General features: G+C 35.1%; 1 long non-coding RNA gene across 1 annotated transcript; it reads left to right on the top strand.

The window, feature by feature from the left end:
• Window positions 1-13408: 13408 nt before the first annotated feature.
• On the top strand, window positions 13409-122146 carry LOC148830024 (uncharacterized). Its single transcript, XR_016091298.1, has 6 exons — window positions 13409-13576; window positions 40126-40187; window positions 73725-73758; window positions 111943-112008; window positions 112721-112761; window positions 117310-122146. It is a non-coding gene; the product is annotated as an uncharacterized LOC148830024 (long non-coding RNA).
• Window positions 122147-131504: the final 9358 nt, after the last annotated feature.

The raw sequence follows: 131504 nt of genomic DNA, 5'->3' as shown, positions 1-131504 counted from the left end.
CTGGGAAGAGTGCATCTCTATTGTAGAATGCAAGAAAAGCCCCTGATGTTTAAATCACTTTTTGCATACGGATGTCCAAAAGGCATGGTACTATATCTTAAATAAAGCCTTTGATTTCTGGATAACAGATTCCCTTGTTATGACCTTTCCCCTGCTAAACATTTATGTAAGTGTTGATGGTTAAGGTTTAGAGGTGTTCACACAAGGGGGCAAAGCAACACAGGCCAAGTTATACTTTGTGAACCACATCACAAGGGTGTGAAACCCAATCGGTTTGAGATATTGCTCAAACGCACAGCAAGAGCTAAGAAAGCTATGAAGAACAAAGCTTCTTTAGGTTATTGCAGAGTAAGCCACACTTGGTTAATTGATTCCAGGTCTTTTTGTACTGTTGTGTAAATATTTCAGCAAACACAGCAAGGATGTGGGTTTCAATGCACTGATATTTAAACCACAAAATCCAGTATGAGTGTGGGAATTCATGACATTACCTGTCCATCACCCTTTGTATAATGATGCCCTTTCTGTCTGCAGTCTAGATTGTACTTAAAATCCTTCCTTTACTCAGGGAATTATAAATCCTCTTGCCAAAAATAAAATGTCAGGAAGGAGCTTTAAAACACAGAAAGCCTAGTTACAAAATGTTACTTGATCCATCAGTTTGATAGCAGCTTCATGGGTCATAGGAAAACAGAATAAACGTACATTTTGATGGCAACTGTTAAATGTGGGGAAAAGGATAATGTAATCTCTGAGAATCTGATAGAATTGATCATAGAAGCAAAAATGCTACATTGTACTTAAGTACCTCTAGGAAAATGAACAACAAACTGCCAAACAGGCAGCAGCCTCTGTCAGTAGTTTTCATAAAGCTCTCTGCACATTCACGTGGGTTTCCTCTGGGTGCTGCAGTTTCCTCCCACATTCCAAAGACATACTGGCAGCTGAATTATCTTTTGTAAAAGTGGCCCCAGTGTCAGGGTGTGCATGTCTCTGTGTGTGTGCTATGCAATGGACTGGTGTCCCATGCAGGGTGTATCCTGCCTTGTGTCCAATGTGATCCTGAATCGGATAAGTGGTTGAAGGTGATGTGATGATGTGATTATACAGGTTTCTGCATTTTCATTATTAAATTGAAACTTCTTTGTATTAAAAAACTCTTCCTTGTCAACATTTTAAACCAGGTACAGTATCTGTTTTTTACACATTTTCTATCAAAATTATTTCTTACAGGAGCAGCAACGTTATTTATATTTGGATAATGTCAGTGTAATTAAGGTACTATCACAGTTATATGTCAGTACAGTACATCAGTTTATTTTTGGGAGGGCTCAATTAGTGTCCTTGGGATTTAAAAAAGATGTGTTTCTCACTAAAAATAATTTCAGTTCTGAAGACAAAGTCAATTGCATTAAAGGTAAAACTGAATCAGACTTCAGTTACTGATTCTGATTTATTGTTCCTTATAACTAACATCCATTCTTCAAATATCTAATTCATAGTTTAATAAGAGAGACCTTTTTTGGTAAATCATGGCTTTCATATTATGAAGACAAAGAAATTCTTAAGCTATAACAACCTTACTGATACAGGCTGCTTTACTATAGTATTTAATGGTAGTAAACTTGCTTGAAAGACATCATGACTGTTCGCAATTGTAGATATTAGTTCTGTTTTAATGTAAGGAAAGCCTAGCAAGTCACATTCATCTGTAAACCACATGCTGTCTTGTTTGTATAGGGGTTACCGAGTTCATTGTGGTTAATATATTTCTGAAAGAAAAATAAAAATCAGATTGCAGGCGTGTAAAACTAGAAGAACATCTTCAGTAAGCCAAATTCCTTTGCCGAGAACTCCAACTTTGAATTGTAATAAGAATCTAAAACAATAAGAAGTCTTGAAATAACAGGCCTATTTAAAAAGTGAGCTAAATGTACCATTAAAGCTGTTGCATTAAAGCTATACATTTTCAGGTTACTGTATTATGTTTCATTTAATTCTACATTTTTAATTTCTCAGCTGCAACATAAAGTGTATGTATTTTTTTACAAAATGTTTGTGCTGACACTGGTGCCAGAACTAATATCAATGGACTCTTAACAACGCCCTAATGTAACACATTTTAAAAAAGGCACAAAGGCAAACTGTCCTCAACTCTACATTTTTTAAATGCGCAACTACAGTGCGCTGTCATTGCTTATTTTAATATGTAGATTTGCAGATTATTTTTCCTGCAAAAATGTAGTTATTTTAAAATTCTTATCTCCTGTTCTAGACCATGACAGTTTTTAGTTGGATAATGTGTTTTTCATATGGCCTACTAATTTCTTTAAATTCATTGTCTTTTAATACTAGTTCAGCTCACTACCTAGTTTAGTGGTCCTTACATGTATTAATTAATCATTGGAACATTACAAATATTACAAGTATATTATTACATTTTAATTTAGAACATTGTTCTTTTAAAGTGCCTGTGGTGAGTACTTTTATGTACAGAGTAGGGTCTCGATATTCTGGAGGGTTCGGCGCGTATTTAACCAGGTCCACCCCAGTACCACCGCATACTGTACTGCAGTAAATAGGATGTATGGTAAAAGACATACAGTAAGTAACCCTCCCTTATATGATAATGAAATTACTAACATATTGGTTTCAAGCTAAATTAAATATTATTAACTAAAAGAAACAACAGTAATCACAGACTTACAGTAGTCAGTTAAAATAACACAAATCATTCTTTCTTTCTCATGATTAGCACACCCCACTGTAATGAAACTCTCCAGCCTGTCATTCTCCACACAGCCGGCACAGAACCAGGAGTGTTTATTATAATATAGAAACAAGACCACGTTGAGATGCAGATGCTGGGTAGTGGGTACTTGGGCAGGGGGCAGGGAGAGGCTCAACTAGCTAGATTCATCTCACCTGCCTAGTCTGTGGCGCAGAAAACTCATCCATGTGAGTTTTGACAGTCTGAGCTACAAAAATCAAATATTGGTAAATTTTAACAGATGCTACATATTTGATGATGTCATGTTATTGCTGTATTTTTTCTAGTTTATAAGATTAACATGGGGAATTGCATGAATGTAGTTTTATATGAATTTAATATGAGCTTTCATTTAGAATGTTTATAATGGATAATATTAAATTCTGATTGTAGTGTCTTAGTAATCAATACTTTAGGTTTCAAATTTAGTTTTAGCTTTCTCAGAAAAGTTTTAACATGTTGTTTGCTGTTTTAAATTGTTCTTAGCTTAGTTTATTATAAAGGTTTATTATTGTTAAGACTAAGGCTTATTGCTGAAACATTAGAAATTAAGTTTTCATTACTGCTGTTTACAAGAGTATTGTATGTTATGTATTTCTATCAGCATCACAATTTTGTGACAAAAAGTGAAAGGCATTTTTCCAAATACTTTATACCACAGATTTTTTAATTTTGTGATTGAGATTCTTCTAATAATTTGCAGTGCACTACATGCGTGTAGTATTACTCTTAACCGAAACTCTTCACATACAGTACATAGTGTCTTGCAAAAGTATTCAGATCTTCCTGCACTGTAGTCATGACACTTTGAAGTAGCAATTAATATTCGTTCTATATACAACCTATACATTTAAAGCAAAAAAAGCTACAAATGAAGTAAACAGATACTTAAAAAATGGAAATCCCATATCTTTTATAAGCATTGAAACCTTTTTAGTGTGGCAAACCCTAATTAATGTGCGTCTACATCTGTATTTGTAATGTGCTTCAGACAGGTAGTGCATTTCAAGCAAAGATTCAACCTTGAAGACTAGCTTTCGAAACAACTCAGGGATAAAGCTATAGATCCCAAACTGGCAGGTAGTCCCTCGAAACTGAGAAAACAGAAAAAAAACAGAAACAAAAAAGTTACTAAGTTTAATGGGTGAGATGGGTTAAAATGCATTTTTGAAGTGTTCAGGATTTTTAAAGTGTGTTTATCACATTTTTAATGACTTGAAAAAATGTAAGAAAATGCATTTGATTAACCCATCCCCTGTACTTTTATCCAAAAACAAAATTGTCACTATGACTAAATTAAGTGGCTTACGGCAGCTTTAATTTAGGTAGAATCATGCAGCACTTTCAGTATATACTGAAGCCCTGTTCTTTGTTTAGTAATTGCAAAAAGAATAAAAAAACAAGTACATAACATTACATTAACATAGTATCATTTATGATAAAAACACACAATTTAAATATAAGTTTAAACTGGTGGAAAGATGGTTTCTATTGAATTTATTCTATTAATTTGGCCTTTCAGAGTTGTAAATATTTACATAAACTGAAGTGCCAATATTCATAATAAAGACACTTAGAAATAATGTGTCTTCTCACTTATATATCATGTTATAACGTATATGTTTTGTTTTGTCACCCCACACTTTTTTGCAACAGGCTTAAATTGCTCAGCTTGGGGGATGAATAAAGTACTTTTTATTTTATTGTGAAAATAGTCAAGATTTGAGACAATGAAAACACAGCTGGGAAACAAATTTGGTTAAAAAGCTCTATAAAAATAAGCTCTATACATATAAACTATAAACACCTTTGTTCTTTCCATGTGTATTAATGTTGTAACCTTCGCACTGTCCTCCATTTGCACATTGTCTCTGTAGTTAACGGTGTTCCTCTTTACTGGAGGAAACTACCGTATGTTCCTCCTGTCTCGTTGATCTGTATGTGATGATGTAGTTGAATTGTTTTGTATTGTACAATCTGGAATTGAGAAAAATAATTAAGGAAATGGAAATTTTGTTGTGTATTTAACATGGCATTTTATAGTATGTTTAAAAGGATATCTAAAAAATAATTATTGGTGTATTTATTTTTTTACAGTGGGGTGGGTTTGGTGTGGTGTTTGTTTTTCAGCAAAGATTCAGTTAATATTTCTCAGGGTGAATATAATTTCTTTAAGGCAAATTTAGAAAGTGGTATTTATAGGAGCCCGAAGAGGTCTGTGAACTCTATTAAAAAATATTGATTGCAGACTCACTGCTCATGTGAGTGGAATAGGTAATACGGACAGAGCACTGTTGATGTCAGAATTCAGGATCCTGGTTGACATGGGTACTATATTGCTGCAGCAGAACAAAGCACGTTGAAAGAGATAGCAGACACACTAAGGGGTACCATGTCCTTCAAGATTTTTTTTTTGTTATCAATTAAACTTTTCTTTCTGTGCATGCAAGTGCAGTGTATACAACAGTAATAAAAAGCCATTATAGCAGTTGATAGCAAAGTGTATGCAATTCTACAGTTCTGAAATCCCTTTATTACACTCACTTTGCATGCAAAAATTATTTAATGTTGTGGTATTTTGTCAGGCCAAATTCACAGTGCACAACCTGCTAAACTTTTTTACCTGAAATAACATTAAGTATTTCTAAAACTTGTGCCAATTGGGATTTGGGAAACTAGTAAGAAATTGTGAAAAAGTTGGCAAATGTTCAGATGTTTGGACTAAGATAATGCAATTCCAGCTGCTACTTTACATAACCTTCTAAATAAGTGGACCCATCGTGAATTGGTAGTGTAGAACATATTTATCTCAGCTGTTTATAAACAATGAAGAAAGCAGGCTCTTGAAGTGAAAAATATCAGGTACTTAGTTACATAAAACATTGTTGTAATGCACTTTTTCTACTTGCAATGTTAACTTTGCATCTTTGCAAATTATAACCATATTGTAGCAGGACTTACAAATGCTGTAGGGTATAACACAACCTGGACAGTCTATTTTCAAGTTGTTACAATAAGAGCTCACACTGCATTTGTAGAAAAAGTGAAAATCAGTTTGAATAAAACTAAGAATATACATGTTTTTAGGAAAACAACTGCCATATACTGTAGTATATGTAGAGTTCATCATTGTCAATTATAATATTTGAAATAACCAGTAAAATGATTTATTATAATAAAAAAAACTTTAATTACGGTATTTCACTGTCCCCTTGAACTTTAAGTGCTCTCTGGAAAATGTTCTTTAAAACTGGTGTACGTTTTCCCCTCAAAGTATTAAGTTGGTCCTCCGATTCTTAGTAGTCCACCAGAAAATAGAAAACTTAATAGCTGAATTTGAATTGAAATATTTATCTATTCTTCAAAGGTCCCTATAATTTATTTTTTGGATCTCAGAAATATTGAAATATTTTATTCTCATTGTATGAATTAATTTGCAACATTGTTTTCAATTGTTTTCATTGGAACAGGTATTTAAGATTTGCTGTGAACTGTATCAGGAAACGCTGTGTGTCAGAGATGTTGGGGGGCGTCAGTTCACAGTCCAAGCCGTATTAATTCTCGAATGTATTCAGCTGCTGCATTACGAATGAAGATTAGTCTGAATCTGGGGCCACAAGCCCCTGGGAGGCAGTGTTAGGATCTGAAAGAGAAGTGTACACTGTAGTGATGGATGTTGTGACATTTTCTTTTTGTCACTTTAATATAGTGAGCATCACAATATGACAAGGTGTTGAGGCAGAATCTTTCTGTAAAAAAATCCAAACATGGCTTGAAGTTTCTTGTTATGGTTAAATGTGATTTTACTGCTTTCTAATATACACAGAATACATAAATGATGGGAATAAAATTCTAAGATGTGCATAATTACATGCACGCCACTAATTAGTGTTTAGTACAACAACCATTTTACAGCCGGGAGGGAAGGAGCAATGAAATAGGTAACTGTCCAACTGTTTTTTTTATTTTCTAAGACTAAATGAAGTTTTAGATTCAATGGCATTGAAAGGTCTGCTCTGGATCTTGTGCGTCTACCTAGGACACCTGTGCACAGCATGCACAGCTCTAACAATAGAAAAGAACTTCGATCTTGGGCCACTTGAGTGAACACATGGAGTAGGAAATATACTGTAGTAGATCTAGCACATGTAACTGCGGACATTTTATTATAAACCCTTAATTTACCTGTTGGCTCCTCATTGAGGTGAAGATTAAATCTTCATTGTGAATATAATTCAATAATTGCATTCTAACATCAGGATTGCTACATGTTGTCGTATCCAGCTGCTTCTGCCTCTTTTACTTTGGAATATGTTCAGCACATGGCAGTTGTTTGGTTTTCTATTATTGCAAAGCCACACAATCATGTTTCATCTCATATGCTCATATGGACCACAACATCCACTAGTGCAACAACAGTGAAAGAACAAGGGCTCCCAGTAATGAGATTTCTGTCCTTCTGTTTGTTTGGCAGTGATCCCATCACTCAGCTTGTGTGGAGCAGCTGTAGGCAGGGACAAACAGAGACACCCGAAGGGAGTTCTGTTCAAGGTGATCTTCGCTTCTCATTCACAAGGGTGTCTGGAAACAACACTCCATTTCTAGGCTTGACCCCCCTGACAGATTAATTGTCAAGAATGCGTTATACTCAATTACTGCACTTGATATTATTCAGTCAGATATCATTAATTCTATCATTGTCGATATCATTCTATCAAGTTGTTTTTCGCAGGCACTAGCACCATTTCTGCATTGATGAATCTGTTTTTGCAGTTAATAATTATGGTTCTGGCTTTTAAAACTATTATTTCCACAGACCTAATAAGATGAGAACCATTTAAAACCTTCGTCCTAGTATTTATTACTGTTCTTAATTTTCCCTTTAATTTGTGTTTTCACAGCATTATTACAGAATGAAGGGAGTTTATTAGGCTATTAATTAAATAAGAAGATATATTCCTAAATTTGCAGGTATTAAAATCCTTTTAGGAGTTAGGATTTATCTGCGCTTTTCATAATAGCTTTTAAAGGTAAGTCAGATAGTCATCGTGTCCAGTCTGTAGTATGACAATCTGACAGTTGGTCCAGAGGGTATGTGGATAGTTCATGAGGAGACTGATGAGCAAATTATCCGCTGTGAGGTTCACCGACATTACGGTAAATACTTCTTGTCAATTAACAGATTTACTGAGGTGAGAAATTATCAAGGGTATTTGGTTAAGAAACTTTAAGGGGTGTTGAAACATGATGAATTTGGCGATACTTAAAACTTTGATATTTACTAAGACTATTACATATGGAAAAACCAGAAGCTGAACTCCCCCCTCCCCTCCAGAATCATTACCATTAATGTACTTTTATGCATTCCTTAGTCATTTAATTTTAAAACTGAGGCCAGGAGTATACTATGCCATAATATCAAAATGAACTAGAGGGGGGAAAATATCTTCTGAACTTTAGCAATTTTGAAACAAGAGCTGTCACCTATTTCTAATAGTTTAGATAGTGATGTGTGTGTGTGAGGGGGGGTTGTGCCTTGAAGGAACACAGTCCTTGACATGTAAAGAACAGCATCAATCACAGATAGCCAGAGGCTATTCCTTTACCACTTATTGTAAGTTAGCAGAGGACTGGTAATATGAGTTCCCTAGTAAGCCCATCAGAATGGCACGCATGTGTCATCATATTGCCTGTGACAGTTGTGCCCTGACTGTCTACTTGCTTTATGTAAGTTTTAAAACCATTACATGTAAGTGATCATGGTGATGACTTCTTTACCCTTATTTAGATTTGCCAAAGAAAACCTGAAGAAAAATAAACACTCAAGAAAATACAGTATGTTATTTAATTAAAATGCCTCTCAAAAGCTAATTATTCTTGTTGTAAAGAGGGAGAGTAAATCATTTTGAATGATGAAACTTGTATATAAACAACAGTAAATGACACAGGCCGTTCGCCAGGTTCGCCCTAGCTGCTGCTCTGCAGGATACGCTCGCTTTTGCTCCACCCACCTATCTCTCAGTGCCAGTTGCCATGGACACCAAGTATCATCTGGAGGCAGGTAACACCTCACCTGTCCAGGAAATTTAGGGGCTCCAATATACTGTAACGATCCTGCTGGTCACTGGATTAGCAGTGGATCGGCAGTTGTATAGGAGAACCTGCTTGCCGAGTAAAAAGTAGATGAAGCCCAGTGGAAATGGCAGCATTGTGGTGCTGTGTGCAAACAGGTGTTCAACGCCACAGGCAGGATGGTGGGGTAGAAGGCAAGTTTTCCCAGCTGCTCTGCCAGGCTGCCACACGGCGGCGGCAGAGATGCAGGCGCACCACTGAGCTGCAGACAAGCAAAAGCATCTGGGCCAAACCAAAAGGGATGGTCATGCAGGTGTGAAGTCATAGCGGTGAAGAAAGGTTCGGGAGTTGACCGGTCTGTGTTGCACATAGGGAGACGAACGAAAGCCAAGGGAAGATTTAGGAATCAGGAATCCAAAGCAAATACAGGAGACAAAGCTAGGGAACAAACAGAGCCCTGAACAGAGTTTTAGCAACTCTGAATATCCCTGAACCACCTGGACAGTGAGAGGGTGATCCAGGTGATCCTGATCTCCTGTCAGTTGGTGTCCATGGCAACATGTGCAGAGAGACTGCTGGGTGGAGCAGAGGCTGGCTGCCATGCCAATGCTAGCTCCCCCTGCAGAGCAGCAGTCAGGGCCAGCATGACAATATTAATAAAGTAAAGAAAATTAGAGGAAGAACCCAATCTCCTTTTGTTTCCCAGTTACATATTTCTTGTCAATTTGGTTTATTCACCGAGATAGTTATGATTTAGTTTTAAAATCTCTAGTCTTGTTGTTTTGAACTCTATAATGTTTTGACAGTATCTCAAAGTATTGCAATCACGCAGTGGTTGCTCTATATCCTGACACATCCTGTGACTGGTTAAAGACCACAAAGATGTACTGGAAATGATAGCACATCACAGCTGTTGCCCAGTGCTTTTCGTATTGAATTTCTTACTTGTTGCTTATGCAGTTAAGTGTGAACAATTCTTTTTTGATTCTTCTCAATTTTCTGTTTGCTCTGGCAACTGGTTGTTCTTGCAAAAACAACATTGAACAAGACTTGGCAAGTTAGTTCTGAATGCATAGTGCCAGGAAGTTTGTGGGCAAACAAGAAAGATTGCACTATGCTGAAGAGTCTTTTGAAATAGCAGTAAGTGTTAAACTATCAACGTTTACCCTTAAAAGATTACTTTGTAGAACATTGAAAGATGCTCTGAAGTGATGCCATTTGTTATCTTCTGTTACTTGATTTCTTGGTTGGCCAGTAGCTAAAGAGCAGACAGAAAGTCATTCTTAAATATGGCAGCTGCTGCTCTCTACTGAATAAACCCAGACGTTCCTAATGCAGTCTCTCATGCTTTGTCTTAGCAAAGCAATGCATCAACAGGCAACTAGCATCACATTTTGTAAAGTCACTGACTCTTATATTTGTTTAAAAACATTTAAAATGATTTATGTGTAATCTGGAACTGTGAATTATTGATCTATTACTGAATAGATGGTTAGTATGATTAATTTTTAACTTAAATGTTCACAGTACATTTAAATTATACACTGCAAATAATAAATTAGGAAACAATAAGTTTATTCCATGCTGAAAAGAGAAGAAAACACAATGTTTCGGCTGTGAAGCCGAAGGTGTGAGCTCACACCTGAAGAAGGTTTCACAGCCGAAATGTTGTGTTTTCTCTCTTCTCTTTTCAGCATGGAATAAACCTATCACTTGGTCCTTTGCAGACTACACACGCTGACGCAGCTACCCACCTGAAATAATAAATTATATTCACAAAGACAGGATTTAGGACTTTATAGTCACAGGTCCTTCTGCTGCACAATAGATGTTCATTGTGAGGTTCTTGGTATTATTTTAAACAACACGCATCCCATTTAATTTTTATGAGATAATTAGATTGCCCATGCTAAAACTTCATCTCACATGTTCAGTTACATTTTCTCTAAGTGGCATGTATTTAAAATTTTTACAGAACAGATTTTGTAATGCAACAGAGGAGTGATCTAAATTGAAAAGAGGACTACATGCCCCAGGTTTTTTAATGCAATCGAAAAGATACTTAATGCATTAATTCATTGTTATCAAAATGACTATTTTACTATTTTTATTGTCACAATCCACTTTAAAATCTGGGAAAACATCAGATACAAAAGGAAATATTGAGATGGTAGGAAGGAGACAATTTTCAGTGAATTAAAAGTGTGAGTTAACAAACCTTCCTCTAACGTTCTAGAAGCATGGTGAAAGATGTAGCCAACTTGTTCAGAAAACTAGTACATGTGCTCTGTGCTAATGTCCTTCCAGAAGTGTGAAACTAGGATGGGAACCTAGCGTGCCCTCTGAGTCAGGCTGAAAGTAAACAAAATATCATCTATACAGAGGCTCTGAGATACATTAAAACCACACCACACTGGAGCCTACCTAAATAGGATTGTGTATTTTCTCTAAAGGTTCAAGCATGTTAGGAAGAATGGAGGACCTAGTCTTGATAGTGTTGGGACATTTTCAGAGATACTGAACAAAGGGATCTTCTGTTTAATATGACGAAGACTCTGCTTTGTATTCATCAAAGCAAACCAGAAGAAGTAAAACAGAGTGATCTGGGTGTACGTCCATGGCTGAATGGAGTTTAATGTACTTCAGAGCACTATAGTGGTGCAGCACAGGGCTTTGTAATGAGGGGCAAGGTATGTGCAGATGGCTAGACTTGTTGGTACTCTGAGCTTGCTGTTTAGCTTCAGGTACCATTACAGCAAAGTTTTCTTCTGCCAGTTTGACAATCCTAAAGCTGTGTGTGAGTCCTTATGTCTTACAAAGCAAACAGTACAAAAATAGATTAAAGTACCGTCATTGTGTTACAACAAAATATTTGTGACATTGTGTCACAACCTTTAATAAATGTACTCTGTTCCTTTAAGAACTCCAACATCCATGCTCACGTCTTCAGATTAAATCATCCCTCACAAAGAAAGTGACTTTTATTACAATTCAGTTCCCTAATATTTCCCACAAAGTGCATTCAGTTAAACAGCCTTGTCCTGCTTCCTCAACCAGGATGCATGACAAGACGGCTGCTGAGGATGCGGGTCCTGTGTCCCTAAAACCACACACATCTGAGCGGAGGTGTTCTCTGGTGGGCAGTATTCCCATATTGTCTGTAACATATAGTGCTTAGTGTATCGCTTAACAAAGTGGAAGTAACGGTGCAACTGTACAAGCTGAGGCATAACTGGCACGACATTTGTTTGATTTGCTAGGCTGCATGCTTTTAATTAGACTATAGTCTCCAGCAAATCTCCAGGGGAGTCACATGCAAATTAATTTACACAGCCTTGTTATTTGAAACTTCCTGACAGGGGAGGAAGGAAAAATTAAGTATCACCCCTGGTCTTATTTTCCTTTGTTTTAGATTTTCCGCAAATGTGTATATATATGTGTGTGTTTGATGTGCCCTTCTGTCAGTGCATTTAGAATAAAACAAACATCCTTTGTTATTATCGATGACATCTCTGAAACCATTTGCTGCAGTCTACAATGTGAAAATCATTTTAATATTTAAATCGCCAAGTGTGCTAATGCATATTTATGCATCGTATACAGGGAAAGAGGATCTTCCTAGTACAGTAGGTTTCTGGAGTGCTGGCATAATTAAGTGGGTGTAATTGAAGAAAACTGGATCTTAGACAGTGATTTCACAGTGATTATTGAGTGCATATGCGTATTGCAATGAAGAGTAAATGAGCTTGAACCACTGTGGGGGTCTGGCAAGACAGTATGGCCGGTGCACCTATTGTGTCATTGCTGCACAGAGCTGCATAGTGATTGGCCACTGTGTGCAGCACATAATACTGACTTGTTATAAAGGAGTTGGCTGGGGAAAGCCTGTAGGTGCTCCATTGTCTAGCAAAGTTGATATGACTGCTTTTCATTCTTACAGGGGGTCAGACTACTGAACTGTATAAGCTATAAAGATTTTTTTCCACCCGTATCACGCCCCTTCTCATTTCGCAAAGTTAACAAGAATAGCTAATTAAGATCCCTTGTCTTGAAAAAAAAAAGACTGCTAATAAGAATGGGTCGGACGCAATTAAGACATCGACGATTAGTTTGCAAATTCTTGATCACACCCATTAGCGATCCTCAGAGAGCACAAAAAAAAACCACTGGAAGATTTTTTTAAAGCTGTACAGAGAAGAGCTTTTTGACCGACTGCATATTTTTAATTGCAGGTCAGCCAGCATACTGGTCTTTTTAGATTTTTTAAATTTCTTTTTAAAGAGGTTGCTATTAGAAAAAAGGAAAACAATAAAAGAAAAAGAATGTGCAACTGGGTGGCAGCTCACTCAGAGCTTAATGATGCTTTTTAACAGGCAAAAGAGAAAAGACGCCCATTTTTTACTTTTTGTTGTGTTTTGTTTTATAGATGGATGAAAGTTGTGCAGAAAGAGAACGCTGTCTGGGCTCCATGCCAGGGGCTGGTATTTCACAGCGGCAGCTGCTTCACACACAGGAGTGGTGGGAAGCCGGAGGGAGCCTCTCTCAGGGTGCCACTGCTATGGAGACGCAGCTGGGCTGAACAAGATTCACTTCAGACAACAACAAGAGGCAAGCTGGTGTCTGACTCGGCTGCCGCCCGGGCAGCCCGTTACCAGGAGAGCTCACAGCCAATCCAGCCTTGGTGCACTGTTCGAAACAGCAGCTCCACTTCCCAGCCAATCAGTGACATCACTGGTGAGAAACTCATTTACATCATGCGGTAATGAACTTTGTTTAACATATCGCTTTTTCCCATAGATTAACTACATCGATTAATTATTCTGCCAGCATAATCGAAACGGCTATGCAAACTGTTACTTAGCCCAGTGGCTCTCTCTCTCTCTCCCACTCTCATGTTCAGACTGTTCTGCCTCTCTTTAGTTTATAAAGGTTGCAAGTGCCAGTATTTGAATGTGTACCCGTTTGAACTTAGCAAGGGTATCCTATGGAAAGAAAATTCTTGTCACTGGCACATTAATGAAATAATTATTTTAAGTCTCTTTTTCAGATTCTGTTTTCTTTCTGTAAGTGCCTCTCTTCCTTTCATTTTTGTGATACAGCTTCTGTTGTTACAGTTGTATAAAGGTGGCACCAGATGAGGTCTGTGCATCAACTCACTTCCCACAGCAGAACTTCATCTTTTCTCTGTCTTTTATTGTTGTTGAAGCTGAAATCCATTCTTTCGGATAATGTTTGCTGTCATCGTTTTTTCTGGGCTGTTTTAGTATGTCTGTCACAGCCTTGCAGAGCTGGATTGCTTGGTATTTCATTCTTTTTCTGTTTCAGCTAAGATATCATTTTATTAAATAGCACTGAGGTCATTTCTAACCTTGGCTGAGCTCCCCCCTCCCAACCTTATAATCCTCCCACCTCCCTTAATAGTTGCTCCCTCACCACATAATACATCTGATTTGCATCCATTTGCTGGAATGGCAGATCTTGGGAGTGAGTCCGAAAAGAACTGATAGTGACACAGTATCTTGCACACTGTTCCTGTTTGCAGAAGCGGAGAAGAAAAATCCATCAAGCACGATGCATACTAATAGAGTTTGCAGTGAATAATTGTTTATTCATTTGTAATTTACTTAATGTTTTTTATTTTAGTCGTGTCATTTTCTATCGGTTTATTTCTTGCACACGGTTAAAGCTTCTTCTAAATGGAAGAAACACGCTGCATTGTCATTTAGATTTTTCCCCTTAAATTCTGCTTTTCATATTCCTTGGCACTGTTGCTTGTAATGATAAGTAACAGACTTTTCTATTTTTTAGAAGGAAACATAGCTAAGCAGAAGTGCAGATGTACAATTATTTTATTCTCCCATCATGCTGTTACCAGTTTCTATAAGAAAATAAAGGTTTTCTTCCTTAGCCTTAAAATGGAAGGAACAAAAGAAAGAAACCTACGTCACATTCCATCACCAGCTCATCAGTATTCTGTGCAGCGCTGTCCTGATTTAGTGTTGAGTTTGCTTGCTGCAGATCCTGTAATTTGAATCATGCGTAATAATATATTACCCTTCAGGGGCACTCTTGCAGTGTTAAGAGTGATTCTATGCATTCAGCTGCAAAGGAACCGTTGGCTTCATGCCTACATTTAGCTATTATTCACACAAGTAAATTGGCTGGTCTCCCTTTAGGAATAACATCTGCAAGATCAGTTTATGCCAAAGATGTTGACCCTTCCCCCAGCTCATAAATTAAGATTTCTGAGAAATCACTAATCTTAAAAATAAAGCTTAATTTTAACAAAATGGAACTGCTTGAACCATTTTAGTACTTTTCAAAGCAGTGAAACAGAATATGCCTCCTCTAAAAGGAAAAGCGTATTGTAGCCAGCCTCTCTTATGACAGTTATAATGGCCTCACTTCATCTTTCTGGATTTCTATGAAGCTAATGATATTTATTTTCATGCATGTTTCAATCTGAAGACTTTAAATGTTTTTAATTTTCTAGACAATTTTGCAGTAGTGAGCAACGTGAATATGATTCTTATAAACCAATAATTATATATAGTAATATAATTATAAAATTTTGCACTGTAAAAAATCAAAGTTATTATCAGGACAATTACAACATTTAACAGGTCTACCAACAATTTTTTGAACAGATATGTCAAAGGGAAATGCATTATGCTATTTATATGTCACTGCTGAGGTGGGTCAGCATAGAGTCTGTTGTGAAAGTCACTGGTTAGTAACATCTGTGGTCACTACTAGAAGCAGTACCTTTGCAACACATGATCTGCACAAGGTCGCAAAAGGTGCTTTGTGGGATTCTCCTTCCTCCTGTAAAGACTCGACAATCATGCCTGCTCACTGGCTTCTGAGCCCTAGATTACACAGGTTGCGGCTCAAGGCTGGCGGGTAGCATAACTATTGCATTCTCAGTTCAAGACAAAGAAGCTGTTACATAAGTAGCATGAGGTTGTGAATTTTCTTCGTCAGGTTGTCATCAATCACTATAAGTTCAGTTAGGCAGCAACAAGTCCTACACAGAGCATCTCACCTGGGACTCCACATCTGTATTGGTGGGGTGTCATGGTTTTTGGCCTCCCTAAGCATGTCCTATCATTGATGGACTGTGCTTGGCTGTAGTGTTTTACTAGAAATTGCTTGCCTTAAATACCCCAGCAGTGGACATACCCATGGCATTAAGTTCCTGTTTTTTTTCTTGATTTACACCTGGCTTGACATTCAGCAGTTTAACTCATTTCATCACCTGTACCCAGTCATCGCTTTCGCTAATGAGGAGATTAAGCTCATGCAACAGTCAAATTAACTTGAATGTTGTATTTATGTAGCGCCTAAATGATCATTTAATCAAAATGATGCTAAAACATTTAATCTAAGCTTGAACTGTATATTCCTAAAAACACTCTATGTACAAATAGAGTGGAATTGTTCTATTCATGCTTAGAATATATTTAGAAAATAAGGGACATCATTTATTTAAAATAATGATTGTACTAATTGGATGTGGTAAACTCTTGAGATTGATTACATTTTGGATTTTTTGGCAGGATATAGATTATACAGTAATTAAGGTTAATTTGGGAATCAGGATTTCCGTTTTGAAAAAATCCAAGGCACCACAAAATGAGGTTTCAATAGACTGAAATGTTCACCACTGGAACATCCAAATGTGTTTATGTTTTCTTAAATAGGAATTCTGCTTTTTTATTGTGGTGGCTGAAGAGAAGCTGTATGGTGAAAAGAATTTAAAAGCAGAAAAAAACAAAATCAGAATCAATTCCTATGTATGCAAAATGTCTTTGTGAGTGGAATATCAGTATGAAAAGTAACATCTTGAATTTGCTTTCTTATTAATTATAGTAGGTAATATTTCCTTGTAGGTGAGACAAGTGTGTTTAGCTCCTTTTTTTGTAAGATTTAGTCCTATTGATGATTTCCCTCCTCTCTTGAAAGGTTATTACAACACTTTATTGTACTGTAATTTGATTTTTAATAGTTTTAGCCAATTGGTTAACATTTAAAAGAACAAACATATGACCTTCTGTGCCAGAAGCACCACATCAATCTCTGACAGGGTAGTAAGAAGCTATAGTTATATTTGTTTTATTCCTTTGGAATTGAAATCATAACTTGAGATTTACTCAGGAAAGGTCTGATTTGGGCAGACCACATCATTTATGGGCAGTTCACATTAAACTGGCCAAATTTCACTTACCTAATTTCATCATCTTCTCAAACAGTTCAAAAAACACATTATAACATTTCTTCCCAAACATGTGATAGTACATAGCTTAGAAAAATAAAGAAAACAGCCCAATTACTTCATATTATTTCTAACTTTAGTGAAGATCCAAACTCAGACACAATTAAATTTAACAACTATGTCTTTAAGAATAAAAAAAATTATAATCAAAAACATTTCTATGAACATTTGAGTTTTAGGAAGGAATCAGTATGTATTAAAATAAAACTAGAATTGATTCAGCTTGTGGCTTTCCACTCTGACAGATGGTGAAGCCTCAGAGAAGGATTAATTTCATTAGACTACAAATACGTAACAGGTGTTGTATAAAAGATTAAAAAAATACTCTAAATTTCAACAAGTACTTTGGTTTGTAAAAATGTTTCACAGTCAAATAATTTTATAAACTATAATAAATTGTCTCACTGTTGGTTGTCCTCCTTTGTCAGACATGAATACAACAATACAAAACAAGTCCTAAAAATGAAATCAGCAGCAGCAAATTTTCATTAACATTTTTATTAGCCAAAAGATTAAAGATCAAACATTTGGCTAGAGCACCTGCACAATTTTTGCCCTAGTGCTAAATGGAGCGATGTGTGGCAAGAAATTGATTTTTTTACACGAGTAACACCCAGCACAAAGCAAAGTGAAATTAGTTTGCACTAACCAGGTGCTGCAGAGTGGGAGGTGAAATTCTCTGGCTGTTAGTCTGTAACATACCCCTTCAGAGGTGTTTTTAGCGATTGTTTAGCAATTAGAAAAGGAAAAAGAACGTTTGTACTATGACAGTGGGGGAACTGTGAGGATATACTGTAGCAAGTGCATGTCTGTATGACTGATTTGGCCCACAGGAGTTAGAGCTGTCTCCACTGGAGATGGAGACAAGGAAACCAGATACATGACACCTGGCATTGCCCTCTCATAGAAAAAAGTGTCTTTATCAGTAATAATAATAGCAAACTCTACATTATATTCTAGTTTGATAACTTCTCTTGGACATGGATATTGTTCTTTTCTTTTGAGTTACTGTATAAGGACAAAACACAGACTGTTTAGACAGTCTTTAAAGAGACTTGCCAGAGTGAGACTGGCCATATGTGAGAGAGCTGTACTAGACTAGGCTAGTTTAATTTGATAACAAAGGCTATTATTGATAGCCTGAGATAGGCTGTATAATAAAAGATCGTGTTTTGCACTGCCATCAAACTTTACTCAAGGAAATGGTAAAGTTTCCATACTTTAAAAGTTGCACAGTGTACAGTTGTTGGTACATGTACTAATTAAAAGTGTGGTTCTGAAATTGCATTGCAGTAAAAAAATACTTTTTGCCCCAAATTTCAGATGTCCCAGAGTGACTGATGGATAATTCTGGGAGACTTTTACTCTATCATTAGTGTTTTGTGATAGTTACAAAGTCAACTGACCAGTGATCAAAATCTAGTCCTCAGCGCTTAAATAAAGGCACTTTGATGATTAACTAACTTTCAAACTATTTGATGCTCGGCAAAGACTGGTTTGTTTGCATCAGCTTTTCACTTGTTACTACAGGTGGTACTGCTGTAGCATTTAGTTACACAGCAACCCTTACATAAGCAATTGTTCTGCTTGTCAGTTTCTCCTCATGCATGGTTTGAAAACACTAGAATCAAAAGCTAAAGCACAACTCTTTACAGTCATAACAGTATTTGCCATCTTCTCTGGTGACAAATATTTTCCTGTATTATGGCATCATATTTCACTCCTTTTGAGATGTATGTATTATGTACTAAAGATATATTTCAAACGTTAATGAACAAGTAAGCCCCTGTTCTTTTTATCTCTATTCTTGAAACCAAATAATAAAGACTTATTGTTTAATGTGCAATAAAAAAATTCCATTATGTTGTGCAGTCGACAGCCAACTCATGGATTTAATCCATGAATCTTTACTTAGTTCACAACCTGCCCAGGAGCCTGTTGAAACTTCAGAAATTACCGAGACAGAGGCTAAAACAAAAATCAATATTATTATATTTGTTTTTATATACAACTTTAGAAAAGCCCATTATATACAATATTGTCCAAAATACTTAAGCAACTTCTAAAATGTTAGATCATATGTAATGTTCAATTTATTTCCCTCTTAACTCTAAGAAGATTTAAAACTTTGTAGGATTTCTTTTACCATACTACTTCACTTTAAGACCTAATTCCCAAGAGTCTTGATATGAATCTTTAAATGTTTGCATTTCCTATTTGTAAACACAGAAATTAATAGTTTTTCTACAGACATACTGTATGTATCTTCCCGGACAAATCTGAAATCACTGTTTTTTCTAGAATAGATTGATAATATTAACAAGGTTAAGATTTTTTTAATCTTAAAAATAAATTCCTATCATATCTGAAATGCTTAATTTAATATTTATATGTGATTTTCTGATTCAAATAGTTCAATATGTTGAACTAGAGAGGTGTGTTTAATTTTATACAAAAGACCTTTAGAGTCAACAGCTGCCTGGAATGCTGTGCCCTCAAATATTTTGTAATATCTCAGAAGTTTAAAAAGTAGAAGCCTGGTTTATGGCTTAAGATCAATTTCCAAAGAAAGCAAAAAACAGATATGTTTTGAAATATGATTGTTTTTAAATTAAGAGGAGGCAGATTTTAATTATACTGATTTTTGTTGTGCATTTTTAAAAAAATGCCTTTACAATGTATTCTAAATTAACTTTATATTAGACATTGTTTTGCTTTTGAGCTTTTGGTTAGAGAAGTGTCTGTCTATATGTTCATATTGTGTGTTCTGTGTCGTTTTTTGTCCCATTGATGACCTTAAGGAAGGGAGGATGAGAAAATTTAATAATTTGACATTCATCATGATCTGGACAGGAGTACTGTCTCACTATGATTTCCACATCATTACATTTCTGTCAGCAAGCAAGTGGGCACTAAAGGAGAAAAGATTTGAGTGTTGGCACTGCAAAGCAGCATTTGAGTTTGATTCTTTCTGTATTGTAATCCTAAAATGTAGCAAACTGCTCCTAAACTTAAAGGTGTATTATTCTCAAATAATTCTGTGTTTTCTAATATTTCTCTTGCATTTGTATGGCTATAAAGTATTTTGTGCGTGGGATTAATTAGGTTAATTAAGAATGTAAACCATCATTACTTAGTTACTTCTATTAGTTAGCTGGTATTTTAGCTACTATGAATGCAAAATTTGTGAGAAATATCAGGATTGTGTCACGGTTTGTGATTAAGAAGCTGTGCAAAATACATTATTCATAATATTTCTAAGTGAGTTTTAAACTTACGTTTTCATAATACATATATATGAGATACAGTAGTGCATCAGACCTAACACAGACCGTACTACAAATAACCATCTACATTCTCATTTTTGAATCTCAGTATCTCTCCTACTGCTGTACATGAATCTCTCTTTTCCTCCTCTTTCCCCGGGTTTAGAAGTGGTTGGGAAAGTTGCCCCAGAGGTCTGTGTGAAGCTGGGACCCGGAGTAATCTTTCAGTGGGGTTGGTGGTTGGGGGGGCCGGGAGGGGAGGGATCCTGCGAGTGTCTAGAATAAAGATGAAGTTACTCTCATTCACTCCCAGCTACTTGATTGGTCACTAGTGAGCCAGTGAGAGAACTGTTACTGTGGAGTTGTTCTGCCAGCCTGAAGGAATTATATCACTCTAAAAAAGTCAGACATCCTATTAACTGTATAAGCATTTAATTCTGATTAGAGCAAGGAAGCAACAATGTTTTTGTGGGAAATCATTACAGAAGGCAAATTCAAATCATAAGAAGTGTTAATTTTAAAACCGCAGTGTAATTAATGTTTTTTTAAGTGCTTCCATAGTCTATTTGGCCCCCCTCCCTGTGTCATAATTAAAGTTACTAAGAGGCATTGTTTTCAATGCCAGTTCCTTTGGAATATCCAATTTTATGTATAACCTGTAAGCAATTTGGCAGTGCGAGGAAATAGCTGGGCTACTAGGTATTTATGAGCCTGTCCTTAAGAAACCTTTTGAGAATTAACCGACAGCAGAATGTCAATGACTTTAAGCATGATTGTGAAGAGGTTTTCCTATAAAGAAGCTGTCGTAAATGAGAGCCATTCCTTTCTGGCCAAAGCAAAACTTAGAATTAATTAAAACAACATCTTGATCCAATATGCTTAAACAAGTGCTGTGTTAAATAGATGCTGCTTTACTCGAGCACCACACACAGTAATTGCTGGACATACAGTACCTTCTCTCTGCAGTTTTAATCAGGCTCATCATGATCTTTAAACTAAGTTCTATTCCTACTTCAGCAACTTCTTCTGATCATTACTATCTGTAGAAAAAGGTATGATTTTTGGTGCATTAACAACTACCTGACTTCATCAAAACTTTCATGAAAGTGCTTTTCCATGCAAGATATTATGTGTTGTTTGTGTTTATGCTGTAGCATCTCAATGTTAAGGATTCTAAATACTACATACATTGGCCAAACACCAGTGCAAAATGTGCCCTGTCTTTTTTTTGTACTTAATCTTATTACTACCTTGTGCAATTGGTACAAGAGATTTTATTTTGTATGCCCCTTCAATCTGGTTTTGTATATTGAGGGGAAAAAAATGTAGAAATCAGCATAGTGTGCAATATTAAGGATACCACTTCATTTATTATATTACTGTCGCAGTCGTCCCTTTTCCCTTCAGGGAGGGATGGAGGTTTAGAGAAGGAAGCAGCCAGGGACAGGTCACAGTCCTCACAGGAGTCTGTTGCCTTTAATCTTGAAAAGGTGTGTGCTTCTCGCAGAGAGGAAGGTGGGGTGTGGCATTAGTCAGTATCCCATGATGTCTAAAAAACTTATATGACCACTATACAATAGAACAAACACTGGTAGGTTAAAAGAACATGCAGAAGTTGAGCTTTCTGCCATTTACAGAATCTACATTTAGAAAGAACTATATATTTGTTTACTGTTTATTGTGATGGACATGGGGCCCTGGAGACACAAAGGCTTGCTTTTGTATGCCGTTCCTATGTGTTACTGTGGTATGTTTTCCCTGTTTAGTGTTCTGGTACAGTTGTGTGTTTGTCAGTGGCAGTGTGGGTGCAGAGAATTGTCCCTGAGGCATGCTGTTCTATTCATGCGCCTGGGAGTTGTGGACACGCCATGTGTCATGCAGCACCCACGAGGGAAAAGAAATCCCAGTGGACTGACAGAGCTGTGGTGTCTCTCTCCCACAAGTTGTGGGAATGAGTAGGACATGTGAAGAATTGCTGCTACCAGTGTCTGCCTGCCTTTAATCCGTCTCTCCTTGTGTGCTGTTAACGTTCTACTAAGCTTGACCCCTTTTTTATACATCCATTACCTGAAACCTGTATATTCCTGGTATGATTTGCTGAAGACACAAGGTGCAAGGAGGGACTAACCCTTTAACAGGATGCCAGTCCATCCCAGGAAATGCAGCTGGTTGAGGAAGGTTGTGTTCTTCTCAGCATTAAATCAGACTTTGCTTCATCCTGGTAACAATGTCAGTTTTACTTTTCATAATACTATTCAAATTAGCACAATATGGATGGCAAAATGGTAAGGAGATGAACACTGTGGCCTTACAGCCCTTGGGTTCTGTGCCTGAATCTGGACTTGGTTGCTTCTTAGCTTTGGGTTTATATTTTCTTTCCATGTCTAAATTGGTTTTCTCCAGGTGCCTCAGTTTCCTTTCATTTTCCCTTTGCATTCTGCTTTAAGTGTTCCTTAATTGTGTCTGTGTGTGTTCTGTTATGAAATGGTATCCTATCCATGATGTACTGCTGCTTTGAACCAATGGTTTTTGGATAGGCTCTGGGTTCATGTGACCATTGCCAGGAATAAGGACTCTCTCATAATAGATGGATAGAATATTATACATTCAATGAGTTTTCCTCACTTATCTAAAAAGCTAAACTTAAAGAACATGCTAATAATAAATATGAAAGTGAGAATACCCAGTTTCTACATGGTTAAATGATCTATTTGTAATGAATGTTTTTATTTGAGGTTAATTCTTAAACAGAGTGGATTTCATATTCTAGATCATTTCTGTGAAAGATCTCCACATGCTTGAAGCCCTGGGGAGGGATCTGGAGTAGAACAGTTTGGAACCGAGTGAGGGGTGCAACAGAATCTGGCATTATGCAATACTTTGTGTTAATATTATTTCCTTTTTTTTCTGTATATTTATATATATGTAGTAGGGTCAATATCTTGCCACCTTGTTTCTAATGTTTTTTTGAGACTGGAAAAAATAAACACCATTGCACTCAGGTGCTACTGCTGGCTTGACCATCAGTCCCAGCCAGAAGAGTCCTTTTTGTAAGTTCATGACCTAAATTACATCCACGCATGCTACCTGCACCCAACACTGGAGTGTGACAAACCTTGAGTGGATATAAGTTTATGGTAAGTTGTTGGCTGTCTGAAAGTCACTGATACAATCAGACATTGCAATCTATGTTTATTATGATCAACAATTTATCCAAAGTTTCCACTAGTTTTCCAACTATAACAGAAATCTTTCCAAATATTTTGACAAGCTCATAGAAAGTGTTGTTGCTAGTTATTTTATCACACGATCATAATTAGCAGTAAGTTTAAAATAAACGCCTAGAATTTCAGTAGAAGTTTGAAAGTGACTGTGCTTATCCTTAAAGAAGTAAGAACTTTGAGTGTAGAATACATCTTAAGACTGTTGCACAGCATTGTATACAATTGTACAGAGAGATTAATTAAAATAGTTAAACATATTTATTTTCAGTGTATATTGCTGTTAAGCAAAGTGTATATTTGTTAACCTTTTTTTAAACTCAGAACCTTGAATATCTGTCAAAGTCCAGACAAAACAATACCTTGACAATGCCTATACAACCTGTCACACATGTATTCATATTATACTTGCTGCAGCAGCTGCAGCAGTGTCACACCTTTTTGAAGATCAGTAGATTCAAAATAAAGTCAAAGTAAACTTTGCTCAGATGCTACCCAATTCAGTAACAGCAATGAGCTTGTTACAGGTACACAAACTCTCTGGATACACTGTTCAAATGAAATTCGTTTTGCATGCTTCTTACACATCTAACCTGTATCTAACCTTGTTTGACACTAGCTGGGAATCATTTCAGATGGTTTCTAAATTTCCTTACTGTGTGACCCTCATTCAACTTTCTTCTGCTGATACTATGAGCTGGTGTTAATGCACAGGAAAGGATGGTAATCAAGATCATGCATGTTGCCTCCTGCCTGTTGCATAATACCTTAAATTTGTACATTTGGCCTAAAACTCCCTTGTGGTAGAAGACAATACCTGTAGATGCACAGCAAGAATTGTCTTATCCTGAACCCAGAGAGGGTAGAGTGCTCAAATCTCTCCCAGCCTGAATCCTCTGGAGTTTCCTTGGGAGAGTACACTAGTGAGTAAAGTACAGTTCAGGACTTTGCAGTCTCATGAAAGCTCCTATCCAAAAACTGACTCAGCTTCCCTAGCATGTCCTGCAAATGATTTATGAGATTTTGATCGATTTCTCAAAGTGTGAAGATGTATTATTGGAGACATATTATACATGTTAATGATCATGTAGACACCGGAACTTAATTTTAAAGCAATCTGCACATGGCTTCTTACAAAATTTAAAATGGTGACCATACCTTGTATTTGCATTAGAGTTTAATGAATATTTGAACGATATTTTATAATATATACTTTTCTACAAGATTAACTTTACATGAATACACTCGGCAATGTAATAGAAACATCCACTGAAAATCTTTTTATTTAAATCTTTGATGTGGATCCTATATATTTAAAAATGCCTACACCGAACTAAACAAACTATTTTTCTTTTTTTATGTAGAGCGAATTATTAACTGAAGATCCCCTGAAGACAAAACTTAGAATCTGCTCTGATCATTTAAGATGCAACCTTTACAGAATATATTTCACTCTGCCTTTGCAAGTAGATTGTGATTACATTATCTAATATGTTAATAAATATCTGATACTCTGCAGTGATGGATAAGGATTGAAGTGTACTGTACATCTACCTTGGAGCAGAACTGGAAAAGGAAACAAGTATTGGGCAGTGAGAATGCTGAGTCTGACTATAATGTTCTTTACTTACAAGTTCTAGAAGTCAGAAATTCCTTAAGATATAACATTTTTTTTATGTATTGCTTTCAATAAAATTGTTCACTCATATACACAGTTTAACCAGTTTGGTTAGTTTGTCAAAAGTGATAAAAGCTGAAATATCCACTTATCTGCTTGTGTCCTGTTTTGCTCTGTGTTCCTAATGGTTGGTCTGTCCTTGCACTAAAGTGTGCGTTGTATGTTGTTTACTTAGTTTCCTATCAGGACACGAGAGGCACAGCCTCATGTATCCTGTTGTCCATTAGCAGTAAGGTTCCCGCTCTCCTGCTGCTTGCTGTTGAGCGAGGCCGAGACAAAGGGAGCTGGAGAGACTTGCCTGCGGCCATGCAGGTCACTGGCCAATCCTTCACTTCACCCAAGGATTTCCTGCTTCTTTGTGTGCAGCCAGCAGGCTGCACTGCTTCCTGTATATTGTGTGAGCTTGAGCGGAACCAGATTTCTCCGACATAAAGTTGCATTTATAAGTTATACATATTCACTGTGGGTTTTGATAACATTTGCCTATACTTGTATACCCATATCTTTCATTCTGTGTTTTTTCTGCACAAATTTATATATATAGGGTATGCACTGTTGTGCAAAAGTCTTAGGCATCTTAAACAATAACATGTATGAACATGATCAATCTTCTCAAAGCCTCCACTAGTGTTTTCTATTAGTACAACCTTGCATGTTAACATAGCTTAATTTGGGTGAGAATATACCACTTGTCATTTATCAATCTTTAATTTCTCAAGTTAAATTATACATGGACATCAATCAATCAAGAAACTATTGGTACTTATTCTGCTTTTTTAAATATCTAGGGAAAAATATGTTGTGAAAATTGCTCTTGTCCAAAACACTTGCTTTCACCATTGTTGTGGCTGTTAATCAATCCAACAAAAATGCCACTATTGGTAATAAAGAGCAATTCTCAGACCTGATATGGGAGTACTTAAAAATATTATGTGTGAAAATGAAAACTAATTATATTTTTAAAATCTAAAATTATAACAAAAAGGTTTCTGTAATTTTGTTATTGCTCGTTAATCCTTTTCTGTTCCTGTGAAACTTTCCACTATGAACTAGCCTCTTTAAAGTGTGTGCATGTGTATTTTGCACTGTTCTTATTTGTGGTGAAGCAAGTTTTAAAGGCTCGTTTTGCTTCCCTAAGCACACACCCCACACACTTGCTAGGTTTGACCCCAGGTCACAGTAAAGTGACTCAGAGGCTCGTTTAACTGGGCCTCTTGAAGCCCAGCCTTTACATTCCATTGCTTCGTGAAGAGGCAGCTTTGCTTATTATGAGCGAGAGGGAGGAAGTTTCTGGCGGCTGGGATTATGCGCACAGTTTCCTTGCCCAGAAGCTTTGCCTTTACCCCTCCCACTCTTATACCAGCGATTCCATAAACTACATTTAAGGCTGAAAAACTCACGTCTCCAGGTAGCCAGACGGCATTCTAAGCCCAGCTCTTTTAGTTTTGTTTTTTCTTTTGTTTTATATCTGGATAACTCTTTTGGTTGCTTTTGCGTCGTGCTGAAGGGGATTAGTGGACCTGATTGGAGTGTAGCACACTGAAAGTGCACAGCTGCACAATGCAGAAGCCGGCTCACAGGCTGACAGGCAATTAAAGCAGCTCTCTTGGGGGGCCTCAGTTTGGCAGCTCCAAGTAACTGCTTGGTACATTAGGAAGCTCTCCCGAAACTTAAAATGGAATGGATCAGGAAAAAAGAACATTTTACACTTTGGGCATACAACTGTTGCTCTGTATGGTGAGTACACTCCTCCTTCCAGATGATCTGGAAAATTAATTGCTTTCTTTAAACTTGCACATGTGCATCTTTGAATATATGTTTGCTTGTATGATGAGAAGAAAGAATGGTTTTCCACTATTTATGTTATTCATCAGGTTCTCGACTCCTTAACCTTCTTTACTCACACTGGTTCACAAAGTGCACTTTTTGCTCAATGTCTAGCCCTCAGGATCCTTTCTCACTCCCCCTGAACGGAGGCACTGGTTCTTGCCGCCTTATCTTCTGGTGTGTGCTGCAGGGTCACTATGAAAAGAAGGCTTTGTGCTTGAATTCCAGGCGAGCTGGAGGGTCATGGCCTAGAGGATGACTGTGTGTTCACATAGAATCCCTTGAGTTTCTGTTCAGAAAAAAAAACTGAACTTTGCCGATTGTATTTGGCTTACTTTTTTCCTTTTTGGTTTAAAAACTTTGTATGTAACTGCAGAATTTTTAAAACACATGAATTTATGGAAACTGGTAAATGCAGTGTTGTAAAATTTTGCAAACTTTTAAAACTAGCAATGCAAATTGATATGGTGCAGTCAGAGCTTATCCAAATCAAATCCAAGACACTATAACTCCAACCATATGAAACAGATCAATAATACTTAAAAAAAGTGAGAAGTCTTACATTCCGATACACTCCAAAAATAAATTACTGAAAAAAATAAATGTCTTTAAACTGTGCCAAAACCTGTGCAAATACTGGAAGTATATTGGGTCTTTTAGAAAAAAGTTACCTCATTTTTGGTGCACTGCTTAAGCTTTTTTGTTTCATTCATGTCATCTAACTTTCAGGATTTTTAAAAGAAGCTTATGCAATTATTCCAATCTGAAATTTGCACAATGGCTTGTTTATTATTAATGGGTTTATGTTTTTCCGATGTTTACCATTATAACAACAGTTAAGTCAATTAGTGCTGCATCTTGTTAAATTGAAGGACTATAGAAAACTAATGTGATCAACTGAACACACTGATGATTAGTTAAAACATTCCAAAGTGAATACTGGATTGAATGTAAAATTATGCCAGAACAGCAAGCCACACTGTGAACCGTGCAGGAGAGATGGCCTGGGTTCATGTCTCAGTCCAGTTATTTTGTGACTATCACGGCTTCCTGTGATGTAAACAACCTTCGCAATGAGAGCGGCATTTCCACTTTCACGTTATTCGCCGTTATTCCTGGGTGAGAATGGTGGTGCAACAAAGGTAAGCTTGAGTACAAGGTGGTGGAAAGATGCCAACAGAATGCAAACAGAAATACACAGTTACAATATTACAAATGAAAAGCTCTTCTTGGGAAAACAAGCAAAATCAGATATGAACAGAAGTCCTGTTGCCTTTAGGATAGGACGCTATTTCAGGAATCAAGTATTTTTGCAGCAGGATGTTTAATGTATAATAAACAGAATAAAAGCAAACTGAGGAAAATATATTAAAACTAGGGAATGAGGGATTTAATAAAAACTAACAATTCATATTATTCATATTTACATTTCCTGACCACAAAGTTTTAGTCAGGGGGCAGTAGTTTTTAATGGCATCAGAGCTAATGCTCTACTGTTGTGGTTTCTGTCGATTTTAGTTTGATCTGGTTCTTGCAGATGCTTAAATGACACTACACAATAGAGCGATTGTATTTCCCATAAAGTTTAGAATATTTTTTGTTCATAAATATTTTAATATAAATGACCTACTAAGGTTAGAAAAACAAACACAATCTCTTGGAACTACACAAAATCACTTTATATTCATATTGGAATAAAAGTTTGCTAGAATTGTTAATTCAGAGTTGGCTGGTTCCAGTCAAGGCAGAATATCATGAATATCTGTCCCATTGCAGGGTGTTTTAATAACACATGAGGCTGTGGCCTACCTGAGCTGTGCCTCCCCATTCGGACAGGTTAGGCTACTCCAGACAGGTGTTGCTCTGGCTGCGTCCCAGTAATGCAATTTGGCAGTTTGTTATTATCTTTGGAAGTACGATCTCTCTCCTGGGCTGGTTTATTAATCTGCTTTGCTCCATCATGTAATGGAAAAAACACTTGTGACTTTTAAAAACTCTAAATGTGTTCAAAATATAATTTTGACCAAACTGAAGTGGGAGAAAAATTGTTTCAGATGATGATGATGCAACTCATTAATGGTCAGCCACTTCCATATTATCAAATTAGTCACTGAAAGAAATGAAAACATTTTATTTTCTCATCATAATTCTGTGCACTGATTATATTTTGAATGTTTTTGAGGATGTTAATTTATCCATTTCAGTGTTGTCTGGGTTAAAGCTCAAAGAAAGGCGGAATCAATCTGTTCACAATATGTGTAGAGGAATTCAAGTGCATTTGTTTTCTATTTGTCCCACTGTGGAATAGTTTACTATTGAAGTATAAAATGATAATTCTTTAAAGGTGTGCTGACTTTAACAGAGCTCTTAATTTTACCTGGAGATTTTAATAGTTGTTAAAACCCCAAATATTATGTTGTGATATTTGTCTCAATCTTCTTGCAAATGTTTAACATTCATGTATAGAGGGCAGTTACACCACTGTCTTCCTAAAAACAAGAATTAGATATATTTTCTAAAAAGTATGTTTAATGCATTGACGTCTAACTCTGTCCAGCTACAAAATCTGGCTCTTGATAGATTCATAATATTCTACAATTACAATGAAATAATCAAGTTAAATATTTTTTAATGGGTAGCAGCTGTTTTGAACAACACTCTCAGATGTCATATTTTTATAAACAGAAGTTCTGTACAAATTGTGGAGTTTATTTACTGCAGTACTTTTGATGTATTTGCTGTGTTTTCAGTCCAATCCCTTCAGTGGCATTTTGGTCAGGAAAAGCTAGTATTTTTAGATTTTAGAAATCTTAACAAGCCTTTGCAAGAGACTTGTCATGGCAACCTGGGATGCTACAGATTCTGATTAAAAACGAAATAATACTTCCTATTAACAAGACTTCCTTTCTGTTTCCAGCAGGGTGTGGTCTGTCAAACCCTTTGCATGCAGGTGACAAGGGTCTCCATTACTGATAGTGCTTAAAGTGCAAAGTGTCTGTGGACAATGTTATCTTTTCTTCCCTTCACTGAGTATTGGTAAAGGGGCTAAGCAGCTTATACAAGTAGCCAGAGCTGAACCATGTTTTATGTTTTGATAACCTCACTCTCAAGCCAAGAACATTCTTTAAATCTACCAGGACCCATTCTCTAAAAAGCATTGTGCATATTATTTTTCTGAGAAGAGAAGAAAAGTACATTGGTTCTATTCAGCATATTCAATACTGTATATACAGATTTCACTTTGAATTCCCTCAGTAAAGAGTGATTAGAAATTTGGAGTAGAACAATGGTTAAATTGCCATTTCATGGATCATTTTAGCATCTTACCATCATTTAAACTTTCATGACCCTCAGAAGGAAGAGGGTGTACAGCATGGTGTTTTGCTTGCATTTCCCGTAAATAAAATCTAATGGTTTAATCAGAGATTTCTGAGTTTCAAAATGTCTCTTACTTACACTGCAGAGCTGTAACCTAGTGCTGTTCATAGTCTTGTAGGCTGTAAATTATTTTTCTTGTTAACATTTGCAAGGGATAGAAGGAAAACCACAATTAGCCGTGGTCTTTTATGGGCTGCCAGCGACCAGGTGTTTTCTAAAAGTTGGCGTTTTTGTCTGGTTTGAAGAAAAAGGAAACTGTGCGCTTCTTGAAAATTATTTGCCATTTCGACAAAGCTGATTTTATTAAGAGACACCCACAACCAGGGTCAGTAGATTCAGAAGTGTGAACCCTCAGTCCACCCTGTGGGAGCCGATTCTCTTGGTCCTTCTGAAAATGGCTTGATGAAGTTTTTGGAACATCAGGTAGTTTGGTCGATAAATAAAATAAAATTAATGTTTAATTTTTCTACATTTGTGTATCTATTTCACAAAAAATCTGAATAATATTTTCATTTCATTTTTATGGAAAGAAATACTATAAAGTAGAGCGTGGCACATTAATGCTGCTGTACTAAAACCTTAAAGAGATTTGTTCTTTGAGAAAACAATCAAATATGCATCAGGTTAATTTGAATTATGATTTAAACCTTGAGTCAGAAAGCCGATCCATTAAAACTCTCATTTATCCAAAGTGCAGCCTTAAACACCTTTCTTTCTCAATTCTTAACTCCAAACCTAACTCCGCTTAGAGTCCTAATATTTTTAAAACATTTTCCCAACTAAACAGGAATTTTGATTAATTCCAAACCTACTAAATAATAGTTTAACTATAATTATTTTACTCACTCCTCTCACTCTCCAAAAGAGACATCCTTCCTCTGTCTTCTCCTTACCTCTGTCTACAGGTGTAATCACTTGAGGCCTGTCAAACTCAGCTCTTTTCAAGAGGTAAAATGACTGCTCCCTGCAGAAGCCTCCCATGGAGACCTCAAATGAACACTCCAGTCAGGAATGTAGATTTCCTAACACATTGGCCCTAATTTATTTTTTTGTTAAGACTAAACATTTATAAGACCAATACGTTTTTAATGGTTTTCAGTCTGTTACTACTTCATATTATTAGTATTATTACTTTATTATTACTTCCATTAGTACTACTTAGTATTATTACTATTGTTACTTTAATAATACATGTAAACATTCACAATCCCCTCCCCCCCCCAAAAAAAACAGTTTAATGGAATTTACAACTTCCTCAGATTTTACTAAACTTAATTTAGATCTTACTTAACCCATTGTATCTCTGGTTTTACCAACTTCCTCAGGGCTAATAATTACAAGTTTTAAATGCAGTCAAAATGCTACAGTTCAAACACATTAGAAGTAGTAGTAGTAGTAACTAATAGTATTAATATTATTATTAGTAACCCCTTCTTTTTTAAATTTTTAATGACCACAGAGAGACCTCAGTTTTACATCTCATCCAAAGGACAGTGCCTTTTTACAGTATAGTGTCCCCGTCACTATACTGGGGCATTAAGACCCACACAGACCACGGGGTGAGCGCCCCCTACTGGACCCACTAACACCTCTTCCAGCAGCAACTTTGCTTTTCCCAGGTCTCACAAGCTCACACCTGCTGGACTTCAGTGGGCTGCCAGGCGTGAGTTGCAGGGTAATATATCTGCCATATACTGTGTGATAGAAACTCAGTTTAGTAAAAATATTTTTTTCAAGTGGTTGTTAAAGTTACCAGAAAAGAAAAATAGTCTTTATCATATCATGTCATTTAAGTTCAAGTCTTCTGATTTAAAAAGAGAAGTACACCTCATTTTGGTTGCTGTGCAAGACGTCCAGAAGCTATTGTGTAATTTGACATGATCAGTAAAATATGATGCCATCATTAGAAATGTTAATATAATAGTGAAAGCAGAGGAATTCATACAGCTACGAGAAGACTACAGAAAAATAATCTTGATCTTTATTTATTAGCTATTCACATGAAATTAGCTGTTTTTATTATGCCATTTTGCTCAAGAGCAAATGACTGACTTATACACTTGGCCTACTCTTAGAAGTAAAAGGTGAATAATGAGAAGATCTCTAATTTATTTTCTGGTTGCATGAAGGAAAACTAAAGGGTCTGTGCTGTAGAAATTAAAGATTTTAAAGATTTCCATAAAACCTGTAAGTTAAATTTGCTGTGTACTGAGTCATTTTGTAATTGGAAGTAAGAAGACAAACTAATTATTCTAAAATTATTCTTATCCTAAAAACATGTTTAATCTCTTCATAGTGGGTCATGGATAATCTTTGTTCATATAAGATCTAAATTAATCATATACAACTTTTTTTCAGGACTTTAGATAAATTAATTGACAAACTTTAAAAAGCAATCCTACATTTTAAATTTAAAGGCTGGACATCGGTTTTAATATAATAAACAAACTGAGAAATATCCCTATCGACTCCATCGTAGGCCCCTCCCACTACGAGTGTTAATTCCCTTCAAATGCTAGACTTTCCATCACTAAGAACAACATTTTTAAAAAAAATTCTCAAAATATCACAAATGCAAGTCCATTTTCCTCTTATCACAATCATTATTACAACAGAGAAACTAATCCGTAATAAAGCATAATGCCGACAACAACACTTCAGACAGAAACTGCACGGGATTATTACAAATATTTTGACGAGCAAAATCAAAACACAACATTGCGAACCGTACATCACAACAAACGGGACACCATTATCTTTTCAGCATACCATGCCATTATTATCTTTCCAGATACAAAAGCATAAAGCAAATCGTTTTTGAAGGTATATCTACCGTTTCATTTTAGAGAAGAATAATCGATTCTCCAGCAAAAATTCACCAAAAGACATGAGATCCTTACCTTTGAAAAAGTGACCCTTGTAGACTTAAACTTTCCCATGTAAACCCATGTGGAAAATATGGTAAACAAAAAAGAAATGGCTGCCGAAGGCCCCCATAAGTTTTCAAACCGACCGGGCTACCGAAAAGCTGATGTAATAGGAAGAAACAGCTGTCATTCATCAAAATCTGACCATTTAGAGACGTTTTAGGGAGGGCTTTAGCGAAGAGAGAGTTTTTAGCTGTCCTTGCATTGCCTGTCTTTCCCATTTAGGTTTTATTCTATCAAGAAATTGAAGATCACATACTGTAGCCTCCTGTCAATCTGTCATAAATACACACCAGAAGTGTTCAAAAGTGTGCAAAAACATTTTTTTCTCTAAAAACATTATATGTGGGCTCTCTAGCACAGCCAGAAGTCAATACAACAACAAAACGCAATGAACAATTTAACTTTACATCGATTTGTGTTATTTATTTCACATCTCCAGGAAGGAGGAGAAAATAATTCCAGGACCAGCCATCATAAATATCCATGCCAATTTTGTATTGTTTGTTAAATCACTCTCAACTTTTATGCTAGTTAGGAGACACATTAGAGAAGACCTGGAAAGAGAAATGTTCAACCTAGGTATTTCACAACTTGAGATTTCGCCTTTTGAAGAAGGACAATAAAATGCAATTGCTATTTTTTCCTGTTTTTGTTTTTTATATTTATTTCTAGTGTGTGTACTAAGTAAGACATATTCAAAATATGAAAGTTCAGAAAGGATCTCCAGGGTGTTCTCTTTAATTCAAGACCCCAACCAAGTCTGTGCTGTTTTCCAAGATAATTCAAAATATTAAAGAGTACACCCATTTCAGGAGGTCATTGACCTTGACCTCTATTTTGGGGGTGGGGGTGGAAAGGGTTCATCACAAAAGATTGTCTCAATGTCTCAACTGTTGTCCTAACAGGGAAATGTCTTAGATACAGTGTACAGTTACTTGTGTGAGTTACCAAGCAGAACTTTGTGGGAAACAACCTGGACCAAGAAAAATACTATCACACAACCAAGCCTAACCAATTGGAACACACGCATATTATTGAGCCCTAAAGAGACAATACATACTGGTCAAATATCTGATCGGGGTGAGAAACAACAAGAAGAAACAGACCCTGATGAAGTACAGGCACAGTGACCACAGCGTGGCCATAGAAACTGGGTAACACAGGTAGACCTGGTTGCCCAGAGAAGACAGACTCAGGGACCACAGCCTGGCCATAGAAACTGCGTGACACAGGCAGACCTGACCACCCCAGAGAAGACAAGCTTAGTGGCCACAGCATAGACATAGAAAATGGACACAGGTAGACCTGACTGCAAATTCAAGATGCAAGAAATCTGGGATTCAATAAACATTCTGCCTAAAATAATTATTCTAATCCCAGGATTCTCACACCTGTCATGATCAGAAAAACTTCCAAAAGTACTGGAGGGATTGGGGAGCACACTTAATAGAGCTGGGAGCCCAGTATGTGACCTCATACTGAGGAACAGAGAGTGAGTCTTTCAAATTGCAATAATGATATGATTTTTGTTGTAAATGTCTTGTTAATTGTTGTTGCTTGGTCAACACTGTAATTCATTGGTCATGCCAATGAGGCTCATTGAATTTAAAATTGGAAAGCAGTGCAGTGTAAAGGCGGAGGGATGTGTGGCAGGATCTTGTACACTCAAGACAATAACTGATGATCCACTTAGACAAAGGTACTACAGATAACTAATACAGGAGTCATAAGAACTTGGTGGTTGAATTAGTGACAGAATTATACCATTATGAACAGAAAATGTATATTTTTGTATTATATAAGGAAGCTCATACAGAAATACATTATTCTGTCTTCACAAGGTAATTCTGTAGAGTGTTTGTATTTCAGACCCATGCTGGAGTTAATACATTGTCATTATGTTTTGTTCAAAACAAAATGTTGTTGGACTAATGTATATTCACACCAAACAGCTAACATTTCCCTTAGTTGTGGTCACTTCCAGGTAGAGGTATTTTCAACAGGTAGGAAAGAACAATGGAATTGAAAATGAATTTAATCTTGAGTTGCCCTTATTAAGGTGTCTTGGTGGAGTTGGAATTTAAGAAAAGTTAAAATGAGAGAAGGCCATATGGCCCATGTGGCTTTTGGTTGCAATAAGCTAATTGATCCAGTGATCTCATCTAGCTGTTTTTTAAAGATGTCAGGGTATCAGCTTCTACATCATGGGTTGAAATGCTATGACAAGAACTATTTAGCTACAGTGAAGCACTTAGCGACCGTTTTTTGTACTTATTTAAGCAGGTGAATATATTGAGGAGAGAGTCTATCAGTATGAAGTTATTTATATAACAAAGGATTTCATATCTCTGCAATGGGCTAGCATCCCACCCAGGGTGTTTCCCTTCTTGTGTCTGTTCTTGCAGAGATAGACTCCCTCTTGACCCTGAATTGGATGAAGTGGTTAGAAAAAGGATGAATGGATTGAATAACAAATTATTTTAGCATTTTAACATTTGTTTTTATTAGCTTTTGGCTGGCTATGTTTCAATAAATGTAGCATTTGAAGCACAAGGTTAATTTTTGTGTCTTTGATCCTTATATGAATACTGTAACTGATAGAATTTAGATTTTCCAGAAGCAAAGCCTTAAAGCATTACAGTTTTTTAATGTCAAACATTATTGATTTTTACAGTATAATACGATAATACTTTATTGTCTGATTTCTCAGGAATTTGTTTAGCTTCTGAGCAGCTATGTTTCACACACACACACACACAGAGACTTTCTAAAACAGACAAACAGTACAAATATACATTAAATTAAAAATATATCATTACTTAAAAGACATCAACCCCTACATAATTATTAAACACCACTCCTGGAGGAAGTCTACTGACTGCAGCAGAGTGAAACGTGTTACCAGTGTGATGCCCAATGATAAGCTTCAGTATAGAGAAAACATCTACAGTAAATGGTGAATTAAGAGGCAATTTTAACAATGCTTTGCTATTTCTTAAACTCTCTTGTTAGTTCATCAAACTTAAATATTTGAGCTTCAACAAATTTGATATGTGATAGAAAAATGAAATATTTACAATTGTTTGCAAAAGTGAACTGCTTCAACAAAACTATGATGTTCTTATATAGTTTTACTTTTATGAATTTGGAAAAAATACATTATGTAGCCAGACAGAGGCTCAAGTCATGGCAGACTGATTGGCTATCAGTAATTAATCTTTTACCATTGAGCTTTACAAGTGTCCTGCATTGAGCTGGAAAATATCTGGCACAACAACGTGCTAACAGAAGAGTGGTAACCAGTAATGGTAAAAATGGGATTTTGCAATTCTATTTTCAAACAAAAAGAGAAAGTCCAAGAAGCTATTACTTATACCAGTCATGAAAGGGTCATCTGTGCAAAAGGAAACAGAGAAAATATTTGTCATGTAAATAATCAAAAGGAAAATTCTACAGTATTTTGACATTTTTACATTACTAGTAGACTTCTAAGTCTAGGTTTGTGAGGTTAATTTGGCCTTATTTCCATTTGGCCTCCAGAATGCATCAGGGCGGGTTCTGGCCTGAGAGGCTGGTTGATGACTGTGGCTCGCAGTCCCCAGGATCCATCTGTATGCGTCCAGGCCCACAGTGACTGGCTCGGGGTGGCTGGAGGCTCTTGGCGCATGAGGATGTGTGTATCACGGGAGGACAATGAGAACTGTGTGGGAACATCCTGACATTTCTTAGCTTAGGCTCATGACTGTTAGATATGACGATTTGTAAACATTTGTTGAAAGAGAAGTAATGTAATGACTTTGACAGAACTTTAAAAACTAAAACTGTTTGTTAGAATTCTCTCTATTACAGAATTTAAACAGCAATGTAAAAAAATCTTTACATCATAATAAAGAAGAAGCTTGACAGAATGGTGAAACACATGGTGCTGATGTGACTAGAAGAGAAGTACACAGTTGCACAAAAACGCTTTACTAATACAAAAGAGCTAAGATTACAAGACAAGGTAATAGAGTTCCTTTCAGGGTCTTGTGTATATTCTTTGTTAGTATGCATGCCCTGATCTTGGCTGTAATAGGCTGCTGGAGAATTAAATGGGGCTTGGTTATTTTGCTTTTCGGAATAGCTTGCTGTCTCCAAATGCAAAATTATTGCCTGTGCATCCCTATCATTCCAAAGGCCTTTTAATTACATTCATTCTAAGCACAGAGAGTCTTTAAGAAATGATTAAATACTTGGAGCCTTTTCAGAGTTCAGCCTCGACAGCTTGGTGTGAACTGGCTGCTTGATATCATCACCCTTTCTTACTAACTTTCCCTAGCTGCATACAGTGTTTGAGATATTTTTAAGATTTTCTGTCTTGTAAGAAAATATTGATGCTTCATAAACCTTAAAGGAAAGCTTTAGACTTCCATCTATCCATTATCAGGAAGACAATTATTCCTGATAAGGGTTGCAGCTGTCTGGGACCTATCAGGGAAGCACACACACAAGGCATAATGACAGCCTGGACAGCACTCCAGTCCATTGAAGGGCAGACACACGCACAGTAGCCAGTTTAGAGACACCAAGCTAAAATTCAGGACCTAAGGAAACAATGCTAACTTCTCTGTCACCATGCATAAATGTTTTGTTTGTGAAATAATTATGAGCATGGCTTTATAAATACAGTATATTTGGCTTAACAATAAATCACACAATAGTAGCCAGCTTTTTCCCTCACACCTTTGTGAGTTATGCACTAAAAATATGAAATTTGAACTGAGCATTTACTTCAATATTATACTCTGTCTTCCTTCAAGAAATGGCAAGAACTTTGGATCAATCACATACCAGCATCCTCATAACCACCTAAATATTGTCCCAGTGTTGAAAAATACTGCTTATTCCTTTTCATAGTTATTGAGTGGATATAGAAAGAAAGGTAATTGATATTTTATTGACAATTTGTTTACATTTAATTTTTTTGTCTCAACTTCCTAAAGGTAATTACATAAGTATTCTTTAATGCTGTGACCACTGATGTCACAATACAGGGTTTTCCCCCTTGTCTGCATCTGTGATTCATGGGTTTCTTGCTTGTCTGCATTTGCTGATATCAGGTTTTTGGGAAATGTTAGGAAAAATAGAGAGTTGTCCTTACCATTTAGAAGGAAAATACATACAGTACCACCATTGGTCTGTGTAATGTAAAAAAAACTGAGCAGTGTAAACTGAACTGAACACCGTCTCACACTGTTGGGGAAAGGACAATGCAAGTATGCTTTGTGAGTTAACAGCTAGGTCATGTACAGGCAGGAGAGCTTGGGTATAGAAAAAGCTATAAAATGTACCTTTGTTATACAGTTCAAATTGCAGTTCATGCTCTAGCATCCGGGTGAGTTAGAACAGTAGAACTTTAAATGACTTACCAGTGACATGTACTTAAATTAAAATCTAATTAATAAGAAATAATACATATACAGTATGAGAGACATAAGAAAGAAAAAAAACAGACTTTGTAGACAGACTACAAAGATTACTTTTTGGGGGTCTGCAACCTAATAAGTGTTCTGTGTTTTTTAAGTTGTGTATTTCATGAGTGTGAGTGTGTAGAATTAATACAATTATTCATAAATATGATATTAAATAGTTTAATTGTATTAAAGCAGTGTTGTAAAGCATTGGTAGTATTCGCAAAATATTTACACCAATTCTACATGTATAAAATATTTAAATGTCTTATATAATATATCTTTGTATTAGCAATAATGTATTGTTTAGCTTCAGGAATGCATTTTAAAATCACATGTACGAATACTTATTCTAGGAACTAAAAATGTGTGAAAAATAAACATAATTAGAATATGACCACCAAATACTGGCCAGCTCTAAGAAAATGAGACAATATTTATTTATATTTGTGGGAGAAATAATTTATTAGATTAGTTGGTACAATGTAATGTTCTAATTAGCTTTACTATTTTAAAGGACTTAGACACAGCAACACTGTATTGACTGTATTTGTGTTTAATTTGAGTTACATGATCTATGAGCCTCTCAAGACGTGTATGTGTTACAGTCCCTGGACACACATTGAAGTAAAGCAAGGAGGGCTATCCTGACGCCACTTCCACTTCTCTTCCTGCTCTGAGGGCTTTCACACTGTTGAAGTCCAAAATGGCACAGAGGCTAAAATTCAAAGCAGAAAATGGTTTAAAATGTAATTCATAATAAGTAAGTAAAAAGATAGATTTAGTATGAGAGATATAAGAAAAAAATAAAAGTCTATCCAAGAGGATATATACAGAGGAATTGTTTTCTATCTGCTCCTAATACGTCTTCTGTATGAGACACTACAGGATGTCTAAAAGCACCACAGAGTATTAAGATGAAAACAAGTGAAAGAAACGTGAGGATACCTGGAAGTGCAGTGGTCATTTCCAGAGAAGTGCAAGAACAGTTTAAATAACACTGTTTTAGGGGGAAAATGGGTAGGTCTTTGTCCTAAATTGAACCTTTAAATGGCAGATTAATTTGAAACAGATGCAGACTAAAATAAATAAAGTCTAAAACCTCTAAACTATGCCTGAAAAACGATTCTCTGTATTTAAAAATCTAAAAAAAATCTATTGACTTTTTAACTGTTCATAGTAATCTCACATTCCCACGATTTGCACTTTTATGCTTGTAATTTTTAAAAATATTTAAAAGTTATGTTTTTATTTATAGGCGAATCAGCTGGATTTTAACCTTCCTCTGAAAGTCACAGGAGCCAAAGGAGCATTGACAAGGTAAGTTGTTTTTCACCACATTATATCCTCGCAAATGTTTGTATTTAATGATACAAAAACAGTATTTTATTAAGTATAATTCTATTTTGTAAATGCAAACAATCTGTGTAAACAATAATTTGCAGGTTTTACAAGAATGTAGAACAATGGCTTGTGTTAGAATGCAATTGATGAGCTCTGAATTCTGTATTATTTACTTTTATTTTCATGTATAATGGCAATCTGTTTTAACTGTGTTGCAGTTTTGGGCTTGAATAATGAAATTCCCAAGTATTATCTTAACTTGAATAAGAGTCTTAGTCAATTCTGAATTCAGTGTTACCTTTAGGAATTTTGTAAACGTTTCTGAATAAAAATAATGTCTAGTTAATGCATTTATTATTGTAGTCTTTGGGGCATTATTTGAATAAATTACTTGTGTAATAATAAAATGTTTAGCTGCAGATATTCTTTTGATAAAAAAAATTTTGAATGGTGAATTCCAACTATGCATCTCCTGTGGAGAACACCCGGTGTCTGAGCTCATTCTGGTCCACAGTTCCTTTTATTGAGCTGACTGTTTTTAAGGGTCTGAGGGTTAGCAAACAGATAACGAATTTGTGAAGTGTTAATGAGTAAAAACAGTAAATCATTGTCCACATTGTCTGAAAAAATATATTAAGAAACATAATCTTCACCATTGGTATGCTTCTTGATATTACAATAAAATTATCTAATAATACAATTATTATACATCTGAAGTATTTTACACCATTAGTAGTATTTAATTTCAAATCACAGAATAAATAAAGCATAACTTTAAATATAGTTTCAGTGTTTTCCTCACTTATTGGGGTGTATTCTATTTGATTTTTTTGTGTATTTTGGAATGTAAGGGCACATTGATATAACAGATATCAATGAGATGTTTCAATCAGCATTATAAACAATATATTACAAATATTAAAAAAATGAAAATGTTCTTTTTTCTGATGCACGTGGAATATTCTGAATTGCACAGGACACCACTTTTTCTTTGCTCAGTACCAGAGTGTGCAGTTTCACAGGGTGTTTGAATATGAGGAGTATTCACGTTTTCAGATCAAAATGCAACAAAAGTATTTCTCACTAGTGATCGTAATGTGGGAAGAGCACATTCATTAGTTATATACAAAAACACAATTCCTTGTATTATTGTGAATTCTAAACAAAAAAAAGTTTATTTTGCCAATACCTTGTATTTGACAATACAAGGAATAATATGCTGTCAATGTAGAAAGAAAAGTATGTATTTCTAGGCATTTCTTCTTTTTATGGAAGACAAGTAACACATAACAGGACTTTTACTTATACTTAGTATTTCCTTAGGTAAAAATCTTAAAATCTCTAAAAATAAATCACCAGTGCTGTTTTAAACACAAATTTTTGCATCAAAGATATTTTAAAATGATATTAAAAATGCATTTAATCCAATGGTTCCATCAAACTGTGCATGTCTATGTTTGCATCTGGCATTCTGTCCAGAGTGAACCTTTTCTTGTGCCTGTTACTTGCTAAAACTGTTACCCTGCAGCAATTGGAAGAAGGGGTTAGAAAATGGATGCATGTTTGTTCTAATATCTGGGATCAGAATACTCATAGTTTTCAGATTTATTCATAGCTTTTATGTGATTTTTACAAAATGGTTTGCAATTCACATTCACAGTAGAGCTGAAAACCATATCCTTGTATTGTGTTCCTCTGGGCTTTTCCATTTTACTTGTAGGAAAAGAACTGAGTCTACGTTTCATAACACCACCATATGACATCCGATCACTTCTGTATTTACTTGCCGTAACATTTGTTGTCCTTTAGTAATGCAATTAAAACTGGAGCTTTGTGGTGAAGAGAAGAGTTTAAGCATCCTTGAGAGGTGGAAATGCAGTGACTTAGTGGCTTCTCCTGATGAAGCATACATCTTCTCTTTGCATCCCTATGTCTATGCTGTGTTGCTAGAACTAGCTAATCAGTTGGATGTAACTTCCTCCCTATTACCAGGCTGTAGGAGGCCCATGTCCCCTTGTTTCTGAGCTACAGGACATTTGTTCTGGCCAACATAAAAGCAGTGGGGGCCCTTTTAACTGCTTTGGTGTTGTCCTTTTGATGGGCATGCAGGGGCAGCGAAATCGGAAATAATCTTTATTAAATGTTTTTACAGAGGAGCGACTTGTGGTGGGGAGGGGAGGATTGCAGACACAATAGACAAAGACAAATATTTAGCAAGAGACAAAGGATGACTCTACACAGCTCACAGTGGGGTTAACTCTTCCCATTATCCATAAGGATTGGGCTTTTATTGACGATAGCTTTAACCTACAACAAATTAGGTATTGAGTGCTGGTGATTTGTCTGTGTGTGGGGTCATACATAAAAAGATTTTAAGCACCTTTGGTGAAATCTTAAACCCACTGGTTTTTCTAGTTTCCTTGTGCCTTTGCTGAAACTAAAAGATGTCAAAACTTCCAAAAAGGTCCACTGGAAAGCACACAAGAATTAAATCTGTTTAGAATTATTCTAATTCAATCTCACTGCTAGAAAAAAGTATATTCCTACTAAAAAAAATATTTTTTTACCTCCCATGAATGTAATGAGATGAATTGCTGGACTGTAAATAAAATCTAATATGTATTTTATAGAACAGCATAACATTTCTTTTTAGGAATAGAATTCACGGAGCTACTCAATTTTATTAGGCTATAGCTGTGTTTCAATAGCTGCAAATCAGGATGAATAAATACAGACCTGAAAAAATTAGCAATTACTGTAAATATCATAATTAAGGTTTTTTTTTATTTAATATTATATTGATTACTGCTATCTTTTTAAGTCATAGTTGTGTCAGACAGACAGCATCATCATCATTATTATTACATTTTCTGTTTGAATTAGTTTTTAGATTGCAATAATGGCACAAGGGCGTTCTCTACTGTATTTAGTTTGATTTTAGTCAGTTTTGAATAGGTGAATTTTCACTCTAGAATTTCCAAATACATAGACAAATAGACAATAAAATAAAAACAAATAAATGCAATCATTCTAATTAAATACTAGAGTTCATATTAAGATAAGATAAATGTCACATTAAAGCAGTGTCAGGTTAAGCACGTTAAATGTCACGTTCTATACTTTTTTAGGACCATTTTAGTAGTAACATTATAGGATGTGAATTAAGAACTTTCTTTTTCAATGTTAAAATCACACATTAACATAAATATAATGTATATAAACATATGTTTTTAAATACAGTTAAAATAAAGTCATACAATGCACATACAGTCATACAGTGCACAGTTTGTAGTGCAAGAGGAATAAACATAATGTCTTTACCTTGATATAAATTCTCAATTAATATAAATTCTCAGTGTGTACTTTGGACTGTTTCTGCAAATTCTGGGCATGGGAAACCCCCTCCTGTTCTTTATTATAAAGCACTAAATTAATCTTGGCATACTGTAAATGTGTTCCACATTTAATATTTCAACCTTATTTCCATTCATGAAATCTGGTTCTGATAATAATATTGTTTCCATAAGCTGTGTTGTGGTGATTGATGGTTTTCAAGGCAAGGGGTACTTACTGCCTGTTCACAAGGATTGCACAGGACTGCTACATGCCTTCTCTGTTTACAAATGCAGGTTTATAAGCCCATTTGACTTCAGTAAGAAAGGACCTACAGAGAGCTTGAAATAGATGTATGTTTTACAGCAGACAAACCATGGTAATGGAAGTGATTAAAAAGACTTTTTCCATGATTTATTGTTATAATTAATTAACCACTAGTTTTGTTTTGATAGTTCTTGAATTCAGCATGAGAAGGAAAATAGTTGTCCTTTATTGAATAATTACAGAAATAAGTTAAACTGCAAGAAAGGAAAATCTAATGTTTAGGTATTGTTTATCAGGAGATTCAGGTAGTGTAAAGAACTGGTGGTAGCTGGGTGTCAAAATCAATTACTTAAGCAGAGGTTAATAAGAAAATATTTTACCAAGTAATATATTTTATTTATTTACGTATGCATTTAAATAAATTATGTTTTTTAGTATGTGTTTAACCACGGTGTTCAAACACATTTTAAGTGAAATCTTGCCATGATGCTTATAAAGATACTTTAAGATAGTTAGGGGACTAGGAGATTTGTTTGACCCACAATATTATGGACACTTTTTTTTTTTAGATGAGAAAATTTGATTTTGTGACTTAACCGAGACCGGACACAGTGTCAACTGAAATTGTGCTAATAAACTCATTGAGTATGGTCGAATCTACCATAGAATTACATACTGGCAAACATGCTTTTGAGAAAGTAAACCTACATCTCCCAGGAAAGCACTGACTATGAAGTGAATATTATTTAACAAAGGCAAGTGACAGTGGCAGGAATTGAAGCAGAAGCCCACTTGAAAAACTCTGGCAGAAGGGAAGGTGTGGTGAGGGAATGTTCAGATCCATCTTCAAAGACATGGTCAAGGAGAACAGAAGCCCATTGCTGCCTGAGTAGCTCCCAGCCTGTTTAAACACAAACTGAAGAAGGCAGCATGACCTAGCATACCAGGATGGTAGAAATATTGCGGTGTACAATTTGCTTTCAATATCAGAGATGTTCGTTCGAAATTAAATAAAATATTTTTAATTGTTAGACCAAGATTTCTTGAGTGTGTTGTTTTCAAAATAGCTATGTGGGATTATTTTAATACATCATTATTTTCATTCCTTAGAAGGATTAAAAATATACAAATAAATAAAAATTAAATAACATTTTATTGAAATACTAATTACCCAGTCTCACATGGTTGAGTTAGGTGTGTAAATAGTTATCAGTTGTTTGGGAAATTAAGCTCCAAACATAAATGTAATTATTATATATACAGCATATAAAGAAAAATGTTTAAATTATGAATTTGGATTTAAATGTATTTGTGTCAGAAAAACCTGAAACTTTCTGAATGAAAGGGACTTAATTATTATAATTAATAAATAATATTATAATTGATATAAAATAAATAAAAGGCAATAAATTCTTCTTTTGTTTAAGTTTAAACTGGAAAAAAATATCTATTGTGTTTTTTATTATTTCTGAATGAGCTTTAGTTTGCTATATGTTAATATTATGGATTTATTAAAATGTAGTGAACATGGTATACTGATTTTGATGTAAATTTTTATAAATAAAAATTGTTCAGGTTGTATTAATTTCATCAACTGGATATTTCAGAAAAAATGTTCTTTGTTAATGAAATGAACACAATGAGTTCTTAAATATATTATTTGGATCATTGTGGTCTGATTACAATAAATCTAGTAAATTATCTCTACAGGTTACAATCAAACTCATTTGCTTAAATTGTAAACCAATTTATTTATATGTATTACATTTGTAACGTTTAAATATTCATTGTATGGAGTCAAAGAAACAAAACATGCACAATTGGTTGAATTTAATAATCTTAGTTGCTGTTAAGATCATCTTTATTTAAACATAAAAGTTGTCACTTTTACAATTATATAATCTGTACATCTTTACTTTTTAAATATTTTGTTTCAACATGGGAATAAATATAGTACCACTTTATATTATTTAAAAAGTCTTGAAATGTATATTTGCAGTTTCATTTTTAAGTTCCTTTTTAAAATGAAAATTAAATAGCAGTTTGTTTCATAATAAATTCATAACAGTATAGAGAAGAATACGAGTAACAGGAAAAGCATGTAATATCAGACAACATTTTTTTAATAGTTAACCTAGTCTAAAATGTTTTTGTACTGAACAAATCTTATATTATGAGATAAAAACATGTTTATAATAAAAGGGAACTTAATTAAAGAATATTGTACAGTTAAAAGACAAAAAAAAGAAATATTATTATTGGTGAGTGAGGTTGGCTTAGAAACAAAATATTTTTCAGTTGCATTCCTTTGGATTATTGTGTTGTCTTCTTGTTTAAAATAAACTCATATCTAGATCTTGCTTCACACACATAAACTTTGTAATATTTGAGTGTAACACTCAAATCTGTTACAGTCCCACATGTTTCTGTCCACTGTTTATACAATGACAGTGAAAAATCTGGACACAGAGGAGATACTGCTTGAGGAGTATTATGCAAAGGCTAATGGAAACGGTTAACCAGGCCCTGCCAGACCAGACTCAAAAGAAGCTTGGCAGTGTGTGTTCAGGTTGCGACACAGGTTTAAAAGCAATAAAAGACAGAGCAGGAAACTTAATATTGCCTGCTGCTATTGTGTATATCAAGACTACAGCAGCTGGAGAAAGCAGGGTGTGAAGTAATTAGTTGTCTGGTTCCATATTGACCAGTCTGGTGCTGTGGCCATGGGACCTATTAAATTTTCTATTGAGTGCTAAAGGATTATGCACCAAAAATAAATAAAACGAGCTAATGAAAAGATGCCTGTAGGTGTTTTAGATCTACTTGTCATCTTGAATAATGTTTTTCTATATTCAGTATTTAGAAACAAAACAATTTTGTTTGTTTGGTTATATCGAATTTTGAAAAACCTGAAATGAGCCAAACAAAACAAAGGTTTTGTGGTAAATAGATCAGCCTTTTAATATAAATATATTCAGTTATACTTTTTTTGTGTGTAATAGTGTGACGCCACACTAATGAACAAGTACTGATTTTGATTAAATATATAAATCTCAAGCATCTGGTAGTGAAATCTAAAATAGTGATGCTTCACACGTCTTGATGGTCTGAGCAGACAGCAGAGATCTCTATGTTTCTTTCTTTTTCATGTAAAAACTCAGTTTTAATTTCTATCATATTATCTCTGTGAAAGAGCAATCTTTGTAGTGCAGATGATTTAACTTCTCTGAGTTGTCACATGTTTAAAACTATGATGAGAGAAGACGGTTTAGGTATTGTGTTGTCAGCATCTTTGCCTGAGGTTGGTGGCATTATTGATTCGCCATAGATATTTAATAGTTGTCTGCAAATGCAACATCTTCTCTTTATTATCAGGATGGCATAAATTATCTAACATTTGTGTGTGAATAACATAAAAATGCTAATTGTTTTCCATTGTATACATTTAGTTTGGAAATAAAAGTGTTACTTTACTGGGTTTATAAATAATTCTAAAATCAAAATTTTTGGTCTTGTTACAAGTAGAAACTCAATATTATTTCTGTTGACTAATAGAATGCATTCAGAATGGTTTTGATCAGTAATAAATATCCTGGCATTGTGACATAGAATGATTATGATAGATTGTTTTGTTCTGAAAACAAATGGTTGACATTATGTAAATGTATTAAGCTCATTTAAAAAAACTCATAAAAGCAAAGAGTAGAAAAATATTTTTATATTAAGATTTTTATATAAATTAAAAGTGTTTTTACTATTACAAAGCAACATTTTGCAGATTTCCTTTACTTGTTATTTTCTTTAACTAGCATTTCTGTCATTATTTCACTGATCCAAGAGCAAGAATCTTCAGTGTCGTACCTAAAAAATCGAATCGGTGCACATCACTTTGGAAAATATTATTAGTGAGATAAGATCTTAAAATTGACGGTTTTGTTATTGTACACCAATGATACAGAACCTCTGTTTACTGTGGAGCCTCAGTGCCCAGAAACAGCCCGTTCCCCGGACAGGACGGTGCTCAGGCTGCAGGAGCAGGAGTTAAGCTCCGATTGCTTGCCCTTATGAGAAGTGGTACCCTGGGGTTAAAAGCCTCAGACCACACTGTAATAGGATCTGCACTTAATGACAGTCTTGCTCGCTTTAAGCTACCCTTGTACTGTAAACTGTGCACAACACATATCTAGAATTTCTGTTGCATTAGCTACTTCTAGCGTAGAGCAGAATTTGAACTATAATCCTAGAATAGATCTTATAAATGACAGAAAGCTGATGTCATTCTCTTGTACTGCATTTATCTAGCTGGTTTAAGTTCTCCTAGCTCCTCCTCTTATAAACAGGATTTTACTGTATAAGGATAGATGCTGACTTTTAACTTTTGAAGAAAGAAAAAAATAAATAAAAGTATTACAACCTGAATTTTAGTTTTAGTGCCTTATGAACGGGCAGCCTTTTGGCTTAACTGCTTCTGAGTTTTAAACCACACCTTTGATACTGCATAACACCAGTATATGTTAGTATATTTATTAATATAATTATTTTTTACACTGGAATATATTTTTAATATAAAATCATCCCCCATACCCTATCACCTGTTTGCAGAGACTTAAATGAAACAATTTCTGAATGGAGCTTTAATCACTTTTTTCTATCTAGTCTTCTTGTCTATACTTTTAAAACTGATTTACAGCTGGAATTATGTGTCCCAACTGAAAAAAAATTATATTACCATTTCATATGGATTATTAATAATCTTCAGCTGTGTTTTTCAGCATTGTATGACTCTTTTACTTATACTGGGCCAAAGGGGGAGGTCTGCAGGCCTGTACTTTACTAATAGGAAACATGCTTCAGCTTGTTCTGTGCCGTTTACAAAAAACTGCTGAAATACACATTTGTTTTACAGCAATGTATCTCATATTCCTTGTAGAGTGTGTAACTTTACATAGAAATGTGGTATATAACAACTTCCTCAGGCAACTCAATTTATATTGCTTTGTATTTGATGGACCTAATGAGATTTAACATGAAATACTTTTAATAACTCAATCTACTTATGTAACAACACTAATCAAGTTAGTGCCTCTTTAAAAGCCATTGTATAGTCACCTTTTCATTACTTGTGTTCCAGTGTGACTTCACAGATTCCAATATAACTATTGTTAGAAATAAAAACAGTTTTCGTATTCTTAAATAATGATAATTATTAACCTACTTGGTTGCTTTTTTTATCCAAAATCCCAAAACGTACAATTATACCTATTTATACAGCAGGGTTTGTTATAGACGAATAAACTAGTAAGAAAAAAACTTTAGCTTTGGGCTAAGAATGGTCTCTGGGTGGTTCAGTCATCTAGAAACATCATGAGAGTATATAAAAAATGCTAAAATGTAAATGTATTATGTTTCAGTCTGTTTGGTTTACTTGCTTTGCAGGTCAGTCAACTCTCTATAAATCCAAAGAGATATTTCGTATAAAACAGCCAAGATCTTAGATTTTTTTTGTCTGTCTGATGTATGATTTGTTGTGATTGTTGTGATTAAAATGAAGATGTTATTATTTTACCACTTTGCCGTTTTGCCGTTCAAACTCTCAAATATTACTTACCCAGAGTTCTGAGATCAGGAATACATACACACCTACATACGCCTACGTGATTAGAAAGTCTGCATTTCCTGGACCTTGACATAAGCTGACTGGGTATTTTTAATTCTGGGTTTCTGGTCTCTAGGTCTTAAATTGTTGATCTCTCCAGGTATCCTTTCAATGAGCAGGAACTTAAAATTGCTGTCTTTAGCAAATGGTTTTGAGTCAGTTTTGCACCTAACAGTCATCATGGGAGGTCATGTGTGTTTTTAGCAGGGGGCCGGGGGGGTCTGGGTTGCCCGTGGCCAAAGTGGAGGACTCTGACATCCCTCCCTCTCCTACGCCGCCCCAGCCCTCTCTCTCTGCCTCTCCTCTGGCTTCCAGCCTCATTTCCTTTTCTGTTTAGCTGCTTTTCTTTTTCCCCCCTCTTAATTGATCGCCTGCACCTCTTTAAGCCTACCTTAAAGGGCAAGCAGGAATTTCATGTTTTCATTCATCAGCCCATCCCTCTGAAAAGCGTTCGATATTAAAACAGTTTACGAGGAGCTAAAGCCGGGAGAAACAAGAGGCCCAGATAGCGTGTGGCGGGGTCAGGAGATGCACGCGAGGCGCCACAGCAAGGTCGCCACCCAGCCCTGTGAGCCTATAGAGGGGGTAATTAGGGTAGGGTGATCTGTTCTTTCCTTCCTTCCTTTTTTCCTCTTTTCTTTTATTTATCTGCTGCTTTCTTATATTTTTCTGGTACTACAGTATTTATAGTATGGAAGAGGTAAAGGGACTGAAAGTATATTGGTTACTTCTGACAATTATACATTTCCATCTTTAGTGCTCGCTTGGCTAAAATCGTGCACTCTAGGAGAATTTTGCAGCAATGCAGACACAGTGTCGCCTGCCAGGTGTCTTTATTGTGTCAGCTTGCATATGTGCTTTCTTTCTCAAGCTGCTGTCCTGATCTAGGCGGCGACCAGGTGTGGGTGTCCATTTTGGAGTTGGGGTTCAGAGGGGGGAGGAGTGGGAGGACGGCTGTCTGTGCATGCAGGGGGGTAGTAGTTTTGCTGAATCCATTTCCCACGAATGCAGCAGCAAGGAAGAATACAAGAGATAAAGTATTTTTTAGCCAAAGTTTCTCTGCATGACTTCCCTGCTGATGGGATCATGCACTTTCAGGCTGAGATTTTATTAACAATTCATATGGAAATTGAGGGCAAAGGAGGAGCGGATTCTCACATAAACTTGATCTGTCCATGAATGAAGCTCTGTGTCTGCCCTGACCCTGCGTGGCTTAAGACAGTGCCTGTGAGGGCCAGAGGAGCAGACACAAAGAAAGCAATGAAAAGCAAGCACATTCCTGCAGTCAGCACAAAGGCTGTCCTGCCTTCTCTCTCCTGAGAGCTCTCCTCTGCCTCTCAGAGCACTGCTGGGCACTCTGCTCCTTCTGTGGCTCTGGCTAGAATTGTCTACATTAATAATCTGTTCATTTACCTAATTCTTCTTCTTTTGTCTTTTCTTTTTTTTTTATAAATTGTTGTTTTCTGGAAATAATAGAAGTCTGATTTTTGGTTATATAAAGCAGTGCAATTTATTATGAAAATTGTTACTTTTAATGTTGTTTTTTGTAATGATGAACTAGTTCTTGATTTCTTTCAAATGTGGTGGACAATAATATGAGATAGTACTGCAAAAGTATCTTAGAATAATACGTTTCAATTTAAGAGAAAATGCATCTAAGTATAGAAGCATATACAATTTTAAACTCTGCACATAAGTCTTTCAGTTTAATTGCAAGATGCATTAGTGAATTACATTTTACTATACTTATCTTAAACAAAGGCTTTTGTGAGCAAATCTCTTAATAATATCACGTTGCTTGCTACAGACATAGCAATATAGTATTGTGTTTTACCATCACTTATATTTTATCGAAATTAATAATTTATATAGTGTTTGAAGTGCATAGTCTTGAATGATACAATCTATTGCATATTGCATCATTCTAATTTACTTTGTTTTTAAGATTAATTTGTCTTAAATACAACCATTATGTGCTGATGGAGGGTTAAACAACTGAGTATGTCTTCTGTCCTGGCAGACGAGTGGTGTACAAAGTAGTGCTGATTGTCTAGACATGCTCCTGATGTTCAGGTGCTCTTGTTTCATTCGATTGCTAACCTTTGCCTAACATATCCCACCTCTCCCTCAGTAAGTGCTACACCTTGTGAATGAACTTCACAGTGCATCACTGTGAAAACGATCAGAATTTATAGCTTTATAAAGCTGCTTCTGACTTCATACGCTTCCGCCTGCCAGCAGCAGGAGGTCCCTGTAAATGCGATTTGTCTCGGCGGATATATCGTGCATAATTATTTTTGTAGATAAAACAAATGCAGACAATTCTTGTTCTGTAGGATTAAATTATGCTGCCTGATTGTGTGTTAAGCACTATGCATACAGACTCTTCTCCAACTGTTCCATGATGACAGCATTTGCACAACAAAAACCCATTATCCAGTTGCTCAGCACTTGTGCCGATTCTTTCCCTGTAGAACATTTTCTTTGAAATTGGCTATTTATATTACAAATCCAAAACTAAATAGGTAAATAAGCTAGTGGTCATTAACCTGCCTAAAAAATGTCTACTATGCCAAGGAAAATGGACATGCATATGTATATAGCATATAAATTTATATCCAAAAAAATCAGCTCATTTGCATTTAACTGTGAGAAACTTAAAAGATTAAATGAAATGGTAACATATTTTGATGATTCTTTATAAACTCTTCGTTAACTTGTGGTTTTAGGTCTGGATGAAATTACCATTGTTTTGTCGGTATTTATTTTCTTGTTTTATAGCTACATTTTTATGTCCATTTACTTACACCCTTTCTTAATCCAACAATCCAACCCCAAGACTATTTTTTTCCTTATTTGAAAATACTTATATGCCATTAATGGTCTCATTTTTGTTTCTGATGTTGTTAAAGTTTTTATGTATATGTACATTTGTACAGCTTCATTTAATTTTTAGCATGAATGTGATATTTTAAAAATCACAAAGGTAAGAATTAACACAATAATTACAAATTTGCAAAAATGTTCACAAACATGATAAAAAATATTTAGCAATATATAACGAGTCTTTACAAAGATAAGTCTGTAATACTTTGAAATTATTCACATATGTTCTGTAAAAGGAAATGAACATATATTATCGGAAAGAAAAAGGTTATTTCAGGTTTCTGTATAATTTAGCTCTCCATTAATTAAATTAACTTTTTGCAGTTTTTAAATTAGGGTGTTAACAGCAGTTTGTTTTCCACACTTCTTAAATTCACAGAGATTAAAGGATCTGGAAGGTTTCTATTATGCAAATTAATACTGTAAAACCCATCATTCTGAGACAAGGTGTATGTATATCTGTCACTGTTCACTTTAGCGGGTTTCTGAAATTAGATATGAAATAGATATTTTCAATAAATCTGGCAATAAATCTGGCAACTTCCTTCATTTACTTACAGTAAATTCCATTGGGCAAATATTATTTTGTCTTAGTTCTATTATGTGCCATTCTGTTCAAACAAATTGTTAATTTATTATAGTTATATAGTTATATATTTATTATAGATGTCTCATTCTGCAACACTGATCACTTGGGGAAATAATAAAACATAATCATATTGGTCCAACATTGAAATTTTGACATTTTAAATACAAACTGGTATAAATTTCATTAATCCATCAATTTTAGTCCAATATCCCTGGTGAGGATAACAGTGGTCAACAGTTAATAAAACTATATGTATATTGCATTTTAAAAAGCTTTTAGTTTTAATTATTTGCTTTAATTTTGTATTTGTCTAGTTGGAAATATGTTTTAATGTGTTTTTCAGTTTGTTTCACTATGCCCATTGCAGTGTTTGTTAAATAAGAATAGATCACTGATAGCTGCTGCTCTCTGCACACTTTCCTGCAGAAGGTTAGCCGTACCTGATGAGCAGAGTGCTGTTTCCCCATGATAAGAGTGCCTCTACTGCCTTGAAAGTTTATTTAGCTTTATGGATTTCAGCTATAAAACTGTTGAATTCATTTCTCAGATTTTGTGCCCCAATAGCTGTAAAAAGTAGTTTAAAACAGTGCTACTGCACTTACAGTAAGTCACCCCTCAGCCTGCTTTTAATAAACAAGTATTTTAAAAACGAGATGGGAGAAACGTTGATGCAGTTAAATATTTGTAAACATAAGTTATTTCAGCTAAGGGGCAACTTCAGTTCGATGATTAGTTTCTTTTGTCTGCAAGATTTGTGTGCAACACACTTAGCAACTTGTTGTATTTTGTTATGTAAATACAGTATTACTTGTTTTCAGGTAATTAAAAGCAGTATTGTCTCTTTGTGTTTTCTGTTAAATGGAGTATTCTTTTGTTGTGCATCACAAAAAAACAAGGACATTAGGAGCACATTTGTTTGCAAAGCAGTGGGATGTAGGTATTGTGAATCTGAGTGTGTTGTAAGTTTTATCAAACTGTATCTTGCATCTTTTTTTCTGCAGGCAGTCAGGGTTTGTTCAGTTTTATATTAAATTAAAATATTTGAACAAGTAGATATTATGAGTTTTCCATGGAGATTCTGTAAACCCATCATTTGACAAGGTGGGTGGTATGTTTTTTTTATTTTGCTTTTACAAGGACTTTTAAAAAATATTTCTATTTAGAAGAGCATTTATTCTGTGCAAATTATATATTGAACATAGATGTATATGTAAAAAAGTAATGTTTCTATTTAACAAAAAATATATTCAATATATAGTATTTAACTTAAGCAGCTTCATATCTCATCTGAAGATTCAGAAATATAGCATTCCTCTGTCCTGGTGGATCAGACAGACCTTTTGGGAGAGGGCTGTGATATGAACTCAAATGTCTTGTACAGTAACTGATGTGGTTCTGTTCTCAGCATCCATGGTGCCCGATGCTCATGCACTGCATGCTAATCATATAGAGCTCTGAGACAGGCAGATAGGGAGCGGTGATAGCATTCATCTGGTACAGTGCCCATTCCCTCAAAAAACAACACATATGATTTAAATATGACTGTAGAAAATATTTATAGACGTTTGGTGCTCTTGTGTCACACAGTCAGCCAGGAGGACTACTGTATGTCACAGGCAAAATTACAAGGGATATTCAGTGAATAAAGATGATTGTGAGCAGGCTTTCTTCATGCAGTGGAACACATTGATGTTTTGAAATGATCACAGTGTACAAGACTGGAGTCCGTGACAGACGCCCGGGATGGTTCCTTCCATCTGAAGTGCTGCAGTGGAGCTGTTGTAGTATTGTAGAGTATCAGTATGACACTATATATTTCTCTCACATTTGATTTTTATATATATACAGTAAATTCATTTTTTGTTTTGTTCATATTTACAAAGGTCTTACTCCATAATTTACTGAAATGTGAGATATTGCTAACTGGAAAACCAAAGCATGTTGTTATAATTATTGTTGTTGTTTGAAATAAGATAAGACTTTATTGATCCCGAAGGGAAATTGAGGCATTTCATTAATTACATTGAAATTTTTTTATAAATCTACAAGTTGAAAAATTGGATATCACACAAAAATTAAATATGCTAGAAATGACGCAGTATGCTATTAACTACTCATTTAAATAAAACTAAATTACTATAATTAAAGGCAGTTACCAGTTAAGGTAGAGAAATACAGTATGCTGTCTGTACTCATGTTACTGAAGCTGAATGTTGTGAGGAAGGTAAAGAAATGGGTTTGGACAGCAGAGAGCATGTTGTTTTTGCCTCACTGCACTTTGTAATCAAGGACTGCTGAAGGCCAGTCTGTTTTAGGAGGAAAAAGCAACGACTCACAACAGTGTCAACCTTTTGCTTTTTAGGCAGTGATGAAGTTATAAATAATGCATCAAGAGATTTCAGCATTCAGCTCATAAGGAAATCGCAGCTGGTCTGGGCTTTATTGTATAACGTGCACATTTCAGCATGGAGGTCAAATGAAATGCTTGTCACTCAGTGAAAAGGGGAAAAAAACATTCAGTGAAGACATGAAGGGGGGGTCCATACTTGGTCTGTGCATTGAGCTGGATATATTCCTGAATGATCTCTCTTCTAAAATGTCTGTTAGATAGCCAATGAGTGTGTCTTTCTGTGTGTCTTTTAAATGGCTTTTATGGAGAAAATGTGCAACTTTTGCTTTTTATTGATTTTGATCCCAGCATTTTGAGATTGGTATTGGTGCTGCTATTTTGTGGACATGTGGCTCATAACGGGCACTTCGTACATCAGGCCTCTCTTTGTGCTTGCTGGTCACGTTGAGGGCTGGAGTGGGAGCGTGGAAGAATTAGAGAGTGTGGAAATGCAAAGCTGTCTCTTGTTACGTTTTATCGATCTCATTCTGGTGTCATTCAATTAAGACAGAAATGTGATGGATAGTTTCTGTATAGATTCCAGGACTCTGGCTGCTGCAGATAACACCTGATTTTTTTTAAAAAAAGCATCCAAACTAGTTTTGTGGTTTGGATTGAAAATTTAGTTACATTTACTTATGGAATATTTCTATTCTTGTATTTGTGGAAAACACTGTGGTGTTACATTGGATTATGTATAAAGGTATAATACATAGCCATTGCAGAATATAGCAGCAACTGTCTTTACAGCACTGCTAGCACTGTATTGATATTAATTGTAAATATTGTCATGTACTGTAAATATTAGTTCAACAGCTATGATAGGTACTATATTTCAGGTTTTATTTCACAATTGCATATATTGTATTTTATACGTCTTTAAAAAAATGCAGTATACAAAGGACAAAAACATCTAATTATTGAAAAGATGAAAAAGTCCCCAAAACCATAACCTCTTCCAAGAAGTAATTTGAATGCATCAAAACAATTAAAAAGAAAACAGTAGTAGTCAAATTTGCGAGGGGGACTTAAAGATGAATGAAACACACTTTACAAGACAAATGAAAGGAATTGTTAATTCTGGGAGAATAATATAGAGTAGATTGATTTTGGAGGCAAAATCTGTAAGAACATATGATGATATAATAAAATATCATCATATGATATGATGTAAAATAGGTACAGACTGCACTGTACCTATTTTACATCACTACTGTAATTGCTAAATATATAATGATCTTATCACTTTATTGTTTCCAGGATACTCTGAGACAGGAGATGGGTACATTTTCCTTTAACTAATTATTATTTTTAACTCCTTGACAAAAATAGTTGAAAGTAGACATTTATATTTTCTTGTTTTTTAAAATAACTCACTAATTTGCTCTTTCTCTTCCGATCACATCTGATGGGTGTACCTCGTTGTCATGCACTGCAATTAAACATCAGATTAGTCTTGGAAAATCTGTAATAATTTACATACTAATATCTTTCCCTATAATGGAAAATGTAAAGTTCCATCATATCTCAAAGTGTTCCATGGGTTATGAGGTAATAAGGTAATCCTATTCAGAGAGCTCATTTTCAAGTTGTGACATACATGTAAATATCATTCATTCAACAGACAGGATCTATAAATGATATATCTGGTTTCCTAAATCACAGACTTTAATGTTATTATTACTTTTTTACCATTTATTTATCTTTATTTGGTAGCATTTGTGTTTGTACTCATTAGATTGATCATGAATGTACTGAGTTCAGTTTCATGGTGTACTGTATATTAATTGCACATTATATATTAATACATTTAGAAACATTAGATATCATCTTATACTATGTTATTTATTCCGTTTCTGCATAATAAGAGTGCAATTGCATTTTCAGTATCACGTAACCATACTTTTATTTATTTCTTTGCAAGTCGAAGAAAAGGAGAACTCTGATTTTTTTTTTCTTGTGGTTACCTGTGGGATTTGACAGTTTTCATCTTTGACTTCAGTTAAAGATAAGACAAGGATACAACAGCTTCACTCTAGCAACAGACCAAGCAATTATACCCCAGGCTTCATGGCAGTTAAGTTGAAGAAAAATACACAAAGGGCTCTGTGACACAAAAAGTGCAGTATGAATGGACTTGTAAAAAAAGGTTAATACATTTAATAGATTACATATAAAAAGTTAAATAATATAATAAAATAAAAAATACCTCTGTAGATACTTGTTGCTGTTTTACTGAACCAGTTTGTGGGAGGGCTGCTGTTTGGTTAACGTGGCATCGCATTACCTGAAATCCCATTATGTGGAATGAAACACAACTGGATTTCACTTCTTTTGAGACAATGATAGTGAATATTGACTTGTGAAAGGCTGGATGGGGTAATATATACAGTAAAGCTGCTTCATTTTTTTATTGTTTGTGCTTGTTTATTTCTGTCATTTGCTTTATTTGTAAAGTGTGGCATTGTTATTCACCAGTATGTAGAATTGATATTCTGAATGTCACTGAGGTGCTGTGTGCCGCTATATGTTTTACTGCATTCATGTTTGTTTGCACGGCAGCAAGCTAAGCTGTATGCTTGTGTTGGCTTCCTCAGATCTCTGAAAACACTATTGGGTATCACTCGTCTGGGGTGGAACAATTCACAGGAAAGGCTTAGACATTGAGCTTGCACGGTCTCTGACTCCATTTTCAGCCTTTGTTCCCACCAGGGTGGCACTCTGCGTGTGGCGGCCAGGGTTCTGAGCAGTCCTGTCTGCTGAAATCAAAGGCCCCGGTCTTTCTTATTCATGATGTCACCAGAACCCAAGATCGAACAGTCTCTGCTTCTTTGCTGCTCTTCTGAAGTTAAAAACACACATTCTGATAAAATGACACATGCTGTTGTACACATCTTCTCAGCCTTGCCTTATACCAACAGACCTCTTTTTTAAAACCAGATTGAGTCACCATGCCCTTGTGCAAGACATTTTCCCAACTGTAATTCATAACACTTGGGAAGAGTGAAAAAAAAAATCAGCATTGGTATGTTCAGTTCTTAATTTTGCTATTCCTTTTCTGTTCAGCACAAATGTTGATATACTTATCATGCTACATGCCCACTATTTATAGGCTTCAGTTTTTTGTATGTAGATTTAAATAGCTTAGATATAATTAGCTAAGTAGTTCTTTTATGTGGGACATTTAATATGCATTTTATTGTGTATGTATCAATGTTTAGATTTCTGAATATTTCCTTTTCTTTTAACAAAACCCATTTTCAGAACTCAAAAATAAAATTGAAAATTACATATATTTTTCATTTCATTAAGGGTGATATTTTTAGTTTTTCACATTAAATGCTTACATTATCTTGATAAATGTTTTATATGAAGTTACTTTTTTGAAAGATTCATGTAAAATAATCAGTTTTCAGATGTAGAAGTAAGATAAAGGGAAAAATCTTAAACTATACTGGATAATTTGTAATTATTTACCATTACTGTATTTTACACATGAAAATACTATTTTCGTTATTCATGTACAGTATTTGTCAAATATACAGAACTTTTATCTTTGTCAAAACAGTTTCTAAATATGCTATTTTTTAATGAAATAATGTGTTTAATACGTTTATTAAAGCAATTTAAACATTTGCTAACCTAAATTTTTTCAATAAACAATAAGCATTTTCTTTTTTGCTTTGTAATGCAAATGCCCTAATATAATATTTAGAAATTGCAAATCATATTTCATCATCCTAAAATGATTTGGATTTTAGGTAATACAGACAAGCTTAAACCATACTATGAATTTACTTGCTTTTTATTGCTGTTGTATTTGGATGCTTATTTTAGATTTTAGCTATTGTGCAGACATAAATATAAAATATTGATTACATATACAAAATTGAAATAAAGGATATAAGGAACATTTAATGTTGAAAAGGAAATGGTTCCGAGTAAAATAATCATCAGCAATGATTTTGTAATTTATTTCAGAAATCTAAAACTCATTAAATAGGATTACAGAAAAACACCCACAACATACAGAAAAAAAACTTTGTGATTGCAGATAATTATGTTTGTGCTTTTGAAATAACTGATTTTAAAAAAATTAAAATATGAAAAATACAGTCTAAGAATTAAAATGTGAAACAAGCTATACTAAGAAATCTATTGTAAATGAAGATATTTGATATGCTGGTATATTAATTAGATGTGGTAAGGAAATTATGTCAAGAACATATATTTATTTATACTTCGAGCTCAGTAACAAATTATGTAAAGCTAAAATCGTTTTTCTTGATAAGAAATTAAATTGTTTCTTTCAATGTATTTGAAACCAGTCTTGTAGCATTTTAAGAAGTTTAATAACATATCCATGGTGTCTTCATAAATCTACATTATTTTTTGAAAGTTATAAAGAAAAGTTTTTGATTTATTTTTAGGCAACTACAAACTAAGGCTAAAACACTTTTTATACTCTAGTAATTTTCTCTATCTAAAACACTTTTATAGGTATGTAAACATGAATTGATGTGTTTATTTTTTGTTGTTCTATTTAATTTTTACATTTTACTATCTTTGCGGATGTTTGTTTGTTATAAAAACAACCATTTCTGTCAGGCTCAACTCCAATAATGGCGGTGGTAAGTCATTTCATCTAGAAGTGTGCTTGAGATCCCAATCTCATTACCATGCACACTTTCCTACATTTAACATTTTAATTCTTCTCTCTCTAGCCTTCCCTAAGAGATATCCTTGCACATTTTTTTCTCTCTTGTAACATTTTCATAAGTACCATAATGTTAATGTTGGTCAATTTAAATTAATCAAATATTTTTCTGTCTCATCACCGTTGGAGTCAAACAAGATTGTTTTTAGACTCATCTGACCAGAACTTTTACAGCAAAATTAATTCATACCTTTTGTAAACCTGGCTGGTAATGGGCTTCTGTTTGTTTATTTAATTCTGTTTCTTAGTGTTTTAATCTTCGTCAGTACCACACTCTCCACCCAGGTTCTGCACAGTGTCTGACCACTTAGTTTTCTGTCTCGGACCTCGGCTGGGTGCTGTGGCTGTGCTCTTTTATTTCTCTCTGCTCACAAACTGATCACATTATTTTGTTTTAACATGTACAATAGAGTATACTCTCTGTTGTGACATTTTTTACCTGCTTTTTTGTTAGTCACCTTCCGTGATTAAGATTACTGCTTGCACATACACAACTTAAAGAGCTTTAGTGTTTGGTGTACAATGATAATTCTGCAAGCATTCACAATGTGTTTGCACTTTTTTGCATCTTTTAAAAAAATATATTTAAAAATATTAATAACCAGCTTATTCTGCCTTATGGTTCTCCTTGGTTAATTATTTTGTAACTGCCCATTCTGTTTAAACATAAGTTTGTTTAAAAAATATTATACAGGAAAAGAGTTTAGTTTTATTTACAAAGTGCACAAATATATACTAAATAAAAATGTATTATTTTATTTGCAAATTCAAACTTCCTATTCAAGTTAAGAAGATCAGAAACGTAGTGCTTCTTGGTTTTTTGCAGGAATTTCTCATAAACCCATACATATGCAATCTCTACAGCAATTCCTGCATTTACACATTATATTTATACTACATTGAACATTATGTTTTTATACTGCATTTATCCATTTACTTCTGAATTTCCTAAAAAGCAAAAACCACAAACACACACACACACACACATTGATGGTTTAAAGTGCAAAAGACAAACAACAACCTGATATTTGTGATTTAGCACTAGAAAATTCCAACCTTTTCTTTCTTCATTCTTTTCCTACAAATCCCAAAAATAAGAGTTGGAGATCCGGTACCAAATTTGTAAAGCCATGTCATTCCCTATTTTAATACGACAAAAACTGGGTCATCCTGCGTCCCTAAAGTCAGCTTGGAGTGATCCACCATCACTCAGGGCTAGATGAAAGGACCTCTCAATGTGAATTATGTTTCATGTGTCACAGTAACATTTACTCTTCTGTACCTCCCCCTCTGCCTATGGCTATTAAATGAAATAGTGATGTCTTGAAGTCTGTGAGATTGTGGATGTGGAATCTCAGTGCTGTTTACAGATACGTCAACAGATTCCACCAAGAAACATATTTTCAGATGTACTTGTTTCTTATATCACTGGCCATATCAGTGTTTTAAAGAGCTGATAGTAGAGACATTAGGACTGAACAGGTGAAAATTACAAGATGGAAATTATTTTTTTTTAAAATGCAGCATATTAAAATTGTTATCTCTAATAACAATTGTAATCTACGAAAAACCACATAACTAAAACTGAATGTTTTTGCCATTTATTAATTTACTTACACTATTACTTGGACTAGCTTTCATTGTAATATTATTTCCTTTTTATTACAACCATACATATTACCATATATAATATGGTGATTATACATAGAATAACACATTGTCTTTCGTGTAATTTTCATCAATGTCAAACTTAAATATTTTTTATTACGTATATCACCCACCTGCAGCCAGCCTGTCCTAGAAAAATTGTGAATTGGAATTAATTATGAAACACATTACCCTCCACTATACAGCTCATGATTTTAAATATGTTTACTTCAAAGTTATTACGTTTAAAATGCCTATCATTCTGTGTCCTTTTTAAAGACAGATAAAAGAAAGTACTGTATTAATGGAATAATAAAAAGGAATGTGTTCCGTAGGAAAGGTATTTATAAATTAATTTAGATTTCCATTTGCATTGCATTTTCTTTTAAATATCACATAAATAGAATTAATCCATGATATTTCAAAACATTTCCATCAAATTGCAATTCCATCTATTGCGAATTAACTTTATAATTTGCCGAAACCCATGTTAAAATGTGTTAGTTGCAATTAATATTCCTTTTAAAAAAGTATCGTAATAATCTGACAATTTCATTTTAGAAAACTTTTCACTGTCAGTTTTCATCTTTAGGCAGAAAATGTGAGAACACAGTTAAAGCCCATTTGGAAGGAAAATCTAATGTTGAATTGTCTTGTCAGTTTATAAAGAATTCGTGTTTGGATTCATTTTTTGACTCCTAATTGATGAGTTTAAAATAAAAGCAAAAAAGGTTATAAAGGTTATGATAAGAAAAGTAATAGATGGAAATACAATAAGACTTACAAAATGATACAGAGAGAGGAGAGACGCTCGGCCCACAACACAGGTTTGAACAGAAAAGTGCTTGCTAAGCTATCTGTTTCACACATGCACCGACAGAAGGTTCGATATTTATTCGATCGATGAGTGAAAAGGCACAATGGCAAAATCGGACGGACTTCTTTTCAAATACAGATCTCCAATGTCCCCCGCAGTCTGCAGTCGCACGGCAGGTGGTGTGGTGCTCAAGGAGCAAGGGTTACATCAAGGCTGCTCCGCGGACCATGCAAACAAGTCTAGACCAGTGACCTGCTGAATTGCTCCCTTTGAAGACAAGGCAAGTTTGGTCACGATGAAGAAAAATCAAGGCGTACCCTCTTTACAATAGGGAGCCCGTGGCTGCTGGGAGGTAAGCAGGACAGGACAGAGAGCAGGCATCTGCTTCCATGGTTACAGGCCGAGTATGAGGACCCTGCTATTCAAGAGGCTCTGTTCTCATGCTCTCACTGTGGCAATGTCATGCATTTTGAGCAAAGGCAGTCTGAGACGATATCAGCAGCAGCAGACTAGTTCTTTGAGAGTGAAATGAAATGTGAGCACATAGCAGCTTGGAAAAAAGAGAGAGAGAGTCACATGACCACAGTGAAAACAAGTTCTGCTATTTCAGAATAAGGTGTTTTTATATGAGACATGAACGGCATAAAGGAATTTCTTTTCTTCCTTCTTTTGAGTTTTTACGAGTGTTCCATGGATTTCTATGATTGTTCTTTTCCTTAAAAAACTGGACTGTTTTGATTTTAAGAGGTCAAGGGTCAAGGTTTATGTGGTAGAAACACTATTGTTAAAATGTGCAATTTAGAGAATGATTTGAAATTCAGCCTTGCTTTTAACTTCCAATTCTTATTATAAGTTTGACAGAGCATGAAATTAATAAGCTTATACGCACCTAACCTGTTTGTTCTCTTTTTTATTTTAGAATTGCCCTGCATAATGTGCAGGTATTCAGTCTTAGTTACAGGGTAGATGACAAATCATGGTTAGCTTTTCACATTTAACTATACGAGGAGATGGTCTAATTTTCTAGTTTTACTTGATGACAAATATTAGAATTTGAACATCTGCTTGCTTGGCATTACTGCTCAGGATTGCATTCAAGCAGAATTAACTTACCCGTGCTTTACTGTGCAAAATACCACAATAAGACAAATAGAGGAATCATGTCTCATATGAGTGTTTCTTTTTCGTTTTGAGATGATTTTTTTTCTTTATTTGAATCATGCTTTGTAAATAGGAAACAAGTAAAATACTGTATGTGTCTTACCTTAAGAACGAAAGTTTTTCAAAATGGTCAGTTGTAAAAATCATTATAAGACATACATTTTATTTAAAGAATATTAGTATGGTGCCGCGACTGACCCCAGCCCCCTCGGATCCTAAATAAAGAAAGCAGATCACTCCCTATAGGAAGGAGCTGGAGCAGTACATTTGTTTGTGGATCGTGGGAAAATCTTCGGCTTGTTCTTTTGTTTTCTGCTCTGCTTACTTAAAGAGCAAGGGCTGAAACAGGATTTAGTGAAAATGAAAGCATTTTGAAAAGAACACAGAAAAGGGAGATTGAGGATGCACTAGTGAATACCTGTGTGTGCAACTTGTAGTTTATGATTTCATATGTGTGGATAAATTGAACAAAATTGAACATCGTTTGGAAGTGGAAAAACCCTACACATGTGTGGTCAGTGGATAGAGAGTACTTGAATCATCTTTATAAGTAGGAAAAACTAGATTTGAAAGATTTATAAGACCTTGAACTTCAATTTTTGGATGCTAGATATTGGATACTAATGATTTTAAAAAGCTGGTTTATGCATCTGTTTATTCTTCCTAAACAATTAAGGTATACAACCACAGGTTTGTGAAAAGTATAACTTATTCTATTTTATAATTGTTTTTTTGCAATATTCAGTGGAACATTAAATTATGTATTCCTAAGTATTAGTATTCGCATTTGTGTCTTACATTTATGTCTTATATTTAGAAGTGAGATTGGTGATCTTACAGGTATCTTATACTATGCGATTCTTGTTTTTCCAACACATTCATATTAAATTTATAAAAAAAATGAACATAGAACCTGTAAAAACTACAGCTCTTGTTTTTCTTTTAAAGGATAGAAGACACTGCACATACGAATGTCAAATTTCATTATCAGATTTTCTAAATACTTCGTTGATTATGGTCTTAGTATGCTAAAAATGCCAAATATTAAATAAAAATGCAGAGAATGAAAAATAGATAACCTTAACCAGATGACTGCAGCGGTGAGTTGTTACAGGAAATCCAGTTTGGTGAGTGTGAGATTGATACAATGTCTTCAGTTTTCTATAAGTGATTCGAATTTGGAGTCATTTGGTATATTTTAGCTGCAAATAAGGACAAGAAATAAACCTGGACGTTTTCTTTGTATTTTTTTTTATTGAAGAGAGAACCTTTTATTTTACCGTGTATTGACGCACAGGTTAAAGATTTTATTTTTTTTGTTATGTTGTATGGCACTTGCTGTTAATACTGTTATTATTGTGGATTTTAACACTTAGTAATGGTTTCAACTAGGAGAGCATTACTGGCAGTGCTCTGCCGGCAACGGAGAGCTAACAGCAACAAGACGGTGTTGCTCCTTTTTCAAAGTGGGAGCAGGCAGTATATTCATATCTAAACGTTCTTCATTTTTGTTTTCAGTTTGGCTAGATAACAGATTGCAAACGTTGATTAAACAATTAATAACTCTTTTATAATAATTTTATTAACTTCCAAATAAAATGAAAAATGATTATGGTACACATCTTGCTCTTAGTGTTTATTGTATAGTATGGTGGTAGCTGTGACATACTATTTTGCTTGAAGTGTCAATGTTTCCTGTACAAGATTAAAACACTGAATCACTAGAGTGGTTAAAGGTGGGAAAGATAAAGAATTGAGTGACACATGTTTGAGAGGTAGTACTGCACTTTTGTCATTTATTCATCACAATCAGAATGATTTTTAAGGGAAACTCAATTTCAGTTTTAAGCACATACAGTATATGTTGATTTTAATCTAACTGAGATTCCATTTACAGGACGGATCATATTTTTTCTTTGAAGTGAGATGAAGGAAAAGAAAAACTGTACTGTACTTGATCATTTTGTTAAAGACTAACTTGTATAAAGCATTAAATGTTAATGCATTAAATGAACATGCATTGTTCAGGTCCTTAGGAAACATTCTGCATACGTTGGTTAGGTCAAGGTCAGGTGAAGGTTAAAAGATACACAGTGCAAATTTTAAAAATGCATACTGTGGTTGTCCTTTTAAATGTACTGTAACTGACCTAATATTTGCAAATATATTCACATAGGCAATTCTGTATCTAAGATTTACGAAAATTACAAGAAGACCACCTTTTCACCCTTTTGATTTTCATTGGTATTAAACAAACATTTTCATTAATCTTCAGTTTGCTGGATTTATCCAATGGCAGCATATGGAATAGATTCCATATGCTCTAGTGGTAATATTTGTCCATCTTTGTTTATGGACCGAGATATTGGTGATCTACAAATACAGGCTCTGTTCTCAGATGTAAAACCTTACATACAGTATCTTTAAAAATCACAGTTAGCTTCACAGTGGCAGCTCTAACTAATTTCATGCTACCCGACTGCTCATTTAGAAGGGCTACCCCATCTGGGCAGTTTTTGGGTGGTATGACACATGTTCAGTTTCTTAATGATGACCAGGAACATACATTTTCTTGTGAGCCTCGCCTGGTTTGTGCTTCTCCACTACTATCTGTGGCTTATTTATCAGTCTTCATGGTTCATTTTGTCATACAGTATCACTATGAGTTATGGCTTACATTTATTATGCAACTGAGGGAACATACAGAGGGAGATGCTCACATTTATGCTGAACACAAGTTAAACCAGTTGAATTACAAACAGAGACAGTTACAGTAAAAATCTTTTGTCTTCCAAATTAATCTTTTGCACCTGAAATGATTTAGTTTTCATTTTCTCTAAAAATCTAGTTTATGTATATACTGTCAATATTTTTAGTTTTAGCAGTCTGGATTAGATTGCGTAGAGCTGAAATATTTAGGTCCTAATATGCACCATCATTGCAAACACTGATAGGAACAGAATGTAGTAACTTTACAGAGGAGAAAATACTTTTGCATGGCTATATATCCCATATCAAAATAGCCCTTGATTAATGAAAATAACTTGCCATTTAAAGCTTTGTAATTTACTACACAAGTTACATGATGAGAGTGTCTCATTCACGTGTTTATGTCTTGTTAATGATTAGAAGAGACGCTCATTAGATGAACAAACCTGAAATTCTGTGTTATTTTACTTTACCTGACCTTAATATCCAAAAGGAAGCACTTTGACATGTATTTCTAACTTATTTTATAAACATTGTGATTACAACTTCTTGAATAACAGTTCCCATAAGCTCCAACAATAAAACATGTTGCCTTTAGTAAAGTAATCATGCAGAATTATGCATTAATTATTATTTTTCAGCTGATTTTTTTATAGTCATTATAGTCGCCTCTGCAGGAAATATCTCTGACCTGAGTTTACATGCTTTTAAGTTAGCTATTGTTCCCATGTGTACTGGAGCAAAACCACTCTCCTTTGATTTCAAGGAAGCTGTAGGGCTAAAACACAACATTTCAGATGTTCTTGCTTCATCAACTAAATTGACCATTACACAAATGACTATGCTGAACCGACAGATTGACACATTTCTGCTGTGGACACCCACACACTCTGATATTCTTAATATTTTCCATGCAATAATTCATCCTTTCTTATTTGTGTTTACTGAGTTACTTCTGTATGTTGAACTCATCTTCATCATACAAACTAATTTAAATACTGAAGCTTAGCAGGTGTGAGCCTGGTCAGTACCTGGATGGAGACCTCCTGGGTCCTAATGCCCCAGTATAGTGATGGGAACACTATACTGTAAAAAGGTGCTGTCCTTCAGAAGAGACGTAAAACCAAGGTCCTGACTCTCTGTGGTCATTAAAAATCCCAGGATGTTTTTAGAAAAGAGTAGGAGTGTAACCCTGGCATCCTGGCCAAATTTTCCATTGGTCTTTACCGATCATGGCCTCCTAGTAATCCCCATCTCTGAATTGGCTTCATTACCCTGCTCTCTTCCCCACCGATAGATGATGTGTGGTGAGCGTTCTGGCGCACTCTGGCTGCCATCGCATCATCCAGGTGGGGCTGCACATTGGTGGTGGTGGAGGAGAGTCCCCATTACCTGTTAAGCGCTTTGAGTGGAGTGAAAAGAAAAACCCTACATAAGTGTAAGCAATTATTATTATTATTATTAAGTCATTTATCATGGAGGCTGGATTAATAATTAAATTGCTCATTATTCATATTGCTGTGCTGTACTGCACACTTTTATAAAACTGCCTTTAAAAGACAATGAAACCTTTTGAAATGTATAAATTGTGGATATATGAAGATCAAATAATTTATACCTTGTAATGCAAAGATTCCTAAATTGATTTAGCTTCTCCCCCCCCTTCTTAAATTTTATATTTAGTTTTTTATATTTCTATTGATATTGTAACGCATATGGCCTCCATTGAGAGTGAGAGCTGGCTTACCAGAGCGGTGACGTCACCGCCCTTCCCTGTGAATAGCAGGGACCGCATCCTGGGCTGATGGGAGATCTCCCTTTGGCTCAAGTGGCTGGGTCCCTGTTGAGTGATGCCGGAGGCCTGGGTTTGAGTCCCTGATGGTGGGGGGCTGACCTGATGCGGCAGCGGCGAGAGTGCCCATGTGAACCCTGAAGTGTTACAATATACAGCTTAAATAAAATATTTTTTAAACATTTACTTAATAAGCCTTTATATAAAATAAATAAGCAAGTATGATAAGCTTGCTTTCTAGCTCACAATTTGCCTTTACTTCAGAGTGTTTCATTGTTAGATCCTTCTCTAAATTTAAGTTATTTCTCACATTTACTCTTCTTATTGATAAGTAAAACAAAAACATTTTATACAGATGTGTTGAAAGAAGCACACAAGAACCTGAGCAACTCTATGTAACAACTATGGTTGATCTCTTCAAGTTGATGTCCTGAACAGATCAAGAGGCTTAAGTTTACTTAACTTTAAATCATATTTCAAATTTGTGTTACCAAATTTTGGCTTGTGTTACAAAGTATGAAAATGGATTCAAAGACGAGAATCATCCTGCAAATTAATTTCCTCTGTTTCAGAAAACATATTCCTTAAATGGTATGCACGGTTGTGATAAATGTTCAAACATTCTAAATTCTTCAAAAGTACATTAGATGATAGTGTTTGGAATATCTTAATAATATCTTTCATCATAAAGATGATCCATAGCAAAAGCTTATGGATATAGATCTTTTATATCTGACAGTTCTTTTGGTATTGCTGTTTAAGCAAACTCTTACTTGTGAATGCAAGGGTGGCACCATATGCGTCATGGTGCAACAGTTTTCATTATCTCTGCAAATACAGTACATTGCACTATAGCTTTTTCTCTATAATTACAAATCCCAGTACATCAACTCCACAGCTCACCTGATGTTGGGGGACGATAGCAAAAACACAAACCACTACCTGTGTTGCATTAATAATGTCAGCAGTCTGGAAGAGCAAAAACAAGTCTATATCTCACTGAAGCAGTTCAAGTAGGTAGCTGTGTCAGCATGTGTAGGCAGCAAAGGAACAAGTAAAGGTTTATTCCTCCTGAAAAGAGAAGAAAAGAGACACAACGTTTTGGCTGTGGAGCCTTCTTCTTCTCTTTTTAGCATGAAATAAACCTTTACTTCTTTCTATCTCTCACTAATTCAACAAGCTGTCCCTCAATGACTTCTGCAATGTGTTCTAATAAAAAAGAAAACCTTCCTTTTCTGGAATGAGACTAAACTGATAAGATATTGTTTCCCACAAGCAACTGCAAAGGTTCTCAACAGTTGTGTGGGTTTTGCCACTTTTTGCTGTGCTGTTTACTGTTTCAAATGCTTTGGAAGGTGCTCAGCTGGTTTCTTTGATTAACTTTATCTGTCATTTCAATTGAATGTATTTTCATTAGTAATTGATAAGTACTTGTGCTCAAATAACACATTGTGGGTAGTATGATTGAATCTACAGTCCATCCCTGAATACAATGTTTCTCCGATTATCCCTGGGAGGCTTCCAAAGGAGAAAGCCATCTTGGCTCAACCCTAGACCAAGACTCGGCACTGAGCCAAAATGGCTACCGTTGGCCCTAACAACGGAGACCAGGTGTACTGTATATTAAATATGTCTGGAATTTATAAAACAGGGGAACCAAGCCAAATAATCTAATTTTAAGGAGAAAAGAAAAGAAAGTTCCTATTTGATTTTTTGTTGAGAGACATTTTGCTTCACAGTGAGGTAAAATATTTAGTTTCTACAGAAGACACAAATGACCCAGTATTTAGGTATTCATATAGAGGTAGGATTTTGTTTTTTTCCTAAAATTTAAGAATAAGGCATTAACAAGTAAAGTCTATTCTTTGGGTAAAAAATAAATACATTTTAAAGTAAGAATTTAATAGCTACCTGAAAGACATATGTGTATTAGAACCAAGAACCAAGAAATGTAAAGCCCCATGTAACAAAGTTGATTACTTTAGTAAAAGTAAAGGCTGATTAACTTGTCTCTTCATCTTGATAGGTACTCACTATTTTATATTTGTCACTATTTTATCTTTTCAACTATTTACTACCTAATTTTAAGATAATATGAGATTAAAGAATATCCAAGATGGCCATACTAATTTTGTGAAAATAGCTGTACATGATTACATATTTGGTTAGTTTTGGTGCCACCAGAGGGAGATCTGGAGCAGTATTGACATTTAGCAGAATGTGATTTTTTGCTTCTTGCAACTAAGGTCTTCAAGCCTTAACAATTTAATTTCACACCTCTTCTGTAATACATATGCAAATCCTATGTTTTTTAGTTGTCATATATACAGCATTTGTAATAGTGGTGTGAAATGTATTTGGTTAATTCAAAGTGATATCGAAAGCAAAGAATGCTCTGTATTTGTTAGATAATAAACAATGAAATGAGCCAGATGTTGAAAAATGTTATTATCGATAGATGTTAAAAACAGACATAACAAAGTTTCATTATACAGTTAAGGAAAGACAATACTGTAAGAACATTTTCAGGCAAGAATTTTTCACCAATTGTTTATTATGAGTCTGCAGAATTATTCTGATGTGTAGTGCATTATATGTTCATCTTACTTTTGCCAAAATGCAAACAAATGTTACTCAAAAAATATACTGTGCCCTGCTTTATATTACATTTGTAGTATGAATCCTGTCTAGATCAGAATGACTAGTTTTTCAAAGTACAACACTTAACAAAATGTTCTTAATTTGTATTCTTAGTACATTGCTATATTGTTTTTACATTTATCAAAACCAAAGCTGGTTAAAATAAATGCACAACTCTCTTAGGGGTTTAATAGAGATGAGGACAGAGGACTTACATTTTTTTGGTGTTTAATCCATTAAAGGCCATGGTCCTGAACAAAGGCCAGACACACTACCCCCTTGTCATGTCGCTAAGCCCTGAATAGCCTCTTCTGTGGGATTTAATGGGTTAACGGCAGATCAAGGAGGCTGAAAACATGTTGCCCAGCATGGAATTTGTCTGAACAGGCAGGAAAGCCTTAAAGATTCAGGATTTTGTTTCTTCAGTTACAATTCCATTTTAAATAGTTTGTAAAATTACAGTAGTTGCTTTAAGCAAATGCATGCTAATTTAGTGCAGGAGAATACAGTAGGTATTCAAGATAAAGTACACTTCCTGTATCTTTTTCATAGTTTATTACAGATTATCAATGAAAACTCACTCAAATTTTTTTTAATCTAAAATTTTCTTTTGAGAACTAAAATGTTTACAGTATTCTGGTATGTTACAGTCTGTTGCTCTGAAAAGGAATCAATTTAGAACTTCAAGGGATATCTTATGTGCTTTATTTAAAATAATAATTGAAACATCTAGAACGGCTGTTTGTCCTTTTCACAGAAGGTCAGAATATAACATTTTAAGATCCAAAACAAAACATGATGATCCTGACAATTTGTGTGGAAGTCTCTTCATCTATGAACTTCCATCAGTAACTCTTTGCTCTGGGAGTGATAGCATTTGTTGGAGATGTGGAAATAAAACCACTACTGAACCTCACAATAAGATCTTGCACTGTAGTCCTCTGTGACACCTATAAAGAATGCTAAATTTGTCAGAAAATAAACATTCAATATTTATATAATTATTTGAATTTTAAAGTTTACTGTCACTTTTCCAGAAATAATTGTTGGTTTCTTTGTAGGCAAGTGCTTATATGGTCTGTTACGTCCCAGTGTGTGGTACATGTTTGTCTTTGTTGCTATGTTCCACACTTCTTGACCTTGATTGTTCTCCCTCCCCCATTGGTCCATCATTACACCATTGTTTCAGTATGATGTCATCATTAATCAGCTTCTCAGCCAATCAGAGTGCAGTTTATTCAGTATATAACTTGGAGGTTTTCAGAAGGAAGGGGCCTTTTGTTTGACTTCGTTCTTGCTCAGCTTAGCTTTGGTTTTGTTTCGTTTTGCTTTTGGTTTTTTGCTTCGGCTTCGCTGTATTCGTGTGTATTTTCGTATAGCTTCAGCTCTTGTTGGTTTGTGTTTGTCTCTTTGTACTTTCGTTTGTTTGTTTGTGTGTGTTTATCCTTGTTTAGCCATTACCTTACCCAGATATATTGTATCAACCTCTGTGTTCTTTTGTACCCTGTTACTTGTGTCTACTCTCGTTTGTATTCGTAGTTCACTTGTGTATTTGTGTGAACTTTTGTGTATAGAGTTAGTTAAGGTTGTTGGGTACATTCTACGCACTTAGTTGATTTTTGCATTAGTCACACTAGTTTAGTATGGGTGAGTGCCTTTTGTCTTGTATGGTTTTGGGTAGTCAGTGAAGGTTAGCTAGGGCGTTTGAAGACACCGAAGACCGTGTGTTTCGGGTTTTCTTTTGTAGTTAGGTCAGCTTTCCCTCACTTTCTTAGCCAGCTCCAATTCGTTTGTTGTTTTCTTTTCTTTGGCACCACTCTAGTTCCTATTCACTTTGTGTTATTGTGTCTTATTTTGTACCAGTCACTTATTCACCTTTAAAATAATCACTTTTGCACCAACATTTGTTATCACGCTTCCTAAGTCCTTCATCAGAACCCACCTGCATCCAAGAAACTATCCTAAATGTTACACCCCTTTACCCCTAGACACTTGGGGTCGTAACATGGTCACAGGCTTCTTTATCTCTTAGAATAAAATATGAAAAATATCCTGTACTTGCTTTTCAACATCATATAAATTCTCTCAAATTTTGTTCTACTTTTGTGTAATTTATCTGAATATAAAGGCAAGAATATGTTACATACTCTGTGATAAAAATAAAAGCTTTCTTTCTATGGAACCTTACAATTTTTCTAAATCAAAAATATATATTTTTCATCAGTATGTAAATAAACCCACAATTTCTACTAAGGAGAATTTGAAAGAGCCATTGGTGTCAAATCACTATTGCATTGAGCCAATTAATTAGTGCTTTTCCTACCCTGTGGATTTAATGGAAAATGCTGTATTATGTTTGGTGAAGCAGACATGTCAATGTAATCACAGAGGATTATACTGTCATATTAATAATAGGTCATCATTTCATTTCTGATTCTGTGTTGCCTTTGCTGGTTAGGGGAAGCTGGTGATAGTTTATCATCAGTTAATGAAATGTTTAACTGCAGATTAATGCATTTTTGAGAAAATAAAAAACTTTTATTTTTATTGTGCTTCTCATGTCTATGTTAAGATTTTTGATGACAGTGACACCACCAAACCAGTTATCATACAGCATCAAGTGCAGGCCTTTCTGGCTTATATCCCAGAAGCCCATCTGTGTCAGAGGACTGAACCACACAAGGGGGGATATGACAGCAACAGACTTAGATATGAAAATTGATATCGACAGGCCGTGTTTTATTTGCTTCCTTGATGTTTGGCCATGAAGCAGTGTGAAGCATCTTTAACCTTTTCAACAGAGTTCGATGGAATCCTTCATGCTTCTTTTTATATAATTTTGATTTAAATAGATTTGGGTTATATTCTTATTTTCATTCTAAGTTTAAATTCCTCTTAATTATTTTTCAGCCAACCTGAAAGGTGACAAAATGCCAGTTATTTGGTAAGTAAGCTTTTTAATTTCCCTCCTAATCAGAGCAAATACTTAAATGTCATTACAGCTGGGATGTTCTTGTAAAATGCTCATTATTTGGACTTTTTTCTTAGTGGTACAGAACACCGGGTCCTCTCTGCTTAATCTTTGAGGAGCTAAAATCCTTAACAGCAAGCTTGTTCTAAAATTATGACATGGCTTATGAAGATGCTGCAGCACAGGCTTCTGGTCATGGGATGTGGTCAGGGTATGTGGGATGTGACTAACCCCTGTAGGGCAACATATGTGAAAATATCGTACAAAAGTTTTTCGATTGCTGAAGCAGAAAAGCATGTGTGCAGAGGAAACGTCATGTGGTAGTATTAAGATACTTCTCAGTTGGCTGGATAACAACTAGCTTGTGAGTATTTTTGTACCAAAGAAATGGGCACCAGCCAGCCATTTCATCTGAGGTCATGTACCCAGCAGTGCCAAGTAACAGTACATTACCCACCCCCTGCTGCTTCTGATGTAGTGTTGTGTAGTTCATGGTTGTGATCTCAATACAGAGTTTTTTCCATCAATGCAATGCAGGAATTACCTGTGACCTGACACACTGCTCCAAGGGAACAGCTCATGATATTCATCTTATCATACTGTACTTGTTTATGTGTATTGCTCTGATTTAGATGACATTACAGTGAGTGATCATGCACTCTGCAGGTACTGTTGGTAGAATTTCTCTTTTCAAATTAAAACACAAGATCAAAACAAAATGATTAGGGGTTAGATCAGAAACATTTCAAGTAATTTACTCACCAAACTTAAAAATATCTTTAGTGCTTGTAACTAGTATTTTAAGAGCAGATATAGTTAAGTTAAGCTCTTGCAGAAGTTGAGTGGCAATTTCTCACAGGAGAAAAGAGAGATTCATTTTTAAATATAACAACTCAATTTCTTTTATTCAAAGACAGGAAAAGCACAAAAAAAAAGACACTCGCATGTACCCTTTGGTCCTTGCCATTGGGTACTTCCTTGTAGGCTTTACACTAGTGTGATAATCCTGACTGTTTGAGAGTTTGACACAGACTGACCTGTTACAGGGTAAACACTGCAGACAGAAATAACTGAGGAAATAAATAAACACACCAGCAGCTTGTACAACATAAAGAAATAAATACAGTATAAACAATTGTAGCTTTCATTCAATGATACATATTTTATCAATGGTTATATATTAATGTGGAGAGAGTAGTGGCTTTTAAATAACTCCATGTGCGCCATGTCACTTAATTTATGTGCAACATCAGGTTCGCTCAGCATGCTATGCAGCTATCTCAGGGACTTTTCTATGTCTGTAAGAGGTTCCTCTAGGAATATAAAGTGCACTATTTTTTAGGAAAAGGGGTAAGTCAAGGGGAAAACAGTTTAAGAGTGCAAAAGGCTATTCTTAGTAATATTGTACCAAGAAACTCACTTGCCTTTCTACAAACCATCTTATAGAAATTTGGCACCTGGGTTTGACATCATGAAGGTTCTGCACCTTTACTATGAATTTAAAGAGATACCAAATGAGTTGTTTTTATAATTGGTAAAAGACATTTAAAAAGTAGCTGAACAAGTGTCCTTTTAATTTGTTTTCATTTCGACTGAAGTTCACTCTTTCACCATCTTTTTTTTCTATTGTTCAGCACATTATCTTCATGTTCTTAAGTAGTGTGTTTTGAATTTACACCTGTGCATTGCATAGAAGCACCAACTGGGCTAGGTTTAGTGTTAAATAAAAAGAAATCATTTACTCGGCTGGGAGAAGGCTTTGACGTTTCTTTCACTTTGGTCTGCAGTTTGATTGACCACACTCTTTGTGGTGAAGTATACCCATACTCCTTTGGGAATAGGGTGAAACAGTCTGCTTTTGTAGTGTTTTACTTTTTAGTTCCCCTGATGGTTCACTTGATGTGCTTGATTTTTTTTTCATTAAAAAAATCTAAACATTTCTTAAAAAAAGGTTTTCTTGTGTTCAAATGCCTATTTAATATTTATGTGCATACATAAGATCAATACAAATGCCTTTTATACTAATTTAATGTTACTGTGATTTAGTGAATTTTAAAGTAAATAATTACATCAGTGAACATGAGGCACAAGTACTGAATTGTAGCATTTTCCCCAGATACAAACGTTTCCCTTTCATTTTTTTAAAACCCACAGTGGAGATACATTTGAAAAATAATTTGAGACTAATGAGACACCTTTATGTATTAATATAGGTTTTGTTCTTTCAGGGTTCAGCTCTAAAGAAGGAAATAAAATATGTTTTTCCATGTTATGATAAGTGTTTAGACTAGTTAGGTAGGGTATTTTACTGTTTGCTAATGATTTAATGATGTTTTTAACAAACATTATGAAAATAACTAATTCTGTTAGTAAAAACTGTAAAATAAACACAGATCACTTGATTTTCTATTATTTGTATTGTCTTGTTAAAGCAATGTATTGGTAGGAATTCAATGTAATGTCTCACATCTGATAAAGAAGAATTCAGTGTGAAGTACATTGTATATGCATCAGTTTATAAAAACATGTTTTATGGGGATGATTAAATATCTTATAATTCATATTAAGCCTATTTAGGATGTATCTGGAATAAGATATGCATTTACCTATATTTGCAAATGCATTTAAGTGGTGAATAATGGTGAATTTAATTCCGGTGGCTACAGTATATTACTATAAAAAGCAAGAAGAAAAAGAGAGTTTTTAGTCTTTCTGAAATGAACTTCCTGCTCCTCTGTAATCCTACATCCTCTGTAATCCTCAGTATCTCATTAGAGGACACATTTACTCTTCCAAATAATCCACAGAATTTCTCAATGAAGCAGGCTTTGAGGGATAGTTTTGCTGGGATCTAAAGATCAATCTCTCACCAGAAATTTGAACTGGTCTGTCAAATTTTTGTTAAAATTGACTAGAAAATATTTAACTAAATATAGAATTCTGGCATAAATATTTTCCCACTTTTAAATGGTTTCAGGATCAGACTGAAATAGAACTTTTCTAAATCCAGATTATTAGTGCAAGTTTTATTAACTAATCTCCTTTCTATTGCATTTAATAAAACAGTGACCAGCTACTGGTATTTTTTCAGGAAATTTGTCCAGGAACCCTTACATATGACAAAAAGATGGATTTATCATAAATAAAATATACAGTATTCCTCAAACCTCCTCTTTGAAGAAGCTTAATTAATTATAAAACAAATGCAGTATACAACAAAATCTTGAAAGAAAAACTCAAATCGCCTATTCACCAGGTGAAACACTAGACCTCAGACTTCCATTGATTGTTGCTGAAATGCCCATTTACCAGTCACACAGCCATCACCAGGGAGTGAACCTCCATATAATCTTCATGTAGTGCATAAGCATTACTTGTTCGGATATTATCTGTATTTCCTGAAAATGCATCCATCCATCCATCCATTTTCTTACCACTTCCTCTAATCCAGTTCCATGAGAGAGCCAGAGCTTATCCCTGCAAGCAACAGGTGCAAGACAGGGTACACCCTTAGGTGGGACACTGTTCCTTCTCAGGGCAGACACACAGACACAAAGATAGACATGCACGCACTTTTTCTGAAAACGATTCATTATTATTATTTAATTAATTATAATTAATTTTTATTAAACATGTGAAAAGTAGAATGAGAAATACACTGAAGGACCTTCAAAGAATTAATGACAGATCTGGAATAATATTTTGGTGTTTGTTTCTATCATTCTACTCACCTTGTTGCTATGGGTGATGTGAAATTTTTCATGATTCAGGCACTTATATATTGAAGGGTGGAGATGTGTCTTTGTAAATTATTGCGGCTTTCAGTCTTTTTGGCATCCTTACTGTGTTAATGCAGGTGCTGGTAGTACTACTTTCATTAGAAAATCTATCTGCTTCTAGTCCCTTTATTAAATTGCACACTCAAATACACTGAAAGGCTGATTGTCATCCTGTCCTTTTATAGAAAAAGTAAATGTCAGTATATCTCCCTTGCCTTTAATGCCACCAAATTGTATTTACACGCCTTACAATTTAAACACGACCACTCAATCCAAGCCTGATTAAACCAATCACAGGAAAGGCTAAAAGACATGAAGTGTAAAGCCCAGTGACAACACTATATTGTTTTTCGGTATTTCATTGAAGGTATTTAAGTGCGATTAGGACAACCCTGAACACTAATTACAATGAAAATTGGATATTTGAATCTATTTCTGTTCAATTAGTTTCATAGACTGACTTTTGTAGTTATTTTTTTAATGAAATTTTAACATGATAGGTTATACTAAAGTTCAGTTAGTTTAGTTCAGTTGTTCTGTCAAATTGTAATAATGATAATATGAGGGATATAAAGGGATAGTGTGCTTAATACTTGATGCTGGTTGTAGATCAGTGCTGTCATGTCCTCACCACCACTTACTGTATGAGGGAGGATCCAGGGAGTAAATGCTGCCACTACCACTGCTGCAGTGGAGGGTGAGGTGCTAGAAAAGATGTGCACAGTGCTGTGTGCAATCAATGAGCTTTAATAAGTAAGAAAGTGAAACTGCAAGATTATAATTTGACCTCCACATAAACATCTGTTCAATAACACAATTTCAGTTCTTTGGTCAAATTCCAATAATGACAAAATGAGCTGATGTATATAAAGAGAGAGTGTACTTCATACTTGGATTCATACTTGGATTTAACTTACCTGGCTGATAAAAATATGAAATGGTCAGAGTTCAGTACTGTCATCCCCCCCCCCCCACCCAGAATTCACAAAACTAAGAGCCAATCAGTTCAGCTGCAGTTTCGCTAGAACCGAGCATAATGTTCATCTAGCATGAAGTGAAAGGGAAACACGTATAATGCAGGCTTCAGCTTGTTTGGTCAAGTAGATTCTGATATGCAGAGCATGAGGAGCATGAATGATCCAGGTGACAGAAGTCAGCAAACAGGTGGCAACACTAGCGACTAGCAGCACTGGCCTAGCTTGACAGTAGAAATCTCCACTGTGGTGGGCAGTGGAACATGTTACAGTGACTGGAAGAGTAGCCTGAGGTAGATGCAATAGCAGCACTGACTGTTTTGAGACTGGAACTCTGTGGTGTCCTGGAACCCTGGCTTGGAAACTGGAAGATAATCCTCCACAAATGCACCAAAGACGAATGAATGTGAGCAGTGGCTAGCACTGGCTAGTCTTTTCCCAGTTCTTTACCATTCTTGATACAACGAGTAACAAGTACAGCCAAACAGGGAGACTCACAGCACTTGCTAAAGATGAGCATATTGTATTCTGAACTGGATGCTAAAAAAGAATAGGAATATCAACTGTGTGTGTGGTTGGAAACTTTCGGAGGGGAAAGGGTCAAGGGCCCGACACCCACCAGTTGGACGACAATCATTGGGACAGGGTGGGAAATGGGAAGGAAACATATTGCTGAAGTAGCCTAGGGCCCATGCGTTGGGGACAGCATGGAGATAAATAAAGATACCAGGGTCCAGACTGATACGTGCACTTAGAAGTCTGTGGCAGACTGGGAGTTAGTGACCAGGGGCTCCTGAGGGGACAGAGAAAAGAAGGATTGGGAAAAAGGGAAAAGACGAAACAACAGATATAGATAAGATAAGATCACTTTATTTTTCTTTTGTCTTTTCGCATACCCCAACCTGCTCTCCATGAGACACAAAGACAGGGAGAGAAGCTTGGGGTCAGAGCGCAGTGTCAGCCATTTACATGGTGCCCCTGGCACAGTTGGGGTTAAGGGCCTTGCTCAGGGGCCTAACGGAGTAGGATTCCTCTGCTGGCTTTGGGATACAAATCAGTAACTTTCCAGCCACAGGCGCAGATCCTTAGCCACAGAGCCAGCTCACCACCCTCATAGAGTGGAGCCATAGGTGCAGTGGATTGGAAGCTTGACCAGAAACAGGGAGAGAATGCAGAAGGAGAATGGAGTGGGCAATATTTTGAAGAGACAGAGGAAAGGGGGACAAAACCGCAGTTTGGAGTTTCTGGAAGTCTTGCCGACATCTGGAGAACTAAGAAAAACACAAATGGATTGATGGGGAAGAGCTAGTTGTTTTCAGAAGAGGTGAGAATGTGACTGGTTTTGGATGGATACAAAGAAGGTAAGGTTTCAGCAATGATGAATGTGAAATGCTTCAAAATGCAACTGCAACAAAATGAAATATGTTAGAAAAGTGCAGCATTGTGTTTGGCCAGGGAGCTTTTATATGAAAGGAGGTAGTGAGATAGAGTGATATAGAATTTCATCTAAACCCAACTTCTGTTCAATGATACCATACTGCACAAATAGAGAAATGAAAAAACTTATGACATAACAATAATATTTATCATAATTACCATGTTACTGTTTAAGATTAAACCTGTTTTTACGAAGTGTATTGATTTAACGGTACTTTTTAGCAGTTCAAAAAGTGATTTGCTGTATGTCTCATTGCTTTCACATCTTCTTATGTGAAGAAAATTATTTTTATAATTGCAAACTGTATAGTAACTGTAACACTGTTTTTTAATAAAAAAATAACAAGAAAGGTGCATATTATTTGGGAGAATAAATAGAGAATTGCAAGTACAATCTTTACTTTTTCAAACACCAGTTTGTGTTTTCTGTCGATCTTTCGTGGTTGCTCAGACACTACTGTACACAAATAGTAGGACTGCTGGAGACAGTTATTTCCCAAACCTTAACTGTTTAGTTGTTCTGCTTCAAAGTACTGTACTTTCTACATGTAACATATGTGAAATACACAGCATATTATTTCCCGGTACATTGGGGATGATTAACATTTGCGCACTAACAGTTGTAAGACGTCTTGACAGACCTGTCTTAACAGTTGTAAGAAGCACTGCTTGTTGACTATTGTTCTCTTTTAGTTCTTTTTCTTTTTGAAGAGTAGCCATCTACTAATGGAATATCACTACCTCCAGAAAACAGGACTGTGAGGCAGTGTTGCTAGTCTTATAATAGGCTAGTCATAAGTACGACTCTGTCCACAACCCCCCTTTTCCTGATAGGATACAGTGCTAGCCTCTCTACAATTTCCCTCACGGGATCAATAATGTATCTGTCTGTCTGTCTGCCTGTCTGTCTATCTATCCTCGTACCCTTCCTTTTTTGTTGCCTCAGACAGGTACAACAAGTGACTGATCTCTGTCTTATATGTATCAAACTGGAATACACCCAGTTCATGGATTGATCCACATATTATGTTTTATTCTGAAAGCAAAACAAACACTTGCCTTTGATCAGGCTTGAGTTTTGGTTTCTACTCCCGCCACCTCCCCCATAAATTTTAGCTTTAAGCTACCGTTTTTGTCAGGTGTGAGTTGGCTCACCCTTTCCCCTCATGTATATTTTCTTTTAAACCTACAAGATTTGAAAGTGTGCTTTTTATCTTGTTTACTGCTGATTTCTGGACCTCTGGGTTAGGAATGGAGTCACACTTATTGCTGCCATCTGTGTTTTGCTTTCCTTGTGTTGCCTACAGTTATAGTTGCTTTAGATCCTTTTTTAAATTCTTTGAATTTTCTTCTCTAATGAGGAGTTTGTTCTTTTGTTCCTACCTGTTTTTCTTTCATGTTTGACAGCAAAAACTAAGAGAGCAAGGGGAAAGAAAAAATCATGTGTGCTTGGCTGCACTGCAATCCATACCACAGGATTTTCCATGCATTTACTGTCTGCTTCTGTATTTACCAATACTCTGGCTAAGTGTTCCCTGCGACACCCCAGACTATGCTATGATTTAACTCAGTAACCTTCTGTGCCACTCTGCCCCCTCTTAATCTAGTTGTACTCTTCTGCACCTTGATGTCAGGGTAGGCCCATATGTATATTGTGTGTTTCAGCACATATCAGTTTATCGTGTGTCTCCATGTACCTCTGTGCTCTCTGTTCTTCCCAGTTCCCTTGTCTTCTCCCTTTGAAGTAGGGACCTCTGCACTTCACTGCCTATTGTGTCCTGTTATTTTGGGCACTCCTTCTTAACAGCCCACTGGCTGCTGTCTAACTGGTTTGCTTACAAAAAATAGTGGGGGGAGCAATATATTGTGTTTTCCAGATGTGACAAACTACTGGCTAATATTACCTGAAGTAAAACATTCATGCGTCTTGTACGTGGACCCAGACCATGTGGCTAATACAATAGACAATACTTTCGGCCTATGAAACAAATTGACTAGAAACTAACTAATAAACCAAGTTTGACTCCAATCAATGGTGAGGGTTGTCCTAATATTGTTTAATAGAGTTTGTTTTCTATACAGTATGCCACTTTTGAAAACTAGGTCTGTGTGCAACAATCCTATCACCCGTCAGGTATTGCCAGAGCCCTCCAAGGTAGGCTCTATACCCCCTTTGGATATGGAGTCTTCCATTGTGGTCTTCCCTGCTCTGTATACATTTATCTCAGACTCTCACAGAGCTGTGCCCTTTCTGACCCAAACCAGGCCTGCAGGGTGCTAGCATTGCTCAAAGTAAAGCTCCCAGTCCCTCTATTTAAAGGCACAGAAAGCGATACAGGGAATATTTTCCATGAATTATGCATGCTACGAAATGACCAAGTGCTACAAATGACCAAGCCTGGCTACCCAGGCACACTCTTCTTGGAGGCTTCTTTGCAGAATTTGATTCTACTGGAGGTAAAGCATCCATGATTAAAATACTATTGGATTTCCACTTGAGTTTATTCCCTGGATACAGCATTGTGACAAGCTATGACTTTCATATCTCAAAGACGTTTCTGCTGATCAGGGATATCTGTGCACTCATGCACAGGCTCACAGTAAAGTTGAGGGTACAGTGTCAATGTGTTTTGAGTTAATGATGTGGACAAATGACTCAGAGCCTCAGAGCTCCTTGTTTGATAGCATCCCTCCCAATGTATTTGGGCAGCAGAAATTCCCATATTCACCATATTCAAGTTCATATAGTATGCTCCTTTAGGGCACATCTTTACTTGGATGTTTGGGTTTGAGGCAACTAACTCCAAAGAAAAGGTGGGAGTGCAAGTGTTGTGCTTTTTTTTTGCCTAAGGACCCAGTTGTTGCATCCTTGGTTTTGCCTCCTTCTCTTATGGGCTTGTTTAAAGATGCTACTTGCCCTGACAAACATGGCCATTTAAAAGCTCTGAGTCCTGAGACAAAATCCTTTGCAACTGCAGTTCAGGCTGCTTGAGCCCTGAATGCTATGAGCCTGCTCCACCAGAATGTTCAACCCTTTCAGCCTATATCCCAGATTAGGAGATACTCCTTATAAACACCATATAACTTTGGAATTTACTTTTCAAGGAGGTTTCTTCTTTTTAAGTACTTTACTGCTAAACAGTCTAGAGGACTGGAAAACCATGGCCTGGCTCCTGGGCCATTATGCCATCTTCTTGGGCTTCATCTTGAGCACCTGGAACCTTATGGCATTGCCTCGGCTATGGAACAAATATTCGCCAGGGTAGAATTTGGAATTACCAAATGCCCTCTGACACAGCACCCTTTCCAATCACTCACTGATGAAGTTGTCAGGTTTCATATACTTATATTTATTATAAATAAAATCTGAACATTGAACATTAGTTAATCACCATTGACAGGAAATCCCATTATTTTACCGGGTCTATTGGGATCTGGCATAAGCTCCATGTGTTGTGAGCCATTTTTACACATTGCAGGAAGCAGATTCACATCATCCTCTATCTAGCCTTTTACCCATGTTTAGTGTTTACTCTGGTGGGGTTTGCAGCAATCATGTTATACATTTTTAATAAAAGCAACTGTATTTGTATTTTTTATGACTGGATTAGGGGCACAACGTCAGCATTCCTCTGAAATAGTATTGGGTTTGTGTCTTGTATTTTATTGTTACTAATGAATCAGTAGCCCCAAACTAATTCCAGCCTCAAACCACTCCCACTTCTGCTTGGCTCTACTCTTTGAAATGAAAGTGAACATTTGGCTGTTGTTGTAACTCTGGTTCCCAGGGAGAGGAACGTATCCATCATGCTCCTTGTGTTCCCTAAGTAAAAAGGATGTCCTAGAGGTGTGCCAGCCCTATAATATACAGCCAAAGGTGTTCCTATAAATACTCAATCCTCTGCATTCAGGACAGCATTAGTCCACTACTTTATAGCTACTCTCATTTTTCAGGAAACCAGTTATATGAGTAATTCTTTATCATTTCATTTGTTTTTGTGAACTATAAATTTATAAATGGACAAATACATTTCAAATACAAGATCTCTGCTACATGTAGGATGGATCAGGACCCTTTACAGCTAAAAAATGAACTGATCATACCTTTTCATTGTATTTTCAAATTGTATTGTTCTGACATGTAAAATAGCTTTATGAGTAAGATGTATATTTGGAACTGATCATCTGCTCTGTTAATACAATCTGGACAGCTATAAAAAACTATTTCAATTTTCATCCAAATGAGTGTTAGAAATAAAATACTTTAAGCTTTTTATTAAAATAATAGAAAAGGGCTTTGAATTATGTTGCAGGTTCTACTGTATGTTTAGAAAGAGTCTCAAATAGTCATAATGGCAAATGCAAGAACTTCCAGAGCCATATGGGCCTGAAAGCTGACTTTCAGTACAAACTCAAAAGCCAGGACCCTGAGTGGGGGAAGTTTGACGAAGCTAGCACTCATTAAGTTCATAACTAGAACTAGAACTACAACTAGAACTAGAAAGTGAAGTTTCCTCACTAAAAACAACATGACAGAAAATGATGACACCTGAGAGTCAGCCAGTTAAGATGCTCACCTTGAGGTTGGATTTTGTCAGTTCAAGATCAAATCATGTGCTGACTGTGACCAGGACTCCTTAAGTGTAGAGATGTCTTTTGTCAGCCAGGGCATTTTCAGCAACTTCCCAGGCGGTTCAAGGATGTTAGGTGTCATTGAGATGTGTCACTGCTCTAATCAAGGTTAAAACTCCTGTAAGGTGCTATGAAGCTTGAAGCATATGAAATAAAAAATAGCTTGGTTGGAGAAATGATCAGAGGAGCTCATCTGTTTGTCCTGTTTGTTCCATAATCCCACAACCCTTAATTGTAGAATGTTATCTGTTTTAAATGCACTAATCTGTAGTTTCTTACATTCTGTCGGTGGACAAAGATACTGTATAAATAACCATTTGGGAATTCCACAGTATTAGTGTAAGGAAAAGAACAGACACAGGCAATCTATTACACAAGACCCTGCAATTTTTATAAAATAAAGCTTATGTCCTTTCATTTCGATTCAAGTGAATACTATTTTTAAATGTGTACTGCAAATTTATTTTGATTCAAAAGTACATTATGGTTCAGTAGGAATAACAACACCCAAGAATTACAGTAAGTGTACTGAAATAGAGCTCTTTTAGTTAAAATTTAGTTTAACCTGCTTGGCTGAGGGCTGACCTACTGGCCGTACGACTCCCTGCAGAGTGAGCGGTGACCAAGGGGCAGGTGCAGAGGGGGAGATGGGGTGGAGGAGGGATGAAGAAAGATGTACAGTATGTGAACTCCATTGGATTTCAGTTTTGCAGTACTGCCAGACAATGCCTAGGAAGCATGTACTATATCTTTCCATCCAAAGTCAGACTTTGTTAAAAATGTTAATTTACTTTGCTTTGAAATATTTAGATTTTATTTTTTGGCACTTTTAACTTAACACATCTATTTATGTAGGAATTAAAATAGATTGATATCCAGCAAAAAATAAAAATGTTAACCAACAATATGAGGGTTATTGTTTGCTTTTTAGCTTTACATAGGTGATTCATCTATGATTATAATTATAATTTGATTAGAATTCAAATTGATCATTTTTTTTGTTTTTATTTTTAGCAGATGCTTTGTTCAAAGATGCTGATATTTGTTTTTTGCAACCAGACTTCAGGAGTAATAGAATAATGTGAAGTAATTAAACTAAAATGTCAGTTGAATTTATTTGAAATTTCTAAGTCAATTAAAGAAATGCTTTCTAAAAATGCTTTCTTGGGCCTCATAAAATGCCATATATATTGATCAGAATGCTTTATACAATCATGTTGAGGTTACATTTACTTTTGAAACTTGATCTTTTGGAATTCATAATGTATTGATCGTTGTTGTAACGCACAAAACACAGCAACTGACAATATTTCTGAAGGGGGTTTTGCTACATAGTCAATACATATTATTTAATGATTGGTGCAGTTGCTTTTCTATTGTAGGCTTAACAATTATCTATTATATGCAAAAAAGATCTAAGCACAATGTTCCATTTTTCTGAGGTTTATATCACTAATAGAATAGGTTCTTCATAAAGCCTTTCTAGTCTTGCAGCAGAATTGACAAATTTGTGGTAGTCTGCTTGGTCTACAGTCATTCCAAGGAACATAGTTCTCCGTGCTCTGTAATTTTGGTTGTTGTTGACCACTTCTCAAAGTTGGCTCACTTTGTCATCCTGCCAAAGTTGCCTTCCACTTTTCAGATGGCGGATATCTTTCCCAGGGAAGTCTTCTGAATTCATTGATTTCCATCTGACATTACCTTCAACTGAGGTCTCCAGTTTGTCTCTAGATTCTGGTGGGATTTCTGAAAACGACAGGATCAAAGTCAACTAATACTTGGGATACCGAAAAAAAGATTACTCTGGACAGTAATGGTCAGGTGGAGTGTCAACAAGGACTTGGACATCAATCTGTGCTGCTCTGTTTCAGGATTCCAAGAAGACTGGGATCTGCTTTTACCCTGGACAAAGTTCTTAAGAAACATTATTGTTAATTCCTCCACAGGGACATCTCCTTTCCAATGCTTATTAGCATATAATCCTCCTCTACTGACCATTGACAGATGTCCCTCTAGCCAATAACACAGCTAGGAATCTCCAGGTCATCTGGGAGGGCCCCCCAGAATCTGGTGAAGGCCACTTGAGGTCCAAAGAATTTTGCAAACCATCATAGACTTAATTCACCTTCTTTGGTTCTCTAGTAAAAGGTGTAGGTATTCACAAAACATCTCTGTCTACACATTCCGTCAAGGAAGCTGACTCTGAGTTTTATCAGCCACTTCAGGATCACTGAACGGAATAATCCTGTCACATATCCTTTAGCCCTTTCTCAGTATTTCAGACTTTGCCTTTCTTCAACATTCCATATTTCACTCTTGAAACTAGTTTAGCCGACTCTCACCTACTTCTGCTGAAACTGTTTCTCCTCCATTTGAAGGGTTGCTGGTGCATTCTGGATTCCTGCCAGGTCCACTGAAATTACATGATATGGGTGGAAATCTACACCATCTGCTCACAATTAAGAATCACTTACCACTGGATATTTAAGACCTGTTCCAACACCACCCTCCTGCTTAGTCTTAAAGCTTTGTCTCTGTCTTGATGTTCCTCTGGATTTCCTAAGTTCTTGGTTTATTTTTGTTTTTGACTTGAGAACCTAAAAATGCAGGGATACGAAGTTAAATAATTGGACCCTAACTAAATGTGGACCAGATAGCTTCACAAATTATCAGGCTAGAATTGCAGGCTGTATGGGAGACTGTTCATATGAGTATGAGGCTTACTTCAAGCGAGAGTTCCAAATTATAAAAAGACAGTATGAATATAGAAGAAGTGAAAAGGCAACAAGACATGAAGTAGTAGGTTTCAGCTTTAAAAAACATCTTCACGTCTATTCCTGTACTCTTACTCTCCTTATTTGTACTCGGGTTTCGCCCCAACAAGATAACAATGTGCTTCTGTCATTCTGTTTGTTCAGACACAATTTAATAAGTTTTTGTTATGACCAGCACCCCCCCCCCCCCAGGGAATGGAGGCAGACACTGTAGGGGTTATGGACCCAAGAGCTGGGTGTCACAGTCCAGGGGGAGCCCGGGATGCAGGCAGGTGGACTGGACACAGAGAAGGGAAGTGCAGGGATGGGGAAGGGCTACTTGGATGCAGAGTTGTTCTTTGTACAGACGGCAAAACATGGCACAGGGGTCCAGCCTCCAAGGCCTGGCAGAATACTCAGTGTCGGGGCTATCCCTCTGGAGGGCACCAGGAGCCAGGCTGATTCAAGGAACATGCCCTCAGAGAAGTTTTCTTCAGATACCAGCCAGGTATGTGCTGTCAGACTGCTCTCTTGGAGTGCAGTCCTCCAGAAAAGCACCTGGCTCCAGTAGGGATGGACAATTCAGGCACAACCTGGACTGGGTTAAAGGAGTCATCCGATGAAGGTGGGTCCAAAGTGGAATCCCATTCTCTGGTCCCCTCTTAGGAGCACAGCTGTCCAGGGAGAGCCCAGACTAAACAGGAGAAAAGAATGCCAGGAATAGGAAGTGCTCCACAGAGACACTAGAAGGTGGCTCAGGAGGTAAATTGCTGCAATGGCAATGCTGGAGTGCCGAGGAGAGACTGAGCAGGGTATAAATATACTCAGAGCAAATGCTGCCGTAAAGATCTCACAACAGCCAGGTGCTCTGCATAAGCTGTCTCCATGGTGATCAGGGCAGAGCAGAGGCAGGGCCACCAAAGAGCAATTGTTATCTCTGTCTCTGACTGTCAGGTGACTTCTTAATTCTGATGCTATGCAGCTTTCAGGACATCCACTCATTTCACTCCAGAGTGGATGTTAAACAGCTTTTACATCAGCAAAGAGACTGATGTGCAGAGGGTGCTTTAAGGTGTACAGCAGTGAATTCCCTCAGTGCATCTGTGCATCTGTGTGCAGAAATCCATGATAGTTCTCAGCTGCAAGTCCCTGCAGGAAGAGTGATGTCTGCAGCTGTGGCTTCTGAGATGAGAAGTTCCTTGCTGGCTTTCCTATCCTTTTTTGAGGGAGAGAATTGTCTGGGTAAAGGAGTCACATTCATAGGGGCTGTGTAAAAACATGAATTTATTACTTGAAATTATAAAGAAAATGGGTGCTGTTTGTGGTTTGCTGCTATACCACCATCTTAACCAGGCACCATTAGAAGCTTGTTGAATATTTTTAAACTATATTACAGATTACCAATTTTCACAGAATCCAATTTAAAGAGGAATAAAAAAAGTTGCTTTTACTTAAAGTGTTTTTTCTGAAAGCCAGTGAGGTTAATAATGATTTTCTATTTCATTAAGAGGTTTTGTAATGTTTGAATGTAGCGATACAGCTTGTGAGCAGGTTGTGAAGAGAGGGCTGCTGCAAGAGTGCAGGAAGTCTCCAGCTGTTCTGTGTGAGTGCGCCCTCCAGCCCCTCGACTTTCCCCTCCCACAGCCCTCTCCTTGCTTGGGTCTTGCTCTCAGTCAGAAAGCAAGCAGCTGCTGCCGCTGATTTCACTTAAAATAGTGTCAGTGTTTAGTCTGGCACTCAGCTGTAGGATAGATTGGCAGCTGGGTCAAACAAAGTCACTTTCTTGGCTCCTTTCCCAGCAAGCTTCTGCTAGTTATAAGGTAGTAACGTGGGCTAGGACCCTTTCTTCCTCTTCACTCAGGTTTTTTAAAAACATTTCTCTTACCCCCTGCCACACCATCCCGGTTTTTTAACCTGATTCCCCAGCAGCAAAACAGAAAATTAAAATTTGGAGTCTGAACTGCAACTTATACAAAATTGGTGTGTTTTGGTCTTGAAAGTTGACACCTCCAGGCTTTCAGCATGTTGCAGATACTGTACCTTTCTGTAACAGAGCAGGGGTTTGTACTGGATTGATAACCAAAGGGATTGGGATAGGTGAGTTGCTCTTTTTATTTTTTTTTATTAGCACATAGAAAAAAACTGATTTCCTGAGCAACACAAGAGGCAGACAGAATATAGGTAAGTCTTTATACTAAGTCCTCTTATGTTTAGCTCATTGCCGCATGTCTTGGAGAATTTGGTTCTGTCAAAGGTTCAATGACTGGGATTTCTTTATTGTTTGCTGAAAAGAGAAGAAAGAAAACATAACGTTTCGGCTGTGGAGCCTTCTTCAGGTGTGAGAAGGACCTCACACCTGAAGAAGGCTCCACAGCCAAAACATTGTGTTTTCTTTCTTCTCTTTTTAGCATAGAATAAACCTATTACTTGTTACTTTGCAGCCTACGCATGCTGACGCAGCTAGTGGGATTGTGGGATTCATTTACTTTATTGCTAAGAAAATATTATTTCAAATAAAATGCTGGATTAAACTATGTAGTCTGATTGAACGAAAAAGTCATAATTTTATTTCTTTTTCCCTTCTTTGGCTAAATAGTGAAGTAAATGTCAGACGAAATTTGAAATGTGCAGTCACTAAAGAGGTATAGCTTGTGTGACTGACACACATGAACTTTTCAAACTACAGTTAGATGTATTTTCCCAGAGTTATCTTTCCTTTTGTCAAACCTTCTATAATGCAAAGGCATTTAGACATGATAAAAACATATTTAAAAATTGCTATGATGTGCTAAAATAGAGCTGTTTCTACTTAAATAAGTGTTTAGGATAGGTTCATCTGATATTGCATTGATACAGCCTGTTGATCCACATTTTTTCATACTGCTTAAGGCAATGTTCAATTAGTGGAGAGGCCCCTTGCACATGAAGTTGGCTCAAGGCCAAAGTTAACTTCCCCTTCAGCAAGCCTTATAAAAAAACCCGTAGCACTTCATCAGACATCAGACAAAATCATGCCTGAAAGCTGCCAAAACCAGTTTTGTAGGCTTATCATAAAGAGAAACACTCCACATTCAAAGTTAATATTTCAACCAATTTTACTTTCCCTTCTAAGAAAGTGGTGTTGCTTCAGTAATATATAATAAGACTCACATAGCTAGTCTTCTTTCGACTTCTTCTGCAGCAGGTGGTTAACATTGAAATGTATGAGACAGATGTTCCCTAATTAAAAAATCCACAGTAGTGTTTCATTCTTTGATCTAAAAGGAATATAGTGCCTTTCACTTTCTTGGATTCAAAATACTTTATAAGTTACAAACCAATAAAAATTATAAGTAAGCTTGTATTTATTGCACAACATATCAATTGGTCTGCATAACAGGTCTTTAAGAGTTGCTAAAATTTTTCAGTGCAGTACTTCAGGTACAATTTCTTGCAAAAACATACTATGATACATTTGGCATACTATGATCTCTGGCAGTACCTTCAAAGGCTGCTGTAATGATATGATGGTGTGAATGTACTAACTACAATTAAAAATTAGATCAGTGTATTAGGAGTACTATTTTGGCTACTAGTAATCATACATGCAGAACAATTAGATATGTACACCAGAGATTCAAAGAATAATATATACAGTTTTATTAATACAATGATAAAATTGATCATTAAACCATCCATCCATTTTCTAATCACTTCTTACAATTTAGGGTCATGAGGGATCTGGAGCCTATCCCGGCAAACAATGGGCAGAAGGCAGAATATACTCTGGATGAAAAGCCAATTTCACAGTGATGCCTAACATCATACTGATGAACATGTCCAAAAAATTTCAATTGTCATTTCTTCTGACCATGAGACATAGTTCCAACTGTCATTCAGGTATAGTTCAGAAAATCTGGGTCACTGCTTTTTGTCGCTGGCTCTCAGAAGAGACCTCTTCCTTACGATGCATGCGTAAATGTGACACTCGTACTGTAGGTAACAGTGAATGTTAGTTTTTGGAGACTGAAGACGTCAGATTATGTTAGAGATCTCCAAACGTTGCCTTTAGATTTACAGTTTCCATACTTGCATCCCCTTCCTGGCAGGATAGCTATTATATCAGAAGCTTTATTTTTTTCAATAATGGAATCTTTTAGATTCTTTTATAACTAACCCCCAAATTGGGGAGGTCAATGACCATTCGCTTGCAGTCTAGGGAGCGCTATCTGACCTTAACTTGATGGTGCTACTACTACTGTAGATATCTTTATTGTGTGTTACCTCCTTTTGTACAGGAAACCTTCAGAGACCTTTAAATAGTTCAGGAGGCTTCCATTCCATTGCACTTCCAAAGAGCACACTGTTACTGCTGATTTGGATTTTTCTTTTTAGAAAAAAAAACTCTACTTTAAGGAATAAGTATGAGGTATGAGTAAAAGTAGTCCTTGTGTTTTCAGTTAATAATGACAGATGTGACATTGCTCTGTGCAATGCTTTTATAAATATAACATTATTACAGACGTTACTCTGACCACGGAGAGTGAGGATCTTGGTTTTACATCTTATCCAAAGGACGATGCACAGTATTTTTACACAGTATAGTGTCCCCATTGATTTACTGGGATTTTAGGACTCCCACAGACTCCTACTGGTCCCACTAACACCTCTTCCAGCAGCAGCCAGTCATGGCTCACCCACTGATCTTCAGTGGAGTTCCAGTAGTAAGTTGCAGGGTGATACAGTTGCAGGGTGGTATGACTGCAACTTGATCTATGGTGCACAGTTTTCCCTTTCTTCACTATCCTAGACTCTGAAGTATCCACTCCATCACCTCCTTCACTCATCACCAGTCCTGCATCTGGCTGATCCTCTTTGGCCAAAGACACTTTTCTATAATCAACCATGGTTTCCCTGACAAAGCAGTAGCTAGGTTTGCTGTTTTTTATACCTCTCTCTTCAAGACCACATATCTTTTGGTCTACAAAATCTAAGACATAGGAAAATCTTTCCATTCATCCATTGTGGTGTCTATAAACCTTGCTGTTCAGCAGTGCACTACTTCCTCATTGGGCCTTACAAACAAGCTCCTCATGCAGCCTACCTGTCCAGGACCCGTGGTGCACTTCAGTATAGCCTTTTCTATCTCTTCCTCAAGACCTCAAGACACATTGAATTTCATAGACCCGTTCACTAGCATAATGCATCTCTGGCAATGAGATCCCTTGCAGAACCTAGATAGAAACAGTTCTCCCCAACTTGTCTCATTAGCCTCTTAAGACACTAATGCAGGTAATGTTATACTGTCTGAGCAGAAAGGGTAGTTCTTGTTTGATTATTGCATCACTACAAAGTGGTGATGTAGCACTGTGTAGAGCTACTGTTAATAGTACTTAAATTGCATTGGTTTATATAAGTCTACACATGCATAACAGGTGTGACTATTTATTTCTGCATTTGTGTTAATATAGATACAAATTAAGATTAATATGGACAACTGGGAAGTTAAATACACATACAACACATACAATAACTTAAAATAATTTTTCATTTGACTAGTCATGTGGTCAGGATGAGAATAGAAGCTCATAGGAAATCCATGTTTGCTGCAGGCTGTGTTGGTGGATCAGTAGGTGACACATTCCTTCTGGGCCAGAATTTCTAAGTCAACACTAAAGTATATTGACCAGGGACACTGTATTGTAGGAGGTGCAGTATGTCACATGAAAAGCTAAACCAGCTAAATCATTGAAAGAGATGAGGTGTAATACTTGGTGTCATGATTCAATTCACTCCAAGCTTGTAAAATTTGGCATCTTTAAAGTTCTCCATTTATTCAAGTGGTAAAAACATACTCCTCCACCTGATGTAAAATGGCTTCCACATATTACCCAGATGTATGCTACACTTCAGTGATGGATGAAGTAGATCCCCCATATACAGTATATAAAGGTATATGTAAAGAAAATACTTATATGTAACATCGAGGAACAAATGTTTAAGTCATAAAATGTACATACAGTATATGCCAACCTTGCCTCTGAAAATGTAGGTTATAGGGATTAACTTTTTATCTGCCTAAAATTGCCTTTTTGCATTTGCTTTAGTTTATCTGCTTAAAACCTAAAATGGTTTATCCCTTGTTTTCAAAGCATCTTTGAGTAGATACAATTCTGTGGATGTGCAATAATTAGTCTATAAAGTAATGGTTTTGAGTAGCACATTTTTGCAGTGCAAAAAGTACTTATAATTTGGTGAAATACATTTCTTATTCCTAGCAGTTCACTCTGGAGTATAAGCATATCTTTCAAACTTATGTTTCAGGAAGAGGCTCTGGGAAGAAGCAGCTTTCTGATAATGGGTGAATGGATGTTTATGATTGAGTGGTTTGTTTCAGTATTTGTCCACACAGTACCAAACACTGCACCAGATAGAATAAATGCAGTGTTCACTTCAGTCAGGTGTGGCAACTATAGACCTCCTTTAATTTAAACTTGATTTCTTGTGTAAACTTGTCAATAGTGATATAGAAGCTAGAGTAGAGTGAGTCTTTACTATCCCCAAGAGGCAATTAGTTTTACACCAGAAGACAATTTAAAGAAATAAAACCCACACAAACAAATGATACACATACTGTATATGTGCACAAAACAATCTGTTGACCAAGATTATGACCACAGGTATAAATGAGAGTCCATCAACAATAGTCATTTTTAAGGCATGTTTTCACATTTCTGGCAAATGATTTATCAGCCCGAGCCAGTTTAGGGAGCAAACCTTGCAACTCACTCATCCAGAAAGGGTATCCAAGATCAATACAAAATTCATGAGCTTTGTGTAACCTTCTGATATTCCTTGATTAACCGTCTCCATAAAAACTTAACATAGATCTGTATGCATGTAGGGAACTATATCCATAACTATAGCAATGTTTATGAAAAAAAATCTTTGTTGAATAAACTGCTTTATAATAATGTTTTGGAAACATTTAGCAAATACAGTATATTTACGTTCACTTAAGGTACATTAAGTTCTTAATAAAATAAGGGATAAACAAAGGAGTCGGCAATAAGAAGAAAAGAATTAGAAAGGAATTAGCATTCAAGAGCATTATTCTTTTCTTCTGTGAGTAGAGAGAGAGAGAGGTGCCATGGGGTCAAGAAAGTTAATGCACTTCTGCGAGGTGACCTTTTTAAAGGAAGGTTTTTGGCAGCAGCAGTAGAGAATAGGGATTACAGAGCAGAGACTGGGGGTCAGTGCAGACATGTTACTAGAATTTGTTTTTACTGAATGTGAAATATACTTTTTTTATAACTGCTGCTGAAAGTCATTTAAAAAAAAGATCTTTATTACAGAGTTGATCTTTTCTTACATTCCTGGTTTGAGTAAGATGATTCCTAAATGTAATTGCAAAGGTTAGACCTTACCAATATGTGACACTTCATGTAAATGAATTTGAGAAGGATATTCATTGCGCATGGGTGATTAGTATACTGGAGTTCATTACCTTTACGTTTATTAGCAATTGGAATCTGAAATTTCCTCACCAGTTGTAAAGTGTACCAATTCTCAGCAATGATTCCAACACCACAAATTTGTTTTAGTTTTATTAATGAATGATTACATACAGTAAGTCCTGAAAAGTACTTGATGCTTTTGTCTTCAATAGAATATCATTCTTTGCCACTCAAGACTCAATTTAAGGCAAAATTTACTTTAATGTGTTTGTACAGGCAAAGCATGTCAAACCTTACTTAGTACTGCTTCATGGTTGAATCAGGAAGCATTTTCAGAGCGTGCCAAAAGTGTTTTTTTGTCAGTTGAAGAATTAATTTAATAGAGAACTTGGATGATTTAAAGTTTGTGTGCAAGTCATGCGTCCTGTCATATGTTTGCAATTGAGTAATTACGATGAACTCACTGACTCTATATGGTGTGTTACTAGGCCAAGTGCTCATACTGTAAACAGGCTACAGAAATACATTTTTTTCAGTATTTTTTTTGCTTCTTCAAAGGAAGCATTATTTGTGTGCCACTCAATTGAGCTGAAGGCAGTTTGACTGTTTGAGTTCAGTTTTGAAACAGTAGAAGGAATCCTTCAGTCACAGAGATCTCAGTAGGAAGTACATTTTCTTTTAAAAACAGGTTTTTGTTTCTTTTCTTTTTATTTCCTTATGAAAATATATTCCGTTACATATATCCATTTTCAGAAACTGTGATGAACTGAACTCTCATGGTGCAAGGCTGGTCTATTGCCTAAATGGCACCATGGGAAATACCTTCTGTTATCAGTATTAAAAGCAGTTCCAGTTAGTTTCAAGTTGTGTCCTCTGATTATGGTTTGACCATTGATTCTGAAGAAGTCTATTGGGTCGATGACCTTAAGGAATTTGAATACGTTTATTAGGTCTTTGTAAAGACTATACTAAAGACTTCTCTGCTTCAGTTCCTTCAAACTCAGAAATAGGTTGAATCTAGAACAGCAATATCTTATTTGTAACATTTGACCACCATTTTACACAATATTCTGTGTGGTATTGCTACTACTGTACAATTTTAACATATAATAATTCTATGCTTTGCAATCATATTGTTTCCTCACTTTATTTAGAGACGATATTCACATTATCTAGACAAACACTTACTGTAAGTCAGTCTTCAGTATCTATTGTATATAGTCTCTTCCACCTCAGCTTTTCCCACTTTGTGCTTTTGTTACCTGCATGTACTATAACACTCTGCATTTCTCTATGTTAAATGTCACATGGTAGGTATTTTTAAACAGGTTTTGAATATTATTTAAATCTTGTTTTATCTAAATCTTTTAATTTTATTTACTGTGTTTGCTGTGATGTTTTACATTTGAACTAAACTAAGTATAAGAATTATTTAAAAAAATGTAACAGCTAACTTTGTTTTGGTTTGGTTTTGTTTGGTTTGTTATTGCTGATGGAAATTTTGAAAACTTCACTTAATGTTTTTCCATTGGTTCCTGAGAATTATGATATGACTTCACAGACCTGTGGAATCACTAACTAATACAAATTGCTTTATGCCCTATGGACTAATCACTTTCCCTCTTTTCAATGTTCACTAGTGTCCTGTTAATCATAAATCTGGTAAGAAAAACATTATTTGGCAATGCTTTACTATAATAATTATAGAATGGTGTACCATGGAAATATGGTTTGAATTTTTTACCCTTGGGGAATCATTAGAATATCTCTCCTTTTTCAAGTGTTTTTCAGAAATTACAGATTTTCTGAGTTGACTATTTTAATTATCTTGACATTTTATTTGAATTCATTTCAAAACATTATTTAGTACAATGGCTATTATGTCAATTTACATTTCTTATCTACTTAAAAAAATAATTAAGTTTTTTAATTTGGTTTTGCTCTGGTTTACTGTATCTTTTTGTCTTTAGCTATAATTGAGCAGGAATGAGAAATCAGCTCACCAGTTCCATTTCTTATTTTAACTCCTCTGCATGTGAGCAGCTAAGCTCCTCAAAGCTATGCTTCAGCGCTTATGTGGAATGATGAAGCAGGTTTGTGACACAGCAGGACACCTGACACTTGGAATATTTAGCATCTTATATTTGAATACTATCATTTATACATATACCTCTCCAATTAATACTACCCATTACTGCACGTATGTTTTCGAATGAGTGAAACACAGTTCTGTTTCATTCACAATAGAGTAGATCTGAAAGGAGCATAAATTTAAACTGAAGTGTAAAAGAGGTGCTAAGAGTTGGAAAATTAGAGTTTAAAATAGCTCAATTATTATGTATATTGACTTTGTACAGCTGTAGTATTTTTTCTTTGAGATCTCAGTCTTTTTATGGACATAAAATCTTATTTTAACAATATATTATTGTTTAAAGACTCTGTACTAGTTTTTTATGTATCAACATAGTTTTTCCTTGCTGCCACCTAGTGTATATATGACATAGTACCTCTCATCTATGATTAAACCACAGCCAAAGTAGAACTATTTGTGAATAAAAGTATTGACCTCTTTTTTATTGTTTCATTAATTTTATGATGATCAGAGGAACTTGCTTAAGACAATTCATCTGTAACCAAGTTATTGTTAAAATGATAACAGCTTTAACAGAATTGTTTTAAGTATAAAAAAATGCCTTTATCTGCAAATTTCCAATCAAAGGGATGAAAATGAAAAAGTAACAAAACCTTTATATTTATAATTTTATATTTGAATAATGAAATTTGAAGTAAATATTTTGTTTAAGCTTAGAGAAGTATTACTTGTAGATGAGAGTCAAGGCTATACTGAGATTTGTTGTATTTTTAGCTGGTAATTTATAATATAATCGCACCTTCATTGAATAGTAATTGTTTTTTTAAGGGATGCAAGAATACCCATCCTGTTATTATGTAAATAATGAGAGAGCTGAGAGGACTGAGCTGAGAAAGATTTAAGAATGATTCTTTCTTAACAATTTGTAAATTGGTTTTGAAAATGACTGCTTGCATAGGTGCAATATAATTTCCACTAAAGAAAGATTAAGTGTCTCCATTCATGAGAAGGATGTTTGTGTTATAGAGGTATAGTCATACAATGATTAACCTTCTTGTTTAAGAAACAAAACTTTTTAAAGTTTTCTCCATTTCATCATGTTTAATACAACATTTTGTGAAAACTTTAAATATTAAGCAAAGAAACATTATTGCATTTGGAATGCATGTCCTTTACACTCCATTCATTAAAATCTGATAATACTTTATTAAAAATAAAATTTGTATTGAATGCTTTTATTTACTGATGTTTATTGAAAGAATAAATAGAAATATACACAAAAATTACATTTAGCCATAAGAATTTTCTGAATGACATGAAGAATTTGTAGTACTGAATTTTCTTAAATATTATTAAATAGGATTTTGATAATTTATTAGGTAATCTCTGGTTGCATCACATTACACATTGATAATTTCTAACAAGCAGGCTACAGTATGTCTTGGAAAAAAAGTGGAAGACAAGGACATACACTCTGCTGTGGTTCTTGCAAAGAGTGCCAAAAGTCTTTCTCTGGTTGTGTTACTCATATTTTACAGTACTTGCAATGTTCCAGCTTTATATCTTTCTGCATGTCACAGCCATTGTGACATACAATTTCCTACACTGCAGCTGGGCATTTTACCTCGGTAGTTTCACTTCAGTGGGCTAATCCTATAACATATTAAGATACTGCATGCTTTGTCCTGAATTATCTCAGAAAACTAGCAACAAGATATCACATTATTTTCTTTTTGCTAAATTTCTCTCCTGTTTTATGTTAAGATGTTGTAAATTCCATAAAACTGAAAAAAGAGAAAATTGTTAAATAAATCTCATTGTATATTACATGCAATGTGTATTTAAGGAAAGAAAGAGAATAACGTTTCTTTCTATACTGCCAAAGAAGAGTTTTTTTGTGCAAAACATCCTTTAAAAATATTTCAATTGTTCAAACCTGGTATACACAAAGAAAGTCTTTGCTTTTCTAAAATATTTTTGTATGCTGCAGTCCTGCACGAGTTTATAGCATGGACACATTTTATTAATCTGACTAATTAAAAGGGCGTACAGTACATTTCAGTAGTTAAATCATAAGTTAGTCTATAGAATCTATAGCTACTGGACTTGTTGAGCTGTCTGCATGTCTTGTATTTACATGTGTACACTGAACTGGACAGTTTACCTTGTGTCATTCCAATCCAGAATTTTTGGTCATTTGTATTGCTCTAGTAAACAGCTATTGTGAGTTTTATTTATTTAAAATGAGTGCTTGATAGATTAAAAAAAAAAATCAGAAAAAGCTTAAAACCAGGGTGAATACGTTCAGTCAGGATTCACATAAAGTGATTTATATATGTATGTTGTTAGGATTTTATAGATTCTTACTGATCTATCCTTAAAACAATCAAGTGTGCTATGCTGTATTTTAACACATATATACTATACTATACACTATACTGTATTTTTTAAAATGAAGATTCTTTCCTTTGCATGGGTAATAGTGTTTTTTTTTCTAAGAATTGCTGAAGAATCTCAGAAATTGATGCAGTACTGCACTACACTATAAAGTGTGCCTTCTCAATTTTGACTTTTCAGTTTTCTAATGATCATAAATTCAAGATGCAATTAAAATCTTGTCACAGAGTGTTTCATCATATTGTAAAATCTAATTTTATTTAATTGCAATGGGATATCTTCTTTGCAGTACACCTATGAATGTTCATTTTTTGACTGGTATGGCCTGTTATTCTTAATTAAAGGTTGGAAGTAAAAACAATTTGACAGATACCAAGTAACACTGTAAAAAGCACTTATGTTTTTCACAATTCTTAATAATCTAAAACAATTTCAAACAAAGCCTCCAAAAGCTTCTTTCATTGGTTATTAATTGCACGTTTAGAACTTTTTAAATTTGTCTTTAAATGTATAATTCACCTTCTTTTAAGAGTATTCAGAGCACATACTGTATACAGTACATGGTCACAAAGACTGTCCTTTATTATGATACATTGTCAGATTAATTACTTATGTCCAAAAAATATTGTTTATGTGTGTTGTAATGAATTCATAAGTACTTAAGGAAATTGGTTTCACAGTGTTAATTGTTTTTATGAATAAATAATCAACAGGAGATTGATTGCTACCCACGAATCTTCTCTGAAATGCCGGATTTGCATTTCTGTGACTTCCTCTGTGTGTGGACGACAGTTTCAATAGGTGTTAGGTAGGTGAAATAAAAACAGATTCACCAGCTACATAACAGTTAAACTGTCTGACCAATATTATTGTGTATTTAAGGACTTTTGCTGTACTGTCATGTAGGCAGGAAACAATACAAATTAATACTGGAATTCATATTCATTTGTGGCAGAAAGACTTGCACAACCTCCATTCTTCTGGGCAGGACACATTCAAGACTTTGCAAACTCAACAGTGCATGCAGTACTCACTTTAATTAATTACAGTACTTTTACTTAATTACAGTAATTAAGACAGAGGCTTCCCAGATAAGCCATAAAAAACTTGGACACACAGGTGTAGATTAGACGAGAAAGGAACAGGAAGCATCTGGTGAGAGGAATATTTTTTGTTTGTCGCTCATTGTTTAATTTGTTCAGTTTAAGGTAAAAATAAATCAGCTATTGGTCCTGAACCCTGTGAGTGTTTGCCCTTTGGGGGGTTTGGAAGGATTTTTCCCAGGGTTCTTTTTCAGAATTGTTTTCTTACTGTTTATTGCCTCTTCAGGAGCCACAGGTTTTGTGTGAAGCAGGTAGACAGTCACAAGTAATCACATTATTATTTACTGTGATAGCTAATATGGAACTGTAAGGTTTATACTGCTGTATTACATTTAAAATCTGATCAGTATAGAAGATGTTATTTTATTTATTTAACATCTGGTTCACAGAATGATTGCCTTTCTGAATGGAGCTCTCCTGGGCGTGTTCATCTGTGAAAGAGGTCTGTTGGTTGAACATCTTGAGTCCAAGATCTGTGGGCTTGCTGACCCAGGTTGCTGACTTGTGTAGCAACTCAGATTTGTAGACTTGCAGGAGCTAGTAGACATATATAAAGACCTACAGGGATATTGTTTACCCTTCAGGGGCAGGGAGACAGGGGTCTTTGGACCAGAGAGGCAGATAGTGGGTGACTGTAGTCTGCAGCCACAGGGAAGGGAGTGCATTCTCTACAGGCCTTACAGGAGATGGATATGGGCACTGATGCCTGAAGGAAGATGGCAGAACTGATAGAGCTCAAATCCCAGTAGAAGGGAGGTGGTCATAGTGGAAAATCCGTTATTAGACCTATAGACAGAGAAATGTGCACAAGTGATGGAGAATTGCATATGGCGTCTTGCCTGCTTGATACCCAGGTTGCAAATCTCCAACTTTGAGTGGACAGACTCCTAGACCAGAAGTAGGTTGGATACAGTTGCTATTGTACAAATTAGAACAAATGGCAAATGAAAACATAGGCTAACAATTTTACAAGACACATTTTAAGCATTTACTGTAGCTGGTAAACTAAGGAGTAAAATGTCTACAGTATTCTTCTCTGGAATTATGCTGTGCCACATGCAAGCCTATGGGATCTAAAGGAAATAAGTAGATTTAACAAACAGCTAAAACACCGGTGAAGAAAAGACGGGTTTAAGTTATGGGGCATTGGGGGTCCTGGAATAGGTGGGATCTCTACAAGCCGGTGCACTTGGCCTGCAGAGGGGTAGCTGTGTATTGGGGAAGCATACAGTGCTTTGCAAAAGTACTGTATTAAGATCTTTACAGTTTTCCCATTTTGTTGCTCTAAAACTTACAATCATAACACTTTGAAGTAGCAATTCATATTTGTTCTGTACACTACCTATTCCACACATTTAAAATAAAAAACAAAAAGAAAGAAGTAATATGAATCTTGATTGCCTAATTATTCAAACACTTTGTGTGTCAAGTCTAAATTAAATTAGGTGCACAAAAATACTGTCATGAGCCTCATGATGGTTCTTATGATTTCAGGTCAGGTAGTGAATTTCAAGCAAAGACTCAAACAAGAACACAAAGGAGCATTCAAAGCAAGTCAGGGATAAAGTTTTTTATCAAAAGCACAGATCAGGAGAAGGGCACAAAAATGATCCAAGTCTTTGAATATCCATGAATGAGCACAGTTAGTAGACTTGTCTGTAATTGCAGCCAAAGGTGCTTTCACTAAATATTGAGTTTATGGGTCTGAATACTTATGCAATCAACATGCTCCAGTTTATCTTTAGTTTTTGCTGACATTTAATACTGATTATGCTATATCGAGAAGTCTTCAGTTTGCAAGTTTTGAACACATTGAGTTTAAAACATTATATTCACTGTATACAACTGTTGTAATTTCATAAAGTGACTGTACTGTATGTACCGTATGGGGTACTGTATGGATTATGTGAGCTGTACTTCAATTAGATAAATGGGGGTAGAGAGCTCACAACATGGTAATTCTAGTGAAATCATAAACGCCCTGGGAAACGTCATGAAGACATTTAAAAAACATTTAATCTGTTCATAAATAATTATGCTTCATTTCAAGAAGCACAAGGAATAAAGTGCCAGGTTTTGATACATTGGACCTATGAGACAGTAGTAACTGAATCATGAAAAAGGCGAGGATGAACGGTACAAATATAAAATTAAGTACACATTCAGAAAGATAGACAGAACAGAAGAGGTAATCATATGGGCACATACATGTATGAAAAATTTCCTGCAAAACAGAAAAAATTGAAGCAAGAGGGTATGGGAACTTTTGAATCTGTATGGGTTAGGTAATCTTGAAAATAAAAATTCAAAAGGCTTTTTAGTAGGTGTAGCTACAGATCACCCAATTCATGTATGGGCAGAAGTGTACGATGATAGTGGAACAGCGTGTTGAAGAGATGACATTATATGACTACTACTCTATTGTATTACTACTAAAATACAGTAGATGATTTCAACTTGAGAATTTGTCATTTGAAAATAAGATGATTCCTTCTTAGCTCAGTTTGCAAAAGTACCAACTAGGTAAGATAATGTTATTGACCTGATCTTTTCAAACAACCAGGATATAATTAAGATAATAGATTTAATAGAACTACTGGGAGATTACAGACCTAATATGGTAAGTTTTGATGAATGCTTGAAATCTCAAACTTTTGATGTATATTCAAAAAGCTAAAAAATCAAGGTTTATAATTTTAGAAAAATGGAAAATGAAGAAATGAGGCAGAACTTACAAACAGTGAACTAGAAGGCAGTAGAAGAATAAATAATACTTCAAAAACATAAAATATAAAACAAATTCAGTCCTAAAATAGTAAAATCCAAGTCCAGACAAAAATGTCCTAAATATTCCTTACTAAATATTGTTAAATGGAAGGAAGAGATCACTCTACAGAGTGAAAGGGTCCAGGATGCAAGGACAGAAAAAGAGTGTATAGAGTTGGATATGCAGCTGAGAGAGGGTAACAGAAAAGTTACAGTGCCAAGAGGGAAACAGAAAAGAACATTTTAATACAATCAAAAAATAATATGAAGCACCTTTTCAGTACTAGAACTGTAAAGTATGAGTAAACAGTTTACAAGATATAAATTAATATATAATAACTTGTTGATTAATAACAGAATACATTAAGGATATATTCAACATAGTGAAGGTTACAGACCAGAGGCACATCCAACCCACCTTGTACTTAGTATTTAATTGATCCAGGGATCTCATCCAGCCATTTTCTTGGAAGAAGCCAGGATATTGGCCTGTTGCGTGCTGTCCTCCCACAGCCCTTTGGCAAATAACGTGCTTCCAGCTCTGCCTTATTGTAGGGGATATTTGTTTGTCTTGTTTATCCAAATGGCCAGGTGGACAATCCCTCAAACCAAGTCAGACATATCAAAAAAGTTCTTTCTTTATCACAGTTACTTTAGTGGGTTTTGTCTGTATCTTATGAAATATATTCTATTTAATATATTTCCATTTGAAAAATTGCAATCTCTCACAATACAGTATGTGCATGCAAATGCAGACAGACAAAACCCCCTAAAATAGAAATTAATTATAATGCTCTGTATTTAATTATATAATTTATACAGTTAATGTAATATAAATTATACAATTTAATTTAAATGGTGAAATCACTTTACATGTGTGGTGACCCACTTCATTCACCACTAAAGTAAGACAGCCACCTTGGTAGAGCATACCAACAACCCTACTACAGAACAATTCAGGTTGAAAAATGAGAATTTGTTTCACACAATTTAATAGTTTAAAGGGAGTACAGAGAACTTTTAGATCAAACTGTAAAAGCCCTGAATTTTAGCTAGAGTTTCAGGCTTAATTCTCCTACTCTTTCGAATAGTGTCATGAGATCTTTAATGATCGGGTAGATTTTAGATGTGTCATCCAAAGCATGGCTTCACTCATAGCAGTATCTTCAATTACCATACATAGGCATTGATATAGGAATTGCACCAGAGACATAAGAGAAGCAATTACTGCTCCACAGACTTCACTTACTGCAGCAATTAGGTTCCTTAATTTCTGCCATCCCAGTACGGATGAGGTTTAGACTTTGAAATCTGGCAAGATCAGACTACAAGGTATTTATAAAGAGGAAAGTAGTTCTGATTAAATCTATTGCTGTTTAATTAGTTTCTATTTAATTTCTATTAACATAGATTTGTCTCACAGAGGCATGTTACCTTAACCTGTTCTTAATATCTAGTGTTTTTACTCTCCATGGACATTGTGCAAGACTTCTCTTTGAACTCGACCTCAATGCTTTTTTAAATATCAGAAATGATCCTTAAAGAACGAGAAATGTGATCCAGAAGACCCTTGGTTCGCACTATAACTTGCTTTAGTATCATCAATAAGTGATTAATAATTAGCACTTAAAAATAATGATGTTCAGATATCATGAAAATACTTCAAAATAGATACAATAAGTTCAGATAAGTTCAAAAGAAACGTTACAGTGCTGATGTTCAAATCTCAATCAATTGGTTTTCGTGGTTTGTGAGGAATAACAGGAAAAGAAAAACAGACTTTTTGTATTAATTTTTAGCAATGGAAGAATGACTGACTAGAAACTACTGTATCTTATATAAAAATAAAATCACCTGTCCTCATCTTGTAAGGATTTGCCTACATACTGCAGTGCATAAATTGTGTATACTACACATTGCTATGTATCAATGTTATCTTTATACAACTTTAGTTTACTAAATTGTTTTCCTTTAGTTTTTGTTTGCATGATACTTGTTCTGTTGTTACAGTTTATTCTAGTTTTGTGTTCTATTATGATGATACATAATATAACATCAATGTTGAAAACCATGTTAACATAAAAACTTAAATAATGAATAATTTACTCCACTATATGTGGTCTCCTGTAAATAAGTGCTTATTATACTTGTATTTGTTTACACATATTTAAATTGCCAAATGCCCTGGAGAGAAATCATATTTCAAAGCTTATGTACGACAGCTGTTTTTGCATTAATATGTACGAGAGTCTTTCTTTAGTGGTGAAAAATAGTTAAAATTTCTTATTATACTCGTCCTAACATATTGTATTTTGTAAGGTAATATAAGAAATTGCCTGAATATCTTAAATATCTAGCTAGACAGTTAACACTTGAGCATGCTTGTGCAGAAATTACTTGTCTATAATTGTTAGTCAACCCTGTCCATATCAATGCATTAAACAGAAATGATGCCGCATTCAGAGGTGCTCAAAATAAAAAACTGCATTTTAACAAAGCTCAAAAATTCACAGAAGTCAATGTGGGGTCAGCATTATTTGCTGTGTATGCACAAGCCACCTGATTTCTGGAAGAGAACAGAGAAACACTTTTCTATACATTCCTTTTCTAACCAAATTTAACTCACTCTCTCACCTGCCTGCTCCAGCTCACATGAATCCTGAGGATAAGCTGTAGGTACCTTCATCATCTACCCCTCTTGTCAGCCAGTAGAAGGAAGACTTGACTGGTTTTCATCTTTTGCCATTGTAACTGCAAAAGAGCCCACAATAACTGGTGTCCTTCAGCTTTATAGAACAGGAATTGTCTGCTCCACACTCAACAGTTCAAATGACAGGTCGTAGTACTTCATATTATATCCTCTTGTATTTCTTTGGCATGTAGACGCTCATCCTAATGCATTAGCAGAGTTCACTGTGGTATTAAGTGAATTCTGGTAAATCAAACTCAAACAAATTTACCCTTCCCAGTCAGCGGGAGTGCAGGGACCAATGTAGTATTTCCTTTGGGTCCATATCAGTAATTGGAAACGGCTTGAAATTGAACCAGTGATGACTCACACAATATGCCTTTTTCGCCAGCTTAGCCACTGAGGACCTGTATAATTAGTAATCATGGAAATAGTGCTGGAGCTGGAAATAAAACACAGAATGATTCTGATTTTGTCCAGTAAGCCTCAGCTAAAAATGAGTAAAATCATATTATAATTCTTTTGCTCATTTTCTTGTCAGAGAAACACTAATTACAAAAAAAAACAGTTTTTACTGTATTAAATTTTGCATAAACCTCAATGTATGGTTTATAAGCCTTAAGACACATACATATATACATTAATAAATGTATTAGAAATGCAAACATGAAAATTGGAACCAATAGTATTTGTTGCATGTTTATTATCTCTTAGTATATATAGTATACTTATGTTCTTAGTATATACTGTATAGAAGTGTCATTCAGATAACACCTTTTTAGGATTATAGCATATTTTGAGAGGAAGTTATCACTGTGAATTATTGAATGGAATGTGAATATTAATTAGCCCAAACGATCTCACAATGCTGAAGAGCAGAGCGAAATATATATGATATACCAGATGAGCACTTTTCTAATCCATTGTCATGAAACAAAAAGAATATGGATGCTTCCGTGTTGGGTATGAAAGTATTCATGTACAAGTAATTAAATGCATACAGTATGTGCCTTTGTACCATGAAATGTATATCTTTTTATTAAATGTTGGGCTCCAGAGAAAAGTTTAGGACTAATTTAATGGGCTCATTTGAGTGTTACAGAAGTCACGATTCTCTCAGATTTCTGCTGAAGTTACTTAGCACTTAGCCATTTAGAAGTTTTTTTTGTTTTTATTCAGATTGTCTTTATTATCTGTATGTTCAAAATTTTCATATTTAAGATAAACTAATGATCAACTAAAAATGACAGAAAAAAAGAGAGAAAGAAAAAGAGATGGTTTATGCGGCAATTTTAAAGAAACTGAGAACTATATGACTATATGAAAATTATATGACCTGCTTTTATTCACAGTTAATGGACTTAGTCTTTTTACAGAGAGGAGAAGATGGCTGGGAGGTTGAGGGGTGAGTTAGGTTTAAATAGATTTTCTAGTTTGTTTCGAGTTTTAACTCCCAGTTAGTGCATTTTCAGTCAGAGATGCTTCATACAGTATCTCTCTCGGCTCCACAAGGAATGAAATGGTCAGCACTGCATGCTGTGCTCCAGTTCACTCCTAGTATGTATCCCTGGCATCATACCTTAGCAGGTTGTACTGTATACAGTATGTAGTCAAAAGTAGTTCAAATACATTGAACTCAGAATTTTTAAGAATGGTTTTCTTACTGTATCATAACTTAAACATCTATTATAACTTCTGATTTTTATTTTTAAAACTGTAAATTTATATCTAGTAAGATATTTAAATATTATAATGGCATTTTGTTATTTCAATTATTATTACATATTTTTAAATTAGTTATTAAGTATAAATATAACTGCAGTCAAACCTATAGCTAAGCACTGGTGTATTAGAAAGGCATTTTGGAGAAGCATGAATTAGTAATGTGTCTTTTAACTTCATAGGTTTCTTGAAGAGTCTTAGAAAAGCAATTAGAAATACAGTAATTATGAACATGGTTGGAGTAATTTCATTTACAGAACGTAAAAGGAGCAGAGGTTAATTCCGCATGATAAAAATATATATTAACATATTATGCATACATTATATACAGTAGTCTGTCTTAGTCCTTAGTGGTATCCTTGAGCTCTAAGTGTGCCATGCATATTGTAACAGAAAAGACGTCTGTACTACTCCTTCCATATCATCCTCTTCAGTCCAATGGTGTAGAACAAATACATTTCTCCTACTACTCATCTTTCTGAAAGATAGGGATGATCAGTATCTCCCAAAGACTTGGAATTACCTGCTTGTAATGACTTAAAAAACTGAATTTATGTCCTTTGTAGCTGATAATCACTGATAGGTTTGATCATTCTGAAAACACTATGAATAATACACTGGAAACACACTGTGTATTTCTTAAAAACTGGTGCACTGTGCAACCCTGGGCACAGTCTTGCTCTTCCAACTCCTCTTAGTCATGGACCAATATTGCCTTTGTAACAAAAAATTGATATTGGCATACAGTAAAGACTGCCTAGACCTGAATACTTTGATTATAATTGGAAAGAAAAGTGAATTTAAATAGACACAATACGCATATCATTATACAACTATTTTATTTCCTTTTAGAAAAGTGAGCTGTAGAATTAACTTTTTGTCAAAGGCAACATCACAGTTTATTTTTTACCACCTATCCTGTCTCCTGTATCTGTTTCTTAAGAAAGAGATAAAGCATTTTATACTGTTATGTGGTTGATATCAAGAGAGAGATATACCTTGTTTCTTCCCCACAAACAGAAAAAAATATGTTTGTTATGTTAATGTTTCAATCTGCTGTGGTATTTATTCACTTTTTCTTTGCCAGCAGTTTACCCTTGAAAACAGCCAAATACAGCCTACAAATATAGCCATTATCAAGAACATCACTTGAGCGATTAAATGCACTTTGTAGAAGCATTTAAAATATGAGAGCTATGCTGCCTGAAATGGTCTCATACACAAAGTTATTAAGTGTTGTCTTGTGGAGAGAAAGCAGGCAAGAGAAACTTTTCCTTCTTACGTAGATCTCTGGCTAGCACTGTGAGCTGAAGAATTGGGTGTGTTTTCAACTAAAGATGCAGACTAGGCAGTTTAAAACATTTGCTGCTGGAGCTGGAAAAAGGAGAAGTTTTCTGTTTTTCTTTTCATCATGAAAAGAAGCCAGTGTTTGGAGTGAAAACGAAGCATGCAATATAAGCATCAGATTTACTTTGGACGACTCTACACATTCCTATTCATCATTACATTAGGCAACGCAATTCCATTTCTTCTTGATGGGTAGGAAAAGTGGGCAGCCTGCCAGGTGTATGTTGCCATGACTCCCAACAACCCTCCCCCCCTGAAGGTGATGTATTTTTGAGCAGGCTGAGCTTAGGTTCTGAACTAGACAATAGATGCCTTCGCAATGTCAGCAGAATGGTTTATGGGAATACACTCCGCTTGTTGGCAGGGAATCATGTGACCTTACTGCTGAGATTTTGTAATGGTGCCAAGAGAGAGAGAGAAAGAGAGAGAGACTTGGAAAGCAATGCTTGTGAAAGACTTTAATTTTTTTCCTTGCATTGCTTAGAAAATGGCGGATCATACAGCGCTGACTTTACCCCGACTCAGCAAGCAACTGAGCTCTGAAACACCACTTCGCCTTTTATTTTGGCTTTTTTGGCAAGGCACCAGGATTCTGCCCCTTTTCACGCCTGACAAGTCCTGCTGCTTATCTACAAGTAAAAGAGGAAGGTTAGAAAGAATATTTAACCTCTAAGACAAAAAAGTAAATAAAAACAGCAATCTGGGTATTCTTGCTCTTGCTAATCTATAACTTGATTCCATACAGTCTTCTCCGAGCTGAAGAACAAAAGTTTGCAAGTGTCTCATGGCACAGGCATTCCTGTTGGGCAACTAGGGCGACTGAAGTGAACATGAGCTCATCGCAGCAAACTGAAGTAAACTGGCACCCTGCCTTGCTCACCCCCTTGCTTCAGCAGAGTTGCTGCTCCTCACATATGACAAAATCAGAGAAGTCTTGGTAAAGTTCGTCCGCTTCTCCCAACACCTCTACGGTGCATGGAGTTGTGATGAGGACTGGTGCAGCTTTGCGCAGTGATTTGTGCTCAGAATTTTGACTAGATATTTTTTTGCTAAGAAATAAAGGGGTAATCAAACTGGTTCCATCCTGGGATTCACTGGAGCCTACAGCAAAGCAAATCAAAGTGGCTGTGAGCGACTATAACCTTGAAACTGAAATTTTTCAATATATGTAAATATATGCTTTCAATAACCAAAAACAAATAACAAAGAACCATAGCAAAAAATACTGTGTGGGCCAAAAACACAGTCGGGGGCAACTGAAACAACGCAGAAATCGACATGAGCCTGACTTTTCGCATTTTTCTCCCTCCCAACACAGTTTTTTTTTATTTGAGCTTCAAGCAGAACTTTTTTTTTTAAAAAAACACCTTTTTGTTGGCATTGATTATAACTTTCAAAATATGTCTCACAAGGGCTGAAAATGTTTCAGTGATTCCAGGTATATATCCTGCTTTATTTTTATTATCCTTAAATAGTAATAATTCATTACATTACATAATAATAACTGTTCACGTCTTTATAAAATATGTTCCTTAAGTTTCTTGTCTAAACATTTGCTGCAGTATTGATAATAACCTTGCCATGTTTGCTAAATGGAGAAAATTAACTTGTTGCTTCTGTAAGTGAAGAGATTTTTATTTGTCTTGTGTGGAGTAACAAATCCTTTTTTATGCAATCTTGTCAAATTTTTTACTTATGTGACTCAAGTTTTGTTACAGTTTTCTTCAATCACATTACATAGAAAACTAAAGTTTGTTGTGTATATTTTTATTAATGTGTATATTTTATGGTTCAAACATCTGGTATCTAATCCTTTTCCTTATAAGCAATTGAATGAAAGACAAAACAGTAATTTTGCATCTAATACAATCAAACATACATTATTAAATAGTGTTGAATCAGTTCCCTTTGGAAATAATTTTAGTTGCTAGTTCTTGATTTAATGAAAATGATTCTGAAATAAGTTACTCTATGATCTGCATTTAAACATTATCTTTATAAATCTCCAATATGGTTCTTTTTTTGTCTCTTTTAAGAGGTAATATTTTAAATCAAACCGATTTATTTAATTTTGTTTTTTTTTTCTTATTTAAACTTTTAGGCCATACCAGGTCAATGTCTTTATTTTCAAAATGAGCTTTATGTCTCTCATAACTTTCAGATGATGTTGCATTGCAATTTCTTTGCATTCTTCCTTTTATTACTTTGGAAGTATAAGTGACAGAAGATAAGACCTCTGACCTAATTTTATTTTATTTTAATAGAATAATTAGAGTTTATCAGTGCTTCATAAATTTAGTTTTTCTCTTTCCTGCCACTTAGGAACAGAGATTAAAATCAAATTATGTGTTACTTTATTCTAATTGAATAAATATGATTTTCTAACATGAAGTAATAATTCTTGTCACACTTTATGAAGTTGTCATTTATGTAAGTATGAACAGGATGTAGACATTACAGGTTAAACTTGACCAAGTTCAGTAATGATGTTCCTACAGCTGATACGGTGTTGTAAAAGTGTTTTACAGAAAATATCTTCCCAAAAATATTTTTTACTGGTTGAGTTGATATTTTATGTAGCAAGTTTACCTCTCCAAAGAACTGTATTTGTAACTATGAACTGAGATGTTAAAACATTGGAATATCACAGTATAAAAGTCAGTTTATGTTTCGAAATCATGGATCTTAGAACCACTGAAAACCAAATATTACTGTATGTAAAACTAAATAATAAAACTTTTCTGTAAAGTGTATGCAAGTCTATTAATAGCATAGTGAAATAATGTAGAAATGTACCTAAAGAAATAACTTTTTTTTATTGTGTGCAAGTGGATTATGTAGCTTTATTTAGCAAACCTGAAAACCTACTGTACAGTATTTTTTGTAGTTTTAGACCAAAAGCAAAAAGACATTTTCTTAGATACAATTGACCATAATTATGCAATTTTGTACACATTTTATACAATTTAAAAGTAAATGATCATTGTTTGAAGTGTTCTTTCCTCAAAGATTTAAATTTTATTGTTTCAGTAAGAATAAAAAAAACAGTATGAAACACAGATGGCCCAACAATACCAAGGAAACTCAGGACTAAAGGTAAATCTCCTCACAGTCTGAGAACATTTTGTAACACTTCATGTCATGTTTTGTGAAAAGAGAATGTCTTAGTTGCAATATTCTGTGACTTCCTATATTGTTCTGAAAATGTACATCATGACCAATTTGGGTCAAATCACATTAATCTCAAAATACTACAAAATTAGAGACAAGTGGATAAGCATCAAAGAAAGTGATTTTTTGAGAGTTAGTCATAGTTTTTTTTTCATTTGAAAGGGAATACTTTCCATATGTAACATAGGAAAAAAATGCATGCGAACCAAAGGAATTAATTTAAAATGTTTATTGTTTTAGAATGCAGTGAAGAATGATACTGTATATAGTTATTTTACCTTAAAACTGAGAAAAGACTTCCTCTCTAAAGTTTTTCTTTGTGTATTTTACATACATTTTAATATATAATTTAAGTTACATTTTTTAAATTGCAATGTGTCTTTTTGAGATAGATGCAGTAGATGGTGAGAAAAAAATAGGACAGAAAAATATTTCAAGGTATCTGAGATATAACAGTAAAACTAACCATTAAAAATGTGCTGAAACATTCACTGTTTTAAATTTCATACAAATAAAGAAAATGATAGAAACAGTCATTAAGTTTAGAAGGTCTCTTTAGTATTTAAATGAGATGCCTGTTAGCTTTTAAAATGTCATTTAAACTATTTTAAATGATTCTTCCTGTGTTTCTTTTTAGTTAAGGGCTTGGAAAGCTGCATATAAAAAATGCATCACAAAGTAAGTGGATATTAATTTATATTCCAGGATTTTATATTCCAAGAAAGTTAGGCCACAGCAGTTCATAAGCAACATGCTGTTTTCAACAGTTACATTGTTATTTTCACAGAATAAAAATATATTTTTTCATTGCGAAAAGATGGCTCCTAAGAAAAGTGTATTCCTCTGTTGCTCTTTCAAATTGCTTCATAAAGTTGCTTGTCGAGAGTTTTAAACACCTTGTGTGGAAAACGCATGCTGTTTACAGAGACTCTTTTAAGTTACCTTTTTAGACTGCTGTAGATTCCATAGTTATTTAAGTTAGTATAAAATGTTTTGTTCTTAAATATTTAAAAAACACTTTTTTCTGTTAGCAGTAGGACATGCCTTAAGTAACTAGATTGACAAATCATTGGTTAAGAAAGATATTCATATTGTAAAAATATAGATATATTGGAAGTTTTTACACTGTAGTACACTGTAATTTATCATATGGTGACAGAAGAAGGATGTTTCTACTTCTCCTAGTTATGATCAATTTCAAATGGTTAAGGCACACTGTAACTGGTAAGACCTTTACAAACCATTTTGAAAGTGGTTGGCAGGTACAGCATATAAATCGACTGTGATTTTAAATTATTTACTTTTGTCTTTTATGTCTTTAGTAAAGGAAAATTGATTTTGTACAAGAAATATATGATGCTACAGATAATTTATGTAGTTTTAATGCATCCTTTAAAGAGTTTTACATCTGGGGAAACATCAACATTTTCACAGAAACATAATGAAGCCAAAGGGATCTTAGTCTTTTTCTGACTGCTCAATTACTTTTTATTCTTATTCCTTAATGGGAGGTTTATCTTAACAGTGCCCTTCTGTTCTCACAATTATGTATTTTTTCCAAAATTAGTCACACCTTTTTTTCCTTTTTTTGTTCATTCTGTCTTCAAGATGAGCCACTTGTCATAAACCCGTAGATCCGATCTTGTGGTGATTTGAGCTGCACAAGCTCGCTTCTATGGGTCTTTGTCAAGTGGCATGGCAAAACCCATTACTACAAAAGTTGAATACATGAATTTACTATTGCTCTCTGATTTGTTTAGTTATTTCCTTGCTATTGTTCTTTAATTTTTTTGTCCATCCTATAGTATTGCTTGTTCTGTGTAAATTTCAATACACAAAGGCATGTTTTCTCTTGTAATGGCAAATGTTACCAATGGATATCCATGCAACTTTGAAAATAATTGATTGAAAAAAGAGGAAAAAGTATGTGTTGGTGCACATGAAGCTACATACAGTACGTTGATTCTACCGCTGGAGCAAAGGCAGAAACAAAGAAAATACAGTACATAGATCATTTTTCATAGCAGTGTTTTTATTTGTTAGAATTAATGTTTTCAGAATTACTCTTGCTGTGTCATAATTATAATGTACTTTGACAGGGAGACTTAAATACAACTCTGTTGAAGTCTGACCTCTTGTGCTCAGTCATTCTCCCACCAACTCACATTTTGGGTTTAATAAATGTTCTTGTTTTTTTATGTAAATAAAAACTATTTAAAGACTCTTTGCCAAACTAAATAAGAACAAATATAAGTACAGTAACTCAGCACTTATGCTATATTTTTCTCATTCCAGAACAAATAAACTAAAGTATTTTTTTATAAAAAAACCTTTGGAAGTCACTACTACAACTACTAACAACAATACAGTTATTGAAACCCACACATGTCTAGGTTCATTTCTTTCTAACAACATATTAAAGAAAAACATTGGGTTTCTTTGATTAAAGCCAAATTATTAGGACATTGCACCAATAATTTTATGTGAATGTGTTCCAACCCATCTTAATTTGGATTCTACGATTCTGAAGCTGTGAAATTAATATTCTGCTTAAAACTTTTTAAACTAAAAACCTAACTCATCTGTTCATTACTATTTACTTGCTTATTATTCAAAAGAAATAACAAACCAGTTATGCAACAATTGAATTATTGTGTGTAATGCTACTGTACTGTATGTGCTGTACTGTAGAGCTATCATAATGTTGATAACATTAGAAATTGAACACATGATAACTGTTTTGCAGTGCCACATACTGTATGATCCCTTTAATCTCCTTGGATATGCTTCGGTTTATAATGTTATTTTCATTTTATTTTAGGATTTATTTTTATTCCAGTCAATAAATTGTTATGCAGTAATACATTTTTTATATATCTATAAAAGCTGACATTTAATATAAATGTCATAATTCCTATTAAAAAACATGTTTGGAAAATACTGGCTCCAACTAGTGTGTATGAAATAAAATTAACCAGGTTAACAATATTTTGTTGTTCTGATTTGATTATCATTTTGCATATAATTTGCAATCTTAGTTCTTTGTTTTAATCTAAAACTGTACTAGTAGAGGTCTACAGAATTAATACAGAATTACCACAATCTAAGACATCTAAGAACAGAAGAATGTAAATATATAGATAAACATAAAATATAACTGCCACAGTAAAATGTCATGTTGGAAATAATCTTAAATTTTGCAGAATAAACTGAACTGTTGAGTTTTTGTACTTTCATTTATGAAAAGATAAATAGATGTACTATATGTTATTGTTATTTTGTCATCTAAAACAAACATAGTCCATTGATTTATTGCCTGGCTGATTCTATAAACAGTACTTTTTAGATCTTTATATATTTTATCGAAAAAGCTGAAAATGTTAATGCATATTAATGCTCCTTTGTTCATTATTCTACACCTCAAAGTAAATAGACATATTGCAAAGGTTTTTATTTGTTAGTATTTATTTGCTGTTATTTCTGCAATCTCTGTGTTTTCTGTGTCTAAGTAAAATAATGTACATTTATGAAAAATATAAACAGGACAAAAGAAGGGTAGTCTTAAACCTCATTTTAAGACTGAACACACAGTAATGTGTAGTTTTACCTCAGCTTTTTACATTTTTCAGTTATTCTGGCATTTCTTTTCTCATTTTTGGTGCATATCAATGTTTATGAATGAACATTTGGATTAGGTTTTTCCTTTTGCATAGATTTCATTTGGATGTGTTATAACCTAAAATCACTAGTTCAAGAATAAATCAAATTTTTGTTGAATAAATCTTGACATTTAATATTAATCACACTATTAAGCACTCTAATTAAGCATTCTGATTATATATCATAATTTATTTCAGTGTTTAGATATTTTTATACTATTTTCAATGTTCAGTGTATTATCAATCAATGCTACAGGATCCACATTTTTGCATATATTCTGAAATATTAGACCTGAGAAGAGCTCAGATCTCAAAGAAGACCATGTTTTCATTTACTGGAAAGCATATAAAGTTAGATTCAGTAAAACCTATTACAGTATAATCTATTTTGTCTTTGTTTCTTTGGTTGCTTTTTTTTCCCTCAGTAAATATTTGAATTTTTTTAGGACTCACACTGGTATTAAGAGATGAAAACAGAAAATGCGGTCAATATGAAATGCCCACTGATTTAGAAGCATTTCAGGCAAGAGAGACAGTTGTTGGTTTGCCAATGGAAGACATGAAGATATTGTCTCACTTCAGAAAACTGTGTGCATCCGAGTTGAGGTAGTAGGTTGTATGGTTTAGAATTACACCGTGGGAGTTAACTATACAACCTTCTAGCTTTCCTTGGAGTACACTCAAGCCATCGAGGAACACATCTCTGTTTTATATTAGATGTGATTTTATATGTGTATGTTTCTGTATTTATGCATGCATGTTTAGTTTATTTCTTAAAATTATACAGAATAGGAGTTCACAATCTTGGTTGTTAGAAAAGGCAATTTTTTTTACAAACTGTAGAAGATAAAGAAAACGTATATGACCAGATGTTCAAAATGGTCCCTAGATGGGAGTTTTAGTTTCCTTGGATTTAATAGGAGAACAAGAACCACAAACACTTATCCGGAAGGATTCCAGTGTCTCAGCTGCGGTTAGATGCAATTGATACTTCAAGCTTTTTCTGATTTTCTGAATGGGAGAGTAAATTTTATTTCTTAACATTTAAAGTAACAACTGAAATCTTTGTCCACTTTTGTCAGGTAATAAGTCTAAAAAAAAAGCATTAATGAAACAGTTTTGCAAAATATATACATACTTTTAAAGTAAAATTTGGAAATTAACATTTAAAACAAACAGAAAGCCATCTCACTGGAGACTTGTTGATTATATGAGCAAACAGACGTTTTGGCAAATGTATTACCCAGACCAGGTTTCCTACTCAATATTACTGGATTTCTGATTAAATGTTTGATGCAATGGATGATTTTAGAACTTACTCTCTTAGGTGAAAGATTTTATTCAGCAGCACATTTCTGCAAAAAGGCAATATTTTCTGATATGAATAATTCCCACAATTATATACTTTTGGATTACACTGATTTCTTTCATTCACATTGGAAATCAGGTCACTTTCTTGCTTATTTTATTAGTAAGAAATAGATTGTTTTCAACAAATTCCAAATTGGATAGAAATGCAACCACATTTCCCCCCTGTTAACCACCATTATCTTTCTTTAATCCAAAGGAAATGACTTCGGTCTTCAACATTGATTTCCTCCTTGAACATTCCAGTTCAAGACTTCTGTCTTCTGTCAAGACCTATGCCAAAAGGGACAACATATTGTTACAATTGGGGGGTTATGAATATGGTAAATAACTGTAATTGACTGAGCAGATCAATCAATAAGTAAAATTAATAATCATAACCCCAACTTGCAAGATTTCTCCAAGAATATACCCAACCGATTGCTATAGTTAGAAGCACCAGAATTCTTTGTTCTCTGGCACAGCTTTGGTGAAAAGAGTAATAATTCAGGCACAATTGGTTAAACTAATGTTTATTAACACTGACAATACACACACTACACACACATGTTACAATGTACATGTTTATCTATGTACAGCATGTACAGACAAGGCATCCCTGAGGCCTGACGTCCTAACCACCTAAAACATCCCAGACTCTTACCAAGTATTCAACTCTTAATGCCTACCAAAGCCAGAATAAGAGAAATGCTGCCTTCTAACCTAAATAGAATACAACCTACAGTTAAATCTCTCTCTGCAAACCCAAACGCCACAGAGGAAATGGAAACCTATCTCTCTATTTGAAAAACGTACCCACTCAGCACGAAATGCTGTCCTGACCAAGATATTCTTCACTCAGGAAATCCAAGTTCCCTAAGAACACGGAATGGCAAGCTCTTAGCAAGGTTCTTTTGTGTGATCTCAAACATGGACCTCTTACTTCACACACTTTTTAAGTTCTTTCCTATTGTCTCCTTCTCTCTTGCGGTCTTTTCTACCCCTTTCTCCCTCTTGATCTAATCTTATATGGTGTCTTTCTTGAATGTTGATTAACACTTAATCATTTACCCAGAACTTAATTAATTAAGGTAAACTTTATGATTGTTTTAAACACAGAACTTGGAGCCCCCAACATCTCAGCAAACATCCCCTCTGCTTAGAAGCTGGAAATGTTTAGACTGGCAGGTGTTACACACTTGATCTAGACTCTCAGAGACAGTTACTATTCATCTATAATTGTAACACAGTATTAATCACAATTTTATGCAACATTTAGAAAACGTATAAATATTAACAGAGTAACATCTGACATGAAGAATATACACATTTATCTTGACAAACTGTACAGGACACAAGTATAATAAAATAACTCTGTCCTTTTATATGTGTAGATTATGTAATTACAATAGTAAACAAATGTTTTCCAAATACAGAAAGCATAGAAGACTGCTTTTATAATTTTCAGAAGTTTTTTTTTTAAGGAGTTTATTTAAAGAATGAGGATAGAAAAGATTATTTTCAGTACTTAAAATCTGGATATTTCCTTCTTAAATGTTACAGAATACTATGAAATGTGTTTTTTATTCATAGCTATCATTGTATTTTGGGGTTCAAACCATTTTGTTGGGAGTGTTTGTCCTGAGTGTTCCACACTTAAATCACCAATGAAAGGTCAGTCGCCTGTTAGTTCTCTCACTAATGCTAAAATGTACATATATTTTGCTTTATTTGTAGTAATAACGTGGTATTCTTAAATTTTAATGCTGAAATTGTCAAGATTATTTAACTTTCACACTGCTTGTTCACATTCACAATTTCCCTGCTGACGGTCTGTAAGCACTGAAGCTGCTTACAGATAAATACTGTTGCGTTCCTTTTGGATAGTGGGATGGTTCTCATATAATGGGCTCAACTATTACTTCTGAGCTCACTCACTGTGGAGCTTGACGATGGTTGATGAAGAGAACTACTCTTTCAGAGACCCCTGGCAAAGCTCACCTTTGCTATTTCCTTAGCTGTGCTATACATTGAATTAAGATTTATCTGAGCAGTTTTGGAACTTATTTGGGAAGCTGGTGGGAAATGGTCTTGTCTCTATGCCTAAGCAATAAAAGCAAGATTCAGTGTTTACAAGAATTATATTGCTATGTTGCATTTGTATTGATTTTTGGTTTATAATATGCACAATCTTGTTCTGTTGCTTTATCAGCTTAAAATCCTAAAGCTGTTTGAATAGAAAATCCTAGACAAAAGCTATTGAGATTGCAGGTCATAATTTGTTTTTGTGGCCTTAGCCTTCACACTGCAAGGAGTGCTTACATTTGATTTCAATGGCCTTTTATCTCAGTTTCTTTTTTAGTCACACAATTAGTCAAGTTCTTTTCATACAATTACTGATCTATGGTTTATGGGGAGTTTCACTTTCGGAATACCCTTCATTAATTACAATTTATTTTTGATTGACATACTGTATCAACTGTATTTGGCAATTTATGAACCTTAAAATAAAAGATCAATATAGAGCAATATAGTATATTGCTGTTAACAATAAGATGTGTGAGACTTTTTCCTTTGCAATGCTTACTGATTATGTCTGTGGAGATTTTCGGTCTTGAAATTCATATTTTAAATGTAAAATGTCTGTCATAAAAGTGTTATTTAAACAGAAAAAATGAAGTTTGTCAGTTTTTGTGCCTGATTTTTGCAACCATAGTAAATGTTTTAGTCAGTCTAAACACTTCTAATCTCTTAGATTTCAAACACTTCATACTTTTAATTTTAGCAGTCAGAACTTCTGGGTTTGATGACATGTGCACTAGAAAGGAATTGAGTATTCTGAGATATGCCTTACAGCCGGTTTTTAATAGGAAGATGATGTGTAAGCTTACGCTCATCTTGGCTTCACTTTAGATCTTGTTCTTTAACAAGCTGATTCTATAGCTCTGATATAAACAAGAGGTGGCAGTGGCAACTCCCAGTGGTGCTCTAAACCCTATGAAAGAAGAACACTGTCAGGCTTCAGCAATCATGTCAGTTGCAATCTGGACTTTTAAAGAAGTTTTCAATGTTTTTATGGTTTAAAATCTTCGAAGCAGATCGTTGTAATTGCCTTTTCCTGCTGGCATGGTAATAGGCTGTTGATAATGTGTATACTTCATTCAGGACTCAAGTAGTAAATTTAAAATACTACTTGAGTATTTCATATTTCTGGAGTTCTTTGAAAGCACCTTAATTCCCTCCAATTTTTGTAACATTATATACTGTTCAGTTAAATATTGACCTCTCTAAACAGTTAAAAAGTTATAATTTATGTTTAAACCAATGTTTACCTACAGTATGGAAACACAACTATAAATACCATTGTACAACATATTATTTTAAATAGAGAAAACATCTCTTTTACTTATACATTAGTATATCTTAAATGTTAGTATCAACTGTTTTTTTTGTGTAAGTTGTATTTAAACTGGGATTGCCGAGCATACCAGAAAATACTTGTATACACAACTTTACTAGGCCTGACAAAAATGTATCATATGCACCAGTAGTTGCAATGTACCTGATAAACTTAAGTCATATAAACATTCCTGCAAGAACTATTACGCAGTTTATATGTTTAGTATGAACCCTTAAGGAGGACACAGAATAAGCATTTTTGGATCACTGTGGCATTCAGTAAAGTAGATGATATAGTAGAGATCATTATTAAAATATAAGTCTTCTATATCTTTTATAAACAATGTTCAGAATTCATTATATACTGCTGCTTTCAATGCTATATTCTAATAATGCACAAAATAGCTCACTGGAAAAGCTTTCTTCATATCTGTATTCTATGGTTATACTAAATTTTTTTAATTAAAAAGTTTTTTTTTTCATTTATGACACTTGTCTGCAATTCATCATATTTTCGTCATGATCTTATTCATTCTCTCTTCACTTGCCCAGAATCCAATCAGCCTACTTGGAATCTAGTTTGGAGAATTAACCTCCTACCCCTGGGAAATAATTTCACAAAGTAACTACTGTATGTTTCAGTAATTTTATTATTCAATCATCCTTGGTTTGGCCTTTACCAAGAGACATCTTCATCTGTGTTTTTTGCCTAATTCATGTCAATCCTTATATATAAGGGGCCTTCTATTGGGTAGTTCATTTTTTGAGTAAAGTATAGTAGTTGACACCTCCCACTTTCAGTTATAGTCATGTGTCCCCTCTCAGGGAACCTCTTCAGTGTCATCTCGGAAACAATTAAGCACACAATTAAAACAAAACTGCTTTTGTTTTAACACACAGGGTTCTCTCGAGTTCAAAATGACCAAAGGTAAATAAAAAAGCCATGAATATCGAAATCCATTCACAGAGCAATTAAACACCGAGCAATTAAATTATATAGAAACAATATAGGCGGCGTTTAATAAGGACATTCTGTCACAGAAGTGCTTGCTCTGTATTGGAGCCAGCCTTATATTGTTGAAACTCCTCCCACCTTTTTTCCTAAAACCACAGTCGGCATGTCTGTTATGTTTTGTGGAAATAAAATATTTAAGACTATAAAATAACTGTTTAGTCTCGAATTAACCTTTTAGGTGAGTATAGGAAATCAAAACAGCCATCAAAAACAAAATGAAAGGCATATGTTCCTTTTTAAGCTACTAGTTAGACTTCTTAAAGGGCCTCTCTATCAAAACATGTCAAATAAGTTTCTCACTGGGTTTTCAAAATGGGTCCCTGAGACTCTTGTCAAACATATGTCTCTCTGAGACTTCAAAACTCTTCTAAGGGTTTCTACTTCTCCCTCTGGTGAAGTTGCACACACAAGATCTGCTGTCTGAGGAGCAACAAACAATTTGAAACCTTTACTTCCTGCTTTTTGGACTATCGCCTGACCAATCGTAATTCAGCAGCTTGTCAGGTGACTGAGGACAGCAGGTCACTTCCCACAGCTTTCTGGGATATGCGGTTCAGAAAAGTGCTTCTGTCCTGTCTGAATCCGGTGTACTACCACATTATATAGAGTAGATTTCAAAATAGTTTAAAGAAAAAAAAAGAAATACATGTTTTAACAAAAAGTGTCCGTATTTAGAATTTTAATATTACCAGTTATAATGTTAAAATAAATACATTTTATCCTCAATATACACAGACTTTCTGGCCATATGCTCTGAAACTTTTGTACTGTTGTACAGTACATCCTTGATTATTTTTTCTTTGCTGTAATTTGCCAGATTTTCTCCCTTTATGTCCATGTTCAAATTCTTCTGTACATACTTCCTTACCTCCAATTGGTTTGCCTTCAACTAAATATATTTGTTAATGTGGTCTCTGCCAAACCTTTATGGTCGCACCAGGTCCTCTTCCACATGTGGCTTCGGATGCACATGTATGCATTTACTTCAATCAGTGGTATCCTACAAATCAGCAGTGTAATTCTTATTCTTCTAGGCCAGAAAACATTTTTGGAGTGAATTGAACTGTATCCTTGAATATCATGTCCCAGTGAGAATCACAGTGAGTGTTCCAAATCACGCTGTGTAAAGTCCACAGTGACCATAACCTTTCCTCTTCGTCATCGACTCTTGGTACTTTGGGCTTCTGTGTGTTCAGTATTATTTCTATGTCTTTGATCAACGTACTATATTTGTCCTATAATGGGAAATTTGTGTTTGAAGCTAATGGGTAATGTGGTGGTTTAGTGCTTAATTCCTCCTTAAACAACCTGGTTCAATATACAGATGCAGCCATTCAAAGTGAGCGGTACAGACACGTACCGGAGGTAATTGGCTACGGTGTCGCGCATTGTGACGCACGATGACGCGCGGTACCGCGTTACGTGATTGGTTGACCGACAGGGGCACTCATGGTCCGTTGGTCTGTCGTAGAAAGATTTACAGTAAACGTCTTTACTGTGCCCGTTGTAGTATTGAATATTTATATGGAATTTTACCACTGAAGGGAAATATTAGTAGCTGAGCATAAAAAGAATAGGAGCATACTGTAACGCATGTGAAGGCCATAAACAATATTAATTTTGGAACATAAACATACAGTATATGGCTGGTCTCGGTACTTTAAAGAAAACATACACGAAACATGGTTTCATTATGACCAGAATCGGTCTTGAGATATTTTTAACTTGATTTACAGTATTTGAGAGGTATGTCTTGACACCGATACTACGTAAATACTGCTCACGTATATGTTTCTAGGTTTATATTATGCATTTCATACGGTCAAATTACTTTTGAGCAACTGATAAGAAGCGCGAAACGGTATGCCCAGGGCGTTTTAGTTTCGTTTTGTGTGGGGACTGCTTTAACAATATCGCCGTGGATTGATTAGAGATATCAAGTACATACAAGTCATTTTTTAAATGTTGTAGTTCGTCTTGTAAAAATGTTACGAGTACATCATCTGTCAACAATTACACAGGTTCTGTTTCCATATTGCGGATTTTGGTTACGTAATATTATTTTCTAATTTCACGTTGTGAATATATGATTTGGGCAAACAGAGCCGCAAAGAAGTACATTATGGGTTGTTGTTTTTTTTTTGCAGTTTTATCTAGAACAAGCGATGCTTAAACCTTTGTCTGATTCTTGTAAAACTATCCACACGACAGTTACCTAGGAGTTGACTTCAGTGATGTCACTGATGGGATGTTTCTAAAAATCCATCCACTGTAAAACGTCTTCTCCAGTTGTCCTGCATATGTATTCGCTAATGAAGCTGTTTGTTCTGAGCCTGGTTCTCTACATTTCTGTATGAACCAGCTTAGAGGGCTAAAGACAGCTTGTGTTTAAATTTAGTGTAAGGGAATTTATGCTTCTGTGTATAATGTTTCTGTAGTGCTTTTTCAGCACTCTCCATCTGACTGTGCTGGTGGCGCTGTGGGTTAGGTTCCTGACTCCCATGTCACACGGTCTGTGATCAAATCCCACTGGAACTATGACTTCTTTTTTTAACAAACATTTCTTTGAAAATGAAACGTTTCCCTTGGTCAGAGATTAAATAAAACCTCACTCGCACCAAACAAATTTATATTTCTAAATATCACAACATGATCGAATTTAAGTCTTTTTAATAACAATGAATAGTCACCTATGCGTTACAAAATAAACATTTATATTGATTTGAATCGCGTTTTGATTTAAATCGTAAACGCGTGTTTAAATATATGTGTTTAAAGGCGATATACTGTATAAAAGCGCTGATTCTTATGGAATTTGTTCCGCCAGGGAAACAAAAAATTTATTTTTTTTAATCGCGTATCTAAGGAAAATTGCAGTATAACTTTGTTCATGCACATCATTATACAGTATCTCATTTTGTATTTCTATAAAAAAAAATCGTTTGCCCAGCCACTATTGTTGTTATTGTTTTTATCCTGTACAGCGCTTTGAGGAGCACAGCTTTCTCACCACTTAGATTACTTTTTGACACCATCCTTACACAAAGCAGAAACTGATTGTATTTTCGGATGACATACAAGTGCAAAGATTACAGATTTTAATCGTCTTTTTTCTGAACCAGGGAAAATCTGATCATGTTTCTCTATAACAATAATAAAAAACTTTATTTTACATATCACCTTTAGAAGTGGCATCTCAAAACAATACAGTAGATGTAAACCACAGATTACAAAGTAAATACCCAGACAAACGCAAATGCGTTTTTAATAAAATGCTTTCATTCATTCAACAGAGAGAGAGCGTAAAACCTGGGTGTAACAGCTGTTCCTTTTTCTGACCACTCGCTCTCTGGATAAACGTCTCGCCTGTCCTGTTCTTTGTTTTCCTAATTTGCCGATTATGCCTGCTGCGATCCACTCCTACCCTCACACCTAAAGAAGGCTATTTTAAATTTCTTTGCGCTTCCTTAAGGTGATATCACATAAAGGTGATATGTAAAATAATGTTTTTTTATTATTGTTATAGAGAAACATGATCAGATTTTCCCCGGTTCAGAAAAAAGGATCTAAAGTATACTAGTTAAGAAGAATAAATCTAAATGGGGAGAAAGCTATGCTGAAAGTTTATTAAGATACTTAGAAGACAAAGATATCAATTTATTTTAGTTAAAATTTTATATATCACCTTTAAAAGTGGAATCTCAAAGCAAAGTAAATACCCAACACTGATTGTACCCATCTGTCATGCTAATAAAACACCTTGAATTGAATTGAATTGAGGGAGAGAGGGGGGGAGGGCGAGCGAGATAACCAGGACGTAAGGCAAATAAGATACACTCCACAGACATTCACAACAGCCACATATGAAACGTTTGCACATATAGTTAAGTCATTACTTGGTTTTCAAAGTGCAATGAAATACAATATTGTTGTTGTTGCTGTTCTTGTTGTTTTTATCCTGTAAAGCGTTTTGAGAAGCCACCTTTAAAGGCGATATATAAAAGCGCTGATTCTTATGGAATGTGTTCTGCCAGGGATTCAACATTTTTTTTATTTTTTTTAATAGCGTATCTAAGGAAATCTCAGTATAACTTTGTTCATGCACAAACAGTGGCATGTTACATTATTAATTTGGGTGTCTTAATTCGATGTATTTAAAGCAGTGAACTACTGTAGGTGTAACATAACATTCAGAAATACAATCGAGAATAGTTTTGTGGTGTTTGTTTAGATGAAACGTTCCTAAAACGTATAACGTAACCGGGCATCCATATGAATCAAGTAACAGGTTTATTCCATGCTGAAAAAAAGAAGAAAGAAAACACATTCCATAAGAATTGACTGAGCTCCGCTCTGTACCACGCAATGATCCCCCCAGAGTCTCTGCCCCGGGTTATTTGGGTTTTTAGACAGAGGGTAAAAAACTCTCTCTCTTGCTTGACCTCCCCCTCCCTGTGTATTGTCTGTTTTTTTGTTAACAAGGCTCGCCAGCTAATGTGAATCGAAACCTGTCTTTCTAGCTTTTAAAGTCGTGCGATGTGTAAGCCACAATTCAAATAGAGAAAAAAGAGCTGACTGACAAGATTTAAGATGTGGCTGTCAATGTTGGATTAAAAAAAACACATTGCCCAACGTTTGTTGCATTGCTTGAAAAATAACTTTATTTCGAGAGACTAGATAAGTGTGTGTGTGTCTCTCTCTGCTGGATGTCCCTCTCACTCTCTGCTGAATGAATAAAAGCATTTTATTAAAAACGCGTTTGCGTTTGTCTGGTATTTACTTTGGTCCCTTTTAACTGTTTTTCCATCTACTGTATTGCTTTGAGATGCCACTTTTAAAGGTGATATGTAAAATAAAGTTTTTTATTATTGTTATAGAGAAACATGATCAGATTTTCCCTGGTTCAGAAAAAAAGATCTAAAGTGCTACACCTAACTTTCTTAATTCGATGTATTTAAAGCAGTGAACTACTGTAGGTGTAACATAACATTCAGAAACATTCCTAAAACGTATAACGTAACAAAATTAAAGACGATTAAAATCTGTAATCTTTCCACTTGTACTGTATGTCATCGGAAAGTTTCTGCTTTGTGTAAGGATGGTATCAAAAAGTAATCTTAAGTGGTGAGAAAGCTGTGCTCAATGTATTTAAGGGACTTAAAAGTAAAAGGAGATGTTTCATATTGCTTGACTAATTTTAAAAACTAAGTTATAAATGCAGACGCTTCCTCGGTGCCACGCCGGGTGTAAATATCAAAATATACATTCGTCCCGGGCAGAGGCCGAAGAGCGCCCGGCTGGGGTGCGCGGGGAAGAGCAGGAAAGGAGTGAAACGTATTTGAAAATAAAAACGATTACAATCTAATCCTTCCACGTTTGATCCCAAAATCCCAAGAAAAATAAATCTAAACGGGTAGAAAGCTATGCTGAAAGTTTATTAAGATACTTAGAAGACAAAGATACTGTATCAATTTATGTTGCATTAGTCTGATTATGATTAAAAAAACACATATAATTAAACACGCGTTTGCGATTTAAATCAAAACACGATTTAAATCAATATAAATGTTTATATTGTAATGCATACTGTCCAGCCTCCATTTCTCTATAAAAATTTACTCTATTACACACACACACAATAGAAGCAGGAAGCAGAAGCAGGGACCGGTGTCAGAAGGGAAGAAGGTGACTATTCATTGTTATCAAAAATGACATAGAATCGATCATGTTGTGATATTTTGAAATATAAAAGTCAATTGATTGTCCATAATATTGCTATTCTATTTTTTCGAAGAAATGTTTGTTAAAAGAAAAGTCCAGCACCAGCTGGATTCGAACACACAACCCATGAGTTGGTAATCAGGCATGTAGACCAGTGGGCTACAAGGGAAGTCACATGAAGAGAGAGGCGAAACAGCCCTACACAGCCCTGTCGCAGTACACGAATATAATCATATCGTTATTAAATTCTTTAGATACGCGATTCCATATTATATTAGCAGAAAAGCTTAAAACTACCACTTTTTCACACGCTATTTCACATGTTAGTTAAATACTTCGATGCTTAAAATGTTTAGGGAGAAATGGAATACCGGTGTGTATTTTTCCTTTAAAGTACCGATTCCTGGAATCTGACTGGCTGACACCCTTCTGAAGTGGTTCCATAATATCTGGTATACGGAAAAGAAAGCGTTGATAAAAAAGCCTGGATTCTCATGTATCTCGTACAAGTATCTTTTAATACAGTCTTTGCTGTGCTCTTGAGGATCCTTGTGATATTTTGAGCTCTAGTTGAATGATAAGTGTCGCATTTTAAATCATTTTCGTAGTTAGAAATTATGAAACGCCCTGTTAAAAGCAAGGGAGTTTTTTATGCCCGTTGAAGTAAAACAAAATGCCTGACAAAGTAAGGCTTGGACAGATTCCAAGTGCTTGTACAAATGTGCTAAAGAAATTATACTTTGAGTATACAGCTTGTCCAAAGTCATTCATTATTAATACTATTAGTAATATGTTCGGTAAAGGCTTTGATGCATAAATATTTCTGATAAAGGTAGGTTGTGTAATTTTGTCCAACTGAGCAATCTTGCTTTCATAAAATATACCAACATTTTAATGACTGATGATTAACATGCTGTAATACACAGTTCAAATTTAAAAGCTCAAATGCTGTACATGAGAGGTTAAGCTCCCCCTGGCGGTTTTACAAGGTGATGCCGGATACTTTCCGGCATGACGTCAAATGACGCGATTAACCGCGTGATACCGCGTGATACTGCGACACGCCCACCGGGGTATGCAGCGAAATACCACACCCATTTTGAATGGCTGCATCTGTATGTCTTGATCAGAGTAATAAGAGTAATAAGTCTTCGCCACTCTCATATATGAAACAGAGATTGGCAAGCTTCAAAAATTTGGTTTTTCTTAACGTTCTTAATGATACCAACTATAAGGCAATGCATTTTTGATGATTATTTAATTGGATATTTATTTAATTATAAAACATTTGTAATGTGTCCTTCAGATGAATGGTGCTGATTAGGTGTGATATTGGGCTGAAATGCAAATTCTAAATATTTCATGTACTCTAATTACAGTCCCTTTAGGATCTTTAGATAGTCTGAGTACGTACTATTGCTTCTTTGTACATATTTGTCTTTGTAAAGATAAATAAAATAGGTTTTGCTTTTTCATAATCTATTCCTTATAAAAATGGAGTCTTTGTAGTCATGCTTCAGTGTTTATTTAACTGTTATTATCGTTACATTTTCCTTTCACTAAATTCATTGTGCATCACTGTGAATCACACGTGGAGGTCCTGGTCAGCAGGTTGGGTGTGGATTAAAGCAGAGTGACTGTTATGATAAACAAACCTAATAGCACTTGACTACATACTGAGAAACCTGCACTTATAGAATAGATAGATAGAGTGAACACAATTTGCATACCAGTACAGGAGATACAGTAGATCAATGGCAATATTGTGGTAGGGTGCAGTGCAATGACTGGAAAAAAAAACATAGTCACATGCTTTAATATCATTTAAACATCTGATATTTATTGCAAATCCTTACTGTCAATCGAAATATCAAATGACCTGATAAAGACATTTGTTTGTTTGAATCACTACTATTTGTACAGTACATAACCCATCCTTACATGTAACCAGAGCAAGCTGTTACATTCTAGGACTTAAAAGAATGATATACAATATACTGACAGGCTAAAAATACTGAATCTTTTTAATATAACATTTAAAATAGTCAATATACTATTTAGAATAGTCAATAATCTAACTTGACCTGGCAGATACTTCCAGAACTGCAGAGCCTGAACATAAACAGCAAATGTCCTTTCATTTTAAATAAGAACACAGAGAAAGTGGGGAAAAAACTCTACAAAGCCAGCGACAGGATACAAGTAATCAGCCAACCTCCCTAACGGGCTGCAGCTGCACAGGAGGAGTGGAGAAATACATACAGCAGGCCATCTAGAGGCTGACTGGGCTATGCATCAACACAGCTAAGATGATATTAATGCTTATCTTGAATGAGGGAGTTTAAACTCACTACTCAATACTTTGGAAGGTACAGTATGTCATTTTTCATGCTTATACATATTTTGATCTACTTTTATCATGTTTTCTACCATTTTGTTTATATGTGTGTAAATATTTAATCAAATTAATTAGACCTGAGTTGCATTTCTTTAGTGTATCAGTAATATATTTTGTTTTCTAAAACGTTTTGAATCTTGCAGTATTTTCAAAATTTTACAGGTTTTTACTTTACGTACAACTGTATGGATATAAACATAAAAGGGTTAGCTTGAATTTCAGAGTCTTGATATTATATGTAACTGACAGCTTAATGTCTAATTAATTAAATTAAATAATGCACGTTTCAATGGTATGTGTAATTGACTGTCTCAAAATCACAAAAAATCCAAACTTATCAATTTCCTTTAAAAAAGCCTAAATTCATAGAGAAGCTACAGTACCTTCCAATTTCTATCAGTAATATAGTGAACTATAAAGCTATTGAGAGATTAATATGAATCATAAATGCAATATAATATACATTCTAATTTGGGGTAATTCCATACTACATACTGTTCATATCATCATATAAAAACAAAACATACTTTTTAACCCAGACCATAAGTGTTGGGACAATTTCAATTTTAGTAAATTTAGGTTTGTGAAAGCTAGTATTTGTTTAAATAATGTATCTTTTTGAGGCAATGTCTATGATCCACTGAATTTCCCAAACTCTTTGGGTAATCATTTTTCCAAGCCTTTACTATTGCCAGTTGGAATTACTGGTGAGCTTTTAGGTGTTCTGACATTTTTCTTATGCTTGTACAGTATAATGCAAATGTGATTGGGTTTAAATCTGGAGCTTAACTAGGCCTTTCTAAGATTTTTCACTGTATCTTTTAGAATTCATGCTGTTGTTTCCATCATTAGACAATTTACATTGTCAATACAGGGGAGTGAGCCGGTTCAAGAAACAGCCATGAATGAGTCAATACATTACTTCCACTGTTCTTCACAAATGAGGTGGTACTCTTTGCATTATACAGTATGCACTTTCTTTTTTTTCTCCACCCTTTAGCTTTCTTTGAGTTTAGTGGAATTTGTCTCTGGTGTAGAACTCTACTAGTTGATCTTTGTACTTTTGAGATCATTCTAATCTTGTATTTCTTTTTTGGTGCTGATGAGGGATTTTCATCTTGCAATTGCAAGGTCTATAATTCTGTTGTCTTAGTCTTCTGAGAGCTGGATTTTGATACCTTCATCCGTGTGCTCAGGAGGTGCTGTAGTTGGTCATTTAACTGACAGTTTTTCTGGGTTTTCTTTGACAGCTCTGATAATGTTTCTTTCATGAAGTGAATACGTTTCTCTTCGTAATCCCAGCCTTAAATCATTGCTAACGATACGGTACCTGTTTTTTTCTTTTTCTGTATATCCCAAAGTGGTGATTTTTATTTGTTTAATTTCTTTGCTATGGTTCCCTTGGTGTTTTCTTTTCCTTCAGCATATTTTCTCTTTGACTTTTTACTAAAGATCTCAAACACTAAAATCAAAACAAGACAGGGTGATAGAATGTTTTATGAGTGCCTAATCATCCCGAAACAAACACCTGGCCAACAAGAGACACCTGTTAGACGATTGTTCCAATAACTTTTTTCATTCAAAATTAAAAAGGTTCCACACACTGAAGACAGAACTGAATGGGCTTTATTAAAAGTAAAATACTTGAGTCATACAGTACTTATAGGTCATGTTTTTCAAATGAAAAATTACTCTTAGAGCTCATAGTAAAATTCAAAGTTTAGACTTTGTCCCAATACTTTTAGAGAGCATTGTATCTCTATATAGTCCAACTTCATAGGAAATGAAAGGATATGGGTCTATAGAGTAATGGCTTCATTTACTTATAATGGCACTCACTTGAACTGTATTTTCATGATAAATAAATCTAAAACGTATTGTA

Source organism: Atractosteus spatula, chromosome 7 (assembly GCF_055471065.1).
Source record: "Atractosteus spatula isolate fAtrSpa1 chromosome 7, fAtrSpa1.hap1, whole genome shotgun sequence".
Classification (NCBI taxonomy): Eukaryota; Metazoa; Chordata; class Actinopteri; order Semionotiformes; family Lepisosteidae; genus Atractosteus; species Atractosteus spatula.
Note: the sequence above shows the minus strand (reverse complement) of the source record. Positions and strands in the feature narration are given on the sequence as shown.